The sequence below is a fragment of the Pogoniulus pusillus genome, chromosome 13 (assembly GCF_015220805.1).
Source record: "Pogoniulus pusillus isolate bPogPus1 chromosome 13, bPogPus1.pri, whole genome shotgun sequence".
Lineage (NCBI taxonomy): Eukaryota > Metazoa > Chordata > Aves > Piciformes > Lybiidae > Pogoniulus > Pogoniulus pusillus.
Genome location: NC_087276.1, coordinates 4,948,198 through 5,092,376, shown reverse-complemented (window position 1 = coordinate 5,092,376; position 144,179 = coordinate 4,948,198). Strand labels below are relative to the sequence as shown.

The 144,179-nt window shown below is 44.2% G+C and overlaps 3 protein-coding genes and 1 long non-coding RNA gene across 6 annotated transcripts; 2 read left to right on the top strand and 2 right to left on the bottom strand.

Annotated features, from left to right (window-relative positions):
• Window positions 1-5,569: 5,569 nt before the first annotated feature.
• On the bottom strand, window positions 5,570-56,251 carry U2SURP (U2 snRNP associated SURP domain containing). 2 transcript variants are annotated; one of them, XM_064152828.1, is made up of 27 exons: window positions 56,020-56,251; window positions 47,796-47,843; window positions 43,044-43,142; window positions 41,870-41,984; window positions 41,264-41,397; window positions 39,307-39,374; window positions 37,895-37,989; window positions 37,776-37,811; window positions 37,591-37,673; window positions 36,757-36,922; window positions 35,525-35,736; window positions 34,508-34,551; window positions 31,094-31,198; window positions 29,475-29,541; window positions 29,219-29,382; window positions 27,373-27,535; window positions 25,642-25,721; window positions 24,484-24,571; window positions 23,150-23,272; window positions 21,135-21,291; window positions 20,668-20,763; window positions 19,679-19,745; window positions 17,683-17,845; window positions 11,355-11,465; window positions 8,921-9,039; window positions 7,929-8,096; window positions 5,570-6,123 (listed from the first exon to the last, which is right to left on the bottom strand). In XM_064152828.1, exons 1-27 carry the CDS (start codon window positions 56,062-56,064, stop codon window positions 5,985-5,987), a joined length of 2,955 nt encoding a protein of 984 aa, XP_064008898.1. In that variant the 5' UTR covers window positions 56,065-56,251; the 3' UTR covers window positions 5,570-5,984. The 2 variants fall into 2 exon arrangements, with proteins under 2 accessions (XP_064008898.1, XP_064008899.1); XM_064152829.1 differs by lacking the exons at window positions 34,508-34,551; window positions 36,757-36,922; window positions 37,591-37,673; ... (6 more) ...; window positions 47,796-47,843; window positions 56,020-56,251 and having other exon boundaries at window positions 35,525-35,667.
• A 9,119-nt stretch (window positions 56,252-65,370) lies between these two features.
• Window positions 65,371-73,522, top strand: PAQR9 (progestin and adipoQ receptor family member 9). Its single transcript, XM_064152827.1, is given in 2 exon segments — window positions 65,371-66,183; window positions 66,185-73,522. Coding segments are annotated over 2 exon segments (1,215 nt in total). The 5' UTR covers window positions 65,371-66,073; the 3' UTR covers window positions 67,290-73,522.
• Window positions 73,523-80,933: 7,411 nt separating this feature from the next.
• Window positions 80,934-109,350, bottom strand: LOC135180285 (uncharacterized). Of its 2 annotated transcripts, none has more exons than XR_010304362.1 (3): window positions 109,140-109,350; window positions 93,824-93,916; window positions 80,934-81,054 (listed from the first exon to the last, which is right to left on the bottom strand). It is a non-coding gene; the product is annotated as an uncharacterized LOC135180285 (long non-coding RNA). The 2 variants fall into 2 exon arrangements; XR_010304361.1 differs by lacking the exon at window positions 109,140-109,350 and adding an exon at window positions 107,713-107,801.
• Window positions 108,568-140,176, top strand: PCOLCE2 (procollagen C-endopeptidase enhancer 2). The gene is made up of 9 exons (XM_064152658.1): window positions 108,568-108,780; window positions 109,811-109,919; window positions 120,432-120,687; window positions 123,489-123,613; window positions 129,445-129,581; window positions 131,001-131,155; window positions 132,858-132,941; window positions 134,660-134,827; window positions 139,644-140,176. Exons 1-9 carry the CDS (start codon window positions 108,677-108,679, stop codon window positions 139,772-139,774), a joined length of 1,269 nt encoding a protein of 422 aa, XP_064008728.1. The 5' UTR covers window positions 108,568-108,676; the 3' UTR covers window positions 139,775-140,176.
• Window positions 140,177-144,179: the final 4,003 nt, after the last annotated feature.

Genomic DNA, 144,179 nt, shown 5'->3' with positions numbered 1-144,179 from the left:
CCTAGACAATCAACCAGACCATGGCACTAAGTGCCTCATCCAGGCTTTGCTTCAACACCTCCAGGGACAGCGACTCCACCACCTCCCTGGGCAGCCCATTCCAATGCCAATCACTCTGCCAACAATTTCCTCCTAACATCCAGCCTAGACCTCCCGTGCCACAACTTGAGACTGTGTCCCCTTCTTCTGTTGCTGCTTGCCTGGCAGAAGAGACCAACCCCACCTGGCTACAGCCTCCCTTCAGGTAGTTGTAGACAGCAATGAGCTCTGCCCTGAGCCTCCTCTTCTCCAGGCTAAACACCCCCAGCTCCAGGCCCCTCACCAGCCTTGCTGCCCTTCTCTGGACACCTTCCAGCACCTCAACATCTCTCTTGAATTGAGGAGCCCAGAACTGGACACAGCACTCAAGGTGTGGCCTGAGCAGTGCTGAGCACAGGGGCAGAATAACCTCCCTTGTCCTACTGGCCACACTGTTCCTGAGCCAGCCCAGGATGCCATTGGCTCTCTTGGCCACCTGTGCACACTGCTGCCTCATCTTCAGCCTACTATCCACCAGCAGCCATCTGAAACCAGAGATGAAGTTCAGACTTGACTCCAGCTGCAGAGATATAATAATGCTTCTAGTTTTCAGTTAAAAGCATTCATTCTAGTGAAGGACTGTAAAGGCAAACCCAACTTTCTGAAGCAATCAAAGATGTCCTGAAGCAATTTGCCTTTTTTCTTTTGCTGATTTTGCTTTTCCCCAAGATTGTAGTTCATGTTACACAACCCCCTTCAAGAAACCCTCCTCTTACCTTCAAAGACAGCAGAATTTTTCTTCCAATATACCAAGAACACAGCCCAAATGCTAATTCATCTCCTAGAACCCCCTAAAGAAAAAAAATCATTTCCCATTTTAGTGCTTTGTACTTTAAGATGTCTCAGGCATTGCTTGTGTCATAGGGGAGGCCTGATACAACTTTCCACATTTTCACCTCTCTGCCCCAGAGATTTTCTTAAATGAAAGCAGTACAAATTTGAAAGCCCAATGGGGGAGGGATAATCCTAAATTCCTAAGTGAAAAAGCATAGTAGCTTTGTGTGCAGAAAAAAAACACCACAAGGAATCCAATGATCAGCAGTGGTCAAGAGAGCCAATGGCATCCTGGCCTGCATCAGGAGCAGTGTGGCCAATAGGACAAGGGAGGTTATTCTGCCCCTGTACTCAGCACTGGTCAGGCCACACCTTGAGTGCTGTGTCCAGTTCTGGGCCTCTCAATTCAAGAAAGATGTTGAGGTGCTGGAACATGCCCAGAGAAGGGCAACAAAGCTGGTGAGGGGCCTGGAGCACAAATCCTATGAGGAGAGGCTGAGGGAGCTGGGCCTGTTTAGCCTGGAGAAGAGGAGGCTCAGGGGTGATCTTATTACTGTCTACAACTACCTGAAGGGACATTGTAGCCAGGTGGGGGGTGGCCTCTTCTCCCAGGCACCCAGCAATAAAACAAGGGGACACAGTCTCAAGTTGTGCCAGGGGAGGTCTAGGCTGGATGTTAGGAAGAAGTTCTTCCCAGAGAGAGTGATTGGCATTGGAATGGGCTGCCCAGGGAGGTGGTGGAGGCACCGTCCCTGGGGGTCTTCAAGAAAAGACTGGCTGAGGCACTTAGTGCCATGGTCTGGTTGACTGTCTAGGGCTGGGTGCTAGGTTGGACTGGATGATCTTGGAGGTCTCTTCCAACCTGGTTGATTCTATGATTCTATGATTCACACTCTGTTAGGAGAGAAGGTGATTTGTAAAGGCAGAAAGCAGGAGCACATCTGGTGTCACTGGGTCAGGTGAAAGCAACAGCTGCATTGCTAAACATATGCTTTGGAAAGCAGCATTTGTTAGCCCTGTTCACAAGTGGTGGTTTATTTTTACACTTCAAAAACCTCAGAGGGGGAGGTAGGGGCAGAGCACATGCAGTGTGCCCAAATAGCCTGACATTGACTTTAGGACACCCATTCTTCCTCAAACAGTATCACAAAGGGTATATGCAGCTGGTGTGCAGAGAGGCCAAAGGAAGTCAGAGGACTTTACAAAAGCAGTTCAGCTATCAACCCTTGTGTAACTCTGCTGAGGAAATGTTTTCACTGCTGGAAGGTTACTCTCTGCAGCCAAACAGCTCCTCTCCACTGAGAAAGCCTGCAAGCTCAGCGTGAGCCTGAGTCTTACCAAGATTGGGTCCAGATTGGTTCAGTAAAAAAAAGGGATCAATTTGCAACTCCGTACCTAGAAGGCTCCACATAAATATCTGAACACCCTACAGAGTGCTTGGTTGGTTTCACCAAAACATACCTGCAGGACAGTCTCTAGAATGGGTGTGGGAATAAACCATGCATGCTCCATCTCTAACATTACTCCACACCAAGATGGGCCTTACCAGCTGTTACAGCAAGCTGCAGGAGAGTTAGCAGCACAACTCCTATATTCAGCTTCTCTGCTTTGGATGAACATAAGCACTGAAGCATAAATATTTACCTCTGATATCATCCTTAGTTGTTCTTTACCTAAACCATTTCATTTATCACTCTTGCATTTGTAAACAGCTATACTAGACAACAGTAATAGTTCTAAAGAAGTTACTCGTATCTCAAGTGAGGATCTTCACAGGCTCACAGGATGTCAGGGGTTGGAAGGGAGCCAAGGAGATCATCCAGTCCAACCCCCCTGCCAGAGCAGGACAATGCTATCTAACACAGATCACAGAGGAACACATCCAGACAGGCCTTGACAGGCTCCAGAGAAGGAGACCCCAAAACCTCTCTGGGCAGCCTGTGCCAGTGCTCTGGGACCCTTACAGTAAAGGAGTTCCCCCTTGTGTTAAGGCAGAACTCTTTTGCTGCATTTACACCCATTGCTCCTTGTCCTATCACAGGGAGCAGTGAGCAGAGCCTGTCCCTCTGCCTCTTGGCCAGCCCTCAGATATTTATAAACATTTATCAAATCCCCTCTCAGTCTTCTCTTCTCCAGACTAAGCAGCCCCAGGTCCCTCAGCCTCTCCTCATCAGCCATGCCCTCCAGTCCCCTCATCATCCTCCTAGCCCTCCGCTGGACCCTCTCCAGCAGATCCAGCAGACCATCGAGTCCCACCCCCGTAACAGAGCAGGACCACACAATCTAGCACAGATCACAGAGGAAGGCATCTTCCTGTTCTGAGTCTGGATTCTCCCTGTTCCAAACTCATGAGCTCCATTTTGCTCTAAAAAAACCCTATCTAGTCTGTGCCAGGTGTGAATACACAGCATTTAAAACAAAAATGAAACAAACCCCTTTAGTTTCTAATAGTTTAGCTACCAAAATCTGTACATCTGAAACACCTTTTGTTACAGGGACAGAAAGTAAAATAAAAAACTCTGCATATTTCTAAACCAGATTCTTTACAATGTAATATAAACAGATATAAGGTGCATTATTTTCTCATTCTCAATGCATCTACTCAGGGGTGACCTTATTGCTGTCTACAACTACCTGAGGGGAGGTTGTAGCCAGGGAGGAGGTTGCTCTCTTCTCTCAGGTGGCCAGCACCAGAACAAGGACACAGCCTCAGGCTGCGCCAGGGGAAATTTAGGCTGGAGGTGAGGAGAAAGTTCTTCCCTGAGAGAGTCATTGGACACTGGAATGGGCTGCCCGGGGAGGTGGTGGAGTCGCCGTCCCTGAGGCTGTTCAAGGCAGGATTGGATGTGGCACTTGGTGCCATGGTCTGGCCTTGAGCTCTGTGGTAAAGGGTTGGACTTGATGATCTATGAGGTCTCTTCCAACCTTGGTGACACTGTGATACTCAACGCCCACACTAGGAACTCTTTACAGTACACATGCATTCTCTGTGCTTTCAGTGTTCCAGCTCACCTCTCAGTTCTCATTAGCAAAGGGCATTTTCCACTTAATTCTCACATTTGCAACAATTCATGTATAATCTCATACCAAAGTCTCCCATCAGGAAAAAACCAGCACATTTGTTTGTTTGTTTGTTTTTAATTAAATATGCACATTTCTCCAAAGACCTTTTTAGATCCTGTTCTGAAAGTGTTCCCTCTCCGGCTATATACACGTACAACAGGAGATTTCCCCCAGCACATTTACAAACTGCTAACAATGTAAAACCTGCAGATACACAAGTGTCACAGCAGGCCACTCTGTGCATGTATTTAAGTACAGCTCTTGAGTTTAGAAACAATTTGCAATAGGCCCTTTGAAATTTTTATTACAATCTCCCCGTGCCTCCAAGTATAAACATTGAATCCCTGCTTATTTCTCATCCCTCTGCCCCAACAGAAAGGCTGCATGAGAACACTGGCAAGGGTTTTATAGCCACATTAATGCCTAACACAAAGAACAGGTTAAGGGAGAGCCTAACATTAACAGCTTCTTGATTCCAAAATAGTAATAAATAAAATAGGTAATATTTTCCCCCCCACACACTTTGAAGATCCACACCAGAGGAATAAACTTAATAAAATAAAGTCTGTTCTTTTGGAGTAAAAGTCAACTTTACAAACCAGTAGTGTGCTGTAGGTTGCACTTACTGTGCCTAGACTGAACAAAGGAGTCACAGGGCTTCAGGCTTGCTGCCCTTTTATTATTCTCCATGCCTGCCATGGATATGGCTTGTTACTGATGCATCATACCTATCTATCTATATACATATATATGATGCATCACATATATCTATATATATGATACATCATATACCTATATATATATCATATATTTATATCTAGATGATGCATCATATCTATGATGCATCATACATATATGAGATACATCATATATACATGATACATCATATATCTAGATCTAGATGATGCATCATATATATACAGATGAATATATATATGAGATACATCATATATATAAGATACATCATCATATATATATGAGACATCTCATATATACATGATACACATCTCATATATATATGAGATACATCATATATATGAGACACATCATCATATATATATGTGAGATACATCTCATATATATACACATGATACACATCTCATATATATGAGATACATCATATATATATGAGATACATCATATGAGATACATCATATATATATGAGATACATCATATATATATGAGATACATCATATACATATATATATGTGAGATACATCATATATATATATGAGATACATCATATATATATATATATATATGTGAGATACATCATATATATTTGAAACATACACATGATGCATCTGTGCAGAGACTCCTTTTCTTAAGCTGAGCAAAATATTGGGTGTCACAAATATTCCTTGCAATGAGAATGGTGAAACACAAAGCAAAGCTTCACTTGCAAAGCTTATCGTGGCAGGCACCACACTTCTTCCACTGCTCTTACAGTTAGGTATCATGGTAGGAAAGAAAATCTACCCACTGGATTCAAAAGGTGTCTCTGGAGAGTGAAACAAGTGAGAAGAGGAACAAAGCTGTGTCTATACTGAAAGATCTAAGAGCACAGTATGTCTGAAATACACAGTACCTCCAAACAAACTATGAATTCCTCTAGAGATCTGTATCACCAAAATGGGGCAAGAAAACACCACCTTAATTTTCTGTTCAGATTTTATTTGAAATCTAATTCGTCAAGCTACAAAAAAGGGGGAACATTTGAGTTATTTCTGCTATGTCACAACATCCTAAAACAAAATATCACTACTGCCAGCAGATCAGTTACACACATTTCTGATGAAAACTCCTAAACACAAAAAAAAAACAAGTGTTTCATTTGGGCAATAGTCACAACGAAGGTATTTTGTACAATATAAAACAAGGACAGGTCTACAGATGCTGATACTCAGGAGTATACACGTGCATTCACCAAAAAAAATATTAAATCAAAATTAAAAAATCAGGAATGCTTTTTTGTTTTGTTGGTTGGTTTGTTTTAACAGACTGTTCAGGCACAAAAACAAAACCGCATTTCCAGTAAGTGACAGCATCATAAAAAACAGCAACGTTGTCAGTGTTTGCTTTTCTTTGACTTCTTGTGAGATCTGTGAGGAGAACGGGACTGAGACCTGGACTTTTTCCCTGACTTTTTAGGGGATCTGGATCGTGATCTTCTTGATCTTTTGGGTGTCCTGGAGCCAGATGGTGACCTTCAAAAAATAAAACCAGGTCAAATACTAATTGATAGTATCAACTTTTTCAGTACTTACTTGACATTCATTTAGAGAACTAAACAAAGTAGGAAAGAGTTTTCCCTAGTAAGAGGAAGCAACAGAGCAATATCTTGCTTTTAAGAGAAAAATCAATTTTGAGGGATAAGGTTGTTAATATACTTTGGTCTTTAGTGCTCACCATCTACAAGAAAACCAATTTTAATTCACATCCCTCTGAAACCAACACAAGGAATTCACAACATTCCACATGTGCCTCAACCACCCCAGCCCTTGTATTAGCAGCAGCCTCTATCTACACAGACAAAAAATGAAAAATTATGTTGAATTCTGTTAGGATGAAACCTTATTGTTTCTTATCAAACATGTTTAACCCCACAAAAAAACAACAGATGCTGAAAAAACTTTGTCATCAAGCCCACACCTAATTGCTGTTCAGATTACCCTAGGTGATCCCAGCTTTTGTCAGGGGGGCTGGACTTGATCTCTGGAATCATAGAATCACAGAATCAGCCAGGTTGGACGAGACATCCAAGATCATCCAGTCCAACCTAGCACCCAGCCCTGTCCAAGCAATTAGACCATGGCACTAAGTGCCCCATCCAGGCTTTACTTGAACACCTCCAGGGATGGCAACTGCACCAGCTCCCTGGGCAGCCCATTCCCATGTCAATTAGTCTCTCTGTGAAGAACTTCCTCCTAACTGACCCCTTCCAACCTCTAATATTCTGTGATTCTAATATTCTGTGATTCCCATTGGAATGGGCTGCCCAGGGAGGTGGTGGAGGCACCATCCCTGGAGGTCTTCACGAAAAGACTGGATGAGGCACTTAGTGCCATGGTCTGATTGACTGGATAGGGCTGGGGAATAGGTTGGACTGTATGATCTTGGAGGTCTCTTCCAACCTGGTTGATTCTATGATTCTGTGATTCTGTTAATACATTACTCTGCTATCATCTAAACTGAATGACCATCACATTAACCCTAAAAAAACCCAATCAACCATGTCTCAAATACTTTTTTACTTTTATCTGAAGTCATAATATAGCACAAGAATCTGACTGTCTGAAGAATCTTGTATCATAGAACAGAATCATAGAACAGTTTAGGTTGGAAGGGACCTCAAGGATTATCCAGTTCCAACCTCCTGCCATAGGCAGGGACACCTCCCACTAGAACAAGTTGCTCAAGGCCTCAAAGTATTCTATACCTTTTAAAAAAATGAAAGCCTGAACTTTAAAAGATTTGAGCTACAAAAGCATCGATACGATCATAAAATCTCAGCCCAAGTTTGATATTAACTATAACCAAATATTTGTGTCAGTCTGGAGATTAGGAAATAGCAATTTCAGAACCCATAAGCAGTATCCAATCTAGACTTTTTTGTTTGATTGTTTTGTCATTTCCAAACCAAACCACAGGAGAGGAGTCTCATGTAAGCACTATAATTCTAAGTTCTAGGGATTACAAAAGATTTGCCCTTTGAAAAGACAAAGTAAAGCAGCAAAGTGCTTTGGTTTACAGCAGCATTTCTCAAAGTTATCAGTAAGCAGGTAAAGAAGAACACAGAAGTGAAGAGTCTTGAGCTATCAAGGCTGTACACATTTCAAACACCACACCTGCAAAGATACTATCCAGGAAGATGTGATACAGTCCATCATGATGCAAAACCCTTGTCTATCAAACGTGCTTTGCTAAAAATCACACAAACAAAAAATCCAATGAAAACACACCCATGGGTTTAACTTTCCTACAATCTGCAAGAGAGGAAAAATCAACCTACCTTTTGGCTTTCTTGCTAGCATCTCTGGGAGAATCTTTATGTGATGACCGAGATCGGGAACTCTCTTTGTGGGAGCGCTCGGAGCGTTCCGACTTTGGTGACGGAGATTTCGCTCTTCTGCTGCCACTGCTGCGAGAGGGGCTGGGGGAACCACTGTGTCGTCTTTTCCTTTGGCAAGAAAGCAAGCACAGTTACACACCCGTGCAGAGACACACAGAGAAGGGAAAATGTGTATCCAAAAAAAAAAGGATTTCTTCCTGTAATTGTTTTCTTTTGTTCAGTGTAATGTTAGAGCCTTTTAAGTTGTTACAAAATAGTGCCTTTTTCTTTCATAACTAAGTTTAGAGCGTGCACCAGATTTTCTCTAGGAACAAAAAATAGTGAGGCCTGTGACTCATCTTTGTTTGGTGCAGTGTGAAAACATTTTGTCACAGTTTCCTGAAAAGCAAGGCATTGTATCACATCTACGCTTAATGCCACGGAAAAGTTTGGCTACATGGTATTAGAAGATCACAAATCCACTACCCTAAAACTAGCTGTAAGATGAATAACATTTCACGGTATCACCAAGGTTGGAAGAGACCTCATAGATCATCAAGTCCAACCCTTCTGAGTCACCACAAATACTCTCTGGTATGACTTCAGCATGGGTTTCTGACTAATACACTGCAGTTAATTCACTGGTGAAAACCATTTAATTATGCCCTGTTTACAGCTGGTTGTTATTTTACTGTATTTCCTCAGGACCTAAACGAGCTAAAAGGGGATTCTAATTAGAAGGGCACATCACCTGAGGCAGGGTTAAAGTGACAAGTCTTTTACCATTTGGAGGCATGTTTTAACATCTAAAACACATTTCTTTTGTTGTTAGGTGGGGTTTTCCTGTTTGGGTGGGTTTGTTTGAAAATAACATAGATGATAGAACATAATCTCAAGGCTGCTACTCTATACAAAAGATACTGACTGTAAGGTTTTTCCTCCCATCCACATACCTCTCTTTTCTTGTTGGTGTACATTCCTCCTTTTCCTTCTTATCTTTGGACCTGGTTTCAGATTTTTCCTTGTCCTTTTTGTCTCTGTCCCGTTCTCTTTCCATCTCTTTTTCTTTTTCCTAAATGATTAGAAGCATTAGAAGTGTGACTATTAGCTAAAACAAATCACAAACAGCCTAAAAGCAGTGAGCACTGGAGGAATACAACAAATCAACTGGGAAGGGAACCAATGTGCACACCATACTTGTTTTTCAGATCTCTACTACTGCTTTGTACATAGAAGTCTTTCCTGTAACACAAACACTGGCAAAAACATAGAAGATGTCACACTATGTGATGAAGTCTGAATATTTAGTTTGAAACTAACAGTCTTAAATTTTACACATTTCAGGGAAGCATTTCAGCTCTAACGGATCTTCTAAACTCAATTAAACATGAAATACCAGGAAGTTAAAACATGTGCATTCACCTTCATTAGTCCAGACTGAACATTGGAAAAAAAAATCTCTTAACTACAAGGTAAAACAGGAGTCTACAACAACATCTACTCTGAAACAACAGAAAACAACCCACAAATAGGGTCCATTTCTGTATGCCACCAGGAACACTTTTAAGAAAATAGATACCCTGAGTACACCTCATTTGTCTGTGAAACAGAAAATCTGTTATACAAAAATGAACCTAAACTATCAGGGAAGTCTGAGTGCAGAGATATGCTTCTTTCAGTACTGACACAGAGTTCTTCCCACGGTGAAAAACAAAAATGCGTGTGTTTATGCACACTCCATAAAGAAGACAAGGAATAGGTGATTTAGCTGAATGACAGGAAGGAAAAGAGGGCAACAAGAAGGAGGGAGGGGATAGGAAACAGCAAGACAGCTATACTAATCTAGTCTCACATTTTCTTTACATGGAAGACTTAGCAGTAAAGTTTTAGTGTCCCTGAGTATTGCAAACTACTGCTAAAATTCCACTGAAATCAATGGCCTCTTAAGATGTGCCTAGCTCAGTTGATAGCATTATTGATAATTCTGTCTTAATAAATAGGAATAAACAGTACTTTTAAGTAACTGTAAGTTCCTGTTCTCTTAGAAATACCAATAGTACTATGAAAATTACTCCTGGAAAGCTTATTTGATATAAATTAGACAAAAAAAACCCAAGAACTATGACCTGGCACCAAGTCTGTGGGAAATGCAACCAGAGCCAGTATTACATCATTATTATACAGACTAACTTAATTATGGAATTAAAGCAAAAGATATTATTTTTATTCCCTTAACAACAGGTTCATTATTGTTTTAATCATCTGTTATAATTTAATATTTCTTAACTATTAGATTCATCATTGAAAGTGATACAGTTACTAAACCATTAAATATTCCAAGTTGGTTGAACTAGTTCCAACATACAGTATCTAAAAAAAGATACTGTATGGAATTAAGATTTCTGGGGTGTTTTTTTAAGGTACTAACTAAACATTCTGTGCTTATCATACAAATTACACATTTGTCCAATGACAGAAAACTCTGACCTACATTTAAAAGTCTTAATTGCTAACATCCATCTCCAAATATCTAAATCTCCTTCAGGGATCAGCTTTAATTTTAGAAATCTCTTTCTCAGAAGTACTGTGCAAAATTACTTCACTGAATTAGTCAAATGCAGAGTATCAAATAATGAAAAGCACAAGGGACAAATGCCTGGTCAAATCTACCTATTTGTATTTAGCTTCCAAGAACTGCATGGGTACCTAATTTGATCATTAATCTGTCAGTGTGAAAACACATTAGAGAAACAACTGTTCCTTCCTCTCTCTCTCTGTCAAGGCAGTGCCCAAACAAATTCCTCATCCTTTTGTTAGGTTTCAAAGATTCAAAACGACATGACACCACACATATGATGCTATTTTTTAAAGCCACTTTGACTACACAGTCCAGACAGATCTATTACAAAAGGGCAATGATACAGAATTATTCACTTTTGGGTGACAGTATGAGCTGGAATTATCCAGGCAATCTTAAGACATTGGAGAATCATAAGCACCTATGTTGGAAGCTTTAGCACAATGGATCAATTACTAAAAGCAAAATGAAAAATGTGATGCATATCTTCAACTGACAGTTCTCCCTTTCCTTTCCCACACTTAGCAGTATGCTTTATGTAAGCAAACGCTTCTGTGTGATCCAGAAGTGACCTCTTTGAGGCTTCAAGAGAGTCTGCTAATATCCATCCGTAGAGTGTCATGTCTTACATTGCTTTAACACAAAGATTTTAATTATTCTGTAGAAAGCACTTGAACTTAAGACATGCAGTTTGACATGACAGCATAATTTTAACCAGAACCTTGTTACACTTAATGCCACCTTACGTTTGTTGAATTCAATACAAGCCTATCACAGAATCACAACCAAACATAAAGAACATTTCTTACCCTCTGGAGCAGCTTGTCTCTATAGTGTTCAACCTGTTCCTGAAAACTCTGGCCTGGTTTCTTGGGTCTTTTTCCAGACTCTAACTCATCCTGAAACTTCATTACCTTAAGCTGTGAAAATAATACTGACCATTAGGTTATTGGGCTGATTATTGTCCAGTTAGGCAGGTGGCTGAAAATGAAATTTCCATGATTTAGAAGCAGTGTTCTACATTCTTCCTATAGAAGTTTGTGCACAAAGAGACAGACTAACTTAATCTAAACTGGATCAAAACAACAAAACCACTTACTTGTCTGCAGGCACCTGCAGGTTTTTACAAACATGTTAAGAACTAAAATAAAGGATTGGTTTTTCTTATCCTAATAAATACATCATTACAACACTGACCCTTGCATTTCTTAAACAAGTACCTATTTTTTTCTTTAAAAATGAGATCATCTACTAAATGAATCTTAATATATTGTTTGATTTTTCTTGTCTCCTCCAAGTTTTCCTTTGGAAACTGCTTTTCCCCCGTTTAACTCTGAATATTGAAATCAAATTAAGGTCAAGAGTGGCTGATTTGAAAGAAGTCATTTTTACTAACATAATACTCTTTCATGTGTTATCAAGCTCAACAACAAAATTCAGTTCCCTGGTGCTGCCAATTGTAATCTACAATTAAGTCACAAAGTTAAGCCAAGGTCAGATTTTTTCCATGTTGATTTTTGGTCTACATACACTAAAATCTTTCTGCAGGTTGATTCACATCATAAAACTTCACTCTCATCTCTTACTGTTTGTCCATTCTTTATTCTCACTGATACAGCCTTTTACAAACAATCCTCCTTTTTTTTTTGATGAGGAGGTGTCTCTTTTTTTTTGAGGGAGTGAGATGGAGCTTGGTAGTAAGTCATTTGTATTTGTCAGCTCCCTTCCAAATATTTATGCTCTGCCTCTCCTGGATTTCCTGTTTCAATGCCTATCTGCACAGACCTATATATGAGCAGATTTTTGCCATGTTTGAGGTTTTATTTTTAGTGAACACAAAAAAATACTTTCCTCTTGAGAAACAGTTAACTCTTCTACACTGAAAACACACCAAGGAAAGGCTTTGCCACTGTGTCTGTTTTGATTATCTGAAAGGATTCTTACTCTCTAGGTCCTCAATCCCCTAATAAGAAGTAGGTACATTTGAAATAAATCAATAAAGCAAACCCCTGCCAAAAGCATCAGGCCAGACAGGATATGAAGACACCATACATTCTAATCCTTCAATTACTGACTGAGCAAAATAAGAAAGCATTACAAAAACAAACTAATCAGAAAAACAAATAGGGTAAGAAATGTAAAATTCAGGCAAGAGCAGCACTGCTTTGAACAGGATCCTCTTCCACAGAAAGAGAAATTAACCACAGCAAATTTCTGCCAAATGTTCTGCTTATCTCCTTCACTTATAGGCTATGCTTTACCTACGGTTGAGCACTTGTAATTTTTGGTTACAATTCAGCCAGTTAAATAGTCAGCAGCCAATGACACCTGACGTTTTCATTCATCACACACCACTCCACCTTCCCTAAGGGCGTTTTTGTTTTCTCCCTTCAAATGTACAAGTTTCAAAAGCAGGAATACCTCTTGGAACCACAGTCAGTGTCACCCTGTACCACCTATTCTGCTAAGAACTCAAGACTGCTTTCTTTACTATCATGCCAACTCCAAGGCCATTATTTGCTGAACCAAAGGAAGATAGAGGCGGCTTAGGTGATCCAAAAGGTTTCTTGGGCTGTCATGGCCAGGTGACTTCTACTTTGTTTTCACAAATCCATCACCCAGATAATTAAACAACAAACAAACAAAAAAGAAAAACTACATACACTCAAAAATGTATAAAACCATCAGCCAAAATAAAACATCAAATCTCAAACATGCCAACGAAGTCCACAGAATAAAACTCTCCTAAGATTTCATTTCTTTACATTTTTAGCCAAAGCTATGACACTTTCTCTGTTTAACCATATTTTGAAATCAAGGAAACGTGAGCTATAGCTCACAGTAACCAGAAATGAAGGAAAAGTAGGAATCTGATCAAGAAGCTTTGCTTGCTAAACTAATCCAGACATAAAGAAATGCTAACCTTTAGCAGTTTGTCTTACATGCTTCAAAAACTGTTCATGGTTTTCTAATCTTCTGCTGATACTGAGCCCATACATAGCTGTCCTCAGTTAACCTGAGGCTATTTCAGAAGTTCACAGCCTCAGAATTTAAATGGCCAGGCTCAAACACAACTTACTTGACATAAATCAACTGCATACTACATATTATGATTAACTAGAAAACTAATCACCAGATGCTGATGAATGATAGGAATTTCTGCTTGATACAAAACTGCATTCAAATCTAGACTGATCAAAGACAAGAAAGTACCTAAGCAGGTTGAATGTTTTGTTTATCCTTAAACAGACTTGCCCCAAGAAAAACTGCAACATCCTCCTAGACTTTGCCAGAAGCAGAGCAAAAGATTTCTCCAAAAGCTTGCTTTCCCCAGCAAATCTATGAGCAGTGGAATTTATGCAGCTATCATATTATCAACAACAGATGACAGCGATATTGATGCGCACATGAAAAGTATCTCTTCAGCCATAACAGACTTCTGGCATGCTCAGCCACCCTTACAGGATGCCATGTGTCTTGAAGCTAAGCAGTTCCACACTTTTGTTTCTGTGCAAAACAGAAGGAGATCCAAAGTCTTAAAATAGACCACAAGCTGCTAAATTAAGAGTAATTATCTTCTAAGGAACAACTGCTATAAACAAGGAAACTATCAGTCAAGCAAGAGGCAAGCCACAATGAGTGAGCTATCTAATTGGATATCCTTTTGCGGTTTGGCAGTGGCCACAAATGAACCAGGTAGCAGTCAGGAGGAAAGGGACCTGGGGGTACTGATAGACAGTAAGCTGAAGATGAGGCAGCAGTGTGCCCAGGTGGCCAAGAGAGCCAATGGCATCCTGGCCTGCATCAGGAACAGTGTGGCCAGTAGGACAAGGGAGGTTATTCTGCCCCTGTACTCAGCACTGGTCAGGCCACACCTTGAGTACTGTGTCCAGTTCTGGGCCCCTCAATTCAAGAGAGATGTTGAGGTGCTGGAACATGTCCAGAGAAGGGCAACAAAGCTGGTGAGGGGCCTGAAACACAAACCTTATGAGGAGAGGTTGAGGGAGCTGGGCCTGTTTAGCCTGGAGAAGAGGAGGCTCAGGGGTGATCTTATTACTGTCTACAACTACCTGAAGGGACATTGTAGCCGGGGGGGGGGTGGCCTCTTCTCCCAGGTAACCAGCAATAGAACAAGGGGACACAGTCTCAAGTTGTGCCAGGGTAAGTCTAGGCTGGATATTAGGAAGAAGGTCTTCACAGAGAGAGTGATTTCCCATTGGAATGGGCTGCCCAGGGAGGTGGTGGAGGCACCGTCCCTGGGGGTCTTCAAGAAAAGACTGGATGAGGCACTTAGTGCCATGGTCTAGTTGATTGGATAGGGCTGGGTGATAGGTTGGACTAGATGATCTTGGAGGTCTCTTCCAACCTGGTTGATTCTATGATTCTAGGTACTGAAGCCTCCACAGACTGTAAAGAGCAAAGGGTTATATTGCTCTATCTATGATCACAAGCCTCAGATAGCTCCTATGACTCGATGAGCAAATACACAAAAGTGAGTATTTTGCCCACTAAGCACCATAACCCAGAGAAACAAGGAATGCAAACTATGAAACTTGAGTTTCTCGGCAAAAGTACACAGGACCTGGAAACCAGAACAGGATGTATGCTTTGGATATAGCTGCTCAAGCACAAGATGGATCTAGACATGCTGGAGCAGGTCCAGAGAAACTGTCAGAAGGCTTAAACATCTCTCCTGTGAAGAAAGGCTGAGATTATTAAATTGTTCAGCCTGGAGAAGGCTTCTGGGGGACCTTCTTGCAACCTTTTAACAGGTCAAGGGGCCTAACAGAAAGATGCAGGTAGTCTTTTTAACTAAGACCTGTTGTGACACAACAAGGAGTGATGGTTTTAAAAGAGGGGAGATTCAAACTAGCTATAAAGAAGTATATTTTACCTTTTTCATTGTACAGAGGTTGGACTAGATGACCTGTAAAAAGTCTCTTCCAACTCAAACCATTCTATAGTAGGTAAGAACTTTTGAGAGTGAATGCTTTAGAAGTAGTACAGTGATTACTTCCCTGTGAAACTTGAGGATAAGTTTTTTAATTTAAGTACTTCTATAGTGTCTGAGGTGTTAAGGAAAAAAAAAAAACACCCTACCCTCTTCTAGTGATTTCAAAAGTGTGAATCAGAGATGGTAATTTAATTACTATAAAGAACAAAGATGGCAACACGCACTTGGAAACCTCAAATATTTACCACTAAAACTGTTACAGATGGGATGCTCTCATGAAAGAATTTACAACACTCATGCTTGTGTAAAACTGACAATGATTAAATCACTTCCTAATCAACCTCAGTAACGGCCAAGGAAACATCTATAAAACAGATACTCAGTCTGACAGAAGCCCTTTGCATAACTGCTACAATCATCATTACAGCAAACTGAAAACTAGCTTCATTGGTACTTTATCAGTAGTCTGACATTATGTACTTCCTTCTGAACTGCTGCTACTATAAGTCAAGTCAGTCATAAATGCCATTTAGCTTTTTGCAATGTCAGAATTAACTCACTCACAAATGGTTATGCATGATGAACTTTCAAAATGCTATGCAAAGCAAGAGGTTTCTAAGTGCTTAGTTATAGTCCATTAATTTTAATAACCTGAATTATTAAACTCGAGTGTATCTGAGAGAAACAACAGTTGTAACATGTTAAAATATTATTGCTTGCACATCTTAGAAGAGTATTATGGGAGTTTGTTAATGTCCAATTTCAGCTGCTACATTATAACATAAATAGGTAGACACTCATAATTCTACCTTCAAAATGTCACCCAAATTATCATCTGTCACTTGGAGATGCTACAACTGCAAGAAGTAGTTTTGCAGTGTCTTAATGTCATTTTAATGCACTGACCAGAAGGTGTAAGAATTTCAGTACTCAACTTAGTAGGGCTTTAATACTGAATACAAACTGGAAAGCTGCAAGCAATTTTAAACCTGGTTTTGTATGGCACTGTATGACTGAAAGGCTACACTGCTAGACAAAGCTCATGCTGAATTCAAGTTACCTTTTCAATCCATCACAAGCTCACGAGTCAGCAGGAAGACACAAGAAAACTGTACTTATCATAGAATAAAGGAGGTTGGAAAAAACCTCCAAGATCATCCAGTCCAACCTATCACCCAGCCCTAGCCAATCAACCAGACCATGGCACTAAGTGCCTCATCCAGGCTTTTCTTCAACACCTCCAGGGACAGTGAGTCCACCTTAATGGCTATGCTAACATCTGTGCTTGGAGCAAATATCCCCCTTTTTCAGGACTACTTGGTTTAGTTGGATCTATTTTATTTGATGGCTAACACAATGTCCCAGGTTGAGACAACAGGGTTAAAAATCTTCTGGGGACTAGATTGTTATTCAATCCCACAATTCTGCTATCTTGTTATAAGCTCACAGCAAGGTCAGTTCACTCTCCTTTCCTCCTCCTCCTGCCGTGTGGTGGGAGCCAATTTATAAGGAGGAACATGTAAACAGTAGGCCTCTTTGGATGGCAGAGGCATCTGGGGGGTGGGGAGGAATGGAGCACTGGGGAGTGTAGATCCACATTTTTTTTTTGAGATGGGGAAAAATTCAAGGGGTTTTGCCATGGATGCAGTAATTGCTTTGTAATATCTATCACTGTATTTCTCTCTAAACATAATTCTGTATTTCTTCTCCACTTTGAGAGTTTAATTTCTGTCGCTATCTTTAAAAATCCCACGACACACAGCAAAGAGAGCAACTTAAAAATGCAATAAAAAATGGATACATCAAAGCAAGAGACATGAGAGAACAAGAAAGGCACAGGACTAAGTCCACATGCAAAAGGCACTCCCAGTTGCCAAAAGCAGGAAAACATGGAGGAATCCAAGTAATCTGAGGTCATCAGTAATACTGACAAAAGGACACTGAGAAAGAAAAGGAATTCTCAACATGCAATATCCCTTGATGTAAATATTCATTTTTTTCTTGTGTTGTTTTAACAGCCAAAAGAAGGGTAGGCTGTAAACAAATGTACCTTTATAAAAATACACTGGACTAAAAAAAAGAAAATTTCAGTAAAAATAAACCCCTATTTTACAGAAAGAACTTGTAAGAGGCAGGAGGGTTGGAAAGGTAGAGAAGGGTGACACAAAACACGATGTACTGACCTCTATCTCTCGGAGTTTGGCACGCTTTTCTTCACTCATTTCTGAATATTTGACTGAGGACTTGGATTCAGGCATTTCTTCTTTAATGGGATTGGAATATATGTGCTGTTCTTCTGACTTGGAACTCTGTGTATCTTCCTCATCTTCACTTTCTTCTTCTTGGCTTTAAAGAAAACCATATAAAACTAACATAAATATATTTAAGACAGTTACCTGTCTCTCCTGCTTAGTTTCTGTAATTAGTTACTGCTTTCAAAATCTGTTAAGTAAGACTGTTATATAAAAGTCTGCAGCCACAGAACAGTATCACAGTATCATCAAGGTTGGAAGAGACCTCAGAGATCATCAAGTCCAACCCTTTACCACAATTCTCAAGGCTAGACCATGGCACCAAGTGCCACGTCCAACCTTGCCTTGAACAGCTCCAGGGACGGCAACTCCACCACCTCCCTGGGCAGCCCATTCCAGTGTCCAATGATTCTCTCAGTGAAGAACTTTCTCCTCACCTCAAGCCTAAATTTCCCCTGGCATAGCTTGAGGCTCCATCTGTGAGACAAGTATCTTAATAAATCATTAGTTTTTATTACTCAGATAATTCACAGATGCCTTCTTGAAGCTTAAGTGTTATCAAGTTCCTACCTAACTCAGCTACAAAACCAATCCACTATCCCAAAAAAACCCAAAAAACTCTTTAAGTGCTCTGATTGTTCCTTTATGAAAGAACAAAAAGAATTTTACTATGCTTTTGCTTTTTAGAGACAAAACTGAGACATGACAGATATCTGAAGTGATATTCCCAAGCTGGCCACTAGAGTGCTGCAGATCTACACGCAACCCAGTAAGGCGCTTGGAACATTGCTAAGGGATGCTCTCAATGGCCTAAAGAACAAAGTAAAAGGACTGCTGAAAAGCAGCAGATGGCATAGAGTCTATCAGCAACCAAAGAAATATATACATCAAAACATTATTCACTGTGTCTGTTCTGGGAGCAAAATGCAGAGGTGTAGACACATTCATACATATCTGACATGAAGATTTCCAAGATGTAAAATACTACTCTTATTATTTGACATTAAGTTATTAACCTTAATCTTTAAACTGATGCTGACTTAACAACTCTACCAAAAGGGGTAATTTATTGTGTTAGGGGAAAAAAAAGACTATGAAGCAGCAAAATTCTGATTTTGCTCCATTTTCTTATTGCCCTGCTTTCAAAATTTAACAGTTATTCTCTTTTAGTACATAGGTATCTTATAGGATCTATAACAGCATACAGAATATCCTCAGAGAAGGTATCTTATAGGATAGGAGTGTCCAAAGACACTCAACCTTAGCTTGTAGGATCTCTTATAGGATACAGGATATCCTTATAGGATAACTTACAGGATAGGAATGTCCAAAGACACTCAACCTTAGCTTACAGGATCTCTTATAGGATACAGGATATCCTTATAGGATACAGGAGATCTTACAGGTGTGTCCAAAGACACTCAACCTTAGCTTACAGGATCTCTTATAGGATACAGGATATCCTTATAGAATATAGGATATCTTAGAGGATAGAAGTCTCCAAAGACAGACTACTTTAGCTTACAGGATCTCTTATAGGATACAAGATATCCTTATAGGATATCTTACAGGATAGGAATGTCTCAAAGACACTCAACCTTAGCTTGCAGGATCTCTTGTAGGATACAGGATATCCTTATAGGATATAGGAGATCTTACAGGATAGGAGTGTCCAAAGACACTCAACCTTAGCTTATAAGATCTCCTATCCTATATCCTGTAAGGATATCCTGTATATTATATCTTATAGGATAGGAGTGTCCAAAGACACTCAACCTTAGCTTATAAGATCTCTTATCCTATATCCTGTAAGGATATCCTGTATGCTATATCTTATAGGATAGGAGCGTCTAAAGACACTCAATCTTAAGATGCTCAGATGCAGAAAAAGAGATTATTTTCTCCATCAGAATAAAAAAACATTTACTTTTGAATTTCCTCTTCTTCAGATTCTTCATGTTGATCAAAAAGCTCCCACTTAGAAGTAGTAACAGCTAGAAGAGAGGGTAAAGAAAAAAAATTAACAGGAAAAGCTATCACTTGATCTGAAAATCAGTACTTACAATACAAATTCAAATTACAACACGATAAAGTTTACCAGCATTTAGCACTCAGTAGAGACTATTTCACAGAAATGCTCTCAAAGTGCCTGTTATCAGAATAGATACTCTTTACAGAGCTAGTCACTTAACGCTGCATCTCATGTTTCAGTAAACCCTTCAAAACCAGCCAAGTATATTTAGAAAGACTGCCATCACATACCCAGATTTTCCTTCTATATTTATTCCTTCTGAACAGGAAATAATTTTTAAAGGTCAGTACCTTATTGAAGCAGAGGAACAAACCCAGAATACACTATATTTTGCACTTGTTATAACTAAAACAGATGTTACAATTGAAAATTCCTTGGATTACTACAGAAATCAAATCAGAAATCAGATCAGCATTTTTCAACAGATCAGCTGAAAATAGCTAAGTGACATTAAGCTTTACTTTGGGAAGTGTTTATGCTGTGGGATTTGCTAGGGTAGGGTATTTCACAAGAAGCTGGGAAGAGCCCACAGTCAAACCTGACCAGCCAAAGGGATACTGGACAACATACTGACAAAATCAGTATGTAGAGAGGGAGCTGGGCAGGCTGGGTATCAGACTATGTGGTGAGCAGCTGCATTGTAAACCATTAGTTTTATGTATCATTTCATTACCATTATTGTTATTGCTGCTGTTTCTTCACTTTTTATGTTGCTTGACTAAACTATCCTCATCTCAAGCCACAGGGCTTTGCCTTTTTCTCCCAATTCTCCTTCCCATCCCACTGGGGCAGGAGAAGCGGGTGGCAAGGGAGCAAGCAGCTGCACAGTACTTAGCTGTCAGCTGGCTCTAAACCACAGTTCAATATATACTTTGAAAACTAACCTTGAGCTTCCAGCTCTGATTCATCCACTGCTTCCCACTTTGAAGGGGCAACTTTAAATATAGGCTCGTTCTTTTTTGAGTCTTCAGCTGTATCCACTGTTGGAAAAAGACAGAAAAAAATCATTTCTAATGCTCTTCAAAAGGTTAAATAGGAAAATACAATACAACAACCAAGTTTAAATATACTGAAGTATATTTTACTGGTATATTGTTTGCAAAGAAATTACAGCCTGGAAATTCCTGTGCACAACATCAGAAGACACTGTGTGCCTGAAGCAATTACAATCTAAAAGTAGCTTTTAAACTAATTCTTCCTAGGACAAAATTTAATTAATCAATTCAACATTCTGCAAAGCTCCATGCAGTGTTAATTCTTCTCTGTACTTGGAAAAACTACTTGGGAAATAAGAAAAGGATCAACAAAAACTGAAAATTCAAACTGAGAGTAAAGTTGAAATATTTCATACAAGGAATGCCATCCAGATCATCATCCAGTGATTTAATTGGGACTCCATCAAGATCATCAATGGGAGCAGCATCGATGGGAATTCCATCCACATCTTCTAGTGGCGCACCGTCAAGCTCTTCCTCAATGGGAGCTCCATCAAGATCATCTGGTACTTCCTGAAATCAAATAAGAGTTTCAAGAATAAAATCTACACTGTTTTTCTTTAGTTCTCCATTATTGATCCATTTCTTTTTAAGAAGTAGCTTTAAAAACACCTGAAACCACAAACCCAAAACATTAGCAATTTTTGCTACTTATTGCAGAGGGAAAACATGGCAACATCCTCCCATCCAAAATTCTAAGCAAGAACTTGCAATCTGCACACAACATCCCAGAAGCTTTGCAATAGCTACATTTAAAAGAAGTTTTATTAAGCTGAGATTTAGCTTGAAATGAGCCTTTTACAGTGAAATGAATCATGTTGAGGTGCTGGAACATGTCCAGAGAAGGGCAACGAAGCTGGTGAGGGGCCTGGAACACAAACCCTATGAGGAGAGGTTGAGGGAGCTGGGCCTGTTTAGCCTGGAGAAGAGGAGGCTCAGGGGTGATCTTATTACTGTCTACAACTACCTGAAGGGACATTGTAGCCAGGTGGGGGGTGGCCTCTTCTCCCAGGTAACCAGCAATAGAACAAGGGGACACAGTCTCAAGTTGTGCCAGGGTAGGTATAGGCTGGATATTAGGAAGAAGTTCTTCACAGAGAGAGTGATTTCCCATTGGAATGGGCTGCCCAGGGAGGTGGTGGAGGCACCGTCCCTGGGGGTCTTCAAGAAAAGACTGGATGAGGCACTTAGTGCCATGGTCTAGTTGATTGGATAGGGCTGGGTGCTAGGTTGGACTGGATGATCTTGGAGGTCTCTTCCAACCTGGTTGATTCTATGATTCTATACTTACTGCATATAGAAGATTCCCTGAGAATCAGTAGTCTGAACAACTGGCAGAAATCAACTATTTCACAGGACCACACATTTAATGATAAATACATCTACATATCCCAAGATGTTAGACATAAGCACTGTCCTTCATAGCTGCACTTTCACCCTGCTCTGCTGCTAAGGGAAATACATTGGTCTCCTTCCTGATGTCCTTGCCTATGGCAGGGGGTTGGAACTGCATGATCCTTGAGGTCCCTTCCAACCTAAACCTAAGTGTGCTTTCAGAGAGTTAAAAAATGAACTTATCCTATAGAAATATCCATTTATTAGTGTCCACTGTCTTGATTCTCTTAGGAATCTCTAATTCTCTTAACAGATCTCTACTGATCTCTTAACAGATCAGTACACATTCAGTATTAATGGTATTCTTAGCTTTTTAAGCACAGAGCTTCAAAATACTGCAATTTTTACATGTCTATTGAATGTACTATTCAATAACTAAAACTCACTGCACAACCTATTTAAAATAACCTCTCTAAAGAAAGATCTCTTTAAATGCTGTATCTTAATTAGAAAGTTAACAACATACTACTCCAGCACAATACAGCAAAACCTAAACATCACCAGTGTAAATGATCTCTCATAACCTTCTTCTCAAACTAAGAGTTGATGGCTCTATCACATCCAAGAGTGACACTTGCAAAACTCAAATTCAGGTAGTTAGATGCCTAGCTACTTAGATCTGTCAGAGATTAAACCTAATGCCCAAAATTCTAACTCAAAATCTACAGACAGATACCACAGAGTGTTTCCAATACAAAGGAAATACATGTCATTGTGCACTTCTCTGTGCTCTGAGATGGTTTCACCATGTAACTCCATCACAGCACCTAATCTACAAGCAACGAATGCATAAACAAACTAAACTATATTTGCATTTGAAAATATCCAATACACCTATATCAAAGAGTCAGGAGTCAGAGAGAAGAAAGCCCTTATTTTACTCCTCTGGAAACATCAAAATAATCCTTGCTAAACCTATTTTATATATACATGCTTTGGCTCACCTTTTGCTAGCATCACTACCAGGGTCACTTACCTCTGTTTCTTTATCTTCCATGATATTTACAAGCCCCAAGAAAATATTCTGTAGCTTGATGAGAAATGGTTCTGGATAGATTGCCCAGTCTTCCCATGCCCGGAAGCACGTCATGACCCGTTGCTAAAGGGAAGAGCAAAAAAAAAACCACTATGCCAATAAATTTTGAATTAAGAACTTCTAAGTGATTGGAAACACACAGAGAACTATTGCTGTAGACAGCCACTCCTAACTAGTTCCATACCAGAGTATATTACAATGGCACTAAGCTGGGCAAGACTAATAATGTTGAAAAACTATGTATATAGGAACTATTTTTCTTTTTAAACCTCACTTGGTTTCATTTTCTTTTCAAATTCCTGTTGCATTATCCATTTCAGCTGTTCACAGTTTTTGTACCAATAGTAAGCTGCATTCTGCCCAGATGTATGAAGCAGGTTCCTCTACTAAACATAACAGAAAACAGCCTTCCCCTACAAAATAACTGCAATTAACTCTGGGTTCCTACTTTCATTTTTTTAAGTATATTGAAATGATAGGATTCAGCTCAAGCTAGACACATTGAATGTAGCTAGAGATGTAGATGCAAAAAAAATGAAACTGTAATTCTACTCCTTGTCTTTATCATATAATTTAATAAACAAAAACAGCAGGTAACTAAAACTGACTCTCAATCTAGTGCAACCGAAAGCAGCAAAGGTAGGACAAGCAGGATCAAGACCTTAATACAGAAGAAGTACCTATACTGGAGGCCTTGTATTTAAAGCTTATGATTTAAACAGAAAAAATGATAAAAGCCCACCATCAGCAGAGAAAAAGATAGGCTGAGCATGAGAGCATGAGAATGGTGACAAGTAGAGAGCACTGTATCTCAAAAATCACTCACAACTACCTATTGTTAGACTGTTAGGAGACCTCAAAAAACAAAGTCTACCACAGAAACGATTAAAAGTATGCTGTTATATCCAAGCAGCTTCTTTCCACACTGAGCTGCCCAAATTTGGGTTTGAAACCGAGATATAGGTGGTCCAAAAATAATCAGAAAGCCAAAAAGCCTTATTTGTAATGAAGTGCTAGATAGGTATTATCTCAACTCTACAACTACAGATCTACCACTACACTTAGGCTGCAAGATGCTGATTTTCTTCCTTAATTTCAAAGCTACCTTTGCAAGAGAGTAGACTTAATTTGTATTTACAAAAAAAAAAAAGAAATGATCATGGAAAAAAAAAAGAAAAGCTTAACTAGGAAGCTTGAAGTCTAAGTCCCCTACTTGTGCAGGAATATTTACTTATTTGACTTTTATATCACATAAAGAACAATGAAATACATACCTTGAAATTTTCAGACTGTAAATGGCCTTGTATTGTACGGTAAGTAGCATTGAGATCAGAGAATATCTGACATAATTTTGTTTCAAAACTAGAATTAAACATACATTTCTTAAGTTAAACTTTGTAATATATGTTTTCTGGACATACATAATTCATGAAAATACCTGGGACACAGGATTCAAAGGCACAAGGTTCTGATCCCTATAGTAGCCATGAACTGAACTATAAAGCAAATATGATTACTACATATTAAAACACCTTGGACAGCAACAGAACTGTGAAGGTAGATCTTCACATCTGCTGCAGTCCCTTGATACAGCCTGGAAAGACTGGAGGAGGATAAAAAGGAGTTTTACCAATGAAAGAATTGTCTCAAAATTAAATTTCTATTATTAAAAAAATCTTGGTTACATTTTTTCTTGATCTACTCAATGAGGCCCTCAATGAAAGCACAGGGAGTAACAGCTGCCTAGTATCTCTTGAGCTTCTCTCAATGTGCAAGAAGTAAACTGGCACAGCAATGACACTGCAACAAGAAAATGTCATTTGCAGTCACTCATTTGGTAACATGCTGAATATTCCCCACCACACTATCAAAATATCAGGGAGATTCCAGGAAATAGACACAATCAAATATCTCAAGAGGACAAAGGTACTCTCACAGGATCACAGGATGTTAGGGGTTGGAAGGGATCCAAGTAGATCATTGAGTCCAACCCCCTCTGCCAGAGCAGGACAATACTATCTAACACAGATCACAGAGAATCTGTGTTAGATCCTTGGATATTTTTCCTGAATTCTGCTCAGTACCTCAAAACCAAAAATCTATCTCAAAAATTGACTTCTTCACATGGATTATGTGCTGTATCCTATCCTGAATACTACCTATAGGCTCCCTTTCTGCAAAAGGCAGTTGAGTAACTTTCACTTAGATGAGGTTCCACGCAAGCAGTCCCCTTGCATAGGGGATATACACTTCCTTTTGCAACCCTACACACTGAGATGCAAAGAGACATAAGTATTGCAAGTGTTGTAACAGTACACTTACAGGATAAGCGTAAATTTCTATACAACCACTTCTATCCAGGGATGTACAAAACTGAATGTAAGGATGTTTTAATTGTTTTAATCATCAATCACCTAAAATACTGTACTTACAATTTTCTATAGTAGGAAGCATTGGCAACTTTAGCTGAAGAGTTGTACAACACATCCGACACGAGATATAATCTTGCAATCTACAATAAAGAAGGTCCAAACAAAGATAACTCCAGAGTTTCAATTGCCTTGAAAATGCATGCATTTGCCCAGAAAGAACACAAGACAGTTGAAATGTTGGGTATAGTAATAGTAAATGTAGTGATTCTATAGAAATGTTGGAATGGCATAGCTACTGGAAATTGAAACACTGGAACTGTGTTTCTAGATCCCTTTCTGGAGAGCAGCCAAACAGAGAGGGATCTGGGGGTGCTGATTGATACCCGCCTGAACATGAGCCATCAGTGTGCCCAGGTGGCCAAGAGAGCCAGTGGCATCCTGGCCTGCATCAGGAATGGTGTGGTCAGCAGGAGCAGGGAGGTCATTCTGCCCCTGTACTCCGCACTGCTTAGACCACATCTTGAGTACTGTGTTCAGTTCTGGGCCCCCCAGTTTAGGAGGGACATTGAGATGCTTGAGCGTGTCCAGAGAAGGGCGACGAGGCTGGGGAGAGGCCTTGAGCACAGCCCTACGAGGAGAGGCTGAGGGAGCTGGGATTGGTTAGCCTGGAGAAGAGGAGGCTCAGGGGAGACCTTATTGCTGTCTACAACTGCCTGAGGGGAGGTTGTGGCCAGGAGGAGGTTGCTCTCTTCTCTCAGGTGGCCAGCACCAGAACAAGAGGACACAGCCTCAAGCTACGCCAGGGGAAATTTAGGCTTGAGGTGAGGAGAAAGTTCTTCCCTGAGAGAGTCATTGGACACTGGAATGGGCTGCCCGGGGAGGTGGTGGAGTCGCCATCCCTGGAGCTGTTCAAGGCAGGATTGGACGTGGCACTTGGTGCCATGGTCTAGCCTTGAGCTCTGTGGTAAAGGGTTGGACTTGATGATCTATGAGGTCTCTTCCAACCTTGATGATACTGTGAACATAAGCCATGGACAGGCGAGAGTGCACGAGCTCAGTAAGTGCTGCGTTGAGATAAAGTGGAAGGTTGGAATGACCTTAGAGAATGGTGTAACAAATACAAACAAACATAAGGCTGGAGCCTGTGGTTTTTGCCTATCTCTGCTGATTTAGATTGCTTAGACACAATGCATGTGTTGCTGAGAAAATATGATGAATTTCTACACCAATTAGTATGTAATTTCTAACACAAGTACATCTAACCAATTACAGTTTAATACAATTTATAGCCTTCTGATGAAAGGTATAAAAACACATGTTTGGAATGCAGTAAATGGATTGGATTGATTGGCTTGCATCAGGCTTTCTCTCCATCTCTTCTGATACCCATGGCATTGAAACTATCTAGAAGTATCAAATTAGAACACAGTCATATTATTAACAAACATGCTGAGATGCAATGCATCCCCTGATGCTACAGGGTACTAGCTGCTGTAATACTACATTGCAAAGGGCAGTCCATGGCATTCCAAGTTTTATTCCCTTATCTGAAGATGCCATTCTGCTCTTTTTTTGGCACTTCACAGCCAGGTGGAACATTATTCAAAAGTGGGTTCAGAAAGAACAAAACTATGTAACAAAATCCCCCAGGAAAACAGCATACTTGAATTTCTGCCCGTGATTTAATATGAAACTTCCACGCTACCTGAAACTTACACCACTTGTAAATTTTATGTGTGCTGCTCAGTGAGCTCTTGCCCCACAATATAAGGTTATATAAAATCACCACACCTTCTTTGGAAGAGGAGTCTTCAGAATGGACAACGACTCCGTAATGCAGTCTACAATTTCTTCAGCAGCCTCCGCGTTATTTAGACAGAAAACCATCGCATCGCCAATATCGTTCTTCCGAGGAGTTAACCCACGCAGAATTTCCTCTAATTTGTCCCTCTGCCTGAAATACCAGGAATTGTAACACTTTCAGTATAAAATTACCAATGCTGTAGGGATTTTTTCCATCATTGGAACAAAAGCAATTCTGTTGATTTTTTCAGTTGTTTGATAGATTCATAGAATTAATCAGGTTGGAAGAGACCTCCAAGATCATCCAATCCAGTCTAGCACCCAGCCCTAGCCAATCAGTTAGACCATGACATTAAGTGCCCCAGCCAGTCTTGAACAGCTCTAGGGATGGCAACTCCACCACCTCCCTGGGCAGCCCATTCCAATGCCAATCACTCTCTCTGTGAAACAGTTCCTCCTTATATCAAGCCTATACCTCCCCTGGCACAACTTGAGACTGTGTCCCCTTCTTCTGTTGCTGGTTGCCTGGCAGAAGAGGCCAACCCCCACCTGGCTACAGCCTCCCTTCAGGTGGCTGTAGACAGCAATGAGGTCATCCCTGAGCCTCCTCTTCTCCAGTCTGGACAACCCCAGCTCCCTCAGCTGTTTATGAACATATGCATCCATATTACATAAAAAGTGCAAAAAGATTCCCACTCACATCTGGATTACATACAGAAACAAGGGAAAATTAATTCAAAAATGCCTAATGCAGCAGATCAGTATCTCTAATAAAGTAATTATAGGCTGTATGTTAGGAGGAAGTTCTTTAGAGAAAGAGTGATTTGCCATTGGAATGGGCTGCTCAGGGAGGTGGTGGAGTCACCATCCCTGGAGGTGTTGAAGCCAAGCCTGGATGAGGCACTTAGTGCCATGGTCTAGTTGACTGGATAGGGCTGGGTGCTTGGTTGGACTGCATGATCTTGGAGGTCTCTTCCAACCTGGTTTATTCTATAATTCTATGATTATCTTTGAGTTTAGTTTAAGCCCAAATCAAAACAGACAGATCTAAAGCATGCAAGTAATTTTTGCTATAGAAGAAGAAACATTAGATTCAGAAAATTAGTATGAAGGAATCATTTCAGGTTTTCCTTGCCCACCATACATAGAAAACACTGTTAGGAGAGTATTTTTGGAGCCTTTCAGAAAGAAGATATAATAAATAAATTATGCATTAAAACCTCCAGAACCATGAGTCATGTCTTACTAGGATGAAAAGAATAAAACAACAAAAAAATTCACATGCCAAGAACACACTTGGAACAGTAATAGGAAAGTTAAGAGAATCCTGTCTTTATTTCCACTACCATCCTCATCCCCAAGACACTTAGAATGCACAGCAAGGAACTCTAATCTGCCTCTGACTGCTTATCTATAACTGCTCTCAATTTTAATTTCTGGTGAACACACCAGCAAATTTAAGAATATTGTTTAGTTCTTGAGACCATAATGATGTTGAGAAAGGTACTACACACCCCCACCAACAGATAGACACAGAAAACAGGCAAAAACTCTCATCTTCCCAATGTCCTTCAAATGAAGGGTTAACAATTGGATTGAAACGACTCAGTGTGTAATGATGACAAATCTAATCAAATCCAAAACTTATTTTTAGCACTAAATACAATTAAAAAAAAGCACTAACTGGAAAGCACTGAGGTTAAGAGAGCTTCTAAGTAATACTACCACCGACATGGTAACATCTTAGGGGCGACCTAACTACAAAAGCACAACAGCCACAAATCCAACAATATGCACAGTTAAAACAGCATTACAAATTGATGGAAGTTCATACTCTTCCTTAAGTGCACCCTTCTTGTTCGTTTCCTCCACAAACGCTTCTGTTTCTTGCTCTTCTGACATCCCATGCAGGTATGGGTTCAACGGTGGTGGCCTCCAAAAGGATCCATTCTTGAACATTCGGAAATCTTCTGTCCTCCACTTGGTTGGAGCATCTCCCTGCAAAAAAAAAACAACCCACCATTTTTGTTTTGGTGCTCTGTTACTTCATTATGTTTGAAGTCAGGAATTGTCACTAAAATTCTACTTGCCTGAAGAATTGAGTAGAGCTTCCATCTATAATACACATGGGCTGGAGTCTGGTTTTCAAATAAAAACCTAAACCAAAAAGCAAAGAAAAGAAACAAAATATATTACAAATTATTTAGCTAAAGCAAATTCAAATAAATAAATAAATCATAGAATCATAGAATCAACCAGGTTGGAAGAGACCTCCAAGATCATCCAGGCCAACCTAGCACCCAGCCCTAACCAGTCAACTAGATCATGGCACTAAGTGTCCCAGCTCTAGGGATGGTGACTCCACCACCTCCCTGGGCTGCCCATTCCAATGCCAATCACTCTCTCTGTGAAGAACTCCCTCCTAACATCCAGCCTAGACCTCCTCTGCCACAACTTGTGACTGTGTCCCCTTGTTCTGTTGCTGGGTGCCTGCAAGAAGAGACCAACCCCACCTGGCTACAGCCCTCCTTCAGGTAGCTGTAGACAGCAATGAGCTCTGCCCTGAGCCTCCTCTGCTGCAGGCTGCACACCCCCAGCTCCCTCAGCCTCTCCTCACAGGGCTCTGCTCCAGGCCCCTCACCAGCTTCGTCGCCCTTCTCTGGACATGTTCCAGCACCTCAACATCTCTCTTGAATTGAGGAGCCCAGAAATGGACACAGACAGGTTAGAATCCCAAGCTGGCTACCGAGTGAGCTCAAGATAGCTACAAAACACATACACCTACAGCACAGCTGTGCAGAACAAGTTGCCCCGCACACATACGTATGCAATCTGCAGAGAGCAGACTTCTACAAAGGCACAGCATTTCTCAGAGGTTAAAAGCAGAAAGAATGGCTGGTCTGCCCCTCAGTAAAGCATAAGAATCACCAGTACAAAGAGTTAATATTGGAACAACTGCAGGCTCAGCACAAGTGGTGTAAGAACAAGTAGTTACATGTTTAGGCTGCTCAGATAAAATGATACATGGCTTGAAGTTTTCCAACACTCTTGACAAGTTCAAGAAAAAAGGTAAAAAGAACAGCTGATTTTTTAACTGCCAAGATATTCTGACCTCTGTATTTTGTCTTTTTAAAAGGTCACTTAGTATTTCCCTGAAATAGTATTTCAGAAACTGCATTTCACAGAGTATTTGGAAATCGATCTTTTTTTATTCCACTCATGACAAGAGTTGGGAATTCTGACAGCTTCACTATGTCATCTAAATTTATACCTTATCTGCATTGACATCAAAGAAAAAGGGCCCCTAGGTCTTGCTAAAGGTTAAAAATCAGGCTCCAGAAAGACTAGATTTTAGGTTGAGCTGGTCTGCCTCTTTTGGGGGGGACTTTTTCTTTTTAAGAAATTTTTGTTGCTGCTTCCACTGATGATCTGGAATTCCTCAGAAAAGTAGGTGCTAAATGTAGTTTTATTAATTATATATCCATATAAATGTATTTTACAGTGCATATGTAGTATTTTCAAAGTAACAACTGGAATAAAAAAGAGCATATTCTTCATAAAAAGACAGCACAGGCATTTGTGACATTTAAACCTGCACATAAATGTAAGCCAAAGTGTGCCAACTCTTATTAGTGTTTCAGAAATGCAAGACACCAGTAACAGTGAAAACAGGTAGTGCAATTTCAAACTGAATCCATGTCATAATCACCTGAACATTGGATTGTTGATTTCTCGGTTCATGATCATGGCTTCAAACATTGGCCCTTCCCGTACCACAAACTCTATCATTCGATGTATCAAAGCGAGCAAATTCCTACAACAACAACACAGTTAAAGAAAAATTGATTCAGACCTAACACTATATAAAACTACACTCCACCTAAGATACTACAACTGTGCAGGAGATTATTTTGCTGTGTTGTTAAGAAAATTGTGTAGAAGATAAAGTAATATGGAACATATTATAGCCTTGCATCAAAGACACGGGCATTCTAAAGTATAAACATGCCTAGGAGTGGTGGAGTAAGAATTTAAGAGGACAGCTCTTTCCTGAATTTCCACAGCTTAGCCTACAACCATCTCTTCCTTAACAGAAGCTTAACAGTACTTATCAATAAAAAAAGACAACTGAATACCAAAGTACAATTAGCTAGCAAAAACTAAGCCCTCACCTCAATTGTCTAGCATTAGGACAGAAGTATCCACAACAGTTTGACAGGAGAACAAGTGGCTGAATGTTACGCTCAAAATTAAACACAATACTCAATGGAAACCGCATTCAACTTTCAAGTGATTCAAACATGAAAGGCCAACAGCCTTCCTGATGCCAAACAGGGTAAGGATGTTATTAAATTTAGATAATCCCTATTTGGTCAAGACTCAGCTACTAGCATAGAACAAAATTATCCATCACTTCATGTCATACCATCCAGTGTTTGCTCTCTCATGAACTCAAATGAATCAATCACCATTTTGGTTTTTTAATGACAACACTTTAAAAATCATCTGTATTTGTTTCGTTCAGCACTGCACCCTGAGGCAGGCAAGAAGCAGATGTGAAGTGCAACATCTGAAAACACAGAGCAACTTAGAAGCACACTAACAGGAGACAGTCAAATAAGCTTTGTAAAGAATCATAAGCACCAGTTTCCAACCTTTGGGGAATTATTGGAAACAGGGTCCCAAATTTTCGAATGTAGATTACCTACATAGACATATACATATCCTTTGAATGTGATGCAAGCAAAGAAAAAAAAAATCAACTAATTTCTCAACTTTTAAATTTCCTTAAACAGTCTTCATTATGTTAAAAAAAAATATTGCTTCTAGTACTTTTTTTTTTATTATTAAAATTTAAAAATTGGTACAATGAAAAGCTGCAGAATTTTATACTACTACTTAGTAATGAGGTGATTTTCTAGCATGAGGATCCAAAGTTCTGCCACAGATACAATGTACTAGATCATAAAAAGATTTTCAACTTAAAATCATAGTAATAAAATGCTGCCCCTGCCATCTGCAAACTCAGCAAATGTTCTGGTTAATACCAGACAACATTAAATCTACATTTGGCTCAAATATTATACAAAACCCCCAGACAGCTACCTGCAACTCAATTTTCCTGTTTGCTTTTTATAATCCCAGAAACATTGTGAAGAGGACACAGTCCAATACTTCTGTAGCCATTTTATTTAAAGCAGTGTTCTGAAAGTCTAAACAGCAAGACTGTTCTTGTTATATTAATTGTATTTGAAAACATCAGTAAGAGAAACAAAATTACAATGAACTTTCAAGCCTGTAAAGCTATTACACCATGCATTTATTTTAAGGCAAATTTAATGTGATCATTTCTGGCTTCCTGCAGAACCATGTTGTTGGCTTTCATCCAATTTTCTTTCATTGAGTACAATAAAGTTGTGTAAGAGCAGATTATGCTTGAACAAGGACATCTGCTTTGGACAGCCTTCAGATCTATGAAAAAAAGATTCCACACATCCCATATCTGAAAGAGGGTGTTAGATGTGTTCTGGCTGACTACTTGGAAGTTAATTTCTCAGAAAAAGACTTGATTGTGTATATTCACAGCTCTCCATTTACTACATACTAAGAAAAGGTGTTAAAATCACTATTGAAAATTCTCAAAAGAAGAATAATTAAATGTATTATCTCACTGAACTCAGTTTTTTTCAGGACATAATGCACAGTGTAATAGTCTTAGCAGCTGGCATTACCACCTTTGAAAGTACTCAGAAAGAAAAAAAGAGAAGTATTTTCAAATACAATTCAATTAACATGAACATTTCTTATCATAGGAGCTTTCAAAATGCTACAGTAAATAAAAGGGGAATGTTTTTGTCTGAAAGCTAATTTACTCTGTAAACACTGTACAGTTTTACAAGTACTTGTTCTACTACTCGACGTTTCTCAAATCAACACTCCCAGTCGCCCTTCATTAGTCACGTCTCTACCCAACAAAAACTGTACTGTCTTCAAATTTCAATCAAAACCACTACTGCATTTGAGCATCTATTTGACAAATACTTTAATACACTCCTACAACTAGCTTCACAAATCTCTTTCTTCCCCCCAAACACACGTTTTAAAAAGAAAGGAAAAAAGGGACTTTGTGACAATTAAAACAGTGTAGTAAAAAAGGATGATAGTTTTAAGTGCATTATTTTAAATGTCATTTAGAGTAAGTTGGCCAACAAAAAGAAAAAAAAAAAAAAAAAGGAAAAAAAAAAAAGTTTTTCAGTTATAATAAAACCACATTTATTGGAGCCGATCGTACCAATGTCTGGTCAAAAACTGTATACTTTCCCAATCCATCCCATGATGTTTTCCTGGTCCCCCGCTGCCGCAGACAGTTCAGCTGGTGTTGCTCACCAAGGCCAATGTCAAAGAGAATTTGGTAATCTTTTGTGCTTATTTACTTTTAAAACAGTGTTGTGTTCCTATGTTTGGGAAAAGGTTTTAGCTTAACTGAGCAAGAGTGTACCTAGGCTAGTGTGAAGGTAGGAGCACTGATGGCAACCAAACTACAGAAAGACCCTTGAGATATAGAGCTACCATTTTCAGTGTCCCAAAATAACTGTTGCATGTTAAAAAAAAAAATAGAAAATACAGCAGAAATCCCAAGTGATTTTTAACTGAATTAGTTACAAATTCTCTAAGTCAAAAAGGCCAAAAAATAAGTGAAGAAAAAAGCCCCACACCACCACCACACTGGATACAGCTGCATTCTAGCTAGGAATTAACAGAGACTTATGTCATTATCTCTAAGGCAATCAGTTTCACCCTAGTGTTCACTCACAACACTACCCTGCAACTGTTTCATTACCCTGCAACTGTTTCATTACCCTGCAACTGTTTCATTACCCTGCAACTGTTTCTACTGTTCGCAATTAATCTCAAAAGATAACTATTTAAATCTATCTTAAGAAAAAGAAATAAAGATAATTAGACTGTAAAGCACACACATTTCTTTCAAGAGCAATGAAAAAAAAACAAACTATTGCTCAGTCAAGCCATTACCTTTTCCTCAACATCACCATTTTTCTTTAAAATTCCGAAGGGGAAATTTGCTATATTTAGATCAGTAATAATAAAGAAAAACATGTACCTTTCTGTTGGGATAACCACTTTGACTATGGCTTGCGACAGAGTCTGTATATGAAGTCACATCAGATAATAAACATAGAATATGTGAGTATTGTTAACAAGTAACAAGCAAAAATATACATATGCAATGAAAATACTACACATCTATCACAAGTTTTGCAGGCAATCACTGCTGCGAAGTTATAACTAAGCAATTACACAAATGTAAATGGTTGTGTCAGTGAACTATAAAGGTTCACTAATTGCAAAGTATCAGAACATTCCTGTCAGAATGTACATTGATGAACTGAATAGGTACTACACTGAATATTATTAAGAAAGGAGTTCTTAAGTTTAAGAAAAGATTCTAAACTATTTGACTTGGATCACGTTGGAATTACTTTATTCCCAAGTCTTACCAAAAAAAAAAAAGACAACAAACAAAAGACCCAAATCAGCCCTAACATTTAAGTGTCACTCCTTAAAGAACCAACTAATTCTTAGAAACGTAAATCAAGTTGGTTTGTGATTACAAAATACTTACCCTTTTATCAGATAATATTCCAGAAACAAAAATCTGAAAACTGACTCCATAAGTAGCATAAAATACTTACTCAATGTCCAGATTAATTACCTTCTACACAAAATATCAACTCCTCTAGTGTAAAAATAATGCTACCCAAATTAAAATGTAGTATTTTCTCTAAAGAAAACAATTTAGATACTGCAATTTGGCAGCCAACAAAAAGGGGGGACGTAGGAGAAAAATATCCAGGGAGCCTGGAGGAGGAAAATGATAGCCAGATTTAAAGCAGCACTAAAATAAATCAAGAGTGAATATACTGTACCCTAACAAAGACATAAAGCAAGAGCTTCAGGAATTAAGTCGGTTCCCTTGGGCTACAGCAGGGAGCCAGTGAACTTGTACACTAAGGGCTGCCAAAGTCAGCCTGAACAATGCAAATCTACGAAGCCACTGAAATACTGTCACAGATGTAGTATTTAACAATGAGATATGGCCCAGGGTACTGTAAGTTACCTTCTCAAAATCTTCCTTGTTTTTGGGTGGTGGTAACATTGGAGCATTAGGATTTTTCAACCTCTCCCTAGGCTGGGCATTAAAAGGCAGTCCTGACGGAGGAGGCGGGAGGGTATGCTCCATCATAGAAGGCGGAATGTATATTGGATGTGGTGGTATAGGTACAGCTTTGCCCCAGCCTAGCTTCATTTCAAATGACATGATCATCTTGCCTGGAGAAGTGAAAGAAAACAAAAGAACAAAATAGAAAAAAGAAAAGCAAATCATCATGACATTATAAATTGGTCCTGCATTACTCAAGATTTTTCTCTCTAAAGGCAACATTTGGTTTCCTCTGCTCAACAGTGTAAGCAGAGAGTATCATACCTATCAGACATATGCAAATGAAAGCCTATTTGATTAAGCTTTTCCCCTGTGCACCCGTTCAGGAGACTAAAGAACACAATTAATTGATTCGCTGGGGGGTTGCTGTTTAATTCATCATCAACTCAGCAAATCAGAATGAACAGGGTAATTCTTCAATTATGTTTCCGTGCTTCAATTTTTCAACATGTTTTGTTTGTAGTAAATGATTTTCAATTATGCAATAACCAAATAGAACTTAACAGTATAAACCTAGTAAAGGACCATTCTAGAGTAAGCTATGCAAGAAGCAACTTTCTTAATTTTTAATCTTCTTGCCTGGGATGCTGATTTTTATTCTTTCTTCATCACTCAATTTACCTTTTGTCCCTTATCTTTTTTTCATATAAGAGCTAGGCAAGACTGTCCATATGCAAAATTACATGTCTAGCACACTAAAGCTATCTCTTTAATAGCAGGAGTTTAGCCATTTTTCCAAAGAATGTCACATATTTAAGGCAAGGTTGGACGTGGCACTTGGTGCCATGGTCTAGCCTTGAGCTCTGTGGTAAAGGGTTGGACTTGATGATCTGTGAGGTCTCTTCCAACCCTGATGATACTGATACTGTGATACTGATACTGTGATATTTATCACCAATTACTGATTTTTATCCTGTGCACATCATCTTTACCCACAGAAAGAGCCAACAGCCCTTATGCATGGTATAGTTAAATGACATTCAGCTGTGGTAGGGTGAACTAAAACCACTGCCGGTGTACTATCTGCTGGAGTTACACCATACCTACCACTAATCTGATAGAAACATTTGCAGATAAGCTCAATATTCCTACACAGATAACCACAATTCCAAAATGAGAAATGTATTTACCATTTAAATTCTTTAATGCTCTTTCAGCATCTCTTCTATTCATAAAGGCAACAAAGCCACAATTTCTCTCTCTTGCTCTTTCTTCATCAGTTCTTGGCCACATAATTTTAACACTGGCTAAGGGTCCAAAGCGTCCAAACTCTTGACATAACATCTCTTCATTCATCTACATGAAATAAAGGTAAAAATTAGCATCTTGCTAATGTATTTCAAAAGATATTCTTTCATATTACTTTATATTACATTCATATTACTTCATATTACTGTCCAAATGTCAAGATCTTAATTTTCTGAGTTTACTGAAAAACAATTCATTGGTACCTCCCCAGTGCAATCTAATCAGGGAAAAAAATATCATAAAAACAGTGTTTGAAAACTGAGCACACTGCAATTTTTGAGATATGATCCACCCTCCATGGAGATTTACATAGTGAAATTATTTCAACTGAGCATTTTTGCATCTTCTAACTGACTGTCAAAACCTTGACTTCTGCAACATCATGTACAGAGCAGGGAAGTGGTAGAAGCCCCATCCCTGGAGGTTTTAAGGCCAGGCTGCATGGGGCTCTGAGTAACCTGATCTAGTGTGAAGTGTCCTTGCCTGTGTCAGGGGAGTTGGAACTAGATCTCTGAGGTCCCTTCCAGCCCTGACAATTCTATCATTCTATGATTTAAACAGATACTGTCTCTACAGTCACCAACTGTACCTAGCATATAGGTATATATATACCTGTATGATTTAAAATAAAAGAGGGAGAAAATTACCACTGGAAAAAAAATTAGCTGGACTCAAACATGCCAATATTACACACCGTTCTTTGCCTCCAAACTTACTTGAGGATTAATGTTTCCAAGATACAAATTTGTTGTGCTTGGATCTCCAACATCATGTGACCCTGGTGCATAATCATCTAGTACTACAATGATGGAAGAAAAACAAAATGAAAAGAAGACATTATAATCATTACTATGCATTTAAGTAACAACATTATACTGAGTAAGAAAAGAATCTATATTACCACCAGACGATCTGTTCCTTCTTGAAGGAGCATCCACTGAAGAAATAAAAGAAAAATAGATATGCTTTAGGCTACAAGTTTTGCACCTCAAGCAAGCATAAAAACCCCCATCTACTTACTTGAGCGACGCTGGCCATCTGAATCTGACTGGGGTGGTTCAAAACGACTCAATCTACCTTTTGTTTTATGTCTTTCATCACGCTCCTCTTGTATTCTGCAAAAGTTTAACACAAGTCACAACTCAGTATCATTTTGAGGGTTTTACTCTTAAAGTTTTCAATTCACTTCCAAGTTAGAAGAATTTTTAATGCTAAACACTTGGGCTAATAAAAAAAATTTCAATTGGCTGGTATGTCTGAATTTTTGTTTCATCAACTGGAATATACCTACCAGAACTATACCATCTGCATACTACCTCACTGATACCATCAAGAGTATTTTAATCTCAAACAAAATTGACTTGGTTTCAGAACCAGATTACAAGATCAGAAATAAGAAATGTGCTCTGAAAAAGAGATCTGAATGCCATATCCAAATGCCAGAGATGCAACCAGATGACTTCTCATGATGCACACAACTCCTTCATTTCTATTTCTTCTCCTAACTTTACTAAAACATTTGTTCATATAGGCTGACACCTTGTAGCATATAGCAGACACCCTCATATGACTATTGCTAGAGCACAGAGGATCTTGTCTCAGTTTATACCTCTGAAGACACAAGTAACTACTAAATTCTGTGTAGTTCAGCCTTAAATATGAAGATCATAGAATCAACCAGGCAGGAAGAGACCTCAGAGGTTATCCAGTCTAACCTATCCCCTAGCCCTATACAGTCATCTAGACCACGTCACTAAATGCCTCATCCAGTCTTTTCTTGAACACCTCCAGGCACAGTGACTCCACCACCTCCCTGGGCAGCCCATTCCAATGCCAATCACTCTCTCTACCAACAACTTCCTCCTAACATCCAGCCTATACTTGCCCTGGCACAACTTGAGACTGTGTCCCCTTGTTCTATTGCTGGTCATCTGGGAAAAGGGACCAACCCCCACCTGGCTACAACCTGCCTTCAGGTAGTTGTAGACAGCAATGAGGTCCCCCCTGAGCCTCCTCTTCTCCAGGCTAAACAACCCCAGCTCCCTCAGCCTCTCCTCATGGGGTTTGTGTTCCAGGCCTTTCACGAGCCTTTCACGAACAAGGTAGAACCCAAGGGAACAAGGTAGAACCCAAGGGAACAAGGTAGAACCCAAGGGAACAAGGTAGAACCCAAGGGAACAAGGTAGAACCCAAGGGAACAAGGTAGAACCCAAGGGAACAAGGTAGAACCCAAGGGAACAAGGTAGAACCCAAGGGAACAAGGTAGAACCCAAGGGAACAAGGTAGAACCCAAGGGAACAAGGTAGAACCCAAGGGAACAAGGTAGAACCCAAGGGAACAAGGTAGAACCCAAGGGAACAAGGTAGAACCCAAGGGAACAAGGTAGAACCATTATGTCTTCTTTATCTCCAGTAAAAACTAGTCAAACTTACTGCTTTAATTCTTCCTTAAAAAGTTCCAAATTACTCTTTTTCTTTTCCTTCTCTCCCTTCTTCAAAGGCTGAAATTAAAGATATATCAGCCAACATTTGAGCAGATAAAATCAAACAAAAAAAAATCATATATAGAACAAAATTTTACATAATCTCCATGCATATTTTACCCACAGCTTTCAAACCAAGTAGACTACAAGAGAAAAAAAAAGAAAAGAAAAAAAAAATCACAACAAACAAATAAGACTTGAAAACATTATGACCAAGTACTATCAAACACAAAACTAGAAAAATGAAGGATAGCTTAAACTAAATTTTGTTATTTCTCATTACATGTATTTTTCTACTCTGGCTATAACAAATTGGAAGTATCTGTCAGTTTGCTCCACTTAGAAATTTTGAAGCTGGCTATATCCCTAGCAAACCATCATGCTCTAATTAAACTGATGTGTGCACATATATATGTAAATTACTTTACATATATACATATATAGTCAATTATTTTATCCACAAATATTCTGTGGAAAGAATTTTCTTCTCTTGCTTCCTTCAGATATGAATACAGATCTGAAGAAACAGCTAACCTGAACAGTTCAAGATCCTTAGAAGAAAAACAAACAGTCCTGAATGACAAAGAATATGGATATTGTATTCTCATTTTGTTTTATATTCATGTGAATTCTTGTGCTAGTTTGAAGCCATCACAATTCTTCAACAACATTGTTTTATATAATGAAATTTAAATGAAAAACGTTTCCAATAGGCAGACATACAAAATATTTATTGTGTTACACACTACAGCTTTGGAAAAACTGGACTTCCTACTCACCCCAGGCAAAGTTGTTTGTTTGTTTTTGTTTTTGGGGAGGGTCTGCCAAATAAATAAAATTATTTTTACCTCATTATCTTCAATCACCATTGGACAGGGCAAGTGAGTAAACTGCATTACTTGGTAAGTATTTATGACAAATTGGAGAAGTGCTAATATTTTCACAGTACAAACACTTGCATATGACAAAACAAGAGCTCAGCATAATAAAAAATGCCACAACTAATTTCTGTAACTGTAGACTTTTATACAAGATGAAAATCAAACCTGCCATCCAGTATTACACCACTATTCTAAATCTGAGTTCTGTTTAAAGCTGGAGGGAGGCTAGGATGGGATTACCCACAACTATCAAATCACATCACGTCTCATTTCCCACTGTAACAGGCTATACCATGTATCTCTCACTTCAGCTTACAAATTATGGTAAACTCTATTATAAGACATTTTAAAGACATCTAAGACATTAATTACACATTACACATATACAATAGTAACAGTAATCATATGTAACTATCATCTGACTTGAAGGTTAAGTTTTTCATATTTCCATTAGATTGAGATTTCATCATAAAAAGTAACAAAAAATATCAAACCATGCAGAAGTCCAATTAAATAAAACCAGGGTGCTGCTCTGCAACTTATTTGGAACAACTCAGGAGAGCTACATGGAGTTTCAAGCATCACCATAAAAAATAGAAAAACTCACCAGGAAAAACCTGGGACAAATTGAAAGGTTTGGGGTTTTTTTTTAGTTACAAAATACTAAAAGCAGATGGCAGCAAGAATTACTTCTAGAACTTCACAAATCCTCGGGATTGGAAATACATTGCAACAGTTAATAAATCTGTATTCATGAGAAGTCTGTCTCAATTGGTAGAAAAAGAGTAAAACCATACAGGAGCCAAACCAAAGCACAGTATGAGGTGCACCATGCTGAATACAGGGCTACTGGACCTCTGCATTGCATCATCTTGTTATTTGCCATGAGATTAAACAAATCAAAACTTCTCTTCTCTCAGCATGTGATAAATGCAGATCGAACTACTCTGCAATACCACACACCCTTCCCTAAGCACTTCTAAATACTTTCCAAGTATAGGGTCAACATTCAAATAAGAAACTTACAGGCTTTTTCGTTTCTATCATTAAGAGGGATGGAGGCTTCTCATTAGATGGCTGGCTTGGTTGATTTTTTTGATCTGAAAATCGTGATGAAGGCTTATAAATTTTACCCCGTTTTTCATCTGTTTCGTGCTCCTCTGAAATGAAAGATAAATTAAAAACAGATTTTATTAACTAATGCTGCCCAATACTGATCATTAAAAAGATTGTTGTTCTTCTGTAGTCGTGTTTATTCAATACAGTATTTCATTTTAAAAAAATAAAGAAGCAATAACACAAACATCCCAGAATTTAACATTTTTTTAGTATTAAAAGGAAGAACAAAGATGTGTTTTACAACAAAGCATTTTTTTCCTCTGGAGTTTAAAAGACAACTAGATGTGGCCCTGAGCAACTGATCTAGACACATATGTCCCTGCTTACTGCAGGGGAGTTGGCCAAGATGACCTTTGAGGGTTCCTTTCAACCTGATGCATTTTGCGATTCTTAGCATCAAGTTTCCTCTGCTGCTTCTAATGTAATATTAATCTTGAAATGCAATTTAAAGCCAATGTTCATCTTTACTCCAAATCAAGTGAATCACCACCCCCAAAATAAGATTAGTTATACCTTTAGATGCATTAACGATTCCTCCTCTTACGAATGTTTTCACTTTACTACCGTCGCTTCCTTCAAAGGCAGCAAGGAACTCTTCATAAATTTCTGCTGCAGCCTTCTCGTCCTCCTACAGAGCAAAAGTTAATCTATTTACTATTATTACAGAACAACCTTCACTACAGTTACTCTTAAATTAGATATGTGACATTATTTTTTATTTTCTGGAGTTCATGCTACAAGCTGCATCATGTGAGTTTTTAGACAGAAGTCGTATTGCAGAGAAATTACGTGCTGCGTTCTTCCCATTTATGTCAAGTAACTATGATCAAATATGATTGCTCATTTAGAGGAGTTTACAATTTAAGATTCAAAAGATGCCAAACACGAAAGATCATATGAAATACCAGCATTATGTGACTTCAGTTTTGTTGACTTCAGCATCAGAGAATAGTAGCTATTTTCTCCCCATTACAATCAGCCCACATGACAGAAGGATATTAACAACAGCATCACCTTTGTGTACTTTCCAGAGAAGTTAATAAAGTTGAGGAAGAGACTAAATTTAGCACTACTGTGTTTCTTTAGGATAGCATTTCTAACTTAGGAAGAGGTATTCCACTGAAACATAGTAGAAGTTGTATGCAGAGTTCAAAGTCCAATGTTTTTAAAACTTCCAATTCACAAAATACAAGCTATGTATCTGCTAAAACCTGAGTACCTCAAAAATCAGTATCAAATGTTAATGGTTTTGTTAATTAAAAAACAAGTCATTAGACAAAAGATAAGGATAATAAGGATATGTACTGAAATAATTTCAGAGATGACAGGCATTCTTTCTGAATACTGAAATATGAGAAAGAACCAAGGAGGAAGAGAAACTACTTTAAGGTTTAGAGAGCCTACAGATGGCTGCCTTTATTCCCAGGAATAAAACACCAGTGGACTGGTGTAATTCAGGATTTCCAGAGGTCAGAGAACTTGATTTCTCACACAGAAGAAAAGAGAAGCAAGCCTCTCTATCTGAACACCATGGATATCAAGAACAAATCAAACATTTAAAATATAATTCACTTCCACTCATAGAAAGCTACATTATCAAAACAAAGACATTTAGTGGTAAAGCTGGTTACAATCTAAAAGCAAATTTGTTTCAGCTCTGCATACAATTTTCACTGTATACCATTACCTTCTTTTTTAATTCTTCTTGCTCCTTCTTGCTCAGAGTCCTTTTGGCAGCACTCATTTTGCCAATACTGAATGCTTTAAGTTTGCTTTCCATTACAGGCTGCTGGAGTAAAAAAAAACCAAACATTAAACTGTTTATAAAACAATTAAAATAATGTTTCTGTTTTACCCTAGTAGAGACCAAACACTTTCTGTCTGGAGTGATTTAACCTAAACAAAACAAATAAAAGCCTTCCCATACTTCTCTCTGAACTTGTCATTATCTAACACAAGAGAAAAAAAAAAATCAAATGTATGGTTTCTTAAAAACAAATCACCCTTGGTTTAATGAGAAGGGTTTAAATGCATCATTCAGATACAGCCAAAATCTGGAGAGGATATGCTGAAAGAACTTGGAGATCTTATCACTATGCAACAAAGTTTCCAAACCTTTGGAAATAATGTCACCACAGAATCACAGAATCAAGCAGGTTGGAAGAGACCTCCAAGATCATCCAGTCCAACCTAAACACCCAGCCTCAGACAATCAACTAGACCATGGCACCAAGTGCCTCATCCAGGCTTTGCTTCAACACCTCCAGGCACAGCGACTCCACCACCTCCCTGGGCAGCCCGTTCCAATGCCAATCACTCTCTCTGCCAACAACTTCTTCCTAACATCCAGCCTGTACTTCCTCTGGCACAGCTTGAGACTGTGTCCCCTTGTTCTGTTGCTGCTTGCCTGGCAGAAGAGGCCACCCCCCCACCTGGCTACAGCCTCCCTTCAGGTCACCCCCGAGCCTCCTCTTCTGCAGGCTGCACACCCCCAGCTCCCTCAGCCTCTCCTCACAGGGCTGTGCTCCAGGCCCCTCACCAGCTTTGTCGCCCTTCTCTGGACATGTTCCAGTACCTCAATTTCTCTCTTGAATTGAGGAGCCCAGAACTGGACACAGCACTCAAGGTGTGGCCTGACCAGTGCTGAGTACAGGGGCAGAAGAACCTCCCTTGTCCTGCCAGCCACACTGTTCCTGATGCAGGCCAGGATGCCAGCCCGTGGGCACACTGCTGGCTCATCTTCAGCTACTCTATACCAACACCCCCAGGTCCCTCTCTGCCTGGCTGCTCTCCAGCCACTCTGTCCCCAGTCTGTAGTGCTGCTTGGGGTTGTCGTGGCCAAAGTGCAGAACCCTGCACTTGGCCTTGTTCAATCTCATCCCATTGGCCTCTGCCCACCCATCCAGCCTGGCCAGGTCCCTCTGCAGGGCTCTCCTACCCTCCAATAGCTCCACACCTGCTCCTAGCTTGGTGTCATCTGCAAACTTACTGATGACGGACTCAATGCCCTGGTCCAGATGATTGATAAAGATACATAACAGGACTGGGCCCAGCACTTATCCTTGGGGAACCCCCAAGAAAAAAAAAAAAAAAGGGGGGGGGGGGGGGGGGGTGTTTAAAAAAAAAAAATTAAAAAAAGGAGGAAAAGTTCTAAAAGCTTTTCTAACTATTTTTGGTGAGAACAATCTTTGTGCAAGGTTAACAGATGTAAATGAAGAACAAAGGTGATGCTAAATGTCAGTTGTACCTCAAAGTTAAATGTAGTATTTTTGCTTGAGAAAGAAAACATGTTCCTAAGGCTTTCAACTACTAGTTAAGTAAAAGACCTCCCATTAAGCTCATATTTTAGGTAGTCTTCATCTTTTGAAACCCTGAAGGAAGGGCTCCATGCAACAGCTATTTCTGAAGTGTACAGAATTGGAATTTTTAAGATTCTCTTTAGATAGTTAACAGACAATAAAGCACTGAGATAAGAAACACAGCAGAATGAAGACCATGTTAAGAAGACATCAGCAATGGGAAGGAAAGGAGAAAAAAGATAAGAATCTTCTCTAACAACTTCCAGTTTAACAAAGCAATTAATAGAAAAGCAGCACAAGAAATAAGCCCCAGAAGAGCAAAGCAAAAGCTATTAACCTTCATCTTCAAAATATTTGATTGCTCTTTAGAAAATTACCAAACAAACCCAAAACAAACAAAACCAGAACCAACCAAAAACCCCTTCAACTTAATAAAACATCAAGACAAATGATGTGAACAAATTATCTGTCATATTATAAAAAAAAACAATATTGATCCACATATCGACTGCAAAAAGAGTTTTCTCCAAGAATAATTTGCTTTGTAAAGAGTTTTATTTCTTGTATCAGCTTCAGAATATTTACCTGTAAAAAAGCACTGAGAGAACCAATTATTTGAAATACCTTCAATTTATAATCCTTTATTAGTACACAAACACTTCTTATATCTGTGCCAGGTATATGACCAATATAACACTGTGCTAGTTTGAAGCTAGCTAGAATGTTTTGGTGAGAAGGATCAGATCACAGGCTGTGAAAGAGAAACAAATGGTGATGTCTACTTCACTCATAGGCTTGCTGAGATGTATAAGAACAAGAGTATACACACAGATAAGGCTGTTTTGAGCACTGCCTGGGCTTTGAGCTGCATTTTTTTCTCTGACCTCACCCTCTGTCTCTGATTAATCCACTTGCTTCCTAACCCCCCCTGGCTGACCCTCCATTCTTCCTTGGGCAGAAGGTAACATTTGGGGTAAGGTAGAGGGGTCACAGAAGGTGGAAGGGTGGTTGAGAGCCCCTCCTGGGGACTCAGGTTTCTGGGAGGGCTGTTGTGTTTCTGTATTACCTTTTACCTTGTCTATTTCTGTCTATAATTGTATATACTATAAATGCCTGCTTGTATATTGTGCTAAACTGCAAATAATAAGCTTCATTCAATTTCCAAAGCCAAACTGAGTCTAGTCTGGGTGACTTCCAAAGTGGGGCAGGTAACACCCAAACCACCACAAACACATATTTCTTCAAAAAAAACATTAAAAGGGAAGCTATCAGTTAAAAATTACTGCAGTGTGTCTGTGGAGTTATCTGGCTTAGGACACTAAGTCAACATAAGCTGCTGCAATAGTTTATCAGGAGCTTTTCATTCATCTGTATTGTTAATAGAAGCCAGTTTTCCCATTCTTTGAAATATGTCTGCTTGCATTTCAGTATGATAAACAATATACAACATAGGCAAAACATGGCCATATTGCTATAAAACAGCAATGCAGACAAAACAAATAGGTGTTTAAGGCCAGGCTGGATGAGGCTCTGGCCAGTCTGATCTAGGGTATGGTGTCCCTGCCCATTGCAGGAGGGTTGGAACTAGATGATCCTTGTGTTCCCTTCCAACCATGACTGATTCTATGATTCCATGACCACACTCCTGCCCAAGGCTTATCCTGTCATCAGCAAACAGGCTCCTAGAGTATTGTTGCAGGATACCCACAGGTCAACCACATGAATGTACATGTCCTAGCGAGCTAAGGGAAGCAGTTCTACAATAACAAGATTTCTGGCACTAAGATCTCCTCCAGTTTGGAAAGGGTCTGAGGAGAAAAAAAAATCATTCTTCAAGGTGGCTGGAGCAATATCAAGTTAATAGGACTGAACTAATTTATGCCTGTTAGTTACATTCCAGTGAGCTATTATGATATTATGTTGAACATTATGCAGCTTCACAGAATTCCAGACAGCTACAGGGTTTCACCTGAAGGCCTTCCTCCTTCAAAAAATGGAATACAGTACAGTGAAAAGGGTGAAGTGAATGATGAAAGCAAAGAGGAAGCTTCTAGCTGAGTAATCACTGTGTGAAAGCAGACTCCCACTAAATGTAATGCTGCACCGACTACAGGAAAGCACAAAGTACCAAAATCCCAGTTCCATTGACAACACAAAACATTCAAAAGATTTAAGAGTCATTTTCTACATTGTAGCAAGTAATCAAATCAATGAAAGGACTTATTTCTTTATGAAAAGTTTCTGCTATCACAACTTGAATAATGTTAGCTTATGAGCCATTTAACAGCTGGTAATTCACTTTTTCAAATACAAAAATCAAACTGAAATCTTGAAGATATTCCAAACCACAGAATGAATTGCTTCTTGTTGTCTGTTTTAATTTTAGCTTAGGAGCAGGTAGGCCTCCATGTACTGTACCAACCACATGGACAGGCAAAGCCTCTAGCAGGAGTTGGAGGGAAAACTAGGTCGCCCAGGGAGGCTGTGGATGCTCCCTCCCTAGAGCTGTTCAAGGCCAGGTTGGATGAGGACTTGAGCAACCTGTTCTAGTGGGAGGTCTCCCCTCTCTATGGCAGGGGGAGGACGTCCCCCCTATGGCAGGGGTTTGGAACTGGATGCTCCTTGAGGTCCCTTCCAACCTAAACCATTCTATGAGTCTATGATTCTATTAGAGAAAGAAGAGGGGAAGAAGGATGAAATTAAGGCCACACTATCTTATATTTGAGAAGACAATTGTATATAAAAACATACACTTTAATATAAAGTAACTCTTACAATTAATCACCTCATATTTTGAGCTACTAATCAGTAGAAAAGAGAAAAACACATCCAGAGTCCTTACAGCTTCTCCCTACTCAAGTATCTATTCTGAAAGCAGTACCAGGCATCAGAGCTTCCTATACTAGTCGTTGTTTGAAAGTTTAAAGGAATATTTTTAAACACAAAAATCAATGGTCCATTTACAAACTTCTACAGATTGGATACTCAAGGCACCAGACCTAAACTGCAGCAAGAAGCTTTCTTTAGAGAACAGGCCTATTTTGAGCTTGTGGGTTTGTTGGATTTTTTAGTGATTGGTTTTATTTTTGCTCCGGTTTTGTTTTTTTGTTCTTGCTGTTATTAAAATATTTTGGACTCACGTGTGCTTCAGTAGATCCAGTGGTGTGTACTGCATCTGGTGCTCTGACCTGAAGAGAGAATGAAAGGGACATGAGGTACAGAAAAAAAGAAAATCTCAGGGTTTTCTTAGACCAGTTCCCCAAATGCGATTTTCATTTCAAACTCAATGTCCAAATATACAAGAACAAAGATACCTGTCACGTAGTTTAATGATACATCTGAACAAGGTCACAGCCTGATCAATGTCAATACATGGCAAATAAGAGACTAAAGAGATATTGTTCTTGCTACCATTAAGAATAGCTAAATTTCCACAGCTGCACGTTACAAACATTACACTAACACCATTGCAAAGAGAAGAACAATTGAGTTCACTGTACTTAACCTGCACTAGTTACCAGTACATTACACTAACACCATTGCAAAGAGAAGAACAATTGAGTTCACTGTACTTAACCTGCACTAGTTACCAGTACATTACACTAACACCATTGCAAAGAGAAGAACAATTGAGTTCACTGTACTTAACCTGCACTAGTTACCAGTACATTACACTAACACCATTGCAAAGAGAAGAACAATTGAGTTCACTGTACTTAACCTGCACTAGTTACCAGTACATTACACTAACACCATTGCAAAGAGAAGAACAATTGAGTTCACTGTACTTAACCTGCACTAGTTACCAGTACATTACACTAACACCATTGCAAAGAGAAGAACAATTGAGTTCACTGTACTTAACCTGCACTAGTTACCAGTAAAGGCTGTTAAAGATTACATGAAGTGCTTGACTGTATTTGCAAGACATTTCCAAGACTGCTCTTAGGATGTTGTGCATAGATGAAAGATGGTCACTTCAGGAACACTAATTTAAATCCAATTTCATAGAATCAAGCAGGTTGGAAGAGACCTCCAAGGTCATCCAGCCCAACCTAGCACCCAGCCCTATCCAGTCAACCAGACCATGGCACTAAGTGCCTCAGCCAGGCTTTTCTTGAACTCCTCCAGGGAGGGTGACTCCACCACCTCCCTGGGCAGCCCATTCCAATGGCAAATCACTCTCTCTGGCAACAACCTCCTCCTAACATCCAGCCTATACTTCGCCCTATGTCCTAATTTACTTTATTACTTCATACTGTAGCTTACCTTCAACATATGAACCAGCATATGTACAAAATTTGCACAGGCTTTTTTCAATTCAGGTTTTAAACGAGTTTAAGTGATAGAGACCATTCCCACAAGCAGGGAATTAATGCATTTTTCACTTACATAACAACGAAGTTACACAAAAACTCATTGGCTAAAACTTAACTGCTCGAGAAACAATTCATATCTAAATTGAAATTTAACTCAAAACAGAACATTTCCATTAGCTGAAATCTGTTCATTAGTTACAGAACATTAGTACTTTTCTACCAGAAATAATAACAGTGCTCATGTCCAGCCTTCAGAAAAGGATAAGCACCAAGTCCACTAAATCCACAAATATAAAGATAGACACAAAGACAAAACTCTTAAATGGCAGAAGTGATAAATTCATAGGAATCTATTAGGCATTTTAAGACAAAGGGGGGAGAAAACCCAAACAAAACCACCCCAATTATGTCTTACTCTGAAAGATCTCCCCAATCTACTTACTGGCAACACTACATTACTCACAAAGTATATCTTTGAACATAAATTGTTACTTTTTCATGTGTACCAGTAGAGTTCATTAAAATACACATGGCAGCAAATACCACAATCACCTTTTACTAATACTGCTGCCTGCACTTTTCTTCTATTTCATGTCAAACTGTCTGGGCTTCAGAACTGCCCATGGCACTCATCAGTAACAGTAACCTGTTATCCACAGTTCTACATGCTGCAGTAACAGTTAATCTGTTATCCACAGTTCTACATACTGCAGAAAGCGAGCTTAATGAAAAACCTGTGCTCCCTCAGAGTTTTACAGCACTTCACACAGATAAAAGACACTGTGTAGAAGAATTTTAGAGCCTGAAAACTGCAGTTTTCCTCCTGCCAGATGCCACTCCACAGCAACTAATACATCGGTTACTATTCCGCCTTCAAAAAGCAAATTTCAGACCTACGACTAAAAAGTAAAGCTCCAAGGTGGACTGATAAAATGCTGTCTTGGTGTAGTGTACTAACCAAATTGAGACCTAGTACTGCATGGGGGAAGGAGGTTGTTTGGCAACTGCAGAATGAAATTAGTTTCTCAGTTCTCCACATCTGTTTCATTTACAGAAGTTTGGGAAAGCAACACCCTCCACCATGGATGGGTGCTGAAGGTGCTTTCAGGGAGGACAACAAACAAGTCATCAGGCAGAGTGAAAAACAGTATCAACACATTCGATATCCCAGAGAACTTAAAAGTTTCTCCAACAACAGAGCACATGATAATGCTCAGAAAGGCGTTCAATACAGGCTGGCATGCAGAGATTTTGTGGGCTGTCACTGAGAGCCAGCAGTACCACAGTGCTCTCCAAACCACCAACAGGGATCACAGCACTGTGAAGCAAGCCACCCTGAACATTAGCTGACCAACAGAATTCCTACTAAGGTGTACTCTGAAAACTTTCAAAAGCAACTTCAGTTTTTAGACCAAGTCTATCCCACAGCAACTAGCAGCTTTGTAAAGCCATGTTATTCTCCTCCTTCAACAGTTCTTACTTTTAAGGTCCCCTCCTCATCTCTGTAAGTTTATGCCATATGCTTGGTAATGCTTCTGACCATCCAAACAACCACACCCACAAAGTGCAAGCTGAAAAGATTCTTGACAAAATTACACATTGCTACGTATCAGTTTCCAAGGCAGTTATGTTAAAAAAAGTAATTCTATCAGCACTGCACTTTTCATGCATTTGCACTGCGGGCAAAAAGGAGCAATTTTGTTTCCTTAAGAGTTACACCAGCTTAACTGACTGCAGAATCAGTGTCTTTCTAACACTCACAGAGGAGCATTTCAGAAGATGTTGGCCCATCTGTGTTGAAAACTGGAACAGGAGTATTTTTATCTCTTCTCATCATGTTAAGCAGCTCAACTGAACTAACTGTTGAAAGAAGCATATGCCAAGCTCTGCCCTGCACTTGATGATGTCTGAGATACGATAGCTCCTTCATGTTCAAAACACTGACAGAAGAAAACATGGTAAGTTCATATTTCAGTCATTGCCAGCATAAACAGTCTATGATCCCAATTCATTGCCTCTATTACTCTGCATGAAACCTGTCTTCATTGTTGGCTGGGGTTTTTTTTCAGACTATTCTCTTGTTGAATGATTTTCACTACACAGGTCCCTCAAAGAATTTTTGCCAGCATAACTGAAGTAGCAATGCAGACTGCTGAAATAGTATTACAGTAAAATACAGTCATAGACCTAAAGGTCCATTACTGAGCCTATCCAAGTTTATCTAATCTTCAAAAGAAGAAAAACTAGTTTAAAAAAAAATGCTCAAAGGACCACATAAATGAGATTAAAAATTCTTAGTAGAAAGCCATAGCAGACAGCCCTCTCTCAGATTCTAACATTTAAATTTCCTTCCATGGCAGCTTTCACAGAAAACAGAAGAGACAACTGCTCTCCTAAATCTTCCTTCCTGTCAGCAGTGCAAGCACCCAAAAATCCAGCTCTTCATGAGTTTCTCCAAATGTATCAATCTCTGGCTAAAACTGGTATGAACATATTATTTAATAAATATTTAAAATATGGTGGGTAAGTAAACTTTTTTTTTAATCAAAACTGATGCCATTTAATGAAACAAGATGCAGCAATGGAAGCTGGCAATAAAACCCAGAAGACAATCCCAAGGTCTTTCAAATGCTGAATGTTATTTTTACAACTGTAATGACTACAATTTAAACATGCCCTTTAAAAAGCTAACAGCCTCAGGTAAAGTGCTTACAAGAAATGTAAGACTCTCTTGCCCTGATTCAACACCTTCCACTGATTCTGCCCCCATACTGGACTACTCGTCCCATGTACCTAGACCACCTTTCCCAATCTAACAAGTCCATTGGCCCTTGCAGTGGTGGCCAGAGTGGGGACAGAAGGAAGAGGAGGAGAAAGAGGTGGAACAAGGAGGGCAAAGGGGTGGACAGGGTAGTGGTGGGGGTGATGATGGTGGGGAGTGGGGGAGGGCAGGAGGAGAGGCATCCAGGTGGTGGCAGCAGCAGCTTCATCCAGGAAGCAGAGTTGGGGAGGCTCAGCCAAGCCAGTTTCCGGTTCATAGCAGGCTCTTCCCCACCAAAAATCATACCAAATCAACTGAAAAGGTCAGTATCTGGGAAAGGAAAAGTAGGTAACGCTGGGACTGGTTTGTGTCAGTACTGATACCAAGGAAAAGCAAAGAGAGTAACAGCTTAATTTAAGATGTTAGCACACAGCAAAGGCAGGGAGTTTCCAGCACTGCTTATCTCTTTAACTCTTCCCTTCTCAATCAAAGTGCCTTATGCTCCTTATCATCCACCAAACAATGTTATAGGGAAGTTAAAGATGCTGAGGTTCACCATTCTGCAGAATGCTACACATAGCTGGAATTCAACACATACAGATTTTACATTGCTGTTGATCATAGACTCTAACTTACCAAGGAAAGCCAGCCATTCACAAGCAAGTAATTACTGTTCTTCAACACTGTATGTGCAATTTAATCATTCTTCTTATAAGATAAAATAACACTAGAGTCACTGAGCAGATATTTCATTACATTACAAAGACAACTGAGCATAATCATCATCATCTGTAATTTCAGAATCAGAGCCTACACTGACCTCCTGTGCAGTCTCAAGAAATCTCTATTTTTTCTTCCTTAATTTCATCTCTCTTTCCTATCTAGATTCCCAGAAATTTCAAGCACCTCTCTTATTACCCTGATCTCAAAGTGACAAAAGAACAGATGATGCTTTGGCAATACACTCCACATCAGACACTCTCAAATTTGTTCAGAAGTTAACAGTTGACTACCACCACAGCAACACAGGCAATGGGTGCTTCTGGACCTATACTGTCTTCAGCAATGGCTTTTAAATAGTAAATCACAACAGATAATGCCTGACTGAAACAAGCTTGATTTTATACTATATAACAACATATACTATAAGACAAAATAACTGGCTAGATGTTCAAAATCAGTACTTGAATACTAAAGGTGAAGAACAAATACTCTAAGTTCTGAAGAGGAGGAACTGTATCTTACTATAAGCATTAAAGCCCAGCTAGGCTTTAATGCTTAGGACCCAGCTCTCCACAGAACATCACTGTGTCTTCCCATGAGGTAAGACAAGAAGGCAACAAAGACACATCTTGGAATTGCCACTGAAACATATCTCATGTAGTCTACAAGAAGTATTTCTTTTGTGAGTACAATTACTGTCATAACTTGAACCAAGCACTGTTACGATAATGCACCAATAAGAAATGTAGTCTAAAACTTCATTATGCAAGTACATTAATCTTAAATCTATTTTTAAAATGCAAATGTTTGATAAATAATTGCCTTGAGAAATCAAGCCAAATATTTATTTGCTTAGATTTCTAAAACAATAAACATTTTCATAGAGCCTCAACTAAAAATGCACATTTTTATCTGTGTGTGAATAAGTGAATTAAGAAAAATTAAAGTATTACTAACTTCAGTACCATTATGTCAAACTTGTTTCTGCAGACATCTAAAAACTATCTCTATGGATATATATATTGCAAGCATTCATGAAATGACAAAACACACCTCAGTGTTCCCAAAAAAAGTTGAGGTTGAAGGAAATACATCCTAAGAGCTAGGCACATCTTACTTCATTTTTCAGCAAAAACATGCTCATAGATCCAGGCATGTACTACTGCTCATTTCTTTGGCATATAAAACAAAAGTGACAACACAAAACAAGCAAGATCTAGAATGTAAAGCACTGGAAAAAGACTACTGGGAACACATCATATGAGTAATGGGAAATTAAGAGTTGAGGGGGAACTGCACAAAGATGGTAAGATACAGGACCTCCTCAGCAGGGCTCAACAGATTAATGCACATTTGACCTTACATTCTTTAGTAGTCCCACTGACTTCAATGGGGTGGATGACAGTATGGAGAACTAGATGTCTGCATACACCTCTGCAGAAATGAGATCCAAGACAGAAAACAATTCTTACAAATCAATTATTATTGTGTATTTAAAACACAGAACTTCAGCAGTACAAAAACAGTAAATAACAAAACAAAAATGTATATGATGTAACTGAAAATAAATGGCTCACATTTGGGTTGGTTTTCTCTATCAGTCACAGTAATCAATAATAAATTATTAGCCTAAGTCTAATATTACTTGAAATTTCAAGATGTCATATTCCCTGGAAGCCACTCTCCATGTATTAAGACCTACTTAAGTTTTCTGTCCAATTCTTATTTGTAGTTCCAAGCAAGATGCAAAATGAGGTTTCCTGGCAATATTTGAACTAGATCATAAAAGGAAACCAAAACAGAACTCTCCTACTCTACTAACACCAACTGGGTAAATAAGCAGAAGCTCTCAGCCTCTACAATTCATCGAACTTCCTAACAGAAAACAAACAAACAAACAAACAAACAAAAACAACTCTGCCTCAGCTGAATACAAAAGTACACTAAAAATATCTTATATATGTGTGCTATATGTCCTGAAAATTCCTGAGCCAAAATATTGCTTTTCCCTTGATAGATCCGTGCACATGCACACACAAATCCCACAACCTGAGGGTTTATATACTTCACAGTATCACAGGATCACCAAGGTTGGAAGAGACCTCACAGATCAAGTCCAACCCTTTACCACAGAGCTCAAGGCCAGACCATGGCACCAAGTGCCACGTCCAGTCCTGCCTTGAACAGCTCCAGGGACGGCGACTCCACCACCTCCCCGGGCAGCCCATTCCAGTGTCCAATGACTCTCTCAGGGAAGAACTTTCTCCTCACCTCCAGCCTAAATCTCCCCTGGTGCAGCCTGAGGCTGTGTCCTCTCGTTCTGGTGTTGGCCACCTGAGAGAAAAGAGCAACCTCCTCCTGGCCACAACCACCCTTCAGGCAGTTGTAGACAGCAATGAGGTCTCCCCTGAGCCTCCTCTTCTCCAGGCTAACCAATCCCAGCTCCCTCAGCCTCTCCTCGTAGGGCTGTGCTCAAGGCCTCTCCCCAGCCTCGTCGCCCTTCTCTGGACACGCTCAAGCATCTCAATGTCCCTCCTAAACTGGGGGGCCCAGAACTGAACACAGCACTCAAGGTGTGGTCTGAGCAGTGCAGAGTACAGGGGCAGAATGACCTCCCTGCTCCTGCTGACCACACCATTCCTGATGCAGGCCAGGATGCCACTGGCATGCCACATCTTGCCTAAAACCTGCCATAAATCTGAGTGAAAGAAGTGCCACTGACCGCTAACCCTCAAACCATCACACTGTGCACACCCCAAAACACAGCTTATCCTGTAATCTCTTGGCAAGAGAAGATGCTTAGAGAGCAGGCAGCTCTGTGCTGCTATTACCCGCAGCCAACCAGGCGCTGGTTTCAGCACACAGTTCTGGACAAGTTTGCCACAACTGCACTAGCTGGATTTCTGGTCTACAAATCAAACAAACAGCAACTACAGGAAGTAGAGCGGATATAGCCCACAGTGATTTCGCGAAATCTGTCATTCCGTCGCAAACCAATGAAGAGATCTAATCTTAAATTATTCATACACGCAGATTGGAAGATGTCCCCATACAGGCTTCGGCCCATGGGGAAACCGGGACTCCCAGCACAAGAGAAATGAAACACGTACACAGGCACGAGTAAGAACTGGGGCTAACTGCCTGCCTGCACTCGGAACTGGGGATGGACTGGCCAAAAGCGGACGATCCGAGCCCGCAGTTACAACGCGCCCCGTCGGGTGCCCGCTCTCCCGCCATGCCCTCCCATGCGTGCCTCCCACGGGACACCATGAGGCCGCTGCCGCCGGCCGAGGGTAGAGACGTGCCCAGGGCGGCTCCAGGGAGCGGGGATGCCCCGCGAGAGGTGCGAGCCCCTCGGCCCCGCCGCACCGCCCCCTTCCCGCCTCCCCACCCCCTCCTGGGCCCGCAGGCAACCCGGGCAGAGAGCAGCCACAGAGCAGGCCGCGCCGCCCGCGCCTCGCCGCCCCGCCACTTGCGGGCCCCGTCGCCGCGCTGGCAGGCGGCGGCCGTGCTCCGGGGTGGCGGAGCGGGCCGGCAGCCCACCCTGCGGAACGGCCTCACCTTCCCGCTGGCTTTCTGCGAGCCGCTGGGCGCCTTGTCCGCCATCTTGCCTCCCCTCTCGCTCAGCCCTAAGGGGAGAAGGCGAGCGCCGATCCCACCGAGCCCGCGAGCGGAAGGCGGGCAGCCGATGGCCGAGCCATCGATGGGGCGGCCTCGGCTCGGGCAGGCTGGAGCCCGGCAGTGGCTGCTCAGCGGAGAGGCGGGACCGGGTCGGGCGGTGTCTGTGGATATGGGGCGTGTTCCTCTCACATTAGCAGACGAAAACCCAAAAGCAGGCGCTAGGCAAGCCAAGTCCGCTAATCAGCAGCTGCGTTAGGGAAGCCTGACACCCCCTCGGTCCCGGGAGCGGCCGGCGTGGGGCCGAAGGCAGGCACAGCCCCGCTGCTGAGCGCTGCGCGGCGAGGCGGCGGCAGCGGCGTTTAACCGCGGGTGAAGGGGTCCCGCTCCCGAAGGAGAAACCCGAACGGCAGAGGTCGGCATTCAAACAGACTGCTTGAGCCCCTTGGAAGGCCGAGGGCTATACAGGTCATACAGAGACTTTTTTAATCACCATATGTTTTCCTGCAAGGCGTTAGCAGGTGACGATTCGGAACAGTTCAGGCCGCCCAGCAGTTAACCTCGCCACGGCAAGCACACATGAAATGCAGTAGCAGGATGCCTCTGAGGGTGCTGTGGAGGTTTGTGTGGTGGGTGCGGGACGTGACCTGCAGGGTATGCGCCGGGAAACGTCTGGAGTGCTCTTGGTGCACGCCAAGGGCCCAAAATGTGCTTTAGATGGGAAGGCATCGCCCAGGAGCAGTCCGGGCAGGACAGACGCTGTGTTGCTCTGCAGCAGATTACAGTATCACAGTATCATCAGTGTTGGAAGAGACCTCACAGACCATCAAGTCCAACCCTTTACCACAGAGCTTAAGGCCAGACCATGGCACCAAGTGCCACGTCCAGTCCTGCCTTGAACAGCTCCAGGGACGGCGACTCCACCACCTCCCCGGGCAGCCCATTCCAGTGTCCAATGACTCTCTCAGTGAAGATTCCTGTGCTTCAGCAGCTCTTCTCATCCACTGATCCCATGTCAACAGACAAAGGATAAGTGCAGTGCAGTTTGGAGGCAGGGCTTGCCCCTGAACACCTAGAAAATGAAGTACAATACTGTTTTGAGCTACAGCAAAATGCTGTAAGAAATCAAGTAAAGCCCAGGAATAATCAGCACAAAAGACAGCACAGCACATTCTCAGCTGTTGAATTTGAGAGCACATCACTAATGAAACTATCTTTATTGAACAGTACTTAACTAGAAATTAAAACCAGAGGTCACATTACATTTATAGTGAGTCTTGCAGATTCTCATCATAATGTTGAAGATGCTGAAATAATACTTAAGGAAAAGGCAGTAGACACACAGAAATTGATTAAAGCTTTAAATACATGAGTTCCTGTCACCTACTACCCTGTGAGCAACAGGAGAGTGCAAGGCCTACAGTAATAGGGTCTCCCACATTTCACAGTGTGGGATGAAGAGGAGAGGCTGAGGGAGCTGAGCCCCATCCTCTTTAACATCTTCATAGATGACCTGGATGAGGGCATGGAGTCAGTCATCAGCAAGTTTGCAGATGACACTAAGCTGGGGGCAGATGTGATTGAGTTGGAAGGCAGAAGGGCTCTGCAGCGGGACCTTGACCGCCTGCACAGATGGGCAGAGCCCAATGGGATGGGGTTCAATAGCTCCAAGTGCAGGGTGCTGCACTTTGGCTACAACAACCCCATGGAGAGATACAGGCTGGGGTCGGAGTGGCTGGAGAGCAGCCAGACAGAGAGGGATCTGGGGGTGCTGACTGATACCCGCCTGAACATGAGCCAGCAGTGTGCCCAGGTGGCCAAGAGAGCCACTGGCATCCTGGCCTGCATCAGGAATGGTGTGGTCAGCAGGAGCAGGGAGGTCATTCTGCCCCTGTACTCTGCACTGCTTAGACCACACCTTGAGTATTGTGTTCAGTTCTGGGCCCCCCAGTTTAGGAGGGACATTGAGATGCTTGAGCGTGTCCAGAGAAGGGCGACGAGGCTGGGGAGAGGCCTTGAGCACAGCCCTACGAGGAGAGGCTGAGGGAGCTGGGATTGGTTAGCCTGGAGAAGAGGAGGCTCAGGGGAGACCTTATTGCTGTCTACAACTACCTGAGGGGAGGTTGTGGCCAGGAGGAGGTTGCTCTCTTCTCTCAGGTGGCCAGCACCAGAATAAGAGGACACAGCCTCAAGCTGCGCCAGGGGAGATTTAGGCTGGAGGTGAGGAGAAAGTTCTTCCCTGAGAGAGTCATTGGACACTGGAATGGGCTGCCTGGGGAGGTGGTGGAGTCGCCGTCCCTGGAGCTGTTCAAGGCAAGATTGGACGTGGCACTTGGTGCCATGGTCTAGCCTTGAGCTCTGTGGTAAAGGGTTGGATTTGATGATCTCTGAGGTCTCTTCCAACCCTGATGATACTATGATACTATGATGTTTGCTGAGCACCCTTCAAGAAAAGGCAATTAAAGCAAAAAGTGATTGCTATACCTGCAGCCAGCACCATAGGATCTAACCTTTCCACGCTGGAGCTTTCCAATACTGCAAACACCTGCACAGCCTTCTGCGAGCACCCCAAGGCATTGCACAGATTTTAAATGGAGTTACTGCTGGCCTGGAGAAAACGACAGAGAAGTAAAATTCAACTCCTGACTGCAGGATCTGGGGACAATTTCTTCAGTTTTTGCTTAATTTTTGGATTCACAAATTTGCTCATAGAAGAGCCCTTCCACAGGAAGGAATAGTGTTGGTCAGGGAGCTTAAGAGTGATTATGTGGGATCTTACTGTTTCAGAATCCATGTCAAGTCCTTATCTTTCTCACCATTTTCATAATAACCACACAGGAGTAGTGTCAACTGTGACCTGCTTCTGGATTTTTTTAACATGGTGGAAGAAGGTGCAGCAGTGAGTTGGAAGCAGACCAGATGAGGAAGTTGTGCTGAGCAAAAGAGGCACTTAGGGCCACAAGAGTAGGCACTAGATTCTGCTCAGCTGTCCTAGGACTGCATCAATAAACCTGGTATGAAAGAGAGATGGGTATTTCTGTATTAAAAACCTAACATCCAGATGGAAGAAGAACATGTTCTGGAATGATAGTTCTGGGGCCACTAATGTTTAGAAAATTTGTGCTCCATTTGACCTCAATCTTTTTACTTAATTCACTTCAATAATTCTTTTTTTAATTATCCACCTCATTGTTTAAATCCCCTGCTTACTGCTCAGCCTCTACACTCTTTTGTAATTATTAAACTACACACACAAATGAAAAGCATCAGGATTCAAGGCATGCTGCAAAAGACAGGAAAGATAGAGTTTCAAAGGTCATCTCTAAAGATAATTTTTCAGAATTAACTGTACTCCTGAATGTGTGCTATTTATAACACATTGCAGTAGCAGAGTAGCACTCGTACAGTTAGTGAGCAACAACACATATATCTTGGGCTTAATGGGAGAGGTGAGGCTCTTGGGGCTTTTGGCAACCTGGTCTAGTTGAAGATGTCCCTGCTGGAGACATTAGCATGGAGAAGAGGAGGCTCAGGGGAGACCTTATTGCTGTCTACAACTACCTGAGGGGAAGTTGTGGCCAGGAGGAGGTTGCTCTCTTCTCTCAGGTGGCCAGCACCAGAACAAGAGGACACAGCCTCAGGCTGCGCCAGGGGAAATTTAGGCTGGAGGTGAGGAGAAAGTTCTTCCCTGAGAGAGTCATTGGACACTGGAATGGGCTGCCCGGGGAGGTGGTGGAGTCGCCGTCCCTGGGGCACTTCAAGGCAAGGTTGGACGTGGCACTTGGTGCCATGGTCTGGCCTTGAGCTCTGTGGTAAAGGGTTGGACTTGATGATCTGTGAGGTCTCTTCCAACCCTGATGATACTGTGATACTGTGACTGCAGAGGGGGCTGGACTAGATGACCTTTGGAGGTCCCTTCCAGGCCAGACCATTCTATGTTTCTAGGAATGGGTGGGAGGGGAGAGGAGAGGGAAGGTGCAGAAGGAGAGGAAGATGCAGAAATCTGTGGAAAGTTAATAGTGCAAAGGATAGGCTAATAATATTTACAATTATAATGCAGTAGGTCTCACTGCATGCAGACCTGTTCATTAACTGCTGTTACAATGACAACTATCATTAGGTAGTATACTAGGAAAATAATGAATAAATAACAAATAATCATAACACTTAAGTTATATTAAGTAAATTACATGCTGTAGTGCATTACCTTTGTCTTTCTCTTGCTGTTTTTTCCCCAGCTTCAGGGATCTCTCCCTTACTGTCACCCCAGGCCAGGACACAGCTAAACTGCTGCAATCTTTTTGCAAAGGTGGGTGTAAGGAAATGGGAAAGATTTGAAGTGCTGTGGAAGTTTGCTAATCTATAACAAAGGAAGCGTGTTTGAGAGCATGAAGCAGGCAGATCAGGAGTTAGACACAACTGTAGCTGTTATAGATTGTAACTCCAAGCCATTTCATGCTCTCAGTAGCAGCTCACAGATCCCTAAAGCCACAGGCTGTGTGTGCTGTTTACTCATTGCTTAGACAAGAGTCTTCCAGACTACTTTCCTTTATTCTACCCTCCATCTTTTCCCACCTGAGGGAGTGTAAATGGCTAGCCAAAGTTCTGGAAACAGGTAGATGAATGCACCCCATGCACTCGTGTTGCTAGGAGGCTATGGGTATGCAATGCATGAAGAGAGCGAGGCAAGGCGAGACGAGAGGCCAGTAGCACACACAGCTAGAGCACAGATTGTCAGTGCTGAATTGAGATGCTTCAGCAGAAGTCCTCAGAATAAAAGGGAGACACTTTTCTCATCTTCAAGTGAGTCTTTAAAATAAAAGTGTCACTCACTTTTCTTTTTCCGTTGAGGAATTACGTTTTCAAAGTATAATACTTACTTAAGAAGGAGAAAATGACAAAGATTCCTGCTTATCCAGTCTGAAAAAGATAATGGGGTAGAATCTCCAAAGGCAAATGAATCTCTTCAATAGTAGATCAAAGCACTGTGCCTGCTCAAATGATTAGAAAACAGTGTAATTGCTGCATTAGAAAATTATGGATCAGGACATTGTTTTCACGGGATTGATACACACTTCAGAGGATTAAAAAAGTCATATAAAACAAAAAGATTGTGTTTGTATGTCTGCATCTCTTGAGATGTTCTTCCAGAGAAACTGTAGGTGTGAGCTACATTAGACAGCTGAGGATAATGTTTCTTCAATGTGTAGCCAAATTATGTGTTTTACATAATTGTAGCCAAATCCTGCCCTCACTTATGGTCAGTGGGGTTCTATGGAAGATGTCTACACAGAATCAGATTTACTAAAGAGATTTTATTCATTAAAGACCCAGAGCAAACAGAGAGATTAAATGTTATTAGTCAGATAAAACTTCTTACTAAGAAAGACAACAGCAAATTCTGTCCTGAAGGTGAAAATACAGAAAGGAAAAATAAATGAAGGAGAGAGACAGAGTTGTATGGTAAAGGACTGTCAAGTAAAAGCTCTTAAGATTGATGTTTGGCAGTGTGAATGGGTTGAAATCAGTGAGGCTGAAGATTTGCATTCAAGAGAACCTTAAATCTCCCACACACCACCGTTTCTTGTTCACGAGAGAATTTTCTCTGCAGTGACAGATTTAAGTTACTTTACTCAGAAAGGCAATGGCTAAGTATGACCACCTCTGTAATGTTGTGAGTAGGTTGGAATACAAAAGATGAAATTAGGGTTTTTTTCCCTAACCAAATGCATTAATTTCACTGGAGAGCGTTGAAGTAATTCAGAGTATCTTATGGAGGTTTTGATGTTTCAGAAAAAAAAATACACCTTATGAAAGGACTTCAACAATGAATAAAACAATATAGGAAAAAAAAATCACATCTGTATTTTAGCACATCTTTTTCTTTTAAGTCTTCAGTCAGCATTGTGTTCCATTACTTACCTCATTGGGCACTGCCTTCATCAGTGCTTTAAGGGTCTTTTCAAAGGTTATTTGGAGATGAAACCTGCAGAAAATGTTACACTTGCTAGAAGAAACCCTTGTATATGCTGACCATGCCCTTCTAAATATAAACTCTGTCTGGAGAAATGCAGAGCCTTCTTCTTCATGCACTATGTTACATGGACCCCTCTCCATGACCTCCAGATGCCCTGATTTTCCCTGGCCTACCACATAATAGTCACGTAATACTAACCTGAATGGAATACATATACATAGAAGAGGATATTCTGAGATTTTTAAGTGCTTTAAATTGTAGGGTTCCCAGTACACTACAGCTGGCTTGGGAACAGAATAATCAACTTGGTGTATGCCTGTATGAAAGCCCAGCTTATCCTCCAAGGCTGTTCTTGCCTCTGAGAAGGCAGTCATAAAAAAGCAACAGAACCAGACTGCTGGTAATCAGTTTCACTAATGTGGCTGCTGAAGCTTCGTTGCTGTCACTTGGCAATGATGTGAAACGTGATCTTTGAAAGCTCTCCAATCTTTCTGGCCAAACCCAGGTTATGTGTGGGTGGCATAAGCAGAGCACTTGGGACAGAGAGGCAGTGAGGAGGAAATGTCTACTGATTGTGTTTATTGGTGACACAGTGTTAACAGATGCCCACCAGGGACAAAGCAAACAAAACTAGATTGCAACCATGAGCCTGTGCTTCCTCCAGAGAAGCAGGTATGGACAAGGCTCTCAGGTGATTCTTAGCTCTGTAAAAAGCCCCCATCTGCAGTGTTGTTCATGAGAACTGTGAAAAATATAGTGTGCCTGATCCAGCCAGTCCCACCACGGTGAGCTGAAATACAAACTGACAGGCCAGTTTGCAGGAGGTGGCCATGGCCACAGCTGGGCCAGAATGGTCCTGTTCTGCCGTGCTATTGACTGAGGAGTACATGGCATAATTCACCTTCCTACAGCCTATCCCCCTTAACCCCACTGCTTTATCTTACCACAGCATACCCCCTTTATCTTAACAGATGGGTTTTCCCCCAACTGCTTTTCCCATCCACTTCACAGATAGAGCACATTGTTGTCTTTACTCCCATCCTCTCTGGCACGACTCAAGGTATAACAAAATGTCACATCACTTACCAGCCACCTGCCAGGGCTCTGACACAGACATGAAGGTCAGATAAACATTCCATTAGCTGCTCCCCTTGGGTTCTCACACCCATCCCTCTAAATACTATTAGAAGGTATCTCTAAATGTTACAGGAAGACATCAGTAGTAGGGAGAAATTTCCAGACAGTTATCTTCTCTTCAGCATTAGCATGGATCTCCACCAATATGCAGGCAGTTCAGTGACCACCACAACTGCATCAAACACAAACTCCACCTGGTCCTCCCACCCTGGGCTGACCTCAAAAAGATCACAGTGCCAGTTGGCCTATCTCCCAGGAAGCCAGCCGATACCCCAGTAGTCCCTGAGGCAAGAGGGCTGAATGCCTCCCACACCCCTGAAAGTCTGGAGGTTGTAGGAAAGTCAGAACGTGTCAAACAAGCCTTGCTACCAGTGCAAAGCCAGCACTTCCCAATCAGTGGTGGGTGCTGTTGTTCTTTAGACACCATCTGTTGCAACAGCTGCTGGTGGCTTTCCAAGGGGCTCTTTAGTGCAGATCTAAAACCCATATTGCTTCCAGTCAACCAATTCTCCTTATCTAACCTTGACAAAAGAGGCTGAAGGTATGTCTTATGGTGTGCAGGAAACACACTCCCAACATCTGGCCTGTCTAATCTTCAGGGTGGCCTCTCTGGTACAGAGCAGTCCCATGAGAAGCCTCACCTCTACCAGAGCTGGAGGAATTTTCACTAATCCCAGAAATCCCTAAGGCACACACTGCAGAGCCCATGGCGAGTCGTGCCCTGCTCGCTCTTGTAACCAGGTTCCACAGAGCCCTCTGTCTCACTCCTGAAGTGAAAGGACTGAAGTGACCGACTGAAGACCCACTCCTCGGGGAGCATCCGCTCGGTATGTCCCTGCACATCACCAGACACCTCCTCTAAAACTCCGAGTACATTAGGCCCCCACTGTCTAAACTTTAGTCCCTTAGCTTAATATTTTACTCCTCCCCTCAGCTTTTCAGCACTGTGCAGTGGTGTTTGCTTTCCCAGCAGGAATCCTGTGTAATTTCTGGAAAGATTCTAAGCAATGTCACCAACCTGTCTCACGTTTGACATACAATTCCATAGAATCATAGAATCAGCCAGGTTGGAAGAGACCTCCAAGATCATCCAGTCCAACCTAGCACCCAGCCCTAACCAATCAACCAGACCATGGCACTAAGTGCCTCATCCAGGCTTTTCTTGAAGACCCCCAGGGACGGTGCCTCCACCACCTCCCTGGGCAGCCCATTCCAATGCCAATCACTCTCTCTGTGAAGAACTTCTTCCTAACATCCAGCCTAGACCTACCCTGGCACAACTTGAGACTGTGTCCCCTTGTTCTATTGCTGGTTGCCTGGGAGAAGAGGCCAACCCCCACCTGGCTACAATGCCCCTTCAGGTAGTTGTAGACAGTAATAAGATCACCCCTGAGCCTCCTCTTCTCCAGGCTAAACAGGCCCAGCTCCCTCAACCTCTCCTCATAGGATTTGTGCTCCAGGCCCCTCACCAGCTTTGTTGCCCTTCTCTGGACATGTTCCAGCACCTCAACATCCTTCTTGAATTGAGGGGCCCAGAACTGGACACAGCACTCAAGGTGTGGTCTGACCAGTGCTGAGTACAGGGGAAGAATAACCTCCCTTGTCCTACTGGCCACACTGTTCCTGATACAATCAGTATTTTTACTCTAATGAAAATAAAAAAAATCCATTGAAAAAAATATTTTTCTGACATATTTTTTACTACTTTTTTTTGGGGGGTACCACTTTAAAAAAAAACCTATCTCTGATTACCTTCTTATTCAGAAGATTTTTCACGTTGTCATGATTCATTATTGGCATGATTTAAAAACAAAAACCTTTGGGCAGAATGTCCTAATTATACAGGACCTTGGTTTATACAGATAGACGAATATCACTATGTAATACATACATCTGGAAACCCAGAGCTGTCAGACGTTTAAGACCACCTGAAAGCAAACAGCATACGGAAAGTCGCTGATACAGCAGAGAGAGCAATCTCTCGCTCTAGCTCCTACCTGTGCCTGCAAGAGTTACCTATTTCTCTGCTCTGCCTTCTGTTCACACGCGTTAAGGTGCAGTAACAGCCGCACGGTGCTTTTCCCGGTATTTATATATTCCAATTACGTAAGTGTGCTGCTTGCATAACCGCACCGCCGGTAAATGTAGGATTTATCTAAGCATCAACACGGAGCAGCTCCTCTCAGACCGTTACCGACTCTCCCTCCCAGCCGTCCTGCTGGAGCGCGGAGATAAGCCGGGTGCTGTAGTGCCGGTGACGTTCACCCTTTGCAGCCCGGCCGGGGACGTTCAGCCTATGGTAACGTTTGCCTTCATTGCGTAGAATAATGTCACCGAAGAAACCAGGTCTCAGACAGCCTCGCTGAAGCACGCACGGTAGAAACCCACCCAGCTGCCAGACGTCCTCAGTCTGGACCCGTCTCTCAGGTCTGTCCCGCCTGCCGGGCACCCAGCGGGGTCACCCTGCCCTTTCCCGGCGCTCCTGCTACCCGCGCTGCCGCGGCGCTGGGCTGGGCAGCAGCCCCCGCAGCCCAGCGGCCAGGCGGTGCCGAGGCGTCCTTTGTGCTTGTGGCACCGAACCGCCGCCGCGGGGAGGTGTGCCCGCGTGTCCCCGTGCCGGCTGTGCCTGCCCGCGGGGCCGCTGGACCGAGGCCGCCGCGGAGCTCTCTGGAGCCTGCCCGCCCCCCGGCCGCACCGCCCTGCGGCCGCATCAATAATTAACGGCGGCTCGGGTGTCCAGCGCCTTCCTTCTCGACACTCTACCCGGGGCGGCGGGAGCGTCTCTCTCTGCTCCCCCTGGATGCGCCGCCGGTTTCCAGTTACCGCGATGCCAGGCGGTAGGGCGGGAGGGGCCGCGGTAGTGCTGCCACTGCCCCTGCTGCAATGAGTGATGCTGCCGGGGGCGGTGGCGGAGGAGGAGAAGCGCAGAGCCACCGCGGCTTCTCCGCCGGTGGCTGCGGGAGCAGCGGCTGTGCGTCGGCCGGGCAGCGGCGGCAGGGCGCGGCGGCGTGCGGCTGAGGAGCCCGGGGCCGGCAGCATGCCGGCTGGGGAAGGGGACAAGGAAGAGGCGTTGCCACCGCCTCGCTCTGCCGCCCTGTTGCGGTGGGACGAGGTGCCTGAGGACTTCGTGGAGTGCTTCATCCTCTCGGGCTACCGGCGGCTGGACTGCTCGGCGCAGGAGTGCCTGGCCTCGGTGCTTCAGCCCACCAACGAGACTCTGAACGTCTGGACCCACTTCATCCCGCTGCTGTTCTTCCTCAACCGCTTCGGGCGGCTGCTGCTGTGGGGGGCCGGGGATGTGCCCTTTCACCACCCGGCCCTGCTGCCCCTCTGGTGCTATGCCTCGGGGGTGCTGCTCACCTTTGCCATGAGCTGCACGGCCCACCTCTTCAGCTGCCTCTCCCCGCGCCTCCGCGCCACCTTCTACTACCTGGACTACGCCTCCATCAGCTACTATGGCTTTGCCAGCACCGTGGCCTACTCCTACTACCTGCTGCCAGGCCTGAGCCTGATGGACGCCCGTGTCATGAGCCATTATGTGCAGCAGCAGCTGGGCTGGCAGCTGGACTGCAGCCTGCCCATCAAGGCCTACCGTGCCCTGATGCTGCCCGTGGCCCTGGCGCTGGCCGTGGGCTGCACAGCCGCTTGCTGCCACAGCCGTGCCACCTGCTGTGCCTACCCCTTCGCTATACGCACCTTTGTCTTCGTCATGCCGCTGAGCATGGCCTGCCCCATCATGCTGGAGGGCCTCCTCTTTGACCTTCGCGCCCGCAACCCCACGCTCTTCATCTACTTCTACCGACGCTACTTCTGGCTGCTGGTGGCTGCCTTCTTCAACGTCAGCAAAATCCCCGAGCGCATCCAGCCAGGGCTCTTCGACATCGTGGGGCACAGCCATCAGCTCTTCCACATCTTTACCTTTCTCAGCATCTATGACCAGATGCACTACGTGGAGGATGGTCTGGCCGAGTTCCTCAAGGCACCCCAGGCTGCCCCCACCTACCTGGGCACCGTGGGATATATGCTGCTCCTGACGATCTGCCTGGCCGTGGTCGTCAGGAGGTTCCTCAGCGTCACAGACCTCTGTAAGCAGGACTAGCGAGGCTGCCAAGCCTCAGGACAGCAACCACCGCACCAGTCCCCTTGGGGCTGGAGACCCTCGAGCCGACAACCTTCATGTTGGCCCTACCACGTCCTGAAGATGCTGTGATGCCTCGGGGAGATACACCTGTGGAAGAGCCAGGTCCCTTCTGCAGAGCGTTACCAGAGTGAAAGGAGCAGGTGGAACTGCTTGTGCTCTTTAAACGACTAGGTTACCAAGGGAAGTAAATGCTTACCGGTACGTTACTGCTTAGAGTAGAAGCTGAAATAATTTAGCTCTGCTCCTAGGAAGAATGCATGGACTGTGAATGCCACTTAACCAATTTCAGAACAATTAGAGATAAAGTAGCTCTTGGATATACATATATATATATATATTTATATATCTAGCTATATATTTATTAGCTACATATATGTGTGTGTATATATACACACCTGAAGACACTTGTGCAATGATTACTCAGACTTGATCAACTCCTATGTCAAATTTCCTAGCAGATTATGCACTGGCATTTATCTTCCTCTGTGATACTTTAACAAGCCTTTGCAGCCACATACTGGATTTTAAATGCAAACAAATCAATAGCTAGCTATAGTTTTTAAGGTCTTGCAGCCAGGGAACAATAGATTTAGCAGAGAGGAAAAACAGCTGTGAATTATTACAGAATTACCAGCTGATGGAGAGACTTTAATTAGACAGACAGTGAGTGGTTGGTGTAGCCACTCGGATACTGAAATAAAATAAAGGGATATGTAAAATAACTGAACCAGAAAGAGGCCAAACTGGCTTTGAGTGGGGGCAGGGGGGAGAAGGGCACTGCATAATGGCATAGCTCTTCGCCCGGCATGTCAGGAACATCTGTTGTGTTAAGGAGGTTGCTAAGGGGGCCCCTTTATCTTCCCTGGTAAATCACTCCCAAATCAGCCCTTTAGCATCAAAGTCAGATGCCAGACTTTCTGTAAGCCCCTGCCAAGCTCAGTGGGAGTTTTGTGGATGTAAAGAGAGGAGGTGAAGCATGAGGTCTCATTCTGGATCTTTTAAAGAATGACACGGAACTAGTTACTCTGCTCTTTAATTAGTAAACTGTCATATTTACCATTCTAAAACTAGTTGCAGAATAAGGTGCTGCTTAGTCTGAGTTCTAGACCTAAAAATCTCTCTCTACAAGTACCAAATACTGGCACTTTCTCATCATTCCCCACCTTTTCCTATTTTCATTAGTTGCTCCTGCAGCTGAGTTTGAAGTTCAGAGGTTTTGAGGGAGTTCAAAGAGAAGAATTATGAGATATTCTCCAAATCTTTTCACACTAGTCCAGGTATTGTCCTTCTCACATGACAAAACAGCTAACTGTAGATTGAACTTAATCTCTGTGTAGTAGAGACAGTTTTGTAAACCATTTGCAGACTTTATGGACAGATGTATTTTGGTTTTGTCCAACATAACAAGTGACAAATATGCAATAGATGTAACACAAGGGGGTTACAACTTGAAGTTTAGGTGAGAAACTACTCCTATACCCCATTTTCCTAACAAAAAGAGGTGATGGTTCCTTAGGAAATGGTATCACACTGCACAATAGTGGGTTGGCTCTTTAACTCAGCCTCTTTGCCTATATGATTGAAATGGATTTCTGCTTGAGCCTTTCCCATTTTCATGGACATGGCATCCAAACCCCAAGAAAATATTTTGAGTCCACTCCCCGAGTCTTCTCTAAGACAAAGCCCCCTTTGTTTATAGGAAGGACTATATCTAATGATGATTAATATAAGTTAGAATAATCACAGAAACCAGTAATTGATATGTCTTGTACTATATCAGGTTTGTGAAAACTTCCCTGTGAAACAGCGTGAGCTGGAAGGAAACTACACCCACTTAGTTTTAGCACAGCCCATTTTAACTACAATGGTTTGACTCTCTGAGATTTTCAGTGAATTATGAGAATGGCCTAACAATAATACCCTTTTCCAGGCCCAGTTCTGCCAGTATCTAATTTGTTGTAGGGTCAGATGTGGTCTCTTACAGAGACTGGCTAGATTTTTCTGAAACAGCAATTCCCAAGCTGTGGCCTCTTGAGTTACCACTGATAGGGCATGAAAACCAGCATGGCCCCTTGTGGCTGTCGCTGTTCTATTTTCATTTGCCAACCTGCATTCAAAGAAAACGAAAAGCTACACAAAGTATTTTTAACTTTACATTTTTTTTTAATTAACCTCTGTTGTAAATATGGCATTGCTTTATTCAGCCCCTAATAAACCAGGTAATTATCTGTGCTACTGGAAGAGGAGGCTGGTTCACAACACTCTTGTGCTTTGAAATACGCTTTAGATTGTGAAACAACATTGGAAACCCAGAAAGCAAATGGATCAAGACCCATAACGGTGTCATCCTATGAATTTTGACAACTGCAAAAAGAGGTCACAATCTTTGAGATGTGCTGTATTCAAGTTAAAATAATGGAGGCAAAGTAGAGCTCAATGACTCATCCAAGTTTCAAAACTAATTATGCAGGAAGTGTTTGCCAGAGAGATGCCACTAGCACGTCTAACTAGCAATTAAGAAGTAAGAAAGAAATCAGAAAGGCCAGGGAGAGAAAATCTCAGCAGTAGGAGACAGTTCAGAGACAACAGTGAAATCCAAATGTCATTTTAAGGAAAGGGTTTTAAAGGAATACTGTGTAATGAATTGTGTTTGTTATTCACAACATAGAGGGCATCTTGAGAGGCAGTGTTTAAAAAAGGCTGTTGCTAACTCATAAAAATACATTTGATATTTGTAGTTAGGCCACCCAGGGTCATCTATATATATATATCAACAACAGATAACAGTGTAAAGGTTGGGTTGCAAGCAACTGCAGTTTTACAGGACTCTTGCTGCTATAAGAGTTGCCTGTAAGCTCCAGTCGTGCTGTAGATTTGGTACCTGGCTCTGCTAGTAAGGATATTTCTTTATTCACAACTTACTATAGGCAAAATGTTGAGGCACGTGTATGAGCCTGAGCACTTTGTGGGATTATTTGTAACTGCTAGTTGCAAGTGCTGCTCTCTGAGCCATCGTAAGCAGGCTATGTGAATCAGGAGTGAATGGGTACAGGGAGATGTGAATAGGTTTTAAGTCTTCTAATTTATGTGTGTTTACTTAAAACGTGGCTACAAATCAAAAAGTTAGAGTAAGTGTGGAGACTATCTATGGAAATGCCTGAAGGTCTGTGTTTACTCAGTGAAGGACATGTATGTAGATAATTGCTCTGTTTTCCATGTCCAGTAGTCAGTCTCTGTAAACACAGAGGGAAGAAAACTGAGAGGTTAAAACTGGAACAGTATATCTATAATTATAGTGCTTGACTTTGCTTGTGTAGAAGGGAATGTCAGCATTGACGTGGCTTGTAAGGGAGCGAGATCTCTTTGTGGTATGAAAGCACATCTGGTTGAACATCTGTAAGCACGTCCAGAGCTTAAAAGCAAGGCCTGACCTGCAGACTACATGCATAAGGACCCCCTAGAAAACAAAATGGTTTGCCTAAGCACCTGCCACAGCATTTTTATTGCCTGGGTACCTGCCATAAGGTCTACACTGGGGACTCCATCATTTTAAATCTTAAAAGATTTCTCAGGCCTTCAGTGGTAGAATCTGTGTGGAAGAAGACAAGGTGAGGACTGGAAATACCTCTGGGTCTTTCCATCTTCGTCCAATACTGATTTTAGACTGACATACCTGTGCCAACGTGAACTGACTGTTGGTGTTGACAGAGTGTTGGTGGTACAGACGCTCCCCGTTGCCATCAGCATGTGCCTAGAACTGCAGTCTACCCAATGGCATGTATCCAATAAGCCCAACTCCTGGGCACTTCCAAGTAAACCTGTAAGCTTCAAGCTTACCTTTGTATCAGATCAGCATGCCTGGTCTGCAGCAGTTATTCCATGGTGATGCACCATTTCTTCTTCTGTAGTGTATTCATTCGAATGCCACCATCCAGGATATCTGTGCAGCTCTCAGCTGCTTTGTGATCAAGACTGGAGTCTGCAGTCTGGAAACAAAGGCAAAAGTTTCATCTGCATGCTGCACTTTTAGAAACCTAGCAATTATAAGTAGAAACACATCAGGTTTTGCTAAAAAGATAGTTTTGCTTAGATGTCCCAAGTGTTGTGCTTATTATTTATTTGCTGAATTCAGCTACTCTGTTGGGCTTTTGTCAACAGTGCACCTGCAAAAAACGACAGTATGAAAGTTTTACTTGCTGTTTAAGTGAACTCTGAGGTAGCACATTGATAAAGTATGATTGCACTTAGCTCAGTTGATTACCATCCACATGTCTTACAGAAGCAAAGCATACCTGTAGTCATTGCCCAGACTTTTTTGTTTTTCATCGTCTATGAGAGTGAAAATGACTAAGTGGCTGCTACCCAGCTGAGGAGTCAGGCACTCCTGGGTCTGTGTCCGTGCTTTGCCACTATCTGTTCTGTAACGTTGGGCAAGTTGTTGAAACTCTGTCCATTTTGAATGAATTTAACTCATGTAAAACACTGGAATTGTACCAGGGTTGAATTTGAGCCTTGGTGTCTCAGTTTCCACATCTGTAAGATGGGGAGAATATACCTTACCTACCTCGCAGGGTTGCTCTGAAGACTAGCTAATGTTTGTAAAGCACTTAAAAATGCAAAGACCCTCCTAGGTGCTAAGAAGAAATACTACTGAACTCCGGCAGAGAGAATGTTCTGTTTTTCCATAGCTCTTCATCTCACAAGAAGAGGAACACTGAACATTGTTAGATCATGAACTCATGGGACAAACCCTTGTCATGGCCACGCTCCTACGAGGTTCACATCCTGTGTCCTTTGGAGGTGATGGCGAAATTTTCAAGACCCAAGCAGTAATAAACAGGCTAAATGTTTGAGGGTCAGGAATAAAGAGTTAAGTACTCTTCAGAAATTCTCACTGGTGACTTGTACTGAGGGAAATTGTAATGCTGACATGAGGCCTCGTTGTTCTTTTAGCCATGGATTGTACTCCAGTTACCATGAGACAGCGGAGTAGGGGTTCCCATCGCTGCCTGTAAAATTATGGTCATGTCTCAGTTGCCAATGGGAATTTTAACCTACTTCAAGCTACTTCTTATCAGAATAAAACGACCTTAATAAATGAATCTTTTACGTAAACATGCATAATTGCTTGGGAACATAAAGTTATATTGATCAGACAAACTTTCTCTTTTCCCCTCCCAATACAAACAACGTGGAGCCGGTCCTAGTTTTGAGAGAAAACTGAACTTAGATCTTCTTATCACATATGTTTACTCTTCCTTTGCCATGGAGCCCTGGCTAAGCACACTGATAACCCACTCTTCCCTTCTCTTGGAAGGGCTGATACAAACAGCACCACTGAGTAGAGGACGGTGTTTTTTAAGAGCTTCCCTAACTGGTAGCAGCAGTGGAGACAGAAGACAACAAAGACATCAAAGGGTTTGAGGGGTTCATTAAGTCAAGGCATCTACCATTAGAAATTCACCCTATCCCAGTATATTCCTAGTTTCTGCTAGACACCTGCAAGTCAGGGCTACACAACTGACACCCAAGTTACAGCTGAGGTATTACCCTCTTCTCCTCAGATGAGATGTAAGAAGCTGAAGAAATGTCACACGCACTGAAAACCTCCACTGAAGACATTAATGTCTTGGAGCTGGGTGTGGAATAGAGTTACCTTCACAACTTGCTTAGGCAGATGCTGCTGCATTCCACTGAATTCAGTAATAAATTAATGACCAAGACAAAAGAAGCAGGCTTTTGCTCAAAGTACCCTCTAAGGAAATAAAAACCACCAGCAGACTTTTGCTTTCAGGGCAATTGCTTCCTGGTCCACGCTGAGAACACTGAGGGCTATGAAGTAGGGCTTCGCTATTTCACGTGAAGGCCTTAGCACTTGTGGTTGTAGCTAGGAGTTAATAGTATGGAGAAACAGTTTATAGCGAGTCAGCTCTGTCTGCTAGAGATCCAAGCATGCTTTTTAGTAAGAGATAGCACATTTAAGGGTCTGTGCATGCAATGAACAAAAAAACATAAAGTGAAATTTGTCTGGTTCTGAACAAAAAGTGTGAATTTTCTCTTGGTTCTGTTGGGAGGGTTTGAAAATTTACTCTTTGTACACTTTTGGATGCTGAGTACTCTGTATGTAACTACTATGCATTTTTAGGGGGAAAAAAAAGTGTGAGCTATAAATAAAGTTGATTCTGAATAAATTTTTTTTGCAGAAATGCATTTGTAAAGTGGTTTGGTTTATTTTCTTTTTCCATTTCTTCATCTAAATCCGTGTGACATCTGTAGGCTCAGAAATGTGTTGAATGTGGTTATCTTCAAACACAGATGCTGTTAGCACATAAGTACAGGAACTTCCCACTTCTTGTATAGTGTATCACAGTATCACCAAGGTGGAAGAGACCTCACAGATCATCAAGTCCAACCCTTTACCACAGAGCTCAAGGCCAGACCATGGCACCAAGTGCCACGTCCAGTCCTGCCTTGAACAGCTCCAGGGACGGCGACTCCACCACCTCCCCGGGCAGCCCATTCCAGTGGCCAATGACTCTCTCAGGGAAGAACTTTCTCCTCACCTCCAGCCTAAATCTCCCCTGGCACAGCTTGAGGCTGTGTCCTCTTGTTCTGGTGCTGGCCACCTGAGAGAAGAGAGCAACCTCCTCCTGGCCACAACCCCCCCTCAGGTAGTTGTAGACAGCAATAAGGTCTCCCCTGAGCCTCCTCTTCTCCAGGCTAACCAATCTTCTGCATCAGAAAGCCTTCTGTTACAAGGCAGATTTCTTATGGGGAGTGGCAGTACCCTTCTGTTAGTGGGGAGCTGGAAATAGTTCTCTTTCCAAGGAGCACAGTCCTTAGGTGTATATAATATGTAGCTTGCAGGAGAATGACAACAGCATCACAATCTTTTTGGAAAGTAAAGAATTTTATAGACTGCTCTGAGTTCTTCTGTCCCCAGGTTCTAATCCTTTTGTATTCCTCCCAGTTCATGAAATATGTAAATATAGCATTCCTCTATTTTTGCTATTAAGCATATTTGTCCTCTGTTTGCTAGGAAGCACTCTCAGTCTCCTCTGCTGTGCTGAGGAGCTGGGCAATGCCACTTGTGCAAGAAGAAAACCACTAACATTTTCCTCTTTATATGCTGAGCTCTCTGCACCCGCAGTCCTGAGGCTACAGAATTCTATCACTGGCACACAATAGTGTCCCAAAATCTCAGCTTTTTCAGCAGCACTTAGAAAGACAACTATGAAACATCAATGGGGTGGATAACAAGCACCAATATCTGAAGCACTTAGAAATGCTGTAAATAACAAACGGGTCCCTGGCATAGCTTCTCTCATACCTTTGTACACACAGGCATTCTCTCTCTCTCCTAATCCCAAATTTAGCACAGCTCCTAAGCACATGCTTAACTTTACTATGAATATATGTTTGTCTTTGCTCATTCACAGGAGTGAACTTTTCCTCGTGTTTAAGTGTGCTATAGAAGCAGAGCCCTAATGAGCAAACAGTGCCAGGGAAATGCTGCCAGCCAGAGTCTGGCACAGCAAATTGTGTCATTCAGCCCAAAGGCAGTCTCCTAACCCCCCTCCCCCCCAACACCAAGTACTCACATTCCTTCCTTTGCTGTGGTCCTTTGAAGAGCCCTCCTTTCAGACCACTGCCTGAAAGATTTTAGGAGGAAACAAAGAGCAAATTAGATATGTAAAAGGTAGAAATGCACCAACTTAGTCCTGACATGAAGCCACAACTTTTCCAACTGTAGCAATTAGAATATCAAAATATTGGGTTAAATATACTCTGGTTAAAAAAAACAATATCTTGGAGTAAACCAGTCTGGAACAGTAGTCAGATTCATTGAGCACCATCAAAGGCATTCTCTTGCCAGCATCCAGCCACATCCAGCTGGCAGCTGCCACTAGTGGTGTCCCTCAGGGATCTGTGCTGGGCCCCATCCTCTTTAACATCTTCATAGATGATCTGGATGAGGGCATGGAGTCAGTCATCAGCAAGTTTGCAGATGACACCAAGCTGGGGGCAGATGTGACTGAGTTGGAAGACAGAAGGGCTCTGCAGCGGGACCTTGACCGCCTGCACAGATGGGCAGAGTCCAAGTGGATGGGGTTCAATAGCTCCAAGTGCAGGGTGCTGCACTTTGGCCACAACAACCCCATGCAGAGATACAGGCTGGGGTCGGAGTGGCTGAGAGCAGCCAGACAGAGAGGGATCTGGGGGTGCTGATTGATACCCACCTGAACATGAGCCAGCAGTGTGCCCAGGTGGCCAAGAGAGCCAGTGGCATCCTGGCCTGCATCAGGAATGGTGTGGCCAGCAGGAGCAGGGAGGTCATTCTGCCCCTGTACTCTGCACTGGTTAGACCACACCTTGAGTATTGTGTTCAGTTCTGGGCCCCCCAGTTTAGAAGGGACGTTGAGATGCTTGAGTGTGTCCAGAGAAGGGCGACGAGGCTGGGGAGAGGCCTTGAGCACAGCCCTACGAGGAGAGGCTGAGGGAGCTGGGATTGGTTAGCCTGGAGAAGAGGAGGCTCAGGGGAGACCTTATTGCTGTCTACAACTACCTGAGGGGAGGTTGTGGCCAGGAGGAGGTTGCTCTCTTCTCTCAGGTGGCCAGCACCAGAACAAGAGGACACAGCCTCAGGCTGTGCCAGGGGAAATTTAGGCTGGAGATGAGGAGAAAGTTCTTCACTGAGAGAGTCATTGGACACTGGAATGGGCTGCCCGGGGAGGTGGTGGAGTAGCCGTCCCTGGAGCTGTTCAAGGCAGGGTTGGACGTGGCACTTGGTGCCATGGTCTGGCCTTGAGCTCTGTGGTAAAGGGTTGGACTTGATGATCTGTGAGGTCTCTTCCAACCTTGGTGATACTGTGATACTGTGAATGTTTATTTCTGTATTGTATAGACTGAAAGATTAAACACAGAAGCCAAATATTCTGTGCAGAGTATCATTATCTCCAGCAAGAGACCACTTTCCTTTCACTTCAAGTATTCCACTCCAAGAGAAGCATGCCACTTGTTGAAGTTGAGTTTGGACAATAAAAAAGTAATTTAACACAACTGATTTCAGTGAAACATAGGGAACTGAGGGTATGCAAGAGGAGAAAATCTCCTCCAATGTAATAGTCAGGTTGTATAATTGAGCTCACATAAAATCACATTTAGCTCAGCACTGTGAAGAGGATGTTCCTTTAGTCAGACATAAGGCCCAATCACTTATATGGGAAATGTGTTCAGAGAGCATTACTTATGAAAAAAATAGTGCCCTACATACTTTGGTTGAGGTCCCCAGCTGCTACCAGCAAGAAATTTTCAGTTTTACTTATTAATGGAAGAAAATGGAAAAATTAATCTTACAGAGCTAAAAAGAATAGGAGAGCCACTGGCATCCTGGCCTGGATCAGGGACAGTGTGGCCAGTAGGACAAGGGAGGTTATTCTGCCCCTGTACTCAGCACTGGTCAGGCCACAGCTTGAGTGCTGTGTCCAGTTCTGGGCTCCTCCATTCAAGAGAGGTGTTGAGGTGCTGGAAGGTGTCCAGAGAAGGGTGACAGAGCTGGTGAGGGGCCTGGAGCACAGCCCTGTGAGGAGAGGCTGAGGGAGCTGGGGGTGTGCAGCCTGGAGAAGAGGAGGCTCAGGGCAGACCTCATTGCTGTCTACAACTCCCTGAAAGGAGGTTGTAGCCATGTGGGAGTTGGTCTCTTCTGCCAGGCAACCAGCAACAGAAGGGGACACAGTCTCAAGCTGTGCCAGGGGTAGTCTAGGCTGGATATAAGGAGGGGAGTTTCTTGCCAGAGAGAGTGATTGGCATTGGAATGGGCTGCCCAGGGAGGTGTTCAAGCAAAGCCTGGATGAGGCACTTAGTGCCATGGTCTGGCTGACTGGCTAGTGCTGGGTGCTAGGTTGGACTGGATGATATTGGAGGTCTCTTCCAACCTGGCTGATTCTATGATATTGACTTTGCTGGCAAACTTGCTACATAGGTTTACACCAAGCAACTGAACTGGTGGACTTACAAATATCCCCAAGTGAAGCAATCAGTGCATTGTCTGATCAAAGTCACAGTGACTATCTCCAAGCAGACATACCCACAGTGAATCTGGCTGTCTCACCTTTACAGCAGCTGTGGCTTGGAGTGCATGTCTTCTGTGGAAAGTGCTGGATGTCCACCCAGCAGTATAAAAGGCAATTTATTGTTGGCATTAAATAACCTCAAGGAATGTGATCCTTGAGCCAAATATGCATATATAGCTAATAAATGCTTCTGATTTCCAGGCTGTGTGTCATGCTTTCTAGCTTCAGCATCAGGGCAGAACTGCCAGATATGTCTAGGATATGAGTGGCTTGTAGCTTATTACTCAACATTAAGCTCTCTGGTTTTAAAAACCATTTCAGTCACTCAGTATCTCTTGAATGAAGCAAGCTGCAAAAGTCAGCCAGGTAAATGAAGTCTGAAACTTCCCACTGTAACAGATCAGTGGTAGTGACTTGGGATCTAAATTCACAAACAAGCACCAGACTCGATTCTCTTCCCTTTGCACTTTGAGAGGAAGGCATAAAGAGGCTGGAGAAAAATTCTGGCTGGAAAATAGCCCTCAGACCCTACTTACTCCCTTATCACATCACTCCAGTACTGGCACGGAGGATGCAATAGGAATGCAGAGTGACACCGCACATCTCCTCTATGCTGCACTAGTCCATACGTAGTGTAGAGCTCACAGTAATCCCGTGAGGACTGCCCCCTCACACATGAGTCACAGTATCACAGTATCATCAGGGCTGGAAGAGACCTCCAAGATCATCAAGTCCAACCCTTCACCACAGAGCTCAAGGCTAGACCATGGCACCAAGTGCCACGTCCAACCTTGCCTTGAAGTGCCCCAGGGACGGCGACTCCACCACCTCCCCGGGCAGCCCATTCCAGTGTCCAATGACTCTCTCAGGGAAGAACTTTCTCCTCACCTCCAGCCTAAATTTCCCCTGGCATAGCCTGAGGCTGTGTCCTCTTGTTCTGGTGCTGGCCACCTGAGAGAAGAGAGCAACCTCCTCCTGGCCACAACCACCCCTCAGGTAGTTGTAGACAGCAATAAGGTCTCCCCTGAGCCTCCTCTTCTCCAGGCTAACCAATCCCAGCTCCCTCAGCCTCTCCTCGTAGGGCTGTGCTCAAGGCCTCTCCCCAACCTCATCACCCTTCTCTGGACACGCTCAAGCATCTCAATGTCCCTCCTAAACTGGAGGGCCCAGAACTGAACACAGCACTCAAGGTGTAGTCTAACCAGTGCAGAGTACAGGGGCAGAATGAGCTCCCTGCTCCTGCTGGCCACACCATTCCTGATGCAGGCCAGGATGCCACTGGCTCTCTTGGCCACCTGGGCACACTGCTGGCTCATGTTCAGGCGGGTATCAATCAGCACCCCCAGATCCCTGAGAACCACACAGTTACAGCCCTGCCTGCCTGCTGTGCCAGCTGAACTTCAGAATAAAGAGCCAGGCCTGCTGTTCCAAAGAACATTTTGCAACTCCAGTCTGTGCCCAGGGGACCTGTGGAGGACACTGAGGTCAACCAAGACGAGTTTCTAGACAAGGCTTGGTCTTACTCAGTTTTAAGAAAACAAACCTCAAGTTCTCAATTTTTGGAGCCAGGTGCTCCAAAATCTCAGAATTTGATTGAACCTCTCTTATTTGACCAGCCTGAAGTGAAAACAAGACAACATTAATTATTCACATATATTGAAAATGCAGATTTTTTTATCTGGCCCTGTCACTGCACAGACCTGCAGAGCAGTGTGTGTGAAGATCAAATGAATTGTGGCACAGTGTCTGTTTTAAAACAGACTGGCTGCAGTGAGTTTTGGAAGCCAGCTGGCATGGTGGTGGGTCTGGCAGCTGCAGCGAGGCCAAAGGCTAGGCAGCAGAGCCACCAGGAGGAGCGCGAAGACCGCTCCGGGGTGCAGGGATGTCCCTGCAGCAAAGCCAGAGGGAAGCTGTATGGCTCCAGCAAGGACACATTCTTTCCATGGTAGCTGGCTGCTGTGTTTCTCATCTGCAGCTCAGACAAGGGAACATAGGAATGCTCATGAGGTGCCTTTGCCCACTGCCCTGTTTCCTGTCGGTGCTGCACATCTGATGAAAGTGCTGCCTTTTGTGGTCCCCCAGCTACTGGACATCTCCACTGCACCCAGGCTTATTTGGAAGGGATGCTCCATCCATATAATGCTTTCAGGGAGAAACTGGCACAGATAGCCTGATAGTCTGGCAAAAATAATGTCTTAGAGGCAGCTGCTTGCTGATATAATCCCATATGAAAAGGAAAACTGTTTTGGAGGGGATGACGCTGCCCTCTTAGGCATTCCTGGAACTTAAACCAAGAATGAGTCAGTCAGAGCAAGAGTTTGTGTGTTGACTTTTTACTTCAACATATTGACTAAAGTAACTCAATTTGTTCTATTTTCTCCACCACATACATACCATAGCAGATAAGAGATTGACATACCTATGAGAGTTACATATCAGTGTAAAACCAATGTGTGCTAAACAAGCAAAGAAACAAAACAGGCACCAGGTCAAAAAAAGTCCTAAAAGTACCCCCCTTGGGCAGGATTTCATCCTCCAGTACCTGAAAGGCTGCAAGGTTGAGAATTTTTAAGTCATCAGTTCAGAAATATTTCCACCCTGGCCCAGAACTTTGTGTGAGGGTTTCTCAGGACAAATTTGGGGCAGGTGTGTGGGACCAGCCTTAGTAAAGCCTGAGTTAGCCACAAGGCACACACGTGGTTGGCACGATGCCTTGTCTAGCCTGCCACAGTCGACCTCTCACCTGCTGGATGTGAACAGCTATTTCCATTCTGCCATTCACTTTTCAGACTGCTCTCTCTAGGTACAGCCTACATACCATAGTGTGGTGGTTTGGCTGTTATCCACCCCCCCACGCTTTAGAAAGAACCCCAGCTAACTCAGCCAGACTCTGGGAATATAAATGAAGCTTATATTTACAGCTGGCACAATAGACAAGCAGCTATTTACAGTGTATACAGTTATAGGCAGAAATAGACAAAGTAAAAGTAATACAGAAGCACAGCAGCCCTCCCAAAAACCTGAGTCTCCAGGAGGGGCTCTCAACCACCCCTGCACTTTCCCCCTGCCCCTCTCAACCTTACCCCAAATCCTAGGAAGAAAAAGAGGTTCAGCCAAGAGGTTAAGGAGCAAGCTTAGTGGCAGTGAGGTTAGGGAGATGTAGCTCAGTCTGAAGCCAGAAGCAGAGTGAGAAAATGGTGAAAAGTGTTATCTAATGTTTACTTTCTTGTTCCCATACCTCTCAGTGAGACTGTGAGGGAAGGAGACATAAACATTATTTTCCTTTCATAGCCAATTATCTACTTTCTCTCACCAAAACATTCTAGCCTGCTTCAAACTAGCACACATAGTCCCAGCTAATGTCAAGCAATGCACACATATTCCATGCTACAGGTTTCAACACCCAGAACATTAACAAGTTGTAACATTCTTTGTGGCCATCAAACTCATTTTGGCTAGCAAGTCTGCAGCCCAAGTCACACAGCACCTTGGAGACAGCTGTGCTTTTCTTCCACTAGTTGTCCTTTGAATAATTCTGTTCTGGGCACAGGCACAAGCCAGAGCTGCCCTGGAGCTGTCAGATGATCTCCACAGTCCTTGTCAAAGCTGGGATATGAGTGAGCCTGGTCAGCTTCTTTCTCATTTAACACCTAGGAAAGTGGTTTACAGTATGAGCTCCTGTGTGAGCTGCACAATGACTCCTGCCTCTTGTGCTGGCACAAGCTGTGCGAGCAGCCTCGCTGCAAGGCTAGCATGTCATCAGTTTGGCTAAAGTTCTTCACTGGGCCAGCTTCTTTCTTTCAAATCTGGTTCCCCAGCTATTTATCTATCCCTGCTTTCTAACCCCACTTCACTAGGCCAGTGTTGGACTAGATGATCTTGGAGGTCTCTTCCAACCTGGCTGATTCTATGAAGCTGGACGCAGTATTTCTTCAGCTCTGACTCCTTCACAGCAACCCCAGCAACTGCTTCAAATGTAGGTAGAAGTGCTCCAAGAAAAAACGAGGTGAAGCAGATAGCAAGAGAGTGTCCATGCTGTGTAAGTGACACTTCTCCCTGTGTGAGGGCCATACCAACACCCTGCCTGAGTCTTGTTAACACTGTGTACCTGTGTGTACTGCTGCCATGCAGATAAGCCCTACAACTGACTTCCTAATGTGGCCTTTCAATAGTTGTCTCTTCTCTTATGTGACTGGTTGTATCAGCACTAAAGAAAAGAACTCTACATCCCACTTGGAGGATGGTCAAAATGTGGCAGCATGCAGTCCTGCCTGTGCATTCCCTTGAAACCAGCTGTAACAACAATCAGTTTATTCTGACATGCCATTGAAAACCAAATGCATTTCCTCACACAATCTGCCCATAGGTAAAACTTCTCAAGATGTTTCAAACAAACTACACAAACTAAGTCTACATACAAAATATCCTTGAGGGTGAAATTCTAGACTCCAAAGAATTTGCTTTGGTAATGACAAAGTGCAGGGTTCTGCACTTGGGCCACAACAACCCCAAGCAGCACTACAGGCTGGGGACAGAGTGGCTGGAGAGCAGCCAGGAGGAAAGGGACCTGGGGGTACTGGTGGATAGTAGGCTGAAGATGAGCCAGCAGTGTGCCCAGGTGGGCAGGAGAGCCAATGGCATCCTGGCGTGGATCAGGGACAAGGGAGGTTATTCTGCCCCTGTGCTCAGCACTGGTCAGGCTGCACCTTGAGTGCTGTGCCCAGTTCTGGGCTCCTCAATTCAAGAGAGATGTTGAGGTGCTGGAATATGTCCAGAGAAGGGTGACAAAGCTGGTGAGGGGCCTGGAACACAAACCCTATGAGGAGAGGTTGAGGGAGCTGGGGGTGTGCAGCCTGCAGAAGAGGAGGCTCAGGGCAGACCTCATTGCTGTCTACATCTACCTGAAGGAGCATTGTAGCCAGGTGGGGGGTGGCCTCTTCTCCCAGGCAACCAGCAACACAACAAGGGGACACAGTCTCAAGTTGTTCTGGGGGAGGTGTAGACTGGATGTTAGGAGGAAGTTGTTGTCAGAGAGAGTGATTGGCATTGGAATGGGCTGCCCAGGGAGGTGGTGGAGGCACCATCCCTGGAGGTGCTCAAGAAGAGATTGGATGAGGCACTTAGTGCCATGGTCTGGTTGACTGGCTAGGGCTGGGTGCTAGGTTGGAGTGGATGATCTTGGAGGTCTCTTCCAACTTGGTTGATTGTATGATTCTATGACAAGATTTATCACCTTTCTTTAACAGATTTTGTTCTTAGGGTATCAGTCATCATTTTTTTGTCCATGGATTGTGCCTATCTCAACATGACTGATTGACTTGCGAGTCTGATCAGTCACAATCCAGAGGCCAAACCATATTTTCTGATAGCAATTGCAGGTATTTATTCTCAAGCAGGAGCGTGAAAAATGTTCTAATCTTTTATGTTCAATGTCAAACATAACAAGTTTCTAATAATAGAACAGCTGCAATCTGTCCAAGCTATTCCAGCCCTGATTTGCTGCAGGAAGCATCTCGTTAGATGACAGCTAATGCAGCAAACAGTGACTTAATGCAGTAAACACTGACTCTTAGAGTCATAGAATCAGTTAGAGTTGGAAGGAACCACAAGGATCATCTAGTTCCATCCCCCCTGCCATGCCCAGGGACACCCTACCCTAGATCAGGCTGCCCAGAGCCCCATCCAGCCTGGCCTTGAGCACCTCCCTGGGCAACCCATTCCAGCATCTCACCACTCTCATGCTGAAAAACTTCCTCCTCACAGCCAGCCTGAACCTACCCATCTCCATCTTTGCTCCATTCCCTCTAGTTCTGTCACTCCCTGATATCCTGAAAAGTCCCTCCCCAGCTTCTTTGCAGACCCCCTTCAGATCCTGGAGGGCCACAGCAATGCCTCTTCCTGGTGACAAGGTAAGAAGAGAAAGATTTGACATGTTGGGAAGTTTCCTTACCTACAGTAGACTTCTGGAAGATATAGCAGGGTGAGTTCCAGTGAAACATTTCCAACTGCTCTTGCACACATGAGCACAGCACGCACTGAACGCTGGGGGCTTCACGTGGCACTTGGTCAGCAGGAAGGATGATCACCTACAGGGTGTGCTGGTGCTAAGCCTTGAGCTTCAGACCTCACTGAAAATTGTGCATTCAAATATGTTGATTTTATGATGGAAACATAATAGAAGGCAAAAGGGGAGATAATCATAGAATCATAGAATGGTTTAGGTTGGAAGGGACCACAAGGATCATACAGTTCCAACCCTCTGCCATTGGCAGGGACACCTCCCACTAGAACAGGTTGCTCAAGGCCTCATCCAACCTGGTCTTCAACACCTCCAGGGAGGTTGTGGAGCACAGAAGCACCCAATGTGATCAGAGATCACATTGGGTGCTTCTGTGCTCCACAACCTCCCTGGGCAACCTGTGCCAGCATCTCCCCACTCTCACTGCAAACAACCCTTTCCTAACATCTACTTTCAATCTCCCCTCTGCCATTTTAAACCCATTCCCCCTTGTCCTGTCATTACAAGACCTTGTCAATAGTCCCTCCACAGCCTTCCTCTAGGTCCCCTTCAGATACTGGCCACTCTAAGGTCTCCTTGAAGCCTTCTCTTCTCCAGGCTGCAGAGCCCCAACTTTTGTAGCCTGTCCTCATAGCAGAGTTGCTGCAGCCCTCTGAGCATCTTTGTGGCCCTCTTCTGGACTGGCTCCAACAGTTCCATGTCCTTCTTGTGTTGGGGGCTCCAGAACTGCACACAGGACTTCAGGTGGGGTCTGAGGAGAGCAGAGCCAAGGGGCAGAATCCCCTCCCTTGCCCTGCTGCCCACACTGCTCTTGCTGCAGCCCAGCACAGGGTTGCTGTCTGGGCTGCACTCACACTGCAGGCTCCTGTTGAGCTTTTCACCACCCCAGAAATACAACTTTTCCAACATTATCTCTTAACTCATAGAATTATCTTGAAAATTCCCACATGCCATTAAGTTATTCCTATGCCAAAACCAAGCTGCTTTGGGGCTTGTTAACATAATAAAATAGTTTTAAGCTGTTGCTCGGCTTGGACTACTGTCGGTAATAATACTCCAGCCTAATTCTCTGGCCCAGCTGGCATTACAGTGCAGTGTTCTCAGCAGTGCTCATTTGAATAGTCATTTTAAGCCTGCAGAGAATTTGTGTGACACCACAGACATACGGGAAGGAAAATAACTGATGCAGAGGTGCTAGGCTTCATTTTGTGTGGAGTTCTGGGCTCCTCAATTTGAGAGAGACATTGAGGTGCTGGAGTGTGTCCAGAGAAGGGCGATGAGGCTAGTGAGGGGCCTGGAACACAAACCCTATGAGGAGAGGCTGAGGGAGCTGGGGGTGTGCAGCCTGCAGAAGAGGAGGCTCAGGGAAGACCTCATTGCTGTCTACAACTACCTGAAGGGAGGCTGTAGCCAGGTGGGGTTGGGCTCTTCTGCCAGACAACCAGCAACAGAAGAATGGGACACAGTCTCAAGCTGTGCCAGGGGCGGTCTAGGCTGGATGTTAGGAGGAAGTTGTTGGCAGAGAGAGTGATTGGCATTGGAATGGGCTGCCCAGGGAGGTGGTGGAGGCACTGTCCCTGGAGGTGTTCCAGAAAAGCCTGGATGAGGCACTTGGTGCCATGGTCTGGTTGACTGGCTAGGGCTGGGTGCTAGGTTGGACTGGATGATCTTGGAGGTCTCTTCTAACCTGGTTGATTCTATGATTCTATGACTTTCTGAGATATATGCAAAACCTTCATCCTGCCATATCCCAGTCTCATGCTTTCTGCTGTGCAGCTGCAATTTGTATCCCCTACCACCAGGAGAGTGAGCTGAGGCAATGAGGCAGGTTAAGCCCAGTATGCTGCAACCACAGCCCACAGTCAGGAGCAGAACTAAACAGTTAGGAGGTTGTGGTTGAAAACTGTTATCAGAAACCCAACCCAAATCTGCAGAACTGCAGAGATTTAAATCTGCAGTACCTGCACACACAGGACCTGGACCATGAGAGGAGATTGTTTGACTCACTGCACTCATTTCCCAAGTTCAGGTGCATCCCCTTAGCCCAAAGTCTGTTTCCTGGTCTAAGCTGGTCTTTGTAGGTGATAAACAGCAGAGCAGCAGGAGCAACAGAGGAATGAGGTTTCCTCCAAGAACATATTCACCCAGTACACTTGCTCAGGGTGTTTTTGTACATATTGTCATCTCTGCAATTAACCTTTTCCATATTTCTGACTGAAAAAATAAACCAGACTGTATTCAGAACATATGTGTGCCATTGTGCTTCCATTTCTTCTCTGTAACACTGGGTAAATTGTGTACCCCTACCTCGAGGAATTGAGTAAGGGAAGAGAGAGGCACTGGAGCATTTTCAACAGCCATCAGCTGTAGCTGCCTGCCAGTCTCACACTGAATTTCAACAGGAATGTGGTTCTGGAAAAAAAGTGTGTTACATCTACTTTTGTGACCACTGCAATTGCTGCAGGGTCTCTCTGTGACAGAATCTGTGATTTCTTTTTAAAGGAGACATCTCCTCCACACGGGAAAGATGCCAACAGATTCAGTAATGCTGCATCTCCTTGCTGTGGTTTTAGGCACACTAACACTTATAAATGTGTTGTCATAGAATCATAGAATCAACCAGGCTGGAGGAGACCTCCAAGCTCATCCAGTCCAACCTAGCACCCAGCCCTAGCCAGTCAACCAGACCATGGCACCAAGTGCCTCACCCAGGCTTTTCTTGAACACCTCTTTCTGTATATCTTTAGCTCAGAATCCAGACAGACACACCGGGGTGCTCTACAAGCTGGTTTTCCTGGTTTATCTATTTCCACAACACACCTCCTTTTGTCTAAATCTTAACATAGATTCTGCAGCAGTTTGAACTTGCTCTCCTGTTCTATCAGCTACGTGTACCGGGTGGACTGCAGACCTTGCTGCTCAGTTATTCTGCTTCCACCTGCCAGAACCTATGCAAGATTTAACTCCTTAACTTTCAACTATTCATATTCAAGTTTCTACATAAGCTGTATTGTGCCAGTTTGAGCCTAGCTAGAATGTTTTGGTGAGAAGAACTAGATTACAGGCTGTGGAAGGAAAACAAGGCTGATGTCTACCTCACTCATAGGCTTGCTGAGATGTATAAAAACAAAAATCCAAACATAGATCATAGAAACATAGAATCAACCAGGTTGGAAGAGACCTCCAAGATCATCCAGTCCAACCTAGCACCCAGCCCTAGCCAGTCAACTAGACCATGGCACTAAGTGCCTCATCCAGGCTTTTCTTGAAGACCCCCAGGGACGGTGCCTCCACCACCTCCCTGGGCAGCCCATTCCAATGCCAATCACTCTCTCTGTGAAGAACTTCTTCCTAACATCCAGCCTATACCTACCCTGGCACAACTTGAGACTATGTTCCCTTGTTCTAGTCTCCACTTCTGCTGGGGAACTGGCTGAGCTGCATTTCTCTGATGTTTCTTTAATTAATCCACTTTGCTTCCTAACCCCCTGGCTGAACCTCTGTTCTGCACTTCTCTCTAGCCTCTCTGCCATCTCTCTGATTAATCCACTGGCCCAACCTCCATTCTTCCTTGGGACTGGGGTAAGGTTGAGAGGGGTAGGGGGAAGGTGAAGGGGTGGTTGGGAGCCCCTCCTGGGGACTCAGGTTTCTGGGAGGGCTGTTGTGTTTCTGCATTACCTTTTACCTTGTCTATTTCTGTCTATAACTGTATATACTGTAACTATCTGCTTGTCTATTGTGCCAGCTGTAAATATAAGCTTCATTCAATTTCCAGAGCTGGCTGAGTCTAGTCTGGGTGATTTCCAAGGTGTGTGTGGGGGGGGGTAGGTAACATCCAAACCATCACATGTATAGATGTGGAAATCTGTTCTGTCCCTTCCATTTCCAGACTTCAAGACAAAAACTTCTCTGCTTTTGCAGCACCTTTCCTTCATTTTTTTTTCTTGGAAAGTGTTTTATATGAAAAGATATTTTGTAAAGGTTTTTAAAGGTATTGTTCTGCTGTCAAGAATTTCTTTCTAGAATGAAAGGAGCAATGGGTGTAAGTTGCAGCACAGGAGGTTCTGCCTCAACACAAGGGGGAACTTCTTTACTGTAAGGGTCACAGAGCACTGGCACAGGCTCCCCAGGGAGGTCATGGAGTCTCCTTCTCTGGAGCCTTTCAAGGCCTGTCTGGATGTGTTCCTCTGTGCTCTGTGTTAGATAGTACTGTCCTGCTCCAGCAGGGGGTTTAGACTCGATGATCTCTTTGGGTCCTTTCCAGCCCCTAACATCCTGTGAGCCTGTGATCCTATCATCCTATATCATACCATATTATGCTTACACTATATGGTCCCCTGAAAGCCCTTCCACACTCTATGATGTGAGTAATTTTATTGGCAAAATATAGGACTAACAAAAAGGATATGACTCTATGCTTAATGGAACATGAATTATTACACTATTTATTGCTGAGCTTTAAAAATGGTTTTCAGATAGCTCTGGGCTTGTTGAGTAAAGCTTTAAACCTCGTAGGATTTTTTTTCACTCCATCCTTAAAGCCAGAGGTGATGAATTCCTAATTCCTGAAGCCAACTTTTGTCAGACTGGGCATAGAGATCTGTAGGTTAGAAGGTGAAACTCATTGCTTGGAAGCCCTAAAAAAAGTGCCTGCCTGAAGTTCCTTGTTTTGATGGCTTAAGAAAGTAGCTTCTATCACTCTTGAATAGCTCCCTGCAGTAACAGTGGCCCTTTTTGCCAGGGTAAATGTAACATGCAGCCAAATGCCTTTAAATTTTTTTGGCAGTGATCCACTTGTGCAATTGGGAGAGGGTGAACAGAGAGGGACCAGATATGGTGTTTGTGCTATGCCCTCCATTGCCTGTATCTGGTGTCCAACTGCCCAAAACAGTATCACAGTATCATCAGGGTTGGAAGAGACCTCACAGATCATCAAGTCCAACCCTTTACCACAGAGCTCAAGGCCAGACCATGGCACCAAGTGCCACGTCCAGTCCTGCCTTGAACAGCTCCAGGGACGGCGACTCCACCACCTCCCCGGGCAGCCCATTCCAGTGTCCAATGACTCTCTCAGGGAAGAACTTTCTCCTCACCTCCAGCCTAAATTTCCCCTGGCACAGCCTGAGGCTGTGTCCTCTTGTTCTGGTGCTGGCCACCTAAGAGAGCAACCTCCTCCTGGCCACAACCTCCCCTCAGGTAGTTGTAGACAGCAATAAGGTCACCCCTGAGCCTCCTCTTCTCCAGGCTAACCAATCCCAGCTCCCTCAGCCTCTCCTCGTAGGGCTGTGCTCAAGGCCTCTCCCCAGCCTCGTCGCCCTTCTCTGGACACACTCAAGCATCTCAATGTCCCTCCTAAACTGGGGGGCCCAGAACTGAACACAGCACTCAAGGTGTGGTCTAAGCAGTGCAGAGTACAGGGGCAGAATGACCTCCCTGCTCCTGCTGGCCACACCATTCTTGATGCAGGCCAGGATGCCACTGGCTCTCTTGGCCACCTGGGCACACTGCTGGCTCAAAATCAGCACTTGGAGCCTGACTGCCCAACTGAAAGGTAGCAGAGATCTGTAGGAGTTTAAAGGCAGGATGATAAACAGGATGCCAACATGAGGGCTTTGAGCTGGGGCACTAAAGGTGATCATCTCCCTAGCTCTAAATAAAACACATCTCTTCACTGTGAGCCATAAGGAGCTGTCAGCACTTCCCATCCTTGCTTGTTAGTGCTTCCCTAAAATCTCTGAATGGGATGTTGCCTGAGACCAAGCAGAGAAGCATTGTCTGTGTCCCCTTCATCTGCTAGTAGCTGCAACACCACTGCCATAAAAGCCAGGCTGATGGATCTAACGTCTGACTTCAGCAGAGATTCACTGCTAGAAAACTCAGGGCTTCTCAACCATTCAGCACTGGGTTTCACACATGCAGTGGTGGAAGAGTTGTCACAGTGATCTACCTTCTTAAAGTGCAAATCTTGTGAGCATAACAACTTCCTACTAACTGTTGCTTGGCATATTCATCTTTTGGTTCAGATTGCATTGTTATCCTACTCTTCAGTCCCATCACAGAGTCATAGAATCAACCAGGTTGGAAGAGACCTCCAAGATCATCCAGGCCAACCTAGCACCCAGCTCTATCCAGTCATGTAGACCATGGCACTAAGTGCCTCAGCCAGGCTTCTCTTCAACATCTCCACGGACAGTGACTCCACCACCTCTCTGGGCAGCCCATTCCAATGCCAATCACTCTCTGCCAACAACTTCCTCCTAACAGCCAGCCTAGACCTCCCCTGGCACAGCTTGAGACTGTGTCCCCTTCTTCTGTTGCTGCTTGCCTGGGAGGAGACCAACCCCACCTGGCTACAGCCTCCCTTCAGGTAGTTGTAGACAGCAAGGAGGTCACCTCTGAGCCTCCTCTTCTCCAGGCTAAACAACCCATATTGCCTACTTCACAAATCGAGACAGAGAGCAGTTCTCAGCCTGCTTCTAGCTGGCTCCTTCTGTCTCTTAGCCCTGAATAAGAATTTGCTTTCTGAAACATTGTCTGTCTTTTCAGCTGGTCCAATGAAAACTCATCTGTGCCTAAGACTCTTGGCTTGCTTGGTGTCTTAGGTAATCACACTGCAAAAACATTACTGCTAGAGCCCCATACAGCCATGACTATTCAACTGGCAGGCAGGTCTCAAGAGTTCCTTATACCTGTCAGACAAACTATTATAGAGCAGTATCCTCCGAGAGACAGATCTGCTTGTGGAATAAATAAACAGTGTTTTCCCTTCCACTGATGTCAATAGGAGCCAGGCTAGAGGTAGAGTGTTAGAAGATGCTAAGTTCTTAAAATATGCTCTGAATTATTTCTATTTTGAGAGCTGTTTTGCTTTGGAGGATGAAAGGTCTGTTCCCTTAACACGAAGAACAAGGCCTGTTTCAAAGATGTGGAAGAACAGCTATTCATCCAAAAGCTTTGCTATTTCAGGAACAATCTCTAACTTATTTTAAGGGCTTGTTTAAACTCTTGTTAAATATATCTGGCAGATTCCTGACAAATGCATTATTAATTTTTTTTTTTAGCCTTCTTCCTTACTGCAAGGAAATTTGTTGGGGGGGACAGGACTTGTCCCTTCTCCTGTTCTACTTCATACAAATAGTTACACACTCACTGGGACTGGCACCCTCCCCAGAAAGGTTACTGAATCACCAAACTAGAACATTGGTTTTTTTTTCTCTCAGCAGCTGGCTCCATGAATATTTAAGTGGATTTCACAGAGTGGGACTGTTTCAGTCCAAGGGGCTGGTGGTCAGGTCACTGCTGGGAGGTGGAAAGCTAAGAATGGATTCGGGGAGGAGAGGACACAAGGTGTGCTAGGTTTGATAGGTCTGTGTTACTCTGTTCTGGGCTGAAGAGCTGGGTGTGGAAAGGAAGGAGGAAAGGAAAGGAGAAAGGGGAATGGGGGAAAAGGGGAAAAGGGGAAGGGAAAAGGGGGAAGGGGAAAGGGGGAAGGGAAAAGGGGGAAGGGGAAAGGGGGAAGGGGAAAGGGGAGAGGAAAGGGGAGAGGAAAGGGGAGAGGAAAGGGGAGAGGAAAGGGGAGAGGAAAGGGGAGAGGAAAGGGGAGAGGAAAGGGGAGAGGAAAGGGGAGAGGAAAAGGGAGAGGAAAAGGGAGAGGAAAAGGGAGAGGAAAAGGGAGAGGAAAGAAGAGAGGAAAGAAGAGAGGAAAGAGGGAAAGGGGGAAAGGGGAAAGGGGAAAGGGGGAAAGGGGGAAAGGGGGAAAAGGGGAAAAGGGGAAAGGGGGAGGGGGAAAAGGGGAAAAGGGGAAAGGGGACAAAGGGAAAGGGGACAAGGGGAAAGGGGACAAGGGGAAAGGGGAAAAGGGGAAAGGGGGAAAGGGGAAAAGGGGAAAGGGGAAAAGGGGAAAGGGAAAAGGGGAAAGGGGAAAAGGGGGAAAGGGGGAAAGGGGGAAAGGGGGAAAGGGGAAAGGAGGGGAAAGGGGGAAAGGGGAAAGGAGGGGAAAAGGGGAGAAAAGGAGGGGGAAAGGGGAGAAAAGGAGGGGGAAAGGGGGAAAGTGAGGAAAAAGAGGGAAAGGAGGGGAAAGGGGGGGAAAGGGAGGGGAAAAGGGGGGAAAGGGAAAGGGAGAAAGGGGGAAGAGGGAAGAGGAAAAGGGGAAAGAAGAAAGAGGAGCCCAGGAGGGGCTCCCAGCCACCTCTTCACCTTCCCCCTACCCCTCTCAACCTTACCCCAGTCCCAAGGAAGAATGGAGGTTCAGCCAGCGGGGTTAGGAAGCAAAGTGGATTAGAAAAGAAACGGCAGAGAGGGGTGAGGTTAGAGATGCAGCTCAGCCAGTTCCCCAGCAGAAGTGCCAAGTGTGTTAGCTGTGTTTTGCTTTTATTCCTATACATCTCAGCAAACCTACGAGGGAAGTAGACATCACTATTGCTTTCCTTCCACAGCCTGTAATCTACTTCTTCCCACCAAAACATCCTAGCTAGCTTCAAACTAGCACACTCTCATATTAATACAAAGCATCTGAAAAGATCTGAAATGGATTCAAACTGTCAAAATGTGCCACTTGGGTACAACCAGGCTGTAGTATGAGCAAATGTCCTATTCAAAAAACTTCTGATCTTTATTTTTCATAGCTATAACCTTTTGTGTATGAGTCTTACATTAAAACTTGGCTGGGAATCTATGCTGGAGTCTTCTACATTGCAGAAAATGCAGAAGTGATCCTACAGCTGTAAAGTCATAAAGTCACAATCCAGAGCAGATCAGAGATGTGGTAGTGCTTCAGAAGAGACACTGAGTTTAGAATCCACTTAGTTTAATTAGATAGAGTTGAGTTTCATTTAATTTAAAGCAGATAATTGAATAATGATACTTAAGAAGAGACTCTGGGGTTAGTAAGACCAGAAAATTATTAAGGAATCTATAAAAGCATAATTTGACTTGGCTAAAAGCTGCAGTGATGAGAGGATGATAACCAAGAGACAGAGCAGCAAGCATGTTAGGCATGTTTAGGGTGGTGTCAAGGCAGAGAGAAATATCAGCAGAGTTTAAGGGAATAGGAAGCAAGAGCTTTGAAAACTTAGCTGTAAAGCTGAGTACAGAACTGTTGTCCTGGATGGACAGTATAATAATCAGCATCTATTGGCAGCATTTGTAACTTGGGCTCTATAGAAAACTGCTCCTCTCATTCCCTTTCAAGAGTCTATGTACCTAGCAGCCTACTAGTAGATGGTAGGCTGAACATAAGCCAAGTCTGGGCCCCTCAATTCAAGAGAGATGTTGAGGTGCTGGAAGGTGTCCAGGGGAAGGGCGATGAAGCTGGTGAGGGGCCTGGAGCACAGCCCTGCGAGGAGAGGCTGAGGGAGCTGGGGGTGTGCAGCCTGCAGAAGAGGAGGCTCAGGGCAGACCTCATTGCTGTCTACAGCTACCTGAAGGGAGGCTGTAGCCAGGTGGGGGTTGGTCTCTTCTGCCAGGCAAGCAGCAACAGAACAAGGGGACACAGTCTCAAGCTGTGCTGGGGGAGGTCTAGGCTGGCTGTTAGGAGGAAATTCTTGCCAGAGAGAGTGATTGGCATTGGAATGGACTGCCCAGGGAGGTGGTGGAGTCACTGTCCGTGGAGATGTTGAAGAGAAGCCTGGATGAGGCACTTAGTGCCATGGTCTACATGACTGGATAGGGCTGGGTGCTAGGTTGGACTGGAAAATCATGGAGGTCTCTTCCAAACTGGTTGATTCTATGATTCTAGCATCATATATCTGCATCTATACCTATTTACTGCAAATGCCTTTCTTACCACTGGTTGTAGCCAGGAGGAGGTTGCTCTCTTCTCTCAAGTGGCCAGCACCAGAACAAGAGGACACAGCCTCAAACTACGCCAGGGGAAATTTAGGCTGGAGGTGAGGAGAAAGTTCTTCACTGAGACAGTCATTGGACACTGGAATGGGCTGCCCGGGGAGGTGGTGGAGTCGCCGTCCCTGGGGCTGTTCAAGGCAGGATTGGACGTGGCACTTGGTGCCATGGTCTGGCCTTGAGCTCTGTGGTAAAGGGTTGGACTTGATGATCTGTGAGGTCTTTTCCAACCTTGTTGATACTCTGAGACATTGTGCAGAGTAATTATTTTCAGTATACTGCAGTACATAGAATCATAGAATCATAGAATCAACCAGGTTGGAAGAGACCTCCAAGATCATCTAGTCCAACAAGGGATTGCTGGCTCAGCATACCTCAGGCAAAGTATTGCACCTCTTAAAGTACAACAGCATACACAAAACAGGAGCACAAGAACCTGATTAGTCTTTTATACACAGAGAAAGCCAGGCATTAACTATTTTTTTAAGAGGAAAGAATTACAGTGGCAGAGCTCTCAAACTGTAGAACAGGTAACCACAGAAATGTAAAGCAATACTTACCAGTCCTTGCGAGTTCTCTGACTCCTCATTCAAAGATGCTCTACATTCACTAGAAGACATTCTGTGGTAGCGGTAGGATTCTTAGTTCCTTTCCTGCAAGGATTAAGAAGCAACTTTAATCAAAGACCAGCCTTAGAATCTAGGATGTCTTTTCCCAAAGTATCCTTTCAAAAAGTGAGTTGAAGCCCTTGAACATAGAGATTCTCAAAGCAGTTGCCTGTGCTCAAATGTCCACCTTTACATTGAATCATAGAATCATAGAATCAACCACATTGGAAGAGACCTCCAACATCTTCCAATCCAACCTAGCACCCAGCCCTAGCCAATCAACCAGACCATGGCACTAAGTGCCTCATCCAGGCTTTTCTTGAAGACCCTCAGGAACGGTGCCTCCACCACCTCCCTGGGCAGCCCATTCCAGTGCCAATCACTCTCTCTGACAACAACTTCCTCCTAACATCCAGCCTAGACCTACCCTGGCACAACTTGAGACTGTGTCCCCTTCTTCTGTTGCTGGTTGCCTGGCAGAAGAGACCAACCCCACCTGGCTACAACCTCCCTTCAGGTAGTTGCAGACAGCAGTGAGCTCACCCCTGAGCCTCCTCTTCTCCAGGCTAAACAACCCCAGCTCCCTCAACCTGTCCTCAAAGGGTTTGTGTTCCAGGCTCCTTACCAGCTTTGTTGCCCTTCTCTGGACACCTTCCAGCACCTCAACATCTCTCTTGAATTGAGGGATTGAAGTGTAGTTTAGAGGCACCAGAATGAAATGACAATATTACTGACTCAGTCTGGCATTGATTTTATTTGGTGGATAGAGGAAACTTTCTTCAGAGATTGTTAAAACCAAAAGTCTGAGGCTCTTATGAAAATGAAAATGAGTAACTCCTGGAAAATAAAAATTGATGAACTGGTTTGATTCTGACCCTGTGCTTTCGATACCTAAAGCACTAAAGACTGCTACTGAGTTACAACTACACAGAAGTTTCATGTAGTTGTTTCCATATGCAATGAATTATGCAAAAATAATAACCTGTATCAATTTGATCTGCAGGCAAAGATTGTTAAAAACTATGAAAACTGTTTATTAAGATTAAATCTCACCTGAAAACTTATTCACAAGGTTCAAAAGCCATGGTTTGGAAATTTATGCACACAGGAAACAAGCAAAGCTACAGCACTTATTTCTTAAAGTGGCAAATGCAAACATTATACTGGAAGAGAAGGTTCCTGCAGTTAATGATACTGCCTGTGGTTAATTATACTGCTTATCCACTAGCAGACACAGGAAGCTTCTTTCTGCTTATGGCAGAAGGCAATTAGTGAATTCCAAGAGGCTTTAAGTGTTTACTCACAAAATAGTATAAGACAGTACCCAAAGCAGGTGCAGGAGTTGCTGTCAGTAGTCTCAGAGCTGTTAGAGGCTTTGGAGTTTCCCAGGCTCTTTTCTCAGGAAGCTGGGACTCTATAGCACAGTCTCTGACCTGGTTCCTCTTGATTCCCCATTCAGCAGAAGCCTTGCAAAGGGGCAGGCAGGCTGCAATGCCATGTGCAGCCTGGGCACAGTGTCAGGCTGGCTGTGCAGGCTGATTGCCTGCAGGCATTTAGAGCCTGTTCCTGGTGAACTCGAGGCAGTGGAATTCCCAGGCAGTGCACGATGCAATGAGGCAGCAGCAGCAGCAGCAGCACACTGTGCTACCTGCTCTTCCCTTTTTATCAATACAGCCTGAGACTAATGGGCCTTTGGACATAGGTTAGCCAATCAGAATGGCACTTTGCCAAGCTTGACCATATCAGGTGAAGCCAGGGCTTTCCTTTTCCTTTCCTGTGGTTGCTTCCCCTAACACAGAAGGAGGGGGAGCAGGGGACCATGTCAGACAGAGTCCTTAGACTCAGTGGCTCCAGGTTCTTTGCCCTCTTTCCCGTGGTTCCTTCTGCCCACAGCAGAAGGTGATGGGCGAGCAGAAAAGCATGCCTGGGCAAGCCAGGACATTGATAAGCCCAGTTTTGGCCTATTTGGGTCTACCACAACACCATAACACTAAAAGCACTGAAGATTTTTATGTGAAGTACATAAGATAAGTAATGTCTCCAGCGTTTAGGTTACTTCTGGGCCATAGCATGTAAACAAACCTGCTACTTTCTGGTAATCTCTGGACTTGGCTCCTCAAATTCCCATATAGATTCTATCCATTTTTTATAACTTTTGGCCTTAATGCTTTAGCATTTTGATGACCTGTTGTATTTTGTCCATAGCAAGAAGCACTGCATCCCTCTGCAATACCATGCTGAGACTGGTGCTGACAGTGACATTTCTTTACATATTAAGCAACAATGATTCTGTGAAAATCATTACCCAGCGACATAACAGATCCCAGATGTGTTTTAAAAAGCACAATATTAGGCTGAAGTCCATAGTCCATGTTGGAATGCATGCATGCATCTCCCAGGACAGCAATCCAGCACTTAGAAAAAGTAAATGACCATTGTAATGCACGTGGCAGAAAGCTGAGTTCCAGCCACCAGTGAAATGATCTGGCCTCAGTTTTGCATTCCATGACCCCTGTTACTCTGCTGAGACAGAGGTCAGAGAGCCTGACTGTAATTCTCCTTGCCAGAACTACCCAGCCACAGTACAATTTATTGTTGCACAGGAACAGTCCTAATTTAGAGTCATAGAACTGTTTTGTAAAGGCCTTCCAGATCATAGAATCATAGAATCAACCAGGTTGGAAGAGACCTCCAAGATCATCCAGTCCAACCTAGCACCCAGCCCTAGCCAATCAACCAGACCATGGCACTAAGTGCCTCATCCAGGCTTTTCTTGAAGACCCCCAGGGACAGTGCCTCCACCACCTCCCTGGGCAGCCCATTCCAATGCCAATCACTCTCTCTGTGAAGAACTTCTTCCTAACATCCAGCCTATACCTACCCTGGCACAACTCGAGACTGTGTCCCCTTGTTCTATTGCTGGTTGCCTGGGAGAAGAGGCCACCCCCCACCTGGCTACAATGCCCCTTCAGGTAGTTGTAGACAGTAATAAGATCAACCATTATTCTAACTCTACCAAGTCTAGTGCTAAGCCATGTCCCTTAGCACCACATCTCTGCATCTTTTAAACACCTCCAGGGATGGGGATTCAACATCCTTGGGGAGCCTACTCCAGTATTTGTTAACCTCTTCAGTGAAAAGGTGTCTTCTAATATCAAATCCAAACCTCCACTGGTGCAACTTGAGGCCATTTAGAATCACAGAATCATAGAAGCAACCAGGTTGGAAGAGACCTTCATGATCATCCAGTCCAACCTAGCACCCAGCCCTGTCCACTCAACCAGACAATGGCACTAAGTGTCTCAGCCAGGCCTTTCTTCAACACCTCCAGGGATGGTGCCTCCACCACCTCCCTGGGCAGCCCATTCCAATGCCAATCACTCTCTCTGACAACAACTTCCTCCTAACATCCAGCCTAGACCTCCCCCGGCACAACTGGAGACTGTGTCCCATTATGCTGTTGGTGGTTGTCTGGCAGAAGAGACCAACCCCACCTGGCTACAACCTTCCTTCAGGTAGCTGTAGACAGCAATGAGGTCACCCCTGAGCCTCCTCTTCTGCAGGCTGCACACCCCCAGCTTCCTCAGCCTCTCCTCACAGGGCTGTGCTCCAGGACCCTCCTCAGCTTTGTTGCCCTTCTCTGGACACCTTCCAGCACCTCAACATCTCTCTTGAATTGAGGAGCCAGAACTGGACATCTTCCTGGACAATTTCCTCTCATCCTGTCTCTTGTTTCTAGGGTGAAGAGACTGATACCTTACTACAACCTCCTTTTAGGGAGCTGGAGAGAGCAAAAAGGTCTCCCCTCACTTCAAAAGCTTCATTGCCCTTCTCTGGACACATTGATGCACCTCAATGACTTTCTTGTGGGGACAGCCCCAAAACTGAACCCGCTACTCAAGGTATAGCCTCACCAATGCCAAGTACAGGGGGACAGTCCCTTCCCTGTCCTGCCTGTCACACTACTCCTGATACAAGACCAGAATTCTGTTGGCCTTCTTTGCCACCTGGGCATCCTGCTCATATTCAGCTGGCTGATCAATACCTCACAGGTCTTTCTCTGCTTGGCAACTTCCCAGACACTCTTCCCCAAACCTGTAGTGTTGCATGGGGTTATTGTGACCTGAGCACAGGACCTGGCACTTGGCCTTGTCAAATCTCATACAACTGGCCTCCATCCATCAACCCAGCCTGTCCAGGTCCCTTTGGAGAGTTTTCCTACCCTCAAGCGAATCAGCACTCCCTCCCAGCTGAAACTTCCTGAGGGTGTCCTCAATCCCCTCACTCAGATCATTGATAAGGACATTAAAAAGAACTGTCCCCAGCACTGAGCCCTGGGGAACACCACTTGTGACCAGTTGCCATCTGGGTTTAACTCCACTCAGCACCACTCTCTGGGCCCAGCCATCTAGTCACTTTTTACCCAGTGAAGCATCCACCCATCTAAGCACTGGGCAGCCTCTCCAGGAGGATGCTGTGGGAGGGAGTGTCAAAGGCAACATCCACAAGCTTTCCCCCACCCACTAAGTGGGTCACCTTGTTGCAGAAGGAGATCAGGTTTGTCAAGCAGGACCTGCCTCTCATAAATCAATGCTGACTGTGCTGATCAACTCCTTGTGCCGTACGTGTTTCACAATGCTGCTCAAGATGATCTGCTCTGTAACCTTCTGTGGCACTGAGGTCAGACTGAGAGGTCTGTAGCTCCCCAAATCCTCCTTCTGGCCCTTCTTATAGATGGGTGTCACATTTCATAGAATGGTCCAGGTTGGAAAAGACCTCAAGGATCATCCAGTTCCAACCCCCTGCCATAGACAGGGACACCTCCCACTAGAGCAGGTCTCTCAAGGCCTCATCCAACCTGGCCTCAAACACCTCCAGGCAGGGAGCAGCCACAACCTCCCTGGGCAACCTGTGCCAGTGTCTCACCACCCTCACTGCAAAGAACTCTTTCCTAACATCTACTTGGAATCTCCTCTCTGCCAGTTTAAACCCATTCCCCCTTGTCCTGTCATTACAAGACCTTGTCAATAGTCCCTCCCCAGCCTTCCTGTAGCCCCCTTCAGATACTGGAAGGCCACTCTAAGGTCTCCTCAAAGCCTTCTCTTCTGCAGGCTGCAGAGCCCCAACTCTTGTAGCCTGTCCTCATAGCAGAGCTGCTGCAGCCCTCTGAGCATCCTTGTGGCCCTCCTCTGGACTCACTCCAACATTTCCATGTCCTTCTTGTGCTGGGGGCTCCAGAACTGCACACAGGACTCCAGGTGGGGTCTGATAAGAGCAGAGCAAAGGATGCAAACCCTTCTCTTCTTGAACAAAAGAGAATGACAGCACACACACGAGAACTAGGCAGCTTCTTCACTCATGGCTCCAGGGTTGTGCTTTTTTGACAGTATTCTTCTCAAGAGCACAATCTAAGCCTGGAAAAAACGTCTTTGGAGCAGCCTTGATACCTTTTCCAACTTTTCTTTCTCTGCTTCAGCACTAACAGAACCTGACAGTCTCTCAGAGTGGAGTCACAGGTACCTTAAGTTACACCTCCAGCGTCACTTGGAGCCAAGCTGAAGGGCTGTGACCATCCCCGGGTTGCTAGCACCACCCAGTGTGCCATGTAACACAGCAAGGACTCCATCTCCTCACTCGAGATTTTTCATGCAGGTCAGAGCTTAACTAAAAAGCCCCTGGTGGCAGCGGTGTTTCCAGAGGGGAGAGGCTACAGTTGTGCTGTAGACTACTCACAGTATCAGCCCTTTTCATTGCTCAGTCTATAAAGCAGACTTTGTTCTAAGTCTCGAGGAACTTGTTCCTATCCAGACACAAGCTAGTCTTGTCTCTACATAGATCATAGGATGATCATAGAATCAACCAGGTTGGAAGAGACCTCCAAGATCATCCAGTCCAACCTAGCACCCAGCCCTAGCCAGTCAACCAGACCATGGCACTAAGTGCCTCATCCAGGCTTTTCTTGAAGACCCCCAGGGACGGTGCCTCCACCACCTCCCTGGGCAGCCCATTCCAATGCCAATCACTCTCTCTGTGAAGAACTTCTTCCTAACATCCAGCCTATACCTACCCTGGCACAACTTGAGACTGTGTCCCCTTGTTCTATTGCTGGTTGCCTGGGAGAAGAGGCCACCCCCACCTGGCTACAACCTCCCTTCAGGTAGTTGCAGACAGTAATAAGATCACCTCTGAGCCTCCTCTTCTCCAGGCTAAACAGGCCCAGCTCCCTCAACCTCTCCTCATAGGATTTGTGTTCCAGGCCCCTCACCAGCTTTGTTGCCCTTCTCTGGACACCTTCCAGCACCTCAACATCTTTCTTGAATTGAGAGGCCCAGAACTGGACACAGTACTCAAGGTGTGGCCTGAGCAGTGCTGAGTACAGGGGCAGAATAACCTCCCTTGTCCTACTGGCCACACTGTTCCTGATGCAGGCCAGGATGCCATTGGCTCTCTTGGCCACCTGGGCACACTGCTGCCTCATCTTCAGCTTACATGAGGACAATGGATCCAAGGATGATTTCTTTTATACATCTCTCACACAAGGAATTCTATTTTATAACCAGTCACAGAGAGCCTATTTTTTTACCCAATTTAATGACATAATTTTCTAACTTTTCTTCTGTTTCCTTCCCTGTGCACAAACATAATTAATGGTCTCATGTTTCTTCCCCGTGCCGGCCAAAGTGAAGAGAATCTGCTTTGGGATTTCCTTTCAGCATATTACCTACTTAAATACTTGCTGATTTAGGTTGCATTGAGCCTGGGACAGTGACTGACTGGGTAGGTGAAGGGTCTTTGGTTTTACAGCTCTCTAGAGAAGAATAGCATTTACCACCACTTGATCATAGAATCATAGAATCAAGCAGGTTGGAAGAGACCTCTCAGATCATCCAATCCAACCTATCCATCCAGTCCAACCTATGCAACCAAGATCATCCAGTCCAGCCCTATCCAATCAACCAGACCACAACACTAAGTGCCTCAGCCAGGCTTTGCTTCAACACCTCCAGGGACAGCAACTCCACCACCTCCCTGGGCAGCCCATTCCAATGCCAATCACTCTCTCTGACAACAACTTCCTCCTAACATCCAGCCTAGACCTCCCCTGGCACAACTTGAGACTGTGTCCCCTTGTTCTGTTGCTGGTTATCTGGCAGAAGAGATCAACCCCACCTGGCTAGAACCTCCCTTCAGGAAGTTGCAGACAGCAATGAGCTCTGTCCTGAGCCTCCTCTTCTGCAGGCTGCACACCCCCAGCTCCCTCAGCCTCTCCTCACAGGGCTCTGCTCCAGACCCCTCACCAGCTTCATTGCCCTTCTCTGGACACCTTCCAGCACCTCAACATCTCTCTTGAATTGAGGGGCCCAGAACTGGACACAGCACTCAAGATGTAGCCTGACCAGTGCTGAGCACAGGGGCAGAATAACCTCCCTTGGCCTATTGGCCACACTGTTCCTGATCCAGGCCAGGATGGCATTGGCTCTCCTGGCCACACTGCTGGCTCATGTTCAGCTGCTATTTACCAGCACCCCCAGGTCCCTCTCTGCCTGGCTGCTCTCCAGCCACTCTGTCCCCAGCCTCTAGCAGTGCTGCATGCCAGAGACTGGAAGCTGTCCTGCAGAAAATGAAGTGCTTTGTTCCTCTCTGTCTGCTGCTGCAAGATTCAGCCGTGGGACTGCCTGACTCACAGGTACCTGCAGGCAATCCAAGGGTTCTGCCTTTTTATTTTTATGGCCTTCTACTCTGTGGTCTATGTTCCTGTTCCTTTTGCGTACTGAGTATTTTCCTTGGACTATTGTGCTTAAAATGCACTATTAGGGAAACAGTTCTTGCTTTAAAATGCAGTTTTAGAACGCATTTGTTTGATCAGTACTTTAGCAGTTTCTCCACCTGCTGTGTGATAGGCTCATTGCAAGTATGTGCTTTTGATTAATGGCCCCTTGGATGCTTCATTGGAAATGTTGAAACAATCCTTTATGAGGCTTGTACTGTGATGGAGCATCTGTTCACAGCATTATGAATGCTTCAAGTATCCTGCTTGATAGCAAGACACTCTGGTGAACAATTATTACATCTCTTTGGTTACAGGAATACTGGCAATTTAGCAAGAGCTGACCAATTTACCATTTTGATGTTATGATGAAAACCAATTCAGCTAATAATAAATCAGCAGCAGCAGCCTTAAAGCTTCCTTGCAGTGGCAATAAGCAATTGACTGAACAATAGGAAGTAAAATACTTCTTAAAAAGATGAATTGGACATCAGCTTGCATTTCTATGCAGAGAAGAGGCAAGCAGAAACTAATCAAAGAATGGCCCAGACTGACAAATGGAAGGATCAGGAGGTAATTTAGAGAAGCTATACTGAAAAAACTACCACTTTTGTGATTAATGAATGACATCTGGTCCCTCTGCTAAATCACAGAATCACAATTAACCAGGTTAGAAAAGATCTTCGAGATCATCAAGTCCAACCTATTACCCAACACCATCTAATCAACTAAACCATGGCACCAAGCACCATATCCAGTATTTTCTTGAACACCTCCAGGGATGGCAACTCCACCACCTCCCCGGGCAGCCCATGCCAATGCCAATCACTCTTTCTGTGAAGAACTTCCTCCTAACATCCAGCCTAAACCCCTCTTGGCACAGCTTGAGACTGCACCCTCTCGTTCTGTGACTGGGTGCCTGGGAGAAGAGACCAATCCCCCACTGACAACAACCTCCATTCAGGTAGTTGTAGCCAGCAGTAAGGTCTCCCCTGAGCCCCCTCTTCTCCAGGCTGCACACCCCCAGCTCTCTCAGCCTCTCCTCATAGGGCTTCTGCTCCAGCCCCCTCACCAGCCTTGTTGCCCTTCTCTGGATACATTCAAGCACTTTAACATCTTCCTTAAATTGAGGGGCACAGAACTGGACACAGGACTCAAAATGTGGCCTGAGCAGTGCTGAGCAGGTACAGAATGACATCCCCAGTCCTGCTGGCCACACTGTTCCTGATACAGGCCCGGATGTCTTTGGCCTTCTTGCCCACCTGGGCACAATCCTGGTTCACATTTGGTTGTTGTTGACCAGCGCCTCCAGGTCCCTCCCTGCCTGTCTGCTCTCCAGCCACTCTGCCCCCAGCCTGAAGTGCTGCTTGGGGTTGTTGTGGCCAATGTGCAGAACCCTGCACTTGGGGTTGTTAAAACTCCTGGCATTGGGCTGTGCCCATTTATCCAACCTGCCCAGGTGCCTCTGCAGAGCCCTCCTACCCTCTAATGGATCAACACTTGCTCCCAACTTGCTGTCATCTGCAAACTTACTGATGGTGCATTCAATCCCCTTGTCCACATCATCAACAAAGATCACAGTATCACAGTATCATCAGGGTTGGAAGAGACCTCACAGATCATCAAGTCCAACCCTTTACCACAGAGCTCAAGGCTAGACCATGGCACCAAGTGCCACAGGATAACAATAATATGAATTATGAAGTTCTGCAACTCTATTAAATATGTTATTACTTGAGGTAAAGCCAGCAAAAGAGGAAAATAAAATAAAGGAATGTGAGCTCAGTTCCTAAGAAGTTCCTCATACTGCCAATACAGCATTTACACTTGAAATCTCAGTATCAAAATAAAGCAAGGGAGGAGGAGGTCTATGACTCACCACAGCCAGTTTTTTATATAAAGCCAGAAACCACATTGTCTTTTGGTAAATGAGTTGAGGGTGAAGCCTGACATACAAAAAAATGAGAGAGAAGAGTAGGAATTCCAGTCCAGGGAAGGGTGGAGGCTCTGCAAGTTTCCAGTGACAATTCTTGTGTGGTATTTTTTATTGCTGTTAAGTAGCAGATTCAGTTCTAGACATAACATGGAGAAATCCGTGGCTCACAGACCAAAGAACGTTTGGGAATCCTAGGAATTGGGTGGGCACACCAGATTGCAAGAGTCATTTCAGGTGGTAGGATTATCAAGAGAATAAGGATATGTCCTCTTTATTGCATGTGGTATTCTGCAAGGGAACAACTTGCAGTTCTGGGAAACACCCAAGTCCTTTCAGAAGTGAAAATATCAAGGTTTTGGCACCTAAAACCACACTGAGAAAATAAGTCTCTGGGCCAACTGCACTGCAGCCTTTCGGTATTTAGAGGATTTATTAGAATGGTGTGTGGATGGATTTCTTGCTGACAGAGGACGTGAGCTGATAAACATGAGCAGCCTGTGCTGCGAGGAGTGTCCTCGAGCCCACCTCGGAGGCAGGAACTAAGGCGATGAAGCAAACCCCCACGTCCAGCCGCAAGGGGACAGGATCTGCTGGCCGCAGGAGGCTGACCCCACAAAGGTTTGTTTAAGCTTTAACCTATCTGTGCCTTACACGTAACCTTAAGCCTATCTGTGCCTTCCAAACGTACCAATCTTAACTAAGCTAGCTGAATACACCTCTTCCAAGCTAGCACATAAGATGCTGTATCACTGCAATAAAGGGACCATGACTTTAACCACGTTGGTATGGCATCGTGACTCTGGCTGCCTTCCCACTGACAACGGTGGGCAGAGACTTCCTGATAAGGCCTGATATGACAGGACAAGTGTACAGGGTTAACCCTCCAGGGGGAGTGACCTTGAACCTGACCCTAGGTGGTCTTGATGCCTCGCCAGGGGTGAGTCTGAACACCACCAGGTGATGGTTAGCTCACTGCCCCTTCCTGTCTAAAGACCCATAAAAGCAGGGGGACTCCCTGTTCTCTCTCTCTCTGTGCTCCCTGCCTCCCTGCTTACCAGCATCACCATTCCTGTTCCTGGTGCTCTTTGTTTTACCATGTGGCCATCACCCACGAGGTGGACAAAGCCATCACCATCGAAATCTGGTTGTATCTACACATTTTGTATTTGCTTTCCCTTCCCTATACCTTTGTAACTTCCCCACCTCAGATACCTTTTTCATTTATGGTTAATTTTTTTCTTCTTTTTAACTTCTAAATCGAGTGAGATTTGTTTATTTGGCTGTGCCTACCTTTTCCTCTCTCCACATCTAATTCCTTTCTTTTGGGAAAGAAAGGGGAAGAGGGAAGGACACTCTAGAAATTGTTAATTGGTTCTATCAAATTTATTTGAGTCTCTGGGAATTTAAATTAGAACCAAGACAACAAGGGACAATAGTTTTAAGCTACAGGAGTGTAGATTCAGAATCACAGAATCACAGAATTAACCAGGTTGGAAGAGACCTCCAAGCTCATCCAGTCCAACCTAGCACCCAGCCCTAGCCAGTCAACCAGACCATGGCACTAAGTGCCTCATCCAATCTCTTCTTGAGCACCTCCAGGGATGGTGCCTCCACCACCTCCCTGGGCAGCCCATTCCAATGCCAATCACTCTCTCTGACAACAACTTCCTCCTAACATCCAGCCAAGATCTCCCCTGGCACAACTTGAGACTGTGCCCCCTTGTTCTGTTGCTGGTTGTCTGGGAGAAGAGATCAACCCCACCTGGCTACAACCTCCCTTCAGGTAGTTGCACACAGCAATGAGGTCTGCCCTGAGCCTCCTCTTCTGCAGGCTGCACACCCCCAGCTCCCTCAGCCTCTCCTCATAGGGTTTGTGTTCCAGGCCCCTCACCAGCTTCATTGCCCTTCTCTGGACACCTTCCAGCACCTCAGCATCTCTCTTGAATTGAGGAGCCCAGAACTGGACACAGTACTCACGGTGTGGCCTGAGCAGTGCTGAGTACAGGGGCAGGATAACCTCCCCTGTCCTGCTGGCCACACTGTTCCTGATGCAGGCCAGGATGCCATTGGCTCTCTTGGCCACCTGGGCACACTGCTGCCTCATCTTCAGCTTACTGTCTATCAGTAGTCTCAGGACCCTTTCTTCTTGGCTGCTCTCCAGCCACTCTGTCCCCAGCCTGTAGTGCTGCTTGGGGTTGTTGTGGCCAAAGTGCAGAACCCTGCACTTGGCCTTGTTCAATCTCATCCTGTTGGCCTCTGCCCACCCATCCAGCCTGGCCAGGTCCCTCTGCAGGGCTCTCCTACCTTCCAACAGCTCCACACCTGCTCCTAGCTTGGTGTCATCTGCAAACTTACTGATGCTAGACTCAATCCCCTGGTCCTGATCATCAACAAAGTTGTTGGACAGACACTGTTAATATTTGCTATAGCACTAACTTTGTGGTTTAAATCTTAAATAGTTTATCACTAAAGACTGATCATTCCAAGTCTGCAGATGCCATGCATCAGGGACATGTGACAAAAAAAAAGTTTTTGGTCTTCCTTTGAAAGAGGCAGAAAAGAAAGGGAAGTTACTTGTGTTCAAAGCCAGCTGTCAAAAGTTAGACATGTTGTGTGCACATTAATACAGACTCTTTGCTTCTGCACCTCCACACTATTTTTGTCACATAAGCTATGCATCATTTATGCAAAGAATACATAGAGAAAGCAGCACAATTAAGAATGCATGAGCCTGTAAAGCTGCCATCTTTTGGCTTTGAGCTTTAAACTTTTATTGCTTAATTTACATTCATTTCCTAGTTCAGTTCCTAACAGTGCATCTCACAGGTCTATCCTGAAAAGACAAAGACTCTAACAGATACCACTGAGCAGCTTCCTGACTTCAAAAATGAGGAAACAGCAGTTTATGAAAGGGTCTCTTTTCTTTAGTTCTCTGTAATGGTAGGGAACTGGGCTTGGTGAAGAAGAAAGGTCACTCCCATTTCTGTGTTCCTGAGATATTAATTTAGCTTAAGGTTAGAATCACAGAATCAATCAGGGTTGGAAGGGACCACAAGGATCATCTAGTTCCAACCCTACTGCCATGCCGAGGGACACCCTACCCTAGAGCAGGCTGGTCACAGCCTCATCCACCTGTGCATGAAAGAAGGCTGTTGACATCTCTTACCAGCCATATTGCAGGCAGCCCCCAAAAAAGCTGGAACATCACAAAAGGAGCTGCACCTCTCCCACACAAATCACCTTGGAAATTCTGGAAGGACGGATCCAGGTTATTCGAGCGCTTTCTTTAACCAGCATTGTGGAAAGGAGAGGACAGCTCTTATACCTGATAAACTGCAGCATCCACTTTCTGCTTAATCCTGTGATCCACAGCACTGTTTTAAAGCCTTGGGAGAGGGACTGCCATTTGCAGTTTGCAAGAGTATGAATGCTAAGTATCATAGAATCATAGAATCAACCAGGTTGGAAGAGACCTCCAAGCTCAGCCAGTCCAACCTAGCACCCAGCCCTGCCCAATCAACTAGACCATGGCACTAAGTGACTCATAGAATCAACCAGGTTGGAAGAGACCTCCAAGATCATTCAGTCCAACCTATCACCCAGGCTTTTCTTGAGCACCTCAAGGGACAGCGACTCCACCACCTCCCTGGGCAGCCCATTCCAATGCCAATCACTCTCTCTGCCAACAACTTCCTCCTAACATCAAGCCCATAATTCCCCTGGCACAACTTGAGACTATGTCCCCTTCTTCTGTTGCTGGTTGTCTGGGAGAAGAGATCAACCCCACCTGGCTACAACCTTCCTTCAGGTAGCTGTAGACAGCAACAAGGTCACTCCTGAGCCTCCTCTTCTGCAGGCTGCACACCCCCAGCTCCCTCAGCCTCTCCTCACAGGGCTCTGCTCCAGGCCCCTCACCAGCTTTGTTGCCCTTCTCTGGACACCTTCCAGCACCTCAACATCTCTCTTGAATTGAGGAGCCCAGAACTGGACACAGCACTCAAGGTGTGGCCTGTATAGTGCTGAGTACAGGGGCAGAAGAACCTCCCTTGTCCTGCTGGCCACACTGCTCCTGATGCAGGCCAGGACTTAAGTACTTAATAAATAAGCTAAGAGTAAGAGACTAGATTCATCTTCTACCTTGCACGCAGTAGAATTTCTATGTAGGTCCTCTAGTCTTTGCTTCAGGTGGCTGTGCCTGAACACTTCACTGCAGACTTAACCTTCTCCTGCAAGAGATGCAGAGAGGAAGACTGAAAGAAGAGGGGCAGGCACTTCTTGAAACAATCTCTGAATGATAAACTGTCACTTATTGGCGTGATCATCCCTGTGTCATCACCCAACAGCTTCTGTAAACACTTATTAACATGCCAATTTGTCCTGTGGTAAGTAAGAATACTGCCTTGACTTCTCATTTCTTTTCTCAGACGACTTTGGCCCCAGTCCTCCAAACACACAGCTCGTGGCTGTGAGCTCTGTCACAGCCCTTTTAAAGAGCAGCTTTCACAGGCAGAGTGAAAAGGCTGCTCAGATGGGTCAGCAGCACCAACTGGTAAACAAAGTGAAGCACTGCGAGTTTACCTTAGCGTTTCAATAAAGAGGGCGTTTGAAAGTAGCCTTACTGTTTGTCAAGCGCTGGTGAAGCTGTACACGACTGCACCAATGGTGACACTGAGCTCTTTCATGGGCAGGAGGAACACTGCCGCTGTGCCACCTGAGGACAGAGCGCAGGGCGCTGCGGGCGGCTGCGGGGCTCGGGGCGGTTCCGCGGACGGGAGGTCGCTACGCGCTCCACCGGGCCCTAAGTGCGCCAAACGCGCGGCGCACGGGGAGGCGGCAGCGCCGCTGGGACACACCGGCGCAGAGCTGGGCACACCCGGGGCAAGGCCCCCGGGAGAAAGGAGAAACTGGCAGCGCCCGCGGCTCCGCTGCCGCGCAGCGCCGCGCCCCACGGAGGGAGGGAGAGAAGGCGGCCCGACCCTGCCCTGCCCCGGGGGCGGAGGGTCGCGGGAGCCTCTGCCTCCTCCTCCGGCACCGGAGCACACAGGAGGAGGCGGCATCCGGAGGAGCGGCTCCGCCAACCCAGCCCTGCCATCGCCCGGAGATGCCGCCCGCTGGCCCGCGGTGCCCACTGCTGCTGCTGCTGCTGCTGCTGCTGCTGCTGCTGCTGCTGCTGGCGGCGGCGCGCACGGCGGCCCCTCCGCACAGGTACCGCGCCTCTCGCCGCGCCCGCGCAGCGCTGCCGCTTCTCCTCCCTCCCTCTCTCTCCCTCCCTCCCTCCCCTCTCTCTGCAACAGCGGTAGCGTCCGCGCCTCCGACCATTCCCGCTGCTGCCGGCAGCCCCCGAGGGCTCTACTGGCCGTCCCCGCGTCCAAAAGGAGCACAGTCAGGGCCTCCGAGCACGGAAACAGGGCACTGCGAGAGCAGCTCCTGGTACTAATGTGGTAATAACAACCTTATGGTATGATGTACCATACTACAAGTAATACATCGTGTAACATAACACAACACAACACAGCGTGGCATAATATTGCCAAGACCTAAACCCCAGCAGGGCATCCACTCACCCTCCTGTCGTCAGCGGGCGTGCTGCGGCTTTGCACATGGAGTTTTCAGGGCTTCCCGCATGTGCCTACAGCATGGGTGTAGCAGCGAGCTGCTCTCTGGCCTTTTACGGCACTGAAGGTTCACACTTGAAAACTCAGGATGTATGATTTGTCCCCAGACCAGGGCAGCAGGACTTGTGCTCATGGTGGATTGTGTTCCCGTGGTGCAGAAAAGCAGCTTTCTCCGTTGAAATACCTATTTTCAGAGGCAGAAATAGCATAGGAAGCAATTGGATGCTATTTTTTACTACTGTACTGTTTGAACTACAATGATAGATAGTATAAGAAGTCATTACTAAGGACTTAATAGTTGGGTGTTTTTTTTTCACTTTAATGCCAATTTGCAATGATGTATCACACCACCACCCCTTCCATCTTATGAATTAAATAAACCAAGGCAGAAAGATAACCCAGAGTTGCAGTTCATTTCCTCTACACCTAAACTGGCCTGTTAAGTTGCATGTTCTAATAGTGAAGTAATGTAAGTAAATAAAAGTTTAAAGCTAGCAATGTTTAAGTATTTAAGATACCTTTTAAGTGTAAGACAGACTATGCCTTTTTACTGTTACACAAAGAATTAATTATATAGATTGCAAAGCTAAGCACTACTTTTTTGTTCCTGTTCTTCTCAGGCCTACCTTTGCATGTGGAGGAGTTGTATCTGGAGAGTCAGGGTTTATTGGGAGCGAAGGATTTCCTGGAGTCTACCCTCCAAACAGCAAATGTACATGGAAAATCACAGTAAGAGTTTTTAATATAACAAAAATAAGTGCTGAAAGCAATGAAGAGACATTTGTCACTAATGCCAGGGTTTTATATGGGATAAAAGTATGTGCCATAATGAACTCAGTAACTCGGAGAAGCTCAACTTTCTGGGGCTCTTTAGGGATGCAGTAATATGATACCAGTGTCTGAAATGGAACTGACTTTGCCTAATGTCAGCAATTTTTCATTGACTTCATAGGCACACTGCTAATTGCTGTAAATTAATTCAGTTGCAAGCAAACATCTATCACAGTATCACAGTATCATCAGGGTTGGAAGAGACCTCACAGATCATCAAGTCCTACCCTTCTGCTCACTGCAGAAAGCAGTAGTTAGATCAGATGGGGGTTTAGATAATGAAAAGCAAGTTTCATTGTCAAGAAGACACAGAAAATTGTTTCATAGAATTCATAGAATCAACCAGGTTGGAAAAGAACTCCAAGACCATCCAGTCCAACCCATCCCCCAGCCCTATCCAGTCAACCAGACCATGGCACTAAGTGCCTCATCCAGTTTCAAACACAATCTTTAGGCTTGTAGTGTCCCAATAGCAGCATTCTGCCATCCAGGACATCCAGAGTATGTCTTAGAGCAAGCTGACAAAGCAGGAGGAAAGATGTTGTGCTGAAGGAGGATTTGGTTTAGTCAGGGACTTGTCAGTGTGAAACTAGTGGTTGGACTTGATGATCTTGAAGGTCTTTTCCAATCTAAGAAATTCTGTGAAAGCATCCTTGCATTTATAAATGACCATGCAGATGGTATGATTGATATTTTAATGCTGAAGTAAGACTGCAGGGCAGAGACATCGTATTCATGGACAGCAAATGCTGTTAAACAGCTAGGACTTCAGTGCTAGGAGTGCCCTTATCCACAGACACATAGAAAGGGATTTGAATGAATGATTACTTTTCCTGACATCTGTACAAGTTAAGCCCTCCAAAATTGCCCACTACATTTCCTCTCCATTTTTTTGAGGCAGAGTTCACTAAGAACTTCTGAGACATTCAGAATGTGGATTTTACAGGGGGGGGAAAGACCATTAAATAAAAAATTACTCTGTGTGTTAACAGAATCACTAAAGACAGCCTCAGTTCAAAGGCTGCATTGCAGGCTAGCTGTTGGCAGCAGAATAGGTTGTCACAGGAGAATTGTCTCCTGCTACTATAGAGATGCTGACACTGATCTGTTTCCAGTGCTCTGTTAAAATTACTCTCGTGCCAAATGAGTGATGTAATTTAAATTGTTGTATTTGGAGGATACCTGTGGAGCTGCAACAGTTGCTTTCTGCACTTTTGTGTTGTACTATTATAAGGGCTGAGTTGGAGGTTACCTTTAATATATGACTGCTGGAGGTTGCCTTTATTCTGTGACTGATGTTATCCAGAAGAGTATTAAGTGAAAGACAGGCTACCCTCATGAACTTGCTTCTCACTACTGAGGGGCTCAGATTACAGCAATGAGCTTATAATGTGAAGGGCAGGTGGAAATTGCATGTGGGATCATACACACATGCATTAAATAAAGGGGCAAACCCCAGGCCTCCAGTGAGTTTACCACTATCACTTAGTATTAGATGTTGCCAAGAGAGCCAATGGCATCCTGGCCTGCATCAGGAGCAGTGTGGCCAGCAGGACAAGGGAGGTTATTCTGCCCCTGTACTCAACACTGCTCAGGCCACACCTTGAGTACTGTGTCCAGTTCTGGGCCCCTCAATTCAAGACAGATGTTGATATGCTGGAATCTGTCCAGAGAAGGGCAACAAAGCTGGTGAGGGGCCTGGAGCACAGCCCTGTGAGGAGAGGTTAAGGGAGCTGGGGGTGTGCAGCCTGCAGCAGAGGAGGCTCAGGGGTGAGCTCATTGCTGTCTACAACTACCTGAAGGGAGGATGTAGCCAGGTGGGGTTGGTCTCTTCTGCCAGGCAACCAGCAACAGAAGAAGGGGACGCAGTCTCAAGTTGTGCTGGGGCAGGTCTAGGCTGGATGTTAGGAGGAAGTTGTTGTCAGAGAGAGTGATTGGCATTGGAATGGGCCGCCCAGGGAGGTGGTGGAGTCACCATCCCTGGAGGTGTTGAAGAAAAGCCTGGCTGAGGCACTTAGTGCCATGGTCTGCATGACTGGATAGGGCTGGGTGCTAGGTTGGACTGGATGATCTTGGAGGTCTCTTCCAACCTGGCTGATTCTATGTTCAAAAGTTCAAAACTGAATCTGGAGGGAAAGAGTAAATTTGACTATAGCAGCATTAAGTTTTTACAATTAAAAAAAAAGAATTTGGATTACAAATGGAGGCAGCACTGAATGATGCCATGGATCTGCCCCTTGTAATTTGTTGGGAGCAGAGGAAGAAAAGAACTATTGATTGTATTCAAAACCCCCATACAGAGTGGGTTCATGGCACACTTAATGTGGCCGTTGCCAACGAGACGAGAGCACCCAGGTTAGCCTGGACATTGCCACAGCTTTGTGGTAACACTTTTCCACAGAGCTGTGTCTGCACATAAGCTTTATTTAGTAACCATGAGGGGAGCTTGATGGGTTCCTATACTTCATGATGATCCTGCCCCCCACTTTTTTGTTGTGCTGCTATTTACTCCTGCTCTTCAGCTGCTGCATACCTATTCTCTGTAGTTTGTCCAAAGCCAGAGAAGGGCTGCACTGTTGTAGTACTCCAGGCTTTCTTGTGCCCACACCTTGTTTAACTCTCATTAGACAATATTCTTCACTGAGCCAAGCTGATTTCTGCTCCCCCCCCAATCAACTGTGCAAAGTATTCTGTCTTTGGGATGTGCAGGAAAGATATGGCACTAGAAAGCTTAGACTAAGCCTATGCATTCTTTAAAGAGAGGAAGATGTATCAGACAGAAGGAAAGGGGTACACCAAAGGGTCTGGTTAGCCTGCATTTAAACAACAAAATCCTTTCAGCAGATACTGCTGAGGTTCAGGAGGGCTTATAGTAGCTCTCACCCGAGCGAGAAAGCTAGCTACAACACTGGGAGGAAATACATCATAGTCACTGTTAGGCTTCCTCATTTAGCACCTGATCTTAGAAGCTGCCTAAGACTTTTTGCCTGCCCATTTTAGCCAAGGGCTGTGAACGTCTTTCTGAGAGCCATGTCTAATGCAGGATCTGACAAGGCTGTAAGAATGGAAGAGACATTGATTCACTTTGCATTTGGGTGACAAGAAGCATGAAGCTGTTGTTTTTTGAACTACAGGGTTTCATAATCTATAGAAGAGATCCACAGAAAGGCAGAATGACAACTAATTCACTCTTTAAAAGAAAATAGGCCTAGAAGATGTTACAGGTAATACAGATAAAGCAATGTAACATTCAGGTATCAGGTGAAAAGTTCTTCAGCATGAGAGAGGTGAGAGCCTGGAATGGGTTGCCCCAGGGAGGTGGTTGAGCCCACATCCCTGGTGGTGTTTAAGGCCAGGCTGTGTCCAGCCTGCTCTAGGGTAGGGTGTCCCTGCCCATGGCAGAGGGGGTTGGAACTGGCTGCTCCTTGTGGTCCCTTCCAACCCTGACTGATTCTATGACTATGAAATCTTTCCAACTCATTTGCTAAAGCTAGAAGAGTCTCTCTAACTCAATTAAGCTCCTGTTATTTCAAGAGTCTGGGACTTAATTCAGCTGGTTAAAGAAAAGAGCTTCTCTATTCTAAAAGTTCTGAGAAGTGTTCAGCACATGCCTGTAGTTATGTTACAACCTTGGCAGACTACCCAGCAGCTTGTAGCTGGCTTTGCTAAGGAGCAATTTGTACAGCTATTTCATTTCCTATAGTAATGTATATAGCTCTATCTGAAATATGCCAGATACATTTACTTTTAATACTCTGTAATCCTTTTTGGCCATCACCTCATATAAATGTGTCCCATAGCCCAAGAGTCCAGACTGCTGCCCTGTGCTTTTCTGGCAGGCTGTATAGTTCCCCCATAAAGCTCTTAACAACTTCAAGGGCAGTAAAAACACTGATGATGGTCAGAGTTCTGTAAGGTTATGTGTTTATAGGTTCAGGAGCTCTGTTTGCACAGATTTGCTGACAATAAGCAAGATGTGAAAGTTTTACTTATCAGGGGAGCTGGGGATCTGCTGTAGGGAAGTGAAGTATTTTAAGTCATTTTCTCAGTGTTTCAAGCATTCATTTTCCCATATGATTGTGAAAATGCCCCTCCAATAGAGAGCAGGTCCTTATGCATGGTTGTATGGCCATAAAGAGAAGAGATAATGTATTTAGAATCATAGAATCAGTCAGGGTTGGAAGGGACCACAAGGAGCAGCCAGTTCCAACCCCACTGCCATGCCCAGGGACACCCTACCCTAGAGCAGGCTGCACACAGCCTCAGCCAGCCTGGCCTCAAACACCTCTAGGGATGGGGCCTCAGCCACCTCCCTGGGCAACCCATTCCAGCCTCTCACCACTCTCATGCTCAACAACTTCCTCCTTACCTCCAGCCTGATTCTCCCCACCTCCAGCTTTGCTCCATTCCCCTCAGTCCTTTCACTCCCTGAGAGCCTAAAAAGTCCCTTTCCAGCTTTTTCTAGGCCACCTTCAAGTACTAGAAGACCACAAGAAGGTCACCTCAGAGCCTCCTCTTCTCCAGACTGCACAGCCCCAACTCTTTCAGTCTGTGCTCACAGCAGAGCTGCTGCAGCCCTCTGAGCATCCTCCTGGCCCTGCTCTGGACACACTTCAGCATCTCCACATCATTCTTGTCACAGGGGCTCCAGAACTGGATGCAGTACTCCAGGTGGGGTCTCAGCAGAGCACAGCAGAGGGGGAGAATCACCTCCCTGGCCCTGCTGGCCACACTTCTGCTGCAGCCCAGGCTCTGCTTGGCTTTCTGGGCTGCAAGTGCACACTGCTGGCTCCTGTTGAGCCTCTCATCCAGCAGCACCCCCAAGTCCCTCTCCTCAGGGAGAGCAAGCTAATGTCATCATCTTTTTTTTCTAATTGTTACTTTATGGCTGGAGAGGATGAAGCTAGGGAACAAGTGACTAGGCATGAACTCTGGCTCTGCCAAGGATGTAACTACAAATAATTTCGACATTCATTCTCAGTAGAGAGAAATAATACATTTGGCTTGCTTGCAGCTAATGTGTTTTTCAAGTGCATTTCTATGGCAAAACATAAAATCAGCATTTCAGTGTTAAATATATAACAAAATACACTGAGCCACGTGTGATAGGGGTTGTTGATACTTAAAGAGTTTTTCCTCATCAAAAGATTATCTTCAAAGCAAATATTATAAAGCAAATTATTTTGGAAAGTATGACTGTGTGGGAATCCTCCCTAGAAAGTGAGAGACACAGCAATGAAGTTCCAACCCCCCTGCCATAGGCAGGAACACCTCCCACTAGAACAGGTTGCTCAAGGCTTCATCCATCCTGGTCTTGAACACCTCCAGGGAGCAGCCACAAACTCCCTGGGCAACCTGTGCCACTGTCTCACCACCCTCACTGCAAAGAACCCTTTCCTAATATCTACTTTGAACCTCCCCTCTGCCAGTTCAAACCCATTGCCCCTCGTCCTGTCATTACAAGACCTTGTCAATAGTCCCTCCCCAGCCTTCCTGTAGGCTCCCTTCAGATACTGGAAGGCCACTCTAAGGTCTCCTCAAAGCCTTCTCTTCTCCAGGCTGCAGAGCCCCAACTCTTGTAGCCTGTCCCCAAATCTGAGCTGCTGCAGCCCTCTGAGCATCTTCGTGGCCTTCCTCTGGACTGCCTCCAACAGTTCCATGTCCTTGTGCTGGGGGCTCCAGAACTGCACCCAGGACTCCAGGTGGGGTCTGAGGAGAGCAGAGCCAAGGGGCAGAATCCCCTCCCTTGCCCTGCTGCCCACACTGCTCTTGCTGCAGCCCAGCATACAGTAGTTGCTGTCTGGGCAGCACTCACACTGCAGGCTCATGTTGAGCTTTTCATCACCCCAGACCCTCGGGGCCTTTTCCTCGGAGCTGCTCTCTGCCATTCCCCACCCAGCCTGGAGTTATGCTTGGGATTGCATTGACCCAGGTGCAGGACCTTACACTTGGCCTTGTTGAATGTATGAGGTTGGCCTGGGCACACCTCTCCAGCCTGTGCAGGTCTCTCTGGATGCATCTCTGCCTTCTAGCAAGTCAACTGTGCTACACAGATCGGTGTCATCTGCAAACTTGCTGAGGGTGCACTTAATTTCTCTGTCCACATCACTGACAAAAAAAGGATGTTGGTAGTCTACACAGATGATTGTTAGAAAAAGTCCCCCTAAAAAGTCAGGGAGTACAATTTTCCTTTAGCTTGCAATAGGAGTAAGGCATCCTTCATTTAAGTTTAGCATCACAAAATCATAGGATCAGCCAGGTTGGAAGAAACCTCCAAGCTCATCCAGTCCAACTTATGGCCCAGCCCTCTCCAATCAACGAGACCATGGCACTAAGTGCCTCATCCTAATGTCTAATCCTAAAGTTCATAAAGTTTAAATAAGAAGGGAAGCAGAGGGCAAGTGTGAGTCAGGCACCCTCTGTGTGACAAGGAGAGGCAGAAGCTAAAGTGCCTCTGTTGTTGAAAGATACCAGATGGATGAACAAACCAGAAAAATAAGGCACACCCTGCTGGGAAAGCAAAGAATCTTAGTATCTTCCTTTGAACCCTTCCTCTTTTAATTATTTTTTTATACTTAAGGGTTGCAGTTCCTTCCAATTGCTCCTCTGAGGCATCCTATCATCCTACTGCATCAGGCTCAAAACGTGGCTCAAAGTAAACAATACTGAGTCATGCTGGTCTTTGCTTTCTCCCTTGTGTTTCTCATGAAGCAATATTTTAAATGTCCTAGGATAAACATTGTCAGGCTTGGGCACATCAGTTTTCAAATGGGATGAGATTTAACAAGGCCAAGTGCAGGGTTCTGCACTTTGGCCACAACAACCCCAAGCAATGCTACAGGCTGGGGACAGAGTGGCTGAGAGCAGCCAGGAGGAGAGGGACCTGGGGGTACTGATAGATAGTAGCTGAAGATGAGGCAGCAGTGTGCCCAGGTGGCCAAGAGAGCCAATGGCATCCTGGCCTGCATCAGGAACAGTGTGGCCAGCAGGACAAGGGAGGTTATTCTGCCCCTGTACTCAGCACTACTCAGGCCACACCTTGAGTGTTGTGTCCAGTTCTGGGCCCCTCAATTCAAGAGAGATGTTGAGGTGCTGGAATCTGTCCAGAGAAGGGTCACAGAGCTGGTGAGGGGCCTGGAGCAGAGCCCTGTGAGGAGAGGCTGAGGGAGCTGGGGGGGCGGGGATTATCCTGGAGAAGAAGAGCCTCAGGGCAGAGCTCATTGCTATCTACAACTACCTGAAGGGAGGCTGTAGCCAGGTGGGGTTGGTCTCTTCTGCCAGGCAACCAGCAACAGAACAAGGGGGCAGAGTCTCAAGTTGTGACAGGAGAAGTACAGGCTGGATGTTAGGAGAAAGTTGTTGGCAGAGAGAGTGATTGGCATTGGAATGGGCTGTCCAGGGAGGTGGTGGAGTCACCAACACTGGAGGTGTTGAAGACAAGACTGGATGAGGCACTTGGTGCCATGGTCTGGTTGACTGGCTAGGGCTTGGTGCTAGGTTGGTCTGAATGATCTTGGAGGTCTCTTCCAACCTGGATGATTCTATGATTCTATGGTTTTACCAAAGTGCCTCTATCTAGGGTGGGAGTCCTTGGCAGCAGCTTCTGTTACAAATTATGCAAAAGTAATTATCTGTATTAATTTTGATATCCAGGTAAAGTTTGTTAATAACTATGAGAACTGTTTATTAACATTGAATCTCACCAGAAGAATCATAGAATCATAGAATCAACCAGTGAATGGTTAGCTTGTGGTTTGGAGGTTTTTTCCCCCACTTGTTATAGAATCATAGAATCAACCAGGTTGGAAGAGACCTCCAAGATCATTCAGACCAACCTATCCCCCAGCCCTAGCCAGTCAACTAGACCATGGCACTAAGTGCTCATTTGGCTGCTTTGCCAGCCTCCTTTCCCTCCTGAGTGCAGGTCAGTCCCACATCCTGCTTATCAGTGTCCCTCTTGGGGCAGCATGAGAAAGCAGAATATCTGAGTGCCTTGAAACCATTCTGAGCATAGCAGCACTGTTTCAGTGTGCTGATGGAACAAGGCTGTCAGTGAGCACCCATCTGCTTTACTGAGAAATGGTCACTTGGCTAAATCTCAATGCATTTCTACAAGGGCAGCAAAAAGACTTTCTATTGCTCCAGAACCAGACACTTCTCACATTTCAACTTCCTCCTTCAAACTTTGGAAGGGAGTATGTGTCTTCAAAGAAGCAATTCAAGCTGAGAAAGTAGGGGAAAATCTCATAACAATTTAACAGTATTGAGCAACTTCTGCTCATCTTTTAGAAACAGTGGAAGGAAAAGGGGGAAGTTCTTAAAGATAGGTAAGTTGGAGTAAAGCACAAGAAACTATAACAGAAAACATTAGGAAAACCTGTAGGAGAGTTGGACAATCTTAACTACAGGCTTAACAGCTCAGTCTGTTTTAAAACATGGCAACCTTGAAAAGTAACCCCAAGTGGATCCTGTTGCACCTGCCTTACAAACTTAGGAATAATGAGCATTCCACCCCAAAAGAGTTCTTTTACACACTTGCTTCTGGAGAAAGGATGCTTTGGTTTAACTGCTTCAGTCCAACTTTATCTGACCAACTTTGCAGCCAGCATTTCTGACCTGATTTGTTCAGGCATACAGAGTTTGCAGCATAACCATAAAGAACAGATCTTCTGGCAGGACCTACCAAATTCCTTGTAGCTCTTTTTCTGTTAAAATGACCATGTCTTAATGCTTCTTAGTGATTCAGAAGAGAAGTGAACACAATAGTACAGTTATAAGAGCAATGATTCAAGAAGCCATGCTACTTTCACGGAATAGCTTACAATCACAGAATCAGCCAGGTTGGAAGAGACCTCCAAGCTCATCCAGTCCAACCTAGCACCCAGCCCTAGACAATCAACCAGACCATGGCACTAAGTGCCTCAGCCAGGCTTTGTTTCAACACCTCCAGTGATGATGACTCCACTACCTCCCTGGGCAGTCCATTCCAATGCCAGTCACTCTCTCTGACAAGAATTTCCTCTTAACATCCAGCCTAGACCTCCTCTGGCACAACTTGAGACTGTGTCACCTTATTCTGTTGCTGCTTGCCTGGCAGAAGAGACCAACCCCACCTGGCTACAGCCTTTCTTCAGGTGGTTGTAGAAGGCGAGACTAGAGAGATGCAGCCCAGAGCCCGGACAGAGAGCAACTCCTTTATCTATTTTTGGATTCTTGCTGTTATACCTCTCAGCAAGCCTATGAGTAAAGTAGACAACACCACTGTTTCCCTTTCACAGCCTGCAACCTAGTTCTTCTCACCAAAACATTCTAGCTAGCTTCAAACTAGCACACTTGTTCCATTTTTTAAAACTATATAAATCTCATCCTCATGATCATATATTGTCTGCAGAAAGGAAGAGAAACATGCTCAGCTAAACTGGGGAGTGATGGCATATCATCAGCTATAGGAGCCTAGATAGATGATACTGTGAATGAAGAATATGACAATGGCAGCAGAGATGGCCAGAGGTTTGCTTTCATGATTTGTTCAATATGATTTTAAAAATCATATATGGTTTGGGAGTTACCTGCCCCCCACACTCTCATGAAATCACCCAGACTAGACTCAGCAGCTGGCTGGAAGTTAAGGAATGAAGCTTTACATTCACAGCTTAGCACAATATACAAGCAGTCGTTTACAATATTTACAGCTATAGACAGAAATAGACAAGTTAAAAGTAATACAGAAACACAACAGCCCTCCCAGAAACAAGAGTCCCCAGGAGGGGCTCCTGTGCTAGTTTGAAGCTAGCTGGGTTATTTTGGTGAGAAGAATTAGATTATATATCACAAATATATACAGCTATATACAGAAATATACAAGTTAAAGGTAATACAGAAAAGCAGTAGCCCTCCCAGAGTTCCCAAGAGGAGCTCCCAACCACTCTTCCACCTTCTTTCCACCTCTCTGCCTTACCCCAGAGTTTGCCTTAAGTTCATGGTGAGTCTGGAGGATCAGCACTTAGAAGCAGAAGGGGTTGGAAGCAGAAGGGTTAGTTACACAGAAGAAGCTCAGGGAGAAAAGCACAGGCTCTGACTCCAGTAGAGACTCTCACACTCTCTCTTTCACACATCTACATTTGTCTTCTTGTTTTTATACATCTCAGCAAGCCTATGAGTGAAATAAACATCACCATTGTTTTCTTTTCACAGCTTATCATCTGATTTTCCTCACTAAACTATTCCAATTTGTCTCAAACCAGCACACCACTCTGCCTGGCATTTAATTGACCAAAAGAAGTGAAATGAACTTACCTGGCGATAAGTGAAAATAGCCATGCAAGTAATGGGATTGGATCTCTGTGTAGTGCCAGTCATGCTGCATGACACCTCTCTGCTTCCTTTCTTCCCTTCTTTCTCTCTCTGCAGGTCCCAGAAGGAAAAGTGGTGGTTCTTTCCTTTAGATATTTAGACCTGGAAAGTGACAACTTGTGTCGATATGATTTTGTGGATATATACAACGGCCATGCCAATGGACAACGCATTGGCAGGTTCTGTGGTACTGTGAAACCAGGTGCCCTTGTGTCCAACAGCAATACAATGTTGGTGCAGATGACTTCAGATGCTAATACTGCTGGAAGTGGATTCATTGCAAAGTTCTCTGCAGCAGAACCACATGAAAGAGGTAATTAACAGTTAACATACATGCTGAAGAAAAACACAACTGCACAACTCTATGGAGAGTCACACCTTGAGTACTGTGTCCAGTTCTGGGGCCCTCAATTCAAAAGAGATGTTGAGGTGCTGGAATGTGTCCAGAGAAGGGCAACAAGGCTGGTGAGGGGCCTGGAACACAAACCCTATGAGGAGAGGCTGAGGGAGCTGGGGGTGTGCAGCCTGCAGAAGAGGAGGCTCAGAGGTGACCTCATTACTGTTTACAACTACCTGAAGGGAGGTTGTAGCCAGGTGGGGTTGGTGTCTTCTGCCAGGCAACCAGCAAGACACAGTCTCAAGTTGTGGCAGGGTAGGTCTAGGCTGGATGTGAGGAGGAAGTTGTTGGCAGAGAGAGTGATTGGCATTAGAATGGGCTGCCCAGGGAGGTGGTGGAGGCACTGTACCTGGAGGTGTTCAGGAAAAGCCTGGCTGAGGCACTTAGTGCCATGGTCTGCATGACTGGATAGGGCTGGGTGCTAGGTTGGACTGGATGATCTTGGAGGTCTCTTCCAACCTGATTGATTCTATGATTCTATGAAAGTTTAAGATGTGAAGCCAGAGATATTAGGGATTGTGCTATTAGATGTATTCATTTGCTTAGCAAATAGCAGCTTTTAATGTTTACCCACCATAGTTAACCAAAGTAGTAAAAGAAGAGGGCTAACTGTTGTAAGAGCTGCAGATGAACTGTGCCTAGTAGCAATATGGCACTGACTAGTCAGTAAAATAGCAGATGAAATTCAGTAGAGGTAAATGCTGCAAATGAGGGGAAAAGACTGCACTTTCTGTGCAGTGCAATGTGCTCTGAATTTACTGTTAACTGCTTACAAATGAGATCTTAAGTTTAAAACAGGCAATTTAAAGAAACAATAGTTAAGCATCTGTGATGGTTTGGGAGTTACCCACCCCCCTACTCTCATGAAATCACCCAGACTAAACACATCTGGCTGAAGGTTAAGGAATGAAGCTTTATATTTACAGCTTAGCACAATATACAAGCAGATATTTGCAACCTATACAGCTATAGACAGAAATAGACAAGTTAAAAGTAATCCAGAAACACAACAGCCCTCCCAGAAACCAGAGTCCCCAGGAGGAGCTCCCAACCACCCTTCCACCTTCTTCCAACCCCTCTACCTTAACCTAGAGTTTGCCTTACCTGCAAGGTGAGGTTGGAGGATCAGCCAGAGGGCTTAGAAAGCAGAACACAGAAGCAGCCCAGGGCACCCCCTGCGACAGACAGACAGACATGCACTGACTTTCACGCTCTGTCTTATCTATGTTTTGTGTTCTTGTTTTTATACATCTCAGCAAGCCTATGAGTGAAGTAGACATCACCATTATTTCCTTTTCACAGCCTGTAATCTTATTTTTCTCTCTAAAACATTCCAGTTAGCTTCAAACTAGCACAGCATCAATCCAGGCATCGGAGAAGAAGAAACCTAACATGTTTTATTTGGAAAAGGAATAAAGACCAACCCACAACAAAAAATTGTGACACCATAACCTAGCTACATCTTCAATGCCATGTGCCCTTCTGATGTTCCTATCTCAGGACAGGATATAACAGAAAAGGTCAAGAGGAGTATAGAAGAGGGCTCTAATGCTATGACCAGCATGGAGAAATCAAATGGAGACCACAGTTGCTGTCTCTTCTTATATAGAAACTACACAAGCAAGTGGCTGCAAAGGAAAGCAGGGAGGAATTTTTCTCATTGAGCTGTGAAGTGAGGAAGTATTTTGCCAGGGGACATGGTGGGTTGTCAGTTTCTACACTGGTTTAAAAACAATTAGAAAATCATATGAAAGAAAGTCTTCTAAGTTATTAAACATGAAAGTATTGGAAAGAAGATGAATTGCAAGAGGTTGTGAGATTACAGAGAGGTGGTATTGCCCCACTGAGAGGCTGCTTTTCAGGGCTTTTGCTATTAGCATGATACCAGGCTATTGTAATCATAGAATCAACCAGGTTGGAAGAGACCTCAAGGTCATCCAGTCCAACCTAATACCCAGCCCTAACCAATCAACTAGACCATGGCACCGAGTGCCTCATCCAGTCTTTTTTTCAACACCTCCAGGGATGGTGCCTCCAACACCTCCCTGGGCAGCCCATTCCAATGCCAATCACTCTCTCTGACAACAACTTCCTCCTAACATCCAGCCTAGACCTCCCCTGGCACAACTTGAGACTGTGTCCCCTTCTTCTGTTGCTGGTTGCCTGGGAGAAGAGGCCAACCCCACCTGGCTACAGCCTCCCTTCAGGTAGTTGTAGACAGCAGTGAGGTCACCCCTGAGCCTCCTCTTTTCCAGGCAGGGAGCTGGGCATATGCAGAGCAGGTGATGAGTAATTTATTAGTCTTTCCAGATATACTGAATGAGTGTGATGTGGAAGAGTTAATTTCATAAAGAAGATTCATAACTGTATTATAAATAAGGTTGCATACCTGTTGTAGGGCTATAATTTGTGGGTGTAGGAGATACAAAGAATCATCTCCATTGTGGGCTCTCCACAGGCTGCAGTTCCATTGGGAATGCTCAGAAGCCCCAGCACAACACCCCCACGGGAGGCTCTTTTTCCCAGAGGTGCCATCAGCTGAGTAGAAAGGTTCAGCCATGTCTTGTGGTGGACCTGGGTCAGAGGTGGCCAAACCTGGCTGAGACCAGCCGTGTTCGCCCCATTGAGGCTCCTGCCATAAAGCGAGTGCAAGACCTGTGTTACCTGAATGCCTGTTGCCCTTTGGTCAGCATGGTGTACTTGTACTGTACTTGCAGGAGCTCAGTACTGTGGAGGACGCCTGGAGAAGCCATCAGGATCCTTCCAAACACCCAACTGGCCGGAGCGAGACTACCCAGCAGGAGTCACTTGCTCCTGGCATATCGTCGCCCCAAAGAACCAGGTAAGGCACTACCATTGCCACACCAGCACAGCACAGTTCCACTGCCTGCTAGGACTGACACCTGGTCAGCAGCCTGCTCACACAACACTCTGCCTGTGTTGCACCAAAATAGTGAAACTGCTGTCTGGCTGAAAGGAAACACTGGGTGTGTGCAAGGTGTGCAGGCACACCTGTGCTCCAGCCATGCCCACCTTCCTGTCATCTGTTACCTGGCATACTCCTGTGCTTTCTCAACATCATATGTCCTCTGCTGTGCACCAGTACATGCCCCAAAGTTAACCTTTTGTAAAGCATCTGTGACTGGTAAGGCTTTTAGAACAGATTTAATTTTTTTTAAAGATCCTTCTGTTAATTACAAACCAATGAGCTTTGGGCAGCTGATTACCTCAGGACCAAATATGATGATAGCTGTCATGGTAGGCCTAAGGCTTATCCAAGTCCTGGCTTGCTCAGGCATGGTTTTCTGCTCTCCCCCCACTTCTACTGTGGGGTGAAGCAACCATGGGAAATAGGACAAAGAACCTGGAGCCGCTGAGTCTAAGGACTTTGGCTTGTCTAGACATGCTCCCCTGCTCCCCCTCCTTATGTGCAGGGAGAAGCAGCCACAGGAAAGGAAAACAAAAGCCCTGGCTTCACCTGATATGGTCAAGCTTGGCAAAGTGCCATTCTGATTGACTAATCTGTGTTCAAAGGCCCATTAGTCTCAGGCTGTATTGATGAAAAGGGATGAGCAGGTAGCATGTGTGGTGCTGCTGCTGCTGCTGCCTCATTGCATCCTGCACTGCCTGGGAACTCCACTGCCTCGAGTTCACCAGGAACAGGCTCTAAATGCCTGCAGGCAATCAGCCTGCACAGCCAGCCTGACACTGTTCCCAGACTGCACATGGCACTGCAGCCTGCCTGCCCCTCTGCAAGGCTTCTGCTGAATGGGGAATCAAGAGGAGCCAGGTCAGAGACTGTGCTATAGAGTCCCAGCTTCCTGAGAAAAGAGCCTGGGAAACTCCAAAGCCTCTAACAGCTCTGAGACCACTGACAGCAACCCCTGCACCTGCTTTGAGTACTGTCTGATACTATTTTGTGAGTAAATACTTAAAGCCTCTTGTAGTTCACTAATTGCCTTCTGCCATAAGTAGAAAGAAGCTTCCTGCATCCATCTAGTGGATAAGCAGTATAATTAACCACAGGCAGTATCATTAACTGCAGGAACCTTCTCTTCCAGTGTAATGTTTGCATTTGCCACTTTAAGAAATAAGTGCTGTAGCTTTGCTTGTTTCCTATGTGCATAAATTTCCAAACCATGGCTTTTGAACCTTGTGAATAAGTTTTCAGGTGAGATTTAATCTTAATAAACAGTTTGCATAGTTATTAACAATCTTTGCCTGCAGATCAAATTGATACAGGTTATTAATTTTACATCATTCATAACAGTATCCAGTGTTAGGTTTAAGTCTAACAACACCTGTAGCACTACTGATGGATTTTGCAGTTTGTGGTTGAGGTACCCAGGCAGAGGTGATTTAACTTATTAAAAGGAGAAATTTTGTTGTGCTTAAAGTACAGGAAATGTGTTCAGATGTGTCCTGCACAGGTATTTTCATAAATGTTGGGTCATTTTGTATTTTTAAGGCTCCACCTTCTAACACACTTGCTTAGTTAGGCAGATGCCATCAAAGCATATGCTACCATTTCATGAAGACCTGAAGAATTGTGATGGCAGACCAAGAAGGCTTATTTGCCACACATGGAAAACACAAGTGTGTTCCCTGTGCTGTAGGGACAATCTCAATCCTAGCTTCACATTTTCTGGTTGTTGCTGAGCCATCTGCTCTGTATCTTGGCAAGAGGTCTACAGCAACTGAATGTTTTGGTTGCCAAGTATGTTTGATAGGTTGCTTTTTACAACCATGTCCAGCTTTTTAAATTCTTCTGTATGTAAAGGCAACTTTTCTCTTAATCTTCTGCTCCTGACCATAACCTTCCAAATAAAACAGCTCCCCCAGATAAATGTGTTCTTCAGATCTTTCATACTTTTTTTAGAGAGATGTTGAGGTGCTGGAATGTGTCCAGAGAAGGGCAACAAAGCTGGTGAGGGGCCTGGAACACAAACCCTATGAGGAGAGGCTGAGGGAGCTGGGGGTGTGCAGCCTGCAGAAGAGGAGGCTCAGGGGTGACCTCATTGCTGTCTACAACTACCTGAAGGGAGGCTGTAGCCAGGCGGGGTTGGTCTCTTCTGCCAGGCAACCAGCAAGAGAACAAGGGGACACAGTCTCAGGTTGTGCCAGGGGAGGTCTAGGCTGGATGTTAGGAGGAAGTTGTTGTCAGAGAGAGTGATTGGCATTGGAATGGGCTGCCCAGGGAGGTGGTGGAGTCACCATCCCTGGAGGTGTTGAAGAGAAGCCTGGATGAGGCACTTAGTGCCATGGTCTGGTTGATTGGATAGGGCTGGGTGCTAGGTTGGACTGGATGATCTTGGAGGTCTCTTCCAACCTGGTTGATTCTATGATTCTATGATTCTGTGATTTCTACCAAGGTATTTTCTCCCTTGAACTGAAGCAGTATGTAAGCTTAGTCATTCCTGTTCTCCAATCCACATTCCTTGCTTGCTAGATAGAGGTCATTTAACAATCCTATAGATAGGTAGTAGTCATTTTTAAAGCCTTGCCTGTGAACTGCAGATTACTCCACTTCTTTCTAAATATCTGTATGTAAACCTAAAGCTTTTTTCTAAGCTTGTGGAGAAGCTTTCTAAAAGGCAGCATGAGCATGAAAATAAAGGCATTACATCCTGTGCCCTTTGAAGGTCTCATTCCATCAGTCTACAGGTTTCTGACTGTGTCATTTTTGCTGACTGTGACAGTGGTTGTCTGCATGCAAATGAGGCAGAATTTGGACAGTGACAAAAGTAATTGTTGAGGGAGTACTGAACAAGCATCTCTCTACAAGTGCATGTGAAAAGATGTTCATTTTTCCACTTGCTGAAGTTTAGGTGCTCTGTTTTCCTTCCTCAAGCATGCAAGCAATGAAACAAGGCACTGTTTGGCTTCTAACACAGATCAGTAATGACTTTGTCTGTTGAAGAAGATGGAGGAGCTTCTCAGGATGGTGAAGAGCTACTATTCTATCATGAAACATGTCTTTCTTAGTGTGAAATGCACTAATGAACAATAGTAAAGGAGCTGTTGTGGCCTGCTATGAATAAGATATATCATTTCTGCTCCCGGTTGCATTACTTCTTTCTGTACCACTTTTCTTGATCAGAAGCATATTAGTCAGATGAGTACTTCCATTTAAAGGGCATTTTTTCATCATGGTTTTTGAAACAGGCCTGTTACTCATCTCTGAAACAGAGCCCTCCTCTGTTACTCATATTTTATGGGAAACATGATGCATCTGAATAGTGCAAAACATATCCAGGCAAAACTAAGACTGGTGATAAGTTATCATTACTGGGAATATTACTGTGGCAGTGAATCAAGCAGTGTGTGCAATGCACAGATGACTTCTTCTTACAAGATGATTCATATTTTATGGGAAATATGATGCAACTGAATAGTGCAACACATATCCAGGCAAAACTAAGACAGGTGATAAGTTATCATTACTGTGAATATAGAGCAAGATCATTTTTACTATGGCAGTAAATGGAACAGTGTGTGCAATGTGCAGATGACTCCTTCTTACAGTTCGGAAAGATTTAACAGCACCTTTCTTTCACACAGAGCTTTAAAGAGAAATCCTGCCTATTTACAGACAGCCCAATGCAGTGTTGACATTCAAGCCTCATTGGTGCTATATATGGGAAGGTGATTTAAATGCTTTTGTGCTACAGAGAAGCAACCTAAATGCATATATTACGTCTGTTTCAGCCGTGCAGTCATGCTGTGGTTTCCTTCCTTGCTATACACAACTGACAGAATTATACTGCAGGGCTTCATTTCAGAGAAGCAAACTCCACTTCTGATTTCTTGGCTAATGTTTATCTTTTTTTAAGTGGAAAAGTAAAGAAAATGCAAGTCATATTTAAGGTAATAGCATTAGTACTGGAAATACCAGAGATACATGAGTTCCCACATATGGCTTGTAAAACCTTGGCATCTGTGGAAATCATGTATGGAAACAATTCCCCTAACTACTTACTTTCTCTTGGGTTTAGTCTATTTGCTAATTTGGAGCACAGCTGGAGGTGGGGAGATTCAAACTCGATGTGAGGAGGAAGGTGTTGAGCATGAGAATGGGGAGAGGCTGGAATGGGTTGCCCAGGAAGATGGTTGAGGCCCCCTATGGCTAGAGGTGTTTAAGGCCAGGCTGGCTGAGGCTGTGTGCAGCCTGATCTAGGGTAGGGTGTCCCTGCCCGTGGCAGGGGGTTTGGAACTAGATGATCCTTGTGGTCCCTTCCAACCCTGATGGATTCTGTGATTCTATGATTCTAATTTTCTCTCTGTTAATATTTTTGTTTCTGACCTTTTTATTTCTGCATCAAGCAAACGCAGCATTGGCAACCATAGTGATTCAAATCCTGCTCTGAATGAAGTCAGAGAAATGGCTCTGAACCAACTTTGCCCTTGGTTTAGCACATCTTGAATGATACAGTGGCCATAAAAGCCTTTTCCTTGTTACTCAGACTTCTCACAGTTATTTTAAAAGCAATTTAGCACCTAACACCTACTACTCTGTTTTCATTCTGTGATAAACATTTAATCAGCATGTGTTTGAGAACGAAATGTTTCATAGAATGTTAGAGTCATATGTGGAACTATTTTTTTTCTTCTTTTTGAGAGAAAGCACACAGATTAAAATGCTTTATTCCACAACTAAATGGACTGACTTTAAGGACTTTTCCTTTATGGAAATCAATTGGTATTTCATATGAATTCACAGGCTCACAGGATGTTAGGGGTTGGAAGGGACCCAAGGAGATCATCAAGTCCAACCTCCCTGCCAGAGCAGGACAATGCTATCTAACACAGATTACAGAGGAACACATCCAGACAGGCCTTGAAAGGCTCCAGAGAAGGAGACTCCACAACCTCTCTGGGGATCCTGTTCACTGATCTGTGACCCTTACAGTAAAGAAGTTCCCCCTTGTGTTGAGGCAGAATCTCTTTTGCTGCAACTTACACCCATTGCTCCTCGTCCTATCCCAGGGAGCAGTGCCTGTCCCCCTTGCTCCTGGCAGCCTTCAGATACTTATGAACATTTATCAAATCCCCTCTAAGTCTTCTCCAGACCAAAAAGTCCCAAGTCTCTCAGCCTCTCCTCATCAGCCATGTCCAGTCCCCTCATCATCCTCGCAGACCTCTGCAGGATCCTCTCTAGTAGATCCCTGTCCCTCTTCAACTGGGGAGCCCAAAACTGAACACAGTATTCAGGATGAGGTCTCACCAGGGCAGAGTAGAGGGGGAGGAGAACCTCCCTTGATCTGCTGGACACACTCTTCCTAATACACCCCAGGATCCCATTGGCCTTCTTGGCCACAAGGGCACATTGCTGTGCCATGGGGAACTTGTTAGCCACCAGCACTCTCAGGTCCCTCTCCACAGGGCTGCTTTCCAGCAGAGCACCTCCCAGCCTGTACTGGTGCAGTTTATTATTCCTCCCCAAGTGCAGGACTCTGCACTTGCCCTTACTGAACTTCATTTGGTTCCTCTGTGCCCAGCTCTCAATCTGTCCAGGTCTCCCAGCTTGGTGTTGTCAGCAAACTTGCTGAGCAGACACTCTGTGCCCTCATCAGTGCCATTGACGAAGATGTTGAAGTGGTCTCCTACTCTAAGAAGCACTAACAAATCCTACATATCAACAATCCTAATGAGTTATTTACACTTTCCCTGCAGCTGATAGAGCTAAAGTTTGAGAAGTTTGATGTGGAGAGAGACAACTACTGCAGATATGATTACGTGGCAGTATTTAATGGTGGGGAAATCAATGATGCCAAAAGGATTGGAAAGTACTGTGGAGACAGTCCACCAGCGTAAGTAACTTCCCTCAATTACAGACCTCACCACCACTGTGTGTCATCTTGCTCAGAGTTCTCTGCTAGGCTTCTGAAAGACTTTCATTAGTTTTTAAATGAAAACCCACATTTTGTACCTCCAGTTGAGGTCCTACATGCTCAAAGGTTTGGTTGTTTGGAAGAACTCTGCTCATGAGCTCTGTTTAGACTTGCAGGGAAGCAGCAGCAGTTAAAACTGCACCTCAAAAGCACTTTGTATTCTCCTCTCTCTTTGCAGAGATTCTTTTACCCCTGATTTTTTCTTCCTCTTTCCAAAAACTGTGGCATTCATTGAAAAAGTTGTGTTAGTGCCTAGTAGTGAATATTGAGATAAGTCTGTGGAAAGCTCAGAAGAAATGCTGCTTTGGCTAGTAGGCTAATAGTAGTCTTTACATGAAGTCTTACCACACTCTACATCCAGAGGCAGTTAGTGTCACAGAAAGTAGTACACAGTTTATGAAATGAAAATCAATACAGTGAATGATTCTCATTCATAGCATTCATTGTGGCCTTTCAGTATTTGAAAGGGGCCTACAAAGAAGCTGGGGAAGGACTTTTTAGGTGCTCAGGGAGTGACAGAACTAGAGGAATGGAGTGAAGCTGGAGATGGGTAGGTTCAGACTGGAGGTGAGGAAGAAGCTCTTCCCTATGAGGGTGGTGAGAGGCTGGAATGGGTTGCCCAAGGAGGTGATTGAGGTCCCATAGGTGGAAGTGTTTAAGGCCAGGTTGGATGAGGCTGTGGCCAGCTGCTCTAGGGTAGGGTGTCCCTGGGCATGGCAGGGGGCTTGGAACTAGATGAGGCCTGTGGTCCCTTCCAACCCTGACTGATTCTATGATTACAAGTAGTAAGAAAGTAACCAGTAGCTCTTCAAGGGCTGATAATGAATACCCAATCACTGACAAAACCAGAGCCCACAGAAAAGAATAACCTCCAACATTTAATTTTTAGGGCCTTTAGGTCAAAGACTCAGAGAGTCCAATTGAATTGAATTGTTTTTTTGCAAGAACTTGGAAATATATAATACAATATTCCTTAAAGAAATACAGATTCATAGCAGGCAAACATTTACTTACCCCTGCTACATACTGGGGATTTCTTCAGTGTATTTTCCCAGCCCCTTCCATTCCAAGGAAGCGAAGTCTGCAATGAAGGCACAGGGAAGACATTAAAGATACTTACATTGACATAAACTTCAGGAATCAGAAGATTAGATGATTTATGTGGATGAGTTTCACACTCAAAACACCAGTGTCTAACAGGCCAGCAAAGGAATTTGTGTTTCAGTATCAGGCTGGGTGCAGATAAATACTTTATGTGTGGTTTTGTGGGGTGTTTTTGGAGGCTTTGGCATTCAGAACAATTGAAATATTCTATTTTATTTTGTTTTCCTTTTTCAGGCCTATTCTGTCTGAGAAAAACGAGCTGCTCATTCAGTTTTTGTCTGATTTAAGCTTAACAGCTGATGGGTTTATTGGACATTATAAATTTAGACCAAAAAAGTTACCCACAACTACAGTCCCACCTACTACTACAACGGTTCCTGCTACCTCAAGTAAGTTCTGCTGGCTCTGTTTTATTCCAGGACAAGGACAGGGTTACAGAAAGATGTAGTGCCTCATCCAGGCTTTGCTTCGACACCTGCAGGGATGGTGACTCCACCACCTCCCTGGGCAGCCCATTCCAATGCCAATCACTCTCTCTGCCAACAACTTCCTCCTGACATCCAGCCTAGACCTCCCCTGGCACAGCTTGAGATTGTGTCCTCTTCTTCTGTTGCTGGTTGTCTGGCAGAAGAGATCAACTCCCACCTGGCTACAGCCTCCCTTCAGGTAGTTGTAGACAGCAATGAGGTCTGCCCTGAGCCTCCTCTTCTGCAGGCTGCACACTCCCAGCTCCCTCAGCCTCTCCTCATAGGGTTTGTGTTCCAGGCCCCTCACCAGCCTTGTCACCTTTCTCTGGACACCTTCCAGCACCTCAACATCTCTCTTGAATTGAGGAGTCCTGAACTGGACACAACACTCAAGCTGTGGCCTGACCAATCCTGAGCACAGGGGCAGAATAACCTCCCTTGTCCTGCTGGCTACACTGTTCCTGAGCCAGGCCAGGACACCAGCACCTGGGCACACTGCTGGCTCATGTTCAGCTACTCTCTACCAGCACCCCCAGGTCCCACACTCCCTGGCTGCTCTCAGCCACTCTGTCCCCAGCCTGTAGTGCTGCTTGGGGTTGTTGTGGCCAAAGTGCAGAACCCTGTACTTGGCCTTGTTCATTCTTATCCCATTGTCCTCTGCCCACCCATCCAGCCTGTCAGGGTCCCTCTGCAGGGCTCTCCTATCTTCCAACAGCTCCACACCTGCTCCTAGCTTGGTGTCATCTGCAAACTTACTGATGCAGGACTCAATCCCTTGGTCCAGATCATCAATAAAGATATTGAACAGGACTGGGCCCAGCACTTATCCACTTTTGCAGTTTCTAAGATCACACTGCCATAAAATGTCAATTTTCCATGACACCCCATTCTGTAAGGCTACTAGAACAGGTAGGTAGCCAAGATACATGTGAAAAGTCGGTTGGAAGTGATGCAAAGAAAAGGAATATTGCTATTATCTGCTATATCCTGGAGAAGAGGAGGCTCAGGAGTGATCTCATTGCTGTCTACAACTTCCTGAAGGGAGGCTGTAGCCGGGTGGGGTTGGGCTCTTCTGCCAGGCAAGCAGCAACAGAACAAGGGGACACAGTCTCAAGTTGTGCTGGGAGAAGTATAGGCTAGATGTTAGGAGGAAGATGTTGGCAGAGAGAGTGATTGGCATTGGAATGGGCTGCCCAGGGAGGTGGTGGAGTCACCATCCCTGGAGGTGTTGAAGCAAAGCCTGGACGAGGCACTTGGCACCATGGTCTAGTTGATTGGACAGGGCTGGGTGCTAGGTTGGACTGGTTGATCTTGGAGGTCTCTTCCAACCTGCTTGATTCTATACTGGGTATTTCAAAAAGAACTACTCCACACTTTTAATGCAGTTAAACAATGAGAAGAATCATTATTACAACCTTGGAGTTCTCTTCCAACCTGGTTGATTCTAGAATCATAGAATTGATAGAATCATACTGTGGTATTCACACCTTGCAATACCAGATCTAGTTAATGTATACGTCAGGACTCTTTCATCTGGTTTTGTTAGTTTGCTTGTTTTTAAACATACTACTTAGCCTTTTTATCCAATGTTTTATTCCAATCTACTTTTTTGCTTTTCAAAAAGTTGTGAAGCCCACAGTTGCCCTGTGCCAGAGGAAGTGTAAGAGGAGTGGGACTTTGGAAAGCAATTATTGTTCCAGCAACTTTGGTAAGGAAGCAAAGTTTGTTTCTGTTTAATTATTCACTTAGCACTGCGGCTTTAGTCTCATAGGAATTTTACCTGCTGTGTTTCCATGTTGTCATTGCTGTATGGGCTGCATTTTTGCACCATCTTATGTGTGTTTCACTCAGTACATTCCTGGAGATGCTCTGAAACAGGCACTGCACAATGTCTGACACATGGTTCCTCCATCTGAAGAGCAAATGACAACGTAAGAGCACCCACCACAGGAAAACACTGCTGCAGTTACTGCTGTGTGTTTGTAAGCACCCAATACATAGACCACACTGATGAACCTGCTGACTTCCACAATTCACTTCATAAACTTCTGTCCTGACTTTCACTAGGATACAGTTAACTTCCTCACAAGAAGCTGGGAAGGGCCACAGCCAAGATAGGAAGCTGTGCTAGTTTGAAGCAGGCTAGAATGTTTTGGTGAGAACTAGCTTACAGGCTGTGGAAGGAAAACAATGGTGATGGCTACTGCACTCATAGACTTGCTGGGAAGTATAGGAACAAGAAATAAAAACATTAGATAAACACTCAGCACCACTCTTGCTGGGGCTGCTGACTGAGCTGCATCTCTCTAACCTCACTCTCCATTTTGGGCTAATCCACTTTGCTTCCTAACCTCTGGCCGAACCTCCATTCTTCCTTGGGACTGGGGTAAGGTTGAGAGGGGCAGGGGGAAGGTGAAGGGGTGGTTGGGAGCCCCTCCTGGGGACTCAGGTTTCTGGGAGGGCTGTTGTGTTTCTGTATTACCTTTTCCCTTGTCTATTTCTGTCTATAACTGTCTATACTGTAAATCTCTGCTTGTCTATTGTGCCAGCTGTAAATATAAGCTTCATTCATATTTCCAGAGCTGGCTGAGTCTAGTCTGGGTGATTTCTAAAGTAGGGGGGGGAGGCAGGCAGCCAATGGGCATTTGGTACCACATCATGCCCACAAGACAAGGAGAAGGCTGATGGGCACAGGTGGGTGTCTGGAGTAAGCAGGTGCTGTGAGGCAGGATCAGGTGGATGGGTTGAGCCATTGTGGCCAGGATGGCCTTTTGTATCAGAGTATCACCAAGGTTGGAAGAGACCTCACAGATCATCAAGTCCAACCCTTTACCACAGAGCTCAAGGCCAGACCATGGCACCAAGTGCCACGTCCAATCCTGCCTTGAACAGCTCCAGGAACGGCGACTCCACCACCTCCCCGGGCAGCCCATTCCAGTGTCCAATGACTCTCTCAGGGAAGAACTTTCTCCTCACCTCAAGCCTAAATTTCCCCTGGTGCAGCCTGAGGCTGTGTCCTCTCGTTCTGGTGCTGGCCACCTGAGAGAAGAGAGCAACCTCCTCCTGGCTACAACCACCCCTCAGGTAGTTGTAGACAGTTGTAGACTTGCTTTACTTACTATTTAATTAGTATTACTGTCATTACTGTTGTTTCATCTCTTTCTGTGTCCCTGCCCATGGCAGGGGGCTTGGAACTAGATGATCTTTGTGATCCCTTCCAACCTAAACCATTCTATGATTCCACTCTAGGATTCTTCTATTCAATGCTTATCTCAACCCAAAGGCTTTTGCCTTTCTCTCCCAGTTATCCTACTCATCCCACCAAGGCAGGGGGCAGGCTGTAGGTGGTGTAAGCGATTGCGCAGGGCTCAGTTACATATATAACAACAAATCCAACAATAAAATATCAAATGTCTTTTCTTCTAGTAATAACTGGAACTGTAATCACAGCAGCAGCACGGGCTGGCAGTCTGCATGCAACAGTGTCACTCATTAATGTGTACAAGGAGGGAACTTTAGCAATTCAGCAAGCCGGCAAGAGCATGAGCGCCAAGATTGTGGTTGTGTGTAAGCAGTGTCCTCTCATCAGAAGAGGTAGGTAAACAGAAAGAACTGCTTTGTGTGGTTATAAAAACACAGTTTGAAAGCTGCTGTTTGAAATATGATCACAACAATCAGTAAAATTGGTGTCATTGTTTCTGTAGTCAGCAGCTAATATAATAATGGACTTAAGACTGAAAACCAACTACTTATCCAGCTTTATATTGCATTATGGAGTTTTACTTACCACAGAATGATAGAATGGGCTGGGCTGGAAGGCACCTTCAGAGGTTATCTAGTACAACCCACTCTGGAGTCAGCAGGGACATCTTCAACTAGATCAGGTTGCCCAGAGCCCTGTCAAGCCTCACTTTGAATATCTCTCCACTCTGTGCCCGGTAAGATCATGAAGCAGATGCTCCTGGAGGCAGTACTGAGACAGAAGAACAGTGAAAAGGTGATGGGGTACAATCAGTATGGCTTCACCAAGGGCATATCCTGCCTGACAAACCTGGTGGCCTTCTATGAACAGGTCACAACATGAATAGATGAGGGGCAAGCAACTGATGCCATTTACCTGGACCTGAGCAAGGCCTTTGACAGTGTCCCGCACCACATCCTGGTCTCCAAGCTGCTGACACATGGCTTTGATGGGTGGACCACAAGATGGATAAAGAACTGGCTTGCTGGCTGCACCCAAAGAGTGGCTGTCAATGGCTCCATGGCTAAGTGGAAGCCAGTAACAAGTGGAGTCCCTCAGGGACCAGTCTTGTTCAACATCTTTGTGGGTGCCCTGGACAGAGGCATTGAGTGCAGCCTCAGCAAGTTTGCTGAGCACACCAAGCTGTGTGGTGCAGCAGCCAGGCTGGAGGGCAGGGATCCATCCAGAGGGACCTGGACAGGCGGCAGAGGTGGGCACAAGCCAACCTCAGCAGCTTCAACAAGACCAATGGCAAGGTCCTGCATGTGGGTCGAGGCAATGCCAAGCACAAATCCAGGCTGGGCAGTGAGTGGCTGCAGAGCAGCCCTGAGGAGAGGGACTTGGGGGTGCTGCTGGAAAAGAAGCTCAACATGAGCCAGCAGTGTTCACTTGCAGCCCAGAAAGCCAAGCAGAGCCTGGGCTGCAGCAGCAGAAGTGTGGCCAGCAGGGCCAGGGAGGTGATTCTCCCCTTCTGCTCTGCTGAGACCCTACCTGGAGTACTGCATCCAGTTCTGGAGCCCCTGTGACAAGAGGGATATGGAGATGATGGAGCATGTCCAGAGAAGGGCCATGAGGATGCTGAGAGGGCTGCAGCAGCTCTGCTGTGAGCAGAGACTGAAAGAGTTGGGGTTGTCCAGTCTGGAGAAGAGGAGGCTCCCAGGTGACCTTCTTGTGGCCTTCCAGCATCTGAAGGGGGCTACAAAAAAGCTGGGGAGGGACTTTTCAGGATATCAGGGAGTGACAGGAGTAGGGAGAATGGAGCAAAGCTGGAGGTGGGGAGAGTCAGGCTGGAGGTGAGAAGGAAGTTGTTGAGCATGAGAGTGGTGAGAGGCTGGAATAGGTTGCCCAGGGAGGTGGTTGAGTCCCCATGGCTGGAGGTGTTTAAGGCCAGGCTGGCTGAGGCTGTGGGTAGCCTGATCTAGGGAGGGGTGTCCTTGCCCATGGCAGGGGGGTTGGATCTAGATGATCCTTGTGGTCCCTTCCAACCCTGACTGCTTCTATGATTCTATGATCTCTATGGAAGGGGCCTCAACTACCTCCCTGGGCAACCCATTCCAGTGTTCCACTACCCTCATGGTAAAGAGCTTGTTCCTAACATCTGATCTAAATCTGCTCTTCTCTAGTTCAAAGACACTGACCCTCATCTTATCACTACAGGCCTTTGTAAACAGTCTCTCTCCAGCCTTCCTGTAAGCCCCCTTCAGGTACTGGAAAGTTGTTATTAGGTCTCCCTGGAGCCTTCTCTTCTCCAGGCTGAACAAATGCAGCTTCCTCAGCCTGACTTTGCAGCAGAGGTTTCCAACCTCCTGGACCCTCTCCATCAGGTCCACGTCCTTCCTATAGACTCAAAACAAAGGAGCTTGAAAAATTATAAATGAAGGAGAAAACCAACAAAATTGAAAGCTACCTGATAAAGTAAAATCTGATTTGGTTCTCTTGAAGCTCAGCCAGACTTCATTTTCACATGCATGTATTTTATACTGTGTAGTTTTCATACACAGTACTCCAGAAGGGAAAGCCAACAGCATGCTAAACCCAGAAGAGCAGCATGCCACAGCAGACTGGCATGTCCCTGCTGCTGCTCTCCTGGATGTATTTATATCTCCTCTGTAGCACTGCTAATAGCATTAAGCCCACTCTGTATCTGCAAACAGACAGTTTTTCTTTAGCTGCCTTACGCAATACTACACAGAGATCCATCTGGATAATTGCCAGTTAAATGTAGTAGCAAGGGCTACTCCAGGGTGTTGTAAAGAATACTTAGACTATTTTCCACTGAAGTAAAACAAGTGGAAAATAAAATAGTTTACAGCTCTGACTTTTAAGTAAACACTTAGAGAACAAGAGAACACAAATGGAACCACAGCAGGAAACAGTAACAAATAGTCATAGAGTCACAGAATCAGTCAGAGTTGGAAGGGACCACAAGGAGCAGCCAGTTCCAACTCCCCTGCCATGGGCAGGGACACCCTACCCTAGATCAGGCTGGCCACAGCCTCAGCCAGCCTGGCCTTAAACACCTCCAAGGATGGGGCCTCAACCACCTCCCTGGGCAACCCATTCCAGCCTCTCACCACTCTCATGCTGAAGAACTTCCTCCTCACACCCAGTCTCAGTCTCCCCACTTCCAGCTGTGCTCCATTCCCCCCAGTCCTATCACTCCCTGAGAGCCTAAAAAGTCCCTCCCCAGCTTTTTTGTAGGCCCCCTTCAGATGTAACAACATAATAAGCATCAAAACTCCCTGGTAACAGTCAGGATACTGCTGGTATTTAAGCAGATTAATTCAAAGTGGACAGTACCAAAGTGAAAAATCCTTGTCAGAAAAAACCTTTTGCTTTTACCTTTAGTTCTCTGGAAGTTAGACATCTGCCTGGGAGACATACTAATATCCTTGGTGGAATGAAATGTCTCCTTTTAGACAGGCTCCTGATCCCAAACTACACATTTCTGTTCCTCATCCTAAATCTCCATGAATTATTTAACAGACTTTACTTAATATTTAAACTTTTCTGCCTTACAATAGCACTTCCTCCAGCCTCAGGCTTTGTAAACCTGTAGCCAGGTGGCTTAGAGGCCATAAAAGTAGGCTAATCCACCTTATTTCCCCAGAGCCAGGGCTTATCACACAGTAACTCCACCTGGCCTGTCTGCCCCCTTGTATATCTGCAAAAGGTTTGTTTCTTTGGGGTAAGAAAAGAGAATGAGAAGACTTAACCCTATTATCCTACAGGCTAAGCAAGTGAAAAAAATATTCTAAGTAAACAAAACACATTCTGGCTTAGGTGTTAGTAAATCATTTACCCAGTGTTTATGTTTCTAATGTCCTCCAGACACATTTACACATTTTTCAGCCTACATTTAATGAATAATGGAATGGTAGGGGTTGGAAGGGACCTCTAAAGATCATGTCATCCACCCCCATACTAGAGCAGGATCACGTAGAGTAAACCACACAGGAACATGTCCAGGCAGGTTTGAAAGTCTCTAGAGAAGGAGATTCCACAACCTCCCTGGGAAACCTGTTTCAGTGCTCTGCCATCCTTAAGAGAAGAATTTTGTATCACAGTATCACCAAGGTTGGAAGAGACCTCACAGATCATCAAGTCCAACCCTTTACCACAGAGCTCAAGGCCAGACCATGGCACCAAGTGCCACGTCCAGTCCTGCCTTGAACAGCTCCAGGGACGGCGACTCCACCACCTCCCCGGGCAGCCCATTCCAGTGTCCAATGACTCTCTCAGGGAAGAACTTTCTCCTCACCTCAAGCCTAAATCTCCCCTGGCACAGCCTGAGGCTGTGTCCTCTTGTTCTGGTGCTGGTCACCTGAGAGAAGAGAGCAACCTCCTCCTGGCCACAACCTCCCCTCAGGTAGTTGTAGACAGCAATGAGGTCTCCCCTGAGCCTCCTCTTCTCCAGGCTAACCAATCCCAGCTCCCTCAGCCTCTCCTCGTAGGGCTGTGCTCAAGGCCTCTCCCCAGCCTCGTCGCCCTTCTCTGGACATGCTCAAGCATCTCAATGTCCCTCCTAAACTGGGGGGCCCAGAACTGAACACAGCACTCAAGGTGTGGTCTAAGCAGTGCAGAGTACAGGGGCAGAATGACCTCCCTGCTCCTGCTGGCCACACCATTCCTGATGCAGGCCAGGATGCCATTGGCCCTCTTGGCCACCTGTGTTTAAGTGAAACCTCCTGTGTTTCAGTTTGTGTCCATTGCCCCTTATTCTGTCAATGGACACCACTGAGAAGAGTCTGACTCCACTCTCCTAAGATGCACCCTTTAGATATTGACAAGCATTAATGAGATCCCCCCTCAAGTCTCCTCCAGGCTAAACAGACTCAGCCTTCCTTAGTCTTTCCTCATAAGGTAGATGTTCCAGTCCCCTACAGATTTCATTATGTAGTATGTACATTTATGTAGTTAGCATATACTTTGCTACATGTCTACTTGATTTTTACATAAGTGTACTCTTACATAAAAAGCAAGCATGGCAAAGGTGGGTAAGGAAGGGTATACTTCAGGTGGGAATGAAAAAAAATAGTAGGAGGGAATGAGGAAAATAGTAGGAGGCATTGAGTGCAATCAAGTGGAAACCACAGATAAAGAACTATACTTGCCAAATCACATCCTGTATATTTGTCTTGTAATAGGATTCTGTGTTCTCTGTTGTAGGTTTAAACTACGTCATCATGGGCCAGGTTGAAGAAGATGGCAGAGGCAAAGTCTTTCCCAACAGTTTTGTCATGAGTTTCAAGACCAAGAACTCAAAGATCCTAAATGCCTTGAAAAACAAAACTTGTTAAGACTTAACATTCCATAGCTGCATTCTATCATCTCTCCTGAAAAATAATGTTCACTTAGTATAAGTCATGCAAACAACACAACTGACTCTCAACACTAAAACCCTGCTCACCCTTTCTTCCTTTCCATCCACCTAATCATGCCCTGGCACAAAGTGGTATCCATCACATGTACAAGATGAGAACAGATCCTCCTGCGTCTTAAAGCTGAAGATCTGCACCACAGCCATCAGATCTCAAACATACCAAATTCCAGTTGCTTGGAAGCTGTTAATTTATAATTGTCCTTTTTTATTACTATTTTATAAGGAGTTGTGTATGTAAAATAAGAATTCTAAATGCAATATTTATAATAACTCATTTTAACTTAGCCTTTTCTCTGAGGTTGTTTCATTACACAGATTTCTGCAGTGTTATCTGTGCTTAATAAAATGTTTTCAGATTGAATCATACACCAAGCAGCTATTCATTATGTATAAAGTGGGGACAGGCTAAATGCAGAAGCTCTTTTGATCATTTGTATGGTTTTGATGGTTTGGGTCTGGTGTAGCATGACTGACACTACACTTCCTTACTGATCAAGGGCCTAATATTCCTTTCATTGAAGTTGGTGAATCACTGACTTGAATAAGAACTGAATTCACTCTTCAAAGAATTAGACAACTGTAAAATAGCACCATGCTTTTCTCTACTGATGACTTCATGGACTACAATCTAGTTAATAAATGTAATTAGGGAGGAGGAACATAGGCATTAATTGAGTGGTTGTAAAATACACATAAAATAGTTTACTTTTTTGCCTGGACAACTACTTGAAGGGAGTCTGTAGCCAGGTAGGAGTTGATCTCTTCTCCCAGGCAACCAGCAATAGAACAAGAGGACACAGTCTCAAGTTGTGCCTGAGGAGGTCTAGGCTGGAGGTTAGGAGGAAGTTGTTGGCAGAGAGTGTGATTGGCATTGGAATGGGCTGCCCAGGGAGGTGGTGGAGTCACCGTCCCTGGAGGTGTTGAAGCAAAGCCTGGCTGAGGCACTTAGTGTCATGGTCTAGTTGATTGGACAGGGCTGGGTGCTAGGTTGGACTGGATGATCTTCCAACCTGGTTGATTCTACGATGGACAACGATGCAATGCTCAGCCTTCCACCAGCAGTGTAAATAGTGACCTGTTTGTCTCATTAATTTAATTCCTATATCTTGCAACAAGGTCAAACAAGAAGCTGTTTCAAGAATAAATGAAGTATCAGACTGGGAGCATTAAGGCAATTATCAAGTTAGAGAGACATTTGTCAGGTCTGTTCTATGCAGTTATTTGTTATTCTGAATAGGAAAAGGTTATAACCAAAGGTGGCCAGATTAAAAACTAATTCTAGGTAAGGTTTAGTGCTGAGAAGGTGAAGAACATTTTGGTCAAGAGCAGATAAATTAAAAAGTAATTCTAGGTAAGGATTAGTACTGAGAAGGTGAAGAACATTTTGGTCAAAAGCAGGTAAATTAAAAACTAATTCTAGGTAAGGTTTAGTGCTGAGAAGTTGAAGAACATCTTGGTCAAGAGCAGGTAAATTAAAAACTAATTCTAGACAAGGTTTGGTACTGAGAAGTTGAAGAACATTTTGGTCAAAAGCAGATAAATTAAAAACTAATTCTAGGTAAGGATTAGTGCTGAGAAGGTGAAGAACATTTTGGTCAAGAGCAGATAAAAACTAATTCTAGGTAAGAATTAGTACTGAGAAGGTGAAGAACATTTTGGTCAAAAGCAGATAAATTAAAAACTAATTCTAGGTAAGGTTTAGTGCTGAGAAGTTGAAGAACATCTTGGTCAAGAGCAGATAAATTAAAAACTAATTCTAGGTAAGGTTTAGTGCTGAGAAGGTGAAGAACATTTTGGTCAAGAGCAGATAAATTAAAAACTAATTTTAGGTAAGGATTAGTACTGAGAAGGTGAAGAACATTTTGGTCAAGAGCAGATAAATTAAAAACTAATTCTAGGTAAGGATTAGTACTGAGAAGTTGAAGAACATTTTGGTCAAGAGCAGATAAATTAAAAACTAATTCTAGGTAAGGATTAGTACTGAGAAGGTGAAGAACATTTTGGTCAAGAGCAGATAAAAACTAATTCTAGGTAAGGATTAGTACTGAGGAGTTGAAGAACATTTTGGTCAAGAGCAGATAAATTAAAAACTAATTCTAGGTAAGGATTAGTACTGAGAAGGTGAAGAACATTTTGGTCAAGAGCAGATAAATTAAAAACTATTTCCAGGTAAGGATTAGTACTGAGAAGGTGAAGAACATTTTGGTCAAAAGCATATATGAAATGCAAGCTTTTCAAAGTGAGGAAAATTTGGACATAATAATCCTTATATAATTAATAATAATAATAATAATAATAATAATAATAATAATTATTATTATTATTATTATTATTATTATTATTATTATTAAACATAACACAAATTACATGCATGAAAGAGAATCTAAGATCACTCTAAATACTTGTTTACTTCATATGTAAACACCATGCCAGAGTCCTTTTGATAGTCTGTAGCTATGGGCTGGAAGCTAATGAATACATCACCCCCATCGGAAGTACTCCTTGCTTATTTCAGCGGTGGAATGTGGATTAGCATTCTTCTTCAATCGCTCTCATGTAATGCCAAGAGGTACTGCCACAGCGCAACTCGGTAGCACAGCAGCATCTGTTTGGAGGACTTAATGGGTCACCAGGCAGGAGACAATCAGAGGGAGGCACAAAGGCACAAAGAGGCTGTGCTGGCAGCTCACATTAAATAGGTCAGTGCTATAACCACACTGTACAGATTGCTAAGGCTGCTTCCTTACTGGCTTAAACCAAAAAGCATTTCTCTCTGGAGTGGACAGCAACAGTTGTTTGCAAAGCAGATGTAGTTTTGTCGCTGAAAAAGTCTCAGATGTTCATTTCCCAGTATTGATTCCTGTGCAGATTAAGGGGGTTTACACATGGTGCTCTCTGTTTCTCAGCAGCAGCTTGGGAAGGAACTGTGGAAATGATGCTTGAAGCTGCCTTGAACTACAACATTGTATTTTTATTTATGATGACATGACCATCTGTCACGCAGCTTGTTTCAGTGAGGCAAGAGGAGTCTGGCAGCCTGCTCCTTGTCTCCTGAATGTTAGCTCCTGCCTGCTCTTCTCAACACTCTCTTTAGACCAGTTCCTTTCTCAAATCAAAGCACTGACAGCAGTAGCCCTGCCACAGGGAACAGGAGCCAGGACATAAAGAAACACAGAGCAGTGGCAGTTTTCTCAAGACCTGGTTGCAAAACACAGGTAACTATTACAGGTTTTTTAAAGCACTGACTGTAGTGACTGTAAGGTTCACATATTCAAAATCCAACCTGTAAGCAAACAGAATCCACCACCTCCCTGGGCAGCCCATGCCAATGTCAATCACTCTATCTGGCAACAACCTCCTCCTAACACCCAGCCTAGACTTCCCCCAGCACAACTAGAGACTGTGTCCCCTTGTTCTGTTGCTGCTTGCCTGGCAAAAGAGACCAACTCTAATTGGTTACAACCTCCCTTCAGGTAGCTGTAGACAGCAATGAGGTCTGCCCTGAGCCTCCACCAACCTGCACGCCCCCAACTCCCTCAGCCTCTCCTCACAGGGCTGTGTTCCAGGCCTCTCACCATCTTTGTCACCTTTCTCTGGACACCTTCCAGTTTGAATTGAGGAGCCCAGAACTGGACACAGCACTCAAGGTGTGGCCTGACCAATGCTGAGCACAGGGGCAGAATAACCTCCCTTGTCCTGCTGGCCACACTGCTCCTGAGCCAGGCCAGGATGCCATTGGCTCTCTTGGCCACCTGGGCACACTGCTGGCTCACATTCAGCTACTCTCTACCAGCACCACCAGGTCCCTTTCTTCCTGGCTTCTCTCCAGCCACTCTGTCCCCAGCCTGTAGTGCTGCTTGGGGTTATTGTGGCCAAAATGCAGAACCCTGCACTTAGCCTTGTTCAGTCTCATCCCATTGGCCTCTGCCCACCCATCCAGCCTGTCAAGGTCCCTCTGCAGGGCTCTCCTACCCTCCAACAGATCCACATCTGCTTGGGAGCTCAGAGATCTCACCCATGGAGATCTGTAAATCAGTTTGCACATCACAGGACGAAATGTGTACAAAATCCAAAGATACAGCTAGCAGTTATTGGTAATTAGTCAGTAACCACTTAGTGCTGTCAGCTGAAAATGTAGTGCAGGATTGGCACAAGGAGTTAATACTGCCACGACCACCACACTGTGGGTACCAACAGCAACAGCACCCACAAAAGACTACAGTTCCACACCGTAGCAAAAATGTGTGACAAAGATTACCAGGCAGAATATGTACCACAAGAGAGCAAATTAATTGCCACCAAACCTAAGCCAAACAAGCTAC

Excerpts from the sequence above, each read along its gene's own strand:
- U2SURP (XM_064152828.1), bottom strand. The coding sequence starts at position 56,064 with ATGGCGGACAAGGCGCCCAGCGGCTCGCAGAAAGCCAGCGGGAAG. Across the intron at positions 35,737-36,756 it reads AGCATTAAAGAATTTAAATG|GCAAGATGATCATGTCATTT; the intron begins GTAAATACATTT and ends TCACTTCTCCAG. Across the intron at positions 20,764-21,134 it reads TGATCTGGATGGCATTCCTT|TGGATACAGCTGAAGACTCA; the intron begins GTATGAAATATT and ends TTTTTCCAACAG.
- PCOLCE2 (XM_064152658.1), top strand. The coding sequence starts at position 108,677 with ATGCCGCCCGCTGGCCCGCGGTGCCCACTGCTGCTGCTGCTGCTGCTG. Across the intron at positions 109,920-120,431 it reads AATGTACATGGAAAATCACA|GTCCCAGAAGGAAAAGTGGT; the intron begins GTAAGAGTTTTT and ends CTCTCTCTGCAG. Across the intron at positions 134,828-139,643 it reads GTGTCCTCTCATCAGAAGAG|GTTTAAACTACGTCATCATG; the intron begins GTAGGTAAACAG and ends TCTCTGTTGTAG.